The 121,896-nt window shown below is 40.4% G+C and overlaps 2 protein-coding genes across 11 annotated transcripts; both read left to right on the top strand.

The window, feature by feature from the left end:
* Positions 1 to 10,837: 10,837 nt before the first annotated feature.
* TBC1D2B (TBC1 domain family member 2B) lies at positions 10,838 to 50,935 on the top strand. Of its 5 annotated transcripts, none has more exons than XM_052807522.1 (13): positions 10,838 to 10,900; positions 19,607 to 19,760; positions 24,949 to 25,114; positions 30,151 to 30,308; positions 31,322 to 31,548; positions 34,562 to 34,954; positions 36,375 to 36,485; positions 37,630 to 37,823; positions 38,358 to 38,852; positions 41,483 to 41,600; positions 42,341 to 42,526; positions 43,876 to 43,997; positions 46,946 to 50,935. In XM_052807522.1, the coding sequence occupies exons 1-13, from the start codon at positions 10,853 to 10,855 to the stop codon at positions 47,139 to 47,141; spliced, it is 2,568 nt and encodes an 855-aa protein (XP_052663482.1). In that variant the 5' UTR covers positions 10,838 to 10,852; the 3' UTR covers positions 47,142 to 50,935. The 5 variants fall into 5 exon arrangements, with proteins under 5 accessions (XP_052663482.1, XP_052663483.1, XP_052663484.1 ...); XM_052807520.1 differs by lacking the exon at positions 10,838 to 10,900 and adding an exon at positions 12,095 to 12,554; XM_052807521.1 differs by lacking the exons at positions 10,838 to 10,900; positions 36,375 to 36,485 and adding an exon at positions 12,084 to 12,554.
* A 3,761-nt stretch (positions 50,936 to 54,696) lies between these two features.
* DAPK2 (death associated protein kinase 2) lies at positions 54,697 to 115,796 on the top strand. 6 transcript variants are annotated; one of them, XM_052807537.1, is made up of 13 exons: positions 54,697 to 54,732; positions 54,810 to 54,967; positions 64,629 to 64,726; positions 83,968 to 84,189; positions 91,682 to 91,820; positions 94,991 to 95,120; positions 96,155 to 96,203; positions 96,885 to 96,911; positions 103,051 to 103,203; positions 104,588 to 104,633; positions 111,617 to 111,706; positions 111,883 to 111,963; positions 112,523 to 115,796. In XM_052807537.1, exons 3-13 carry the CDS (start codon positions 64,650 to 64,652, stop codon positions 112,595 to 112,597), a joined length of 1,089 nt encoding a protein of 362 aa, XP_052663497.1. In that variant the 5' UTR covers positions 54,697 to 54,732; positions 54,810 to 54,967; positions 64,629 to 64,649; the 3' UTR covers positions 112,598 to 115,796. The 6 variants fall into 6 exon arrangements, with proteins under 6 accessions (XP_052663497.1, XP_052663493.1, XP_052663496.1 ...); XM_052807533.1 differs by lacking the exons at positions 111,883 to 111,963; positions 112,523 to 115,796 and adding exons at positions 105,541 to 106,960; positions 107,011 to 109,047 and having other exon boundaries at positions 111,617 to 111,693; XM_052807536.1 differs by having other exon boundaries at positions 111,883 to 115,796.
* The last annotated feature ends 6,100 nt before the right edge of the window (positions 115,797 to 121,896 follow it).

Below are 121,896 nucleotides of genomic sequence, written 5' to 3'. Positions count from 1 at the left end.
TCTAAACTCTTTCTTAGCTTAGAAATCCATTATAGGGACAGGAGGAAAAGACAGTTGTGGCAATTTTTAATCAAGATTCATAGGTGATTTCTTTTTTGTGAATGGGATTTGCTTTCTATGTAATATTCTTGGTTTTAATATTTCTGCTAATTGTAACACTGTGGTAGTGTTGCTGGCTGCATGTTTCTTCTTCTTGCATTCATGAAATAATTTAGATCCCATTTTTGTTTTAGTTTAATGATTTTTGTTGGTTCGGAATAGAAGTTTGGGGTTTTGTTGTCAGCTTTGATATATAATCATCTGTGATTTATGGCAGGGATTTATGATTTGACTGTTTTGCATCTTTCATCTATAAACATAATGAGCTGATAAAAAGAATTTGTTTAAAAACAAAAAAAATTGTAGTCAAATGTTAATAACCACTGAGAATGGAATTTTGACCTGATGCTTCTTTGAATGCACATGAAAGCAGTCAGTGAAAGCAAACTGAACAGAACGGAAATAGCTAGAAGCAATTCTGGAATACTCCCACTACTTTGGGATCTGGAGAATAAAAATGCCTCTTCATTGTATTTCTGTCTTCAATCCAGTTGAATTGCAAAAGTGCAGAGCACTACTAGATTAGATTAAAGCTTTTCCAAAGTTCACAAGAAGATATATTTTGGTCAAAATTTTGGATACATTCTTAGGTAAGATGACCTCAAACTGCTGTGTCACTAACTTCTTCTTAATGTGCATGAGGTTGCAGGGGTCTTTATTATGAAAGGTTGTATTTTGTCCATTATTGAACAACGAACAAGATGTATAGTTTGTATTCGGAGTCTTCCAAAAAGCACAGGAGAGTGTCTAGACACTATGGGAAAGAGTCTTTTCTTGATTAGAAAAGTAATTCCACTTTAAGTACTGGCTTTTTGTCTGCTGTAAGATTATTGTAATTAAGAGGAGAATGAGCCAGAGGATTTCAGTTTGTCCCCCAAATTAGTCTTTTTTTGGTTTTATTTCTTTTGTTCTTTTACGTGAACTTGTTTATTCACCTGTAACTGCAAATGTCTTTAACAATACCTTGAGGATGTCTGAACAGAGAAATAACAATGAACAAAACATCTTGGAGTAAAATACTACCAAAAAGCCTCAGCAAATTTCTCAGTTCTGCTTTCTCTTCTAAGAGTTTCCATCCTTTTTTATACCAAGGAAAATCAGGGAACCCTAGAGAGTATGTGTTAGGGGTTTTACATTCCCATTGTGTACTAGGGACCTCGCATTTAAGTGACCTCTGTGCAATGCCTGGTTCTCATGTAGACAAAGGAAAAATCAGCTGAGCCAAGTTCTGTCACGGCACTCAGGAGAAGCCGGTTGTTTCATCTCTCCGTTGATCTCTGCATTCCAGGTACACCTTTCTCATTTGTGACTCTTTTTCTGAAAGGCTGGAGGCTGAGGAGCATCAGCAGTACTGCTCCTCCTTACCAGTCACTTACTCCAAGATAAGTAATATCCAGTGGATGCTTCCAACAGAATTGTTTATCCTGTGCACTTCCCTGTGAACATTTCCTGCCAGCAGGTGTTTGCCTCCCACTTTTTTCTGTGTATTCCCATGCTCTATTTGCTCTCCTACTGTGAACTAGGAAACAGCATCCAAGTAAAGACTAAATTTTGGAATAGTGTTCTCAGAAGACCAATGAAATCTGCTGAACCTGGTGGATGGTAAATAAGTTTGGTAAACAGACTTAATGAAGCTGTTTACATTTCTTATAGATTAAATTTATAAGTTAAATTCTCAGCCTGTTTTCGTGTGCAAAATTTCACATTTGCCATCAAAGATGCATGAATGTATGTTGTGGGTACAGCTAGAGGGCCAGTTGAAGTGTCGAATGAGACACACGACTTGCTGTTTTGAATCAAAATTCTACCAACAACACTTAAAGCACAGGAAATACCAGAGCAGAAAATGTTGAGGATAAATCCTTATTCTTCTGGATTTATTTTGCAAGTTGAGAATAGCTTGTATATTGTGCATTAGGACTTCCATATAATGTAATTGGAAGAGAGGCAGGAATGTGTGACATGATAGTTTTAGTTGTCTTTATAATATATTATAGCTTTGTGAAGTTAGGTTAGCTGGTCTTCTGGCAAAAATTAGCAACCTCAGAATTACTCTAACCTGTACTTCCAATATCTATACATTATCACTGAAGACCAGTGAGACTTACTGACGCCTACCTACACCTTTTTTCTACAGGTCATGCCTGGTAGTGGCTACAGGGAGTTGCTGAGTACCAGTGTTTGCTCTGGCATTTTGCCATTTGGAGATATTACTAACTGGGAAAAATCTTCCTGCGACCACCTGTTCTGCTTTCTGTAACGCTCAGATTGAGCAGGTACAAGTTATTCTTTGTTTTCCACAAATAGTTCTGCAAGTGATCTTGATAAAACTTTTCTTGACGTGGTCCCTGACCATAAGCTCAGAGCACGAATGAATGTTATGTTAAACAGGAAAGTTTAAAATCTCAATGAAGAATCACAGGATTTATGCTGCAGTATATGCAGCTGTAAAAACCCTTTGGAAGGCTGAGTATATTAAAAAACACTGATGGCAAAAATTCCTGCTGCTTTGATTCAAAGCCAATTACACCTTCTCAGTAAACATTGATTGTTATACTTTTCCCAGTAATACCGGTTGGGAGGGCTTGGAAGTTAGGAATTGTAACAGATATAATACATAAATAAAAGCCAAACAACATTTTTAGAAACTCATTATGATTGGCATATATGTGAAATAAAAGACAAGGAACACGATCAATTTTAATGCTTAAGAACAAATTCCATAGGAATGGCCATATCATATCCTGGATATTACTATTTGTATCTTTTGCAGAAAACAATCTGTGGATGTATACAAGAAAGAGAATACATAAAAAATAGAATTTATTTCTCATATAAATGATACATTTGTTACTAAGCTGATAAAAACTATGAATGATTGGTCTCCAGACATTCAAATGAAGATTTCAAATAAATACCCAAATAAAACTTAAGTTCAAAGAACTTGATTCTTCTTTGATTCTCACAAGATTATTTCAGAGTTAAAAGCAGTTAGCTCAGTTTGTCCATGCATGTTTTAAGAAAGATAAGAATCAAACTCAGTGTTTTGCTTATAGCGAAAAATATGGTATTTGATATCTTGATGATAATCAGCTAGCAGTGTTGCACACTGCATATAAATACTACTTTACCTGTGTATAAATATTACTTTAATTAATGTAAATACCTAAGTATACAAGTTATTACATAAATGCTGATGGTATTCTAAGCCACCCATCAGGATTTCATTTTGTTAGGTCATGTACGAAGACAGAACAAAATCCCAATTCCTGCCTCAGAGGAGCTTACGTCCTAAGAATGTGAAGAACAACACAAGGTCAGTCAGGCTTTTGGAGGAATACAAATTCACGTATTCCCTTAGCTGAAATTTTTCTTTAGCATAAGATCTGTTGTATCATCCATAAGTCTTGTAGTATGGAAGTGTTAACAACTTAATAAATCTTGCAACGGTTACTACATCCTCTCAGTTTAAATGCACACTAAGTCTCTGGGGGTCGTGGTTTGATTGATAAGGGGGCACCTGAGATCATAAAAACAATTCAGGATAGGTAGTTCATACCTATCAGAGAATATGGATGGGAAAGTTGTTGGCTCTATGCATTTCTTTTTCAGTAAGTGCTTTTTTCTGTGCTAATTTCACCCATGTAACTTAAACATTCTTCCTATAAAGGAGATACCAATATGTTTGGCAAACAAGACATGAATTTCTTACTATAAGTGTTGGAACTTGAGATTCATGTTAGCATTAGTTGGATCCAATTCCCATTGTCACAGAATCGTCTCCATGGGGCAATGCAACCCCAGGTGAGCTTCAACACTCAGGCAACAGAGTGTAGTTTTGGGTGCTGAGGGTATCTTTAGTCCGAGAAGTAGTGTAGTTATATCAGCGTAACACTGTATTTAGGTACACAATTACCCTGCCAAAACACCATATCAACATGGCCAGTGCTGGATCTGGTTCTGTGTTATGCTGTATTATTATTCAGTGTATCCCTTAATTTTATTCTTAACCGGTGTTTCTTGTCTCATGATCTGAATACACTTGGTGCTAGAGCTCACCACAATTACTGCCCCATATCCTGCCCCTTTACTCTTTCCTCAGGTAAATTTATCACTTCTTCAGGAATTGTGTCTCATTTGGGACTGAAGAATCTGAATCAACACTTAGTGCACTGGCAGTAAATAAGCCATCTTAGTTGTCCTCATTACTCCTCACTCTTTCTCAGTTCTGTCATCAACCGTCTCCCACCGAGCTTCTGTTAGCCCTCTCATCTTTCTGCTATGTTTGCAGAATATATTACATGAGATATTCCTTTTCAGTTAGAGGTTCTGAAGACAAATTTCAGGAAAGAGTCTCAAGTTCTTTGCTTTAATAAATCTGATGTTGTCATATACTTCCCCAAATTCTGTCACTTTTCAGGAGAAATTAATTCTAAATGACAACTCAGGAAAGAACATTTGGCGGAGCTGCTTCTGTGTGTAGATCTCAAATTCAGGAAACAACTGAGTTATGTCAGTACACAGCAGTCTTGTGACTGGATAGCTATCTGGTAAATGCTTAAGATTAACTCAGTGAAGCCTTCAGAAGATTCCAAATAAAAATGATTGCTATAGCCATTAATTGCTTTGAGTAAGGTATACATTCCATAACCTTTGTGAAGAGTTCATAAGTACATCAAAGGGCAGTAAGAATCATCATTAGTAGCATAAACTGGCAGTCCTCGGACCAACCACATACGCAATTTACAGTATTTTCCGTGAAGCACGAGTACTTACTGTTTTACATTTGCTAGTGTTGGTATTAATAAAAGGTGATGCTGCAAGAGGCAGTTAGGATTTGAGGTGGGTAGAATGGAAAACATTTGCCTTCAATAAACTGAAGTCTTTTTGGAGCAATTCTGAACACATGCCATGAAAACATAGCTTGGTGTTTATGGAGTAACATTTCCCCCTTCTCAATCACCTATACTTTGAACCTTTTCCTAGGACACAGATCTCTTTTTCTAAACTTACACAAAATTTCCATTAATACTAATGTAACAGGGTCAGAACAAGTGTTTATTACTGCCAGGTAAGCCAGTGATTTCATGTAATTGCAGATTTGGCATATATTGCTAGTAAAATTGGGTACAGGAGGGCAGCTGTATGGATATGATGGGATAATTTTCCCCTCACGTTTTCTTATATAACACTATTCTTTGACATCTGTCTTAGTTAGAAATGACTTTGGGTTAGTTTGGCTCCAGATTTGAATGTTGTGGCTTATTCCTGAGTCTGTATTTCCTCAGTTTTCCATGTGCTTCCTGTCTTTATCCAAAGCCAAAGCCCGAAGTTCCAAAACAGAAAAGGACAGGAAAAGCTGCTCTGGTAATGTTTGTCTTGAGCAGAAACAAATAGCAAGAGAGATTTCCTGCAAAATAATTTTCTTGTGATGAATGTAGGCTGGATTCTAGACCAAATAGTCTGGCTAAATCTGCCTATTTTTAGATAAGATTATATCAGTTATAGATTCTTATTTAAAACACATGTAAGTGTCTTTCAGTTTACCGTCTTTAATTTTTTTTGATCCCATTCAGCTTTGACAAATACATTTACCTTTGTTAGAATATTTTTTTTTTTTTCTTGAAAAGGGGTGAATGGACCTGTGATAAAGTTAAGAATTAAAAGGATTTGAAGAAAGCTTATTTGCAAAGAGCTGGTGTGACTCTTTGTTGTAACTTTTAACTAATACTTACAAGTATGCTAAGCATTTCATAGTCCGCATCAAAAGAAAAGTTCCTGTCCAAAGCATTTAGGCTGGAATTCATCTCACTGAAGTTTAAACACTGAAATGATTTGCAGTCCATCAGTATCTGCAGTTTTGCTGTTGATGCTAGATGGAAGCTGGAGCAAATAGACTTTTCACTTGCAACATACGTTCCATGTGTGGATTATACTGAACTTGCAACTGCAGCTTTAAGCCTCAGTTAAATTATCTAAAGACTAGGGAGATGAATCTGAGCTTTCTATGAGATGGATATTCAAAGTGAAGATAAAATAATGAGAAATAAGAAGAGCACATCTGGGTAAGAATTACAACAGTGGGTATTGTTGGCACTCGGGTTTGTGTGTAAGTTGTAGCTATAAACTAATACTGAATCATCCACTGAGGCACACAGATGAAGGGCTTGTCAGGACTTGTAACTAGCTGCAATTCCTGGGGAAGTCCGGTGGAACGAGACAGCGAAGGTTTCTCAATATACCCGTGACTGCCATTATCTTACATCAGCATTAAGCCTTGGCTATGAAATGTTCTGTCTTTGGAGAGGTTTCTGTTAGGATTTAAATGGAGGGAGGGAAGTAATCTACAGCTTCTATACATGGGATGAAGGAAGTTCAGGAGCTACTGGAGAAATGCAGTTTTGTGGTTGCAGTTAATACAATGAAAAGGTGTCAGCCAGGATATGGTGTACTAAGAAATGAGTTAGAAAGTCAGGAAAAAGGCCACAGTGTGATTGACAGGTGAGAAAACGGGCTGGGCCTCTGAAATGTGCAGAAAGCTGGAACAACTTTTGGGCACAGCTTGGATTAGAGAATAGTTAAAAGCTTTGAGGTCACAGATCCTGACAGTGTTACCATGAGTTAGCACAGTTCTGTGCCATCTCTGCTAGTGCAGGCAGGTCATGCAAATTTTTGTATCAGCCACTGCACCTGGGAAAATGGGCTTGTAAACTCTTAACAAGAAAAAATTAAAATCTATAACTTAGTGAGATGTGATGTCATAAAACACTGATGGACTGTAGAACCGTTATGTAAATAATACCATATATTTTTAGATTTTCAGAAGAGCCTTATTCAGCAAGGTGAGATTGACAGACAAATATGTAACCCAGTAGACCTGTAATAATGTTTCTACACCTTAAAATTGGCCTTCTGAACTAATAAAAGCAAGTAATGGTAAAACCACTAAAACTGTCTCCACTAAATGCTGTAGATACATGGATGTTTGTGCTGGCATTTGTTTGTACAGCAGTGATATACTTTTTCCTGTCCCCTCTTTTCCTCTTTTTAGTTTTATGTGAGGTAGCTTGTCTTGTGTACTACAAACTTGCTAATCTGATGACCCAAGTATGTAGTCTGAGGACTTTGCAAGTCTGTTATGAAGTAGTACCATGGGCAGAATATTACAATTTTCATAAAGCAAGGCAAGGAATCCCTGCAGCTGAAGGATAGCTTGTTTTCCTGTTTACTGGGCCAGGTCTCTGACTGGGCCATCTAATCCCAAAGAAATCCCCTTCTTCCTGTGGACTTCTGACCACAGGAACATTTATGAATTATGGACTCCAAAATTAATTGCACTAACCTCTTTTGCTTTCTCTCTTGGCTCTTACTTTGCAAGATGACTCTTCAACATCTTTTTTTCCTATTCTAAGAAAATCTGACTGATTATCAAAAGTGATTTTGAGCATCCTTCCAGTGAATGTTCTGGGTTCATCTTTAAACTCTTTAGCCCAGCATCGCTTAAGCTGCTATAATAAAGATAATCTTAAGCGGCCCTTCACTAAGTTATTTCTCACTCTCTGAGATAGTGGATATAAACTTTTGTGATCTATTCTATCCCAATGGATCTTTCCTGATTCTTGTTATATGTAATGCTTCCATGTAATATAAAACAATTACACAAAAAAAGGATTATGTGAAGATTTTTGTTCAAGTCTATTCTATGATCTCCTCTGATCTTTCTTTTAACTGGACACTTCTGTAAGTCCCCATTATATGTACCTATTCTTAGGTTCTCCACTGGGAATCAAGTATACACATGGAAATAAGTTCCACTGTAAGCAGCTGAAATAATTGTGTTTTATTGATTGTATCACCATCTGTGTTTATATCTCTTGCCCATTAATCTTTTCATCTCTACAACAGTACTCTAAATTCTTCTGCTTATCCTCTTCAGCATTCCTGTCAAGCTCTATAGCAGTTCTTTGGGCAGTCTGGATCTACATGAATGCTGACAAGCCAACGATTATGTGCATACGGATTGCCCAGTTTGTTGCTACAGTTAAGTAGTTCCTGCTTTTCTATTCATAAGGGGTCTAATTTGACTCTCTCTCCTCTACATGGCTACCAACTTGCCTGGATATCTTTACAAGTCAGATCACAGATGTGTAACTAGAAATCAATGCTGCCATTCACTGAATTGTATAATTGTTGCTTTTTCATAGTGAAGAGTTCTTGATAAGATGCAGTGCAACAAAAATAAACCCAATATGTTGAATGTTGTCGTATATTCAACTGGTTTTATATGACATAGTTAACTGGAGTTAAATTAGGTCTTTCCTACTGAATCAGAAACTACAAATAAGCTTCCCTGCTTATTCACGGTTTGTATCTTTTTTTTCCATTTTGAGAGGGAAACACAAATGGTCAACGTGAAACAGGAAAGGAGCACCATCTAGTGTTTAAAAAATAATACTGGAGAATGAAAAGTATATGAAACACTGCCCATCAGTTAAAACATAGACCATGTAACTCTTTGGCTGACTTGTTTGCATATAAGGAAGGAATTTATTTTGGAAATGTAACAATATGATGTTCTTCATGGATATTGTGGCGACTGAGAGGCAGGGGAATGTAGAATGACATATCGGACTGCATCAGGAACAGTAATTTGGAGAAATTTTTTGCCTGTTTGTTTCTGTTGGTAAAAAAAAAAAAAAGCTTAGGAAAGTTTTTGGTTCCTGACCTCCAAAGAATTTAAATGATAGTAGGCCAAAACCATTCACTCTTCGAAACAATGTAGTGCAATGCCGTACACAAGTACTATACATAATCAGGCTATAGCAGAGTGACAATATTTATCTTGGCAGTGACAGTCATGGATAACATTCTGCAAGAACCTGCAAAATATTTGTTAAAATGGAATAAAAGTAATCGTTTAGCCTATATCTCAGTGTGCAGGTTTGGACTGGCACTGTGTGGGAGAGGGTTTGAGGGGGACAGTTGTCTGTAGTTCCGTTATTCTGGAAAACAAAAACCAGTAGATGTTTAGTGTGAGCTCTGAAAAATTCTGGGTTTCAACTCTGACTGAATCCCTGTATCTCAGAAGATACCAGACAAGGGACAAAGTCATTTTTGCTTTCTGTTTTGTGAAAGGAAGCAGTGTACACTCTCAGCCATTCTAATTTTGGAGCTGTGATCTCACTTTAACCAAAAGCATGGTACAGATGTGCTGCTTGTAATTTATTGGTGTTTCCCACACTTCTGTAAACATGACAGCATGAGCCTGGCATATACACCAACTGTACTCTCTCTGCCTCCATATCTAATGACAGACTCTCTCTTTCTTGCATATTTACTTTTTTTTTTTAGAATAAAATGTGAACTTATTCAGGAACTGTGAATGCTTATATTCATTACAAGAGAAAACGGTTACAACTGTAATGGATTAGACCAGTCTCTCATTTCTGAGAGTAAATACAATTTTATTTTTTATGTGTAGTAGATGGCCTTGTTCAGCTGAAAGTGCTATTGCTAAAATATTTGTTAATTTTTAGGAGAGAAAAACATACTAGAAAAAAAGGGTATTTTAAATATTTTCATGTTTGACAAGCTTTGTGGCCCTTTTGGGAGTATAACCACGGTTTTGCTATATGTAAAATTTACGTGACTGTTGCACTATGGTTAAGAGTTACACGCACACCAAAAGCTGCATTGGCCCTTGCCTCTGGCCAGGAGGGAAATCTCATCTTGTGAGATGCTATTTATATTTGTTTTCTAAACATTTGTTAGCAACAGAATGTCACCTGTATCATCTGTGCATTCTGGACATGAAAACATGAAAGGAAGAAGCAGGTAAAGGGAAGAGCTTTGTTTTCATTTATATTCACAACAGCAACTTAGAAATAAGTTGCTGTTATTTATCAGTCCACATCTGGATCTTTTTGTGAAAAAAAAGGCATAGATGAAATAAGGAACTTATTTCCCAAGAAGGGGAACTTTCTGTTTACGTGAATCAACTGTGAAATTAGGGGATTCTCCCTCTTTGAGTGTTGTAAGGAAGCTGAACAGAAAATTAAAAAAGAGAAGTGCTGACAGCAAAAGTTCAGAGGATTTAGGAATTGATTCTGCGATTTGCTGCAAGATGTAATTATTGACAGCCAGGAAGAGTCGTGGGTGCTCAGCATGCAAAGAACAAGGCCGTGCTTCACTAAATCGATGAGATAATGTAAGAGACCAGGGATAAGTGCTGGGGCACTTAAACTTGTCTAAACGACTGAGATAAGGAACCTGCAGCTTCTAAAGGGAATCAGTGTTTTCCCTGTGTAGGTCATGTTCTGGCAAATGACACTTGCCAAGAAAGAGTATGATGCTACCAGAGGACCAAGAATACTTTGTTCTTGGGGAAGAAGATACAGAGCAGTCTATATGGAAGAAATGTTATTCACCTGTTGTTTAAGCAGGATCAGCTCTTCTTACTTTCCACATTTACTAACAAAGCCTCAACTTTTGGGAGAGCAGGATCAGTCATTCCAGTCGGGGGTGGGGGGGGAAGAAAAATAAGTCTAGCCTTAGTTTGCGACATTTAATCTTTCAGTGGATCACACTTCATGTCGTGTGAGTTGACTGGGGAGATAACTTCCACTCCTCAGTTTCTATAACAAATTACTCAAGTTTCTCTGCTAACATGACACTGGCTATTTCCTCACTCCACACATTTCTTATCAGGAGGTGACATCCGGAGGGGCGGACTTGATGAATTCTGCAATCCCGGATGTCAACATCAAAGTGGAACCCATGGACAACCACACTGAATATTCAGGTGCTTTATATCCTTTACATCGCTTAGCATAGAATGAAAATACTGCCTGGCAGACAAGACAGTTACTTTTTATTGAGAAATTAATCAACACATTTAAAAATGAGGACAGAGTAAGAAGGTCTGGGGAATTTAGGATTTCTGGGTAACTTGAACTTCCAAACTGTCAGAATTCAGTCAGATGAACCAAGTTCATAAATAGCATAATCCTAATAAAAACACCATTGCAAACATTAGCTCCAGCCATTGCAACAACGATTTTGACAGCAAACCTTTTGTGCTGTATTTAAGGTTGGGAATGAAAAGCTGAATGCCATTAAACATGGAATTTTCTCCTCCCATTTTTGGATTATTATGCCACATCAAACTGTTTTCTCTGTTTGTACCCAGAGCGTTAGGCATGTTTGATGGAAATAGGCATATACTGCGTTCCAAACACAAGGAGAAATTATGTGAAATTGTGTACCTCCTTGTGACAGCTTGATCTCTTAGTGAAGTTTTCTGTTACTGAAGTTCTCTATTACTAACACTAGAAGTCCCCTTGAGTCCAAAACGTGCTAGACGTTTCAGTGAAATGTGAAAACACAGTTTGGCCTGTAGCCATTCACAAATCTAAACCCTGTAAGCTGCAGCTTTTTACCCACTGCTTCCTGCACGTTCCCTGGTTTTTCCCATAAATAATATGATTCGGGAGTGATTTTTAAATGCCCATCAACAGGCAGAGCAGCGAGGGTTTGGGAAGTAAACGCTGCAGAGAGATTGTGAAGACATCGCGTGGCCCACGCGCTCCTTCGGTTACTGCCGCAGCGTCAGGCAAGGCACTGGGGCAGAGATAGGGCACGGAGTGGGAGACTACAAATGAGCAATACAGTTCCCAACAAGAGAAGGGTTTTAATCTGATCATGGGCTAGACCACGGCTTGGAAAATAGTTTTTAATGTGGTCACAAAAGTATTGGAGCCCGGTGGCAGTAACGCCAGGGACGGCGCATGAGGAGAGCGGGCAGTAGCCCGACGCGTATCGAGCCGGGTGGCTTTCCACGTCAGCAGCGGCCGATGTCGCCCCGATTTCCTGGAAGCGGGCCGTACGAAGGCCGACGCTCCCCTCGGGGTTCCGTCTCCGCTCTCCCGGCGGGCAGCGGGGCCGCGCTCGGCAGCCGGGGCGGGCCGGCCCCGGGCCTTCGGCTTTGCCCGCGGGTGAGGGCCGGCGGCGCGGCGGGCGGCGCGGGCCGGGCCGCGGCGGCCGCACTACAAGTCCCGTGAGGCGGCGCGGCGCGGGCCGGGCCGGCTCCCTGCGCGGCGGGTGAGGCTGCGTCCGCGGCGAGGCCAGGCGAGGCGATGCCGGCGGCGGGCTCGGAGGGGGAGGAGGGCCCGGCGGGGGCCGGCGGCGGCACCCCCAAGCTGTGCGGGTACCTGCAGAAGCTGTCGGGCAAGGGGCCCCTGCGCGGTTTCCGCAGCCGCTGGTTCGTCTTCGACCCCCGCCGCTGCTACCTCTACTACTTCAAGGGGCCGCAGGAGGCGCTGCCCCTCGGGCGCATCGACATCGCCTCCGCCTGCTTCAGCTACCATCAGCCCGAGGCCGCCGCCGCCGCCGCCGCGGGGGACGAGGGCGCCGCCTTCGAGGTGCACAGCCCCAACGGCGCCGTCGCCGTGCTCAAGGTAGGCCCGGCGGCGGGCGTCTGCCTTCCCCCCGTCCTCCTTCCCCGCGGGGCGGGACCCGTCCCCCGTCCCCTCAGCGCCGAGGCGGCCCCGCCGGCTGGGCTGGGGCAGGCGGTGGGCACCGGGGGCAGCTCGCTCGGTGCCTGGCCCTGAGGTGCCCGGCCGTTCCCCCGCCGGCTCCGGCGCCCGCACAGTGCTGGCTGCGCCTCCAAAGCGGGGCTGTGGCGTTTTCTTTAAAGAAGAGAAGTAATATGTTGTAAAGGCAGAGTAGATCAGCAGTACCGGGCCATCCCTAGCGTTAGTTACGTTTGTTTTTTTTTTTTTTCTCTTCATGATTTTGTTTTCAAAGTGCTCTTCTGAAGGGAAAGAAAATGCGACTGGTGAGCACGATCCGGTTGGAGCAGGATGGGCTAGCCGGCTTGGTTGAGTGGGTTCTGTGGAAACGTCTGGGTAGAAAAAAGATTTCCATGGAAATCTGGTGGATTGTGGTTTTGGAAGTTGACAGGGTGTGGTTGGTTTTCACTTTTGGGGTGTTTATTTTGAAAAAAAATGATGTATGGCAGAAGTCTTCATCTAGTCTGCTTTGGGAGGAAGGAAGAGGAGGAGGGAGAATTGTTTCCTGATAGTAGCAGAGGCTGCTTATCACGTTGCCTTTGCAAGGACTCAGACTCTCACAGGACGAGAGGTAAACGTCAGGATTGTTTTACATATCTTTCCTTTATTGTCATACCTAGGAAAAAAACCCAAGGAAACCATTTCCACTCAATAAAGAAGAAATAAATTCTCCTGAGTATCCATTATTTTTGATTGCTATTAAGGCATATATTTCCCTCAAGGAATGCTCTTGTGCATTGAGTGTGAGTTTTCACGTGAGCCGTGTTCTTTTTTAGCAAGATCCTTAATATTAGAGTATAAGCCTTAAAGTTATTAATGTAAAACAGCAGAACTTCCTATTGAATATTGGAAAAGATCTTTCCTATACATTTATTTAATAGTGGAGATTTGAGCAGTGATAATAAATGCTGAGATTGTAGAACGTGATTGTGTAAAGGTCTTCAGTATTCCCTTTTGATAAATATAAATGTTTGTCAAAATAAGGAATCATTAACACACTTTACTAAAGAATAAGCAAGTTATTTAACTGGAAAACTAACATGACAATTTTAACTATATTTGGTTGAGGAAAAGCAGTGTAATTGGCAGTTTTGCATGCAATCACGTGTAAAAACTACTTTTTCTTTGTATCACCGTAACCAAAGTTTATATTGCTTTCCATGAATCTGCCTTTATAGCCCGAGTGTTCACGTTACAGAAGTTAAAACTGCAGACTTGGTGTAAGCTTTGATTTTTGATAGTTTGAGGGGGTTTTGTTTGTTTGTTTTTAATTAGTATCTAGTGATTTTTCTGTGGAAATCTCCAGGAAAAGACATAATGCATGTTTTGTTTTGAGGATTCTTTTTGAATAGGAGGGCCTTTGTTGAGAAATATGTAATTTATGATTAGGATTATAGTGGGAAATACTATATGCTACCTCTGTAATAAGTAAGTAGTCTGTCAAACAGTACTCTAGCAGCAGCCTCGGGTGTTTTCTGCAGTCATGAAGATACAAATCATACTCAACACCCATGCACAAGTGTAAGGAACAGGGAGTTTCCTTTTTCATATTTTTCTTGGTCTCTTTTAGTTTGTGATGTTACTGCTCTACCCGTGCTTTTTGTATTCTTTTTTTTCCTGTAGTCTCTAGGAAAGAACCTGCATGGACTGGAGCTCTCTTCATGTGTCCCTTATAGGGATTGAGAAAAGGTGCCAGTTAAGGAAGTCAAGGTCATTTCTGTAATTAGCAAAAAAAAAAAAAAAAAATTTGTGTCGTCTCCCTCTCATATTGTTATGATGCTTGCCCTAAAGTGGCCAAGTGATTGTCCATAAAAATGCTATTACGTTATAGGTGTTTATATAATAAAAAAGGAATTAATGAAAAACTTGAGGGATGTTGCAGGACCAACTGGTCTTTTGTGGCTGTGTGATTCACCAAGGGGTAAGGCTTTTGCAGCTGGAATTAATTTTCTTCTACCCAACACAGTGGTTCTTTAAGGCCTTTAAAAACATTTTTCAGCTAAATTAGGTAGAGACAGAATTAAGAATGAATTCAAGATGTTAAATTAAGAAAAAACAAAACAACCCCCCACTCCCCCCCCGCAACTGATCCAGCCCCTGTTGAAAACAAATGTGATTTAATCTATCAAGCAAATGTTACACACAGAGCAGGAGGAATAAAGTCAAGTCAAATGTATTCTTCACCCTCTAACTCACATGCCTTGTTTTCCTCAATTTGTTGCTCGTTCAAAATTTCCAGATCTTGTGATCTGGTCTTTCCCATTCAGTATTATAAGCTGAGAAGAGCAATAAGAAATAAGCAACTGGAATTCCAGATTGAAATGATGGCGCTGTTGAGGAATGCATTATTTCTTTGTAGTGCCTCAGTTTGTTGTTAATGTAGCGATTTAATCGTCTGGATTGCTCAGTCTTTGTCATTTAATGGGAGCTGAGGACTGTATGATACACTTGGGGCTTGTTTTTCAGTTTGATAACAATTTCAGGAAAAATATCCTGTAGCCTTTACAGCAAATAAGGCAAATTGTTCATAATTTGGAAGCGTAGGTAACCAACCTGGCACTTGCATGATTGTAGCTTTTCTATATATTTCCAGCAGTTAAAGTATATTAGAAGTTAAGTGTGTGTAAAAAGCTTTTCCATTTAAAATATACAACAGGTACCATCACTTTAGGTAAAGAAGCAGAGAAAATTGTGTACTTCACGAAGTATGGATAGATTATGTTTGAGAATATTTTCATGGAAAGGGCCTGATCATGCAAATACTTGCTGTAACAGAATGCTGGTAATACAGTCAAGTGAATATTTGCCTGTGTTTGCACAGTGAGGTCAGTCATTAAGGGAGAAAAGAATTAGCATTATGAATATATATAAATGAACAAAGGGGTCATTTCTCATTTATTTTTAACGCTGTGTCTTATAGTGACACAGTTCACTTTCTTTTGAAACAAACACTGGTCAGTGATGATAGACTGTGTTTCTAGTCACTTCTGCGTGGATAACTTCTTTGTGAACAGTGGTGAATTGGGAGGGGAACAGAAATTGCACAGACTTCTTTAAGAAAAAACTTTTCTGGGTTATTGGCCAAGTAGTAAGCATTCCAGACACTGCAGATTTTGGAGCCCAGATCCTTGAAAGTTTTGGGATACCAAACTTGCTAAAATCAGAATTATTTAGGAGCTTTTAGTCTGATTTGTCAATAAACTTTAAGGATGTGGCAGAGATTAATAATGGGGTGCTCAAGCTTAAGTAGTATTGTCTTAGGACCTAACACCATTAGGGCCTAACTCAGCTTAGAAGGTACCTCAGCAGTGAAGGTGATTTGTTTCCTGAACTGATCCTCCCCCCCCCCTCAACTTTGCTGGTTAGTGGTTGCAATGCTTTAATTAAAAATTGGGCTGCCCTCCAAAAAAAGCCATTTGACTCCAAATTTGCTGTTTGATCATAGCAAGATTAGTAAATCTTAAGAAATGCAAACTTCCCGGCGATGTTCCCTTTTACAAAAAAGCTTGAGGGAGAGTTTGTCTGTGTTCAGAAGAGGATTGTGGCAAAAATTTTCGTGAGTTTCCTCAAAATGGCACGTTTGCTTGTTGCATTTCTTTGGACTCTTCCAGAAAGTGTTTGATTGGCATACATGTTCCACCAGTGAGTCCAGTTAGATGATGCCACTGGGTAGTTAGTTTCCCCAAATAATTCTCCTGTTTGTGTCTTGTGTGCATCAGAAGGCGGCAGCTCCTGCAGCATCCTTAGTGGGAGAATATAGGGGAATGGTTTTAAGTCAATAATAATAATTTGCCATCATTTATATTGAAAAATACATGGGACTCTTAATGTCTCTTCACTTACAGAGTCTTGGGTTGCTACTGTTGCCTGTAAGTTTGCAATAGTAATTCCTTATCGCGCACCAGTTCGGATGACATTTTGGTGTTTTTTCTTCTCATAGAAATGCCTCCATTAAAATGTGGCTCGCTAAAGTTCGTTCTCACTGCAGTGCCATGCAATAGTTTGTACAAGTAAGGATTTTTTCTGAGATCTGATCAACGCTGCACCTAGTTATATGTTCTGTCTCTCATGGTGGGCAATAGCCAAATACTCAGAGAAGCCATGAGAAATGGGACAAGCATGGAAGTGTTCCTTTCTCTGACAGGTAAAGTGAGTTAAAAAAAGGTTTGCAAATTTGTCTTTTGCTTAAGAGTAGGGGAAGAGGGAGACAAAATATTCTATGTGTGGTTTTAAAAGAAAAAAAAGTCCATTTCAAACAACAAGCTTCAAAGATTAAATTTGTTTAAACAAAACTCATCTTAACAAAGATTCCCAGGATACTCCTTCACTTGTAAAGTAAATAATTAAGATGCATGTATAAACTCAGCAAAAACTGTTCAAAGGGAGTGGAAAACTCCGTAAGAGAAGGAACACCATGTATGCGAAGGAAGGAAGGCAAAGTAACAGGCAGGGTGCAGCTGCAGGGTACCGAGTAATTCTTGGGAAAATTACTTAAGACAGGGGAGTGAGAAACTTGTACTGCTTTGCTATCCTGTTTTATATTGAAGGACCATAACTGCTAACTGATCCATTGTGTAACAATGACATCACTTGTAAACTGAGGATGCATATGTGCTGCTCAGCAGAGAACAAATGCAGTTGGGAATTTAAAAGCAACAACTAGGAGCAACTCCAATAAAATCAATTCATGGTTTTCTGAAGACTATTGGGCAGAGGGTAATGGGACAAATTGTGAAAAAGGCTTGTTAAGATGAAGTAGTCATGGGCAGAAGTTAATTGTAGGTATAATTTAGATTGACTCCAGGTGAATTGTCTCATTAGCTATGTTGTGGTAGCAAAGAGAACCACTTAAGTACTACATCCTGTGTTAGTGGAAGCTCTTAGAATTCTTGGTGGTTTTCTGCTGGAGCATAGTAAAACATTGCTTTTATAAGGCCTGTGTGTGAGTCTATCTAAAGGGTATGTAACCTCTCAAATTTACCATAAAGGAAGACTCGCCACTGGATAAAACTCCAAAAGAAATACTTCTGTGCTAGAAATAGAAGGGTAGATGTTTACTCTTTGCAAAAAGTGCCTGGATTCTGTAGACTTAAAGCCTGCTGCTGTGGTCATTCCAAAACTGCCAGTGATGGTTGTGTGGATTGATGTTTCCCACTGTCCAGTTCTTTGACACTTTCTGAGAAACCTCATAGACACTTCTAAACTATTCTTTTCCCATGTCTTTTTTTGAGGGAAATGTTTTCCTTCAGTTTCCTGTGAGCAATCAAGAATAAATAAAAAACTAATTTCCATTTCAGATTAGAAGTATCTTGCTTACATATCTTACCAACTGAGAAAAGTGAACCTGCTATGTCCTCTTGTATCACTATTTGGGTTTTTTTCGCTACTCGATTGGATTTATGAATGTTTATTTTTATGTATCTTATGTTGTCTTCTGTGTATGATGTATTGAGAGGAACTGGAGCAGGAGCTCCAGGAGTAACTGTGTCTGTTTTCTGATTAACTTCCTTGCACAGTGCTTCAGAGCCATTTGCTGTAGGATGTTGTGGATGTTAAAGCTCATATGGGTACAAAAAGCCAAATCGTAAAATAAAAAGCTGTCTCTGTGATTGCTAAACACTGAGATGGCAGATTACTGAGCCAGAGAGAGCACCCTGGGGAAGCATCAGTTCTTGTTTGTCATATTGCTTATGTTCTGTCTTGTAATTAGCTGCTCTCAGGGTCAAAATATGATGGTAAATGGATCTTCAGTTTGACTAGACCAAAAGTGTTCTCATAGAAAAAAATGAGGACAAATCTGTGCCATTTATGTGCTTCACGTAGCAGTTACCGTACTTCCTTTGTAAGTAATTGGTGGTGTTTGTTGCTCTTCGTTCTTTTGCAGCTGTGCCCTGCACAGGTACCCTCTTCAGTTGTGATAAACAGAACAGGAAGCTATTTGGAATTAAGTTGTCTTTAAAGAGTAAACACAGTCATATGCCCAAGTAATGAGGGTTTTTTATTGGTAATGCCACCAACCACTTTTGGAGAAGGTAGGAGAAAGACTGGCTAAAAGGTAAGCACTCTGTGTGCTTACAAGCCGAAGGACTTAGGTGCGTGTCTCTACACAAGAGTTAACTTTTTGTTCTTGAACCTACCATGTTACTAGTGTCGGGTATTTGTTCTAGACCAGCAGCTGAGGATCTATGTTGGAATAAAAATGCTTTTCCAAGTGAGCACCTGCAATGTCAGTTACCATCACTTAGTCTCTTGTTGATATTTGTAGATTGTCATTTGACACACCTTGAAATTACTCTTTTAGCTGTGATTCTTACTGAAGCTTAAAGATGTGTTTGAATTCTTGCTCACTTATTCACGTTAATGACTGTATGCTTGTAGAGTAAATATTCATGTTGGGTTTTTTTTTTTTAAATGTGATCTTTCCATAGTTAGCTAGCTCATGGGATGATGAGGTAACACAGTATGTAGATTTAGTCATTAAAGTAGGAGGTGTTACAATGCATTATTAATCCGTTGGTTTCTGCTAATAATAAAGCAAGTTAAAAAAAGAAAATTAGAATCTTCCAGAGTGTGTATGGGAGCTTTTTTTTTTCATAATACAGATTTGTAGTTATATATTTAAACGCTTTGTGTGTAAAATATAAAATGCTGCTGCTGCGTTCTCTAATGTTTCAGTGTAAAACTGGAGAAAAAAATGCATGTGACTATTTCTAATGGAAAATGGATTTGGCATGGAAGTCAGGGATGTGTATGTGTGCACAAGGTACGTCTAGTACATTAGTGGTCATTTCTTTTAAATAATATTGGTTTTGGGTGATGACACCTTGCTGGTCTGCAAATTATCTGGGTTGGTTTTTCTTATTGCACTTGGAATTACTGTATTCATATACTAAAGAGACACACTGATCTCATCAGTGCTCTGGTTCTTTGTGTTGTAGGCTGCAACTCGTCAGGATATGACATACTGGCTTCAGGAACTTCAACAGAAGAGGTGGGAATATTGTAACAACCTTGACGCAGCAAAAAGGGACAGCCGAACTTCCCCAACACCAAGTGACTTTTCCAAAGGTCTTGTTGCCAAAGACAACCCTGGTAGGTTGAAAATTTAAGTAAAAACAGAATGCATGTTTCTATTTGGTGTCAGTTAATCACTGCAAGGCATAGCACTGGGATAGAGAAGTCTTAGGATGTTTTTTTTTCACGACTTGTTATCAAGTAACTCTATGTAAACTTTGCATATGTTGATGATGCTAAAATTATTTAACGTAAATGTAATTTTATGTGTGATTTCATATCTCTTACGAAATCTGTTGATTTTAAAAACAGATTTTTAGAAATGAAGTAAAATGGAGTAGTCCTATGGCTAGGTGTCATTAAGTGGCAAAGTACAGTTTAGGTTAGATAAGTTGTCTTTTAGTGGTTGCAGTATCTTAAAAGCTTAGTGTGTTAAGTATCCTGAGATGTAAACTCCATTTTTTAATGGGAACAGGTATATTTTGAATTCTGAATGACCATACTTTGTTTCCAAAAAAGTATGGTGTGGTGGATCTGTCTGACTGTGATAAAAATTTCCTGCCTTTTAAAACTGGAAGGCAGTTTGCACTGATACTACGTAAGTGAAATTCAGTCTCCGCAATACCTTTAGCCAAGCAAAATGTAATTTTAGACTAGTGTCAGAGTTACAAAAACATATCAGTGTATTATACAAAGTTATTCTGCATTTTTTACTACATTGGTCAGGCAGTTCTGAATTGTTTTATTCGTGAATCATTACAGAAATGGATTCCTTGCTGATTTCTGTTACCCATAAATAAGACTGAGTAAAATCCTGTTCTGTGTCAAGTTAGATGTGTTCGTAAAGCTCTCTTGGGTTTAAACAGAGTCTTGAGGTCAGACATATTTCATCAACAGATTTTATATTTTGTTGATTTCAGTTTGCTCATACTGCAAAACCAGAAATGTTAAGCTGTGGTCTTCCCCGCCCTTCTCTCCCCTCCCCTGGTTCAGATCCCATGCTGCAGTATTGTCCTCTAACCCAGTTTACTGCTTTCATTTGAGAGCAGTCTGCTTGCTCAACCACAGCTGCCTTGAGAGTTTGTGTTTTTGTAGGGGCTCAGCTTGATGTTTCAGCTACACCAATCTAACGGCTAGTCACTACTTAAAGAAAAGCCCAGCTCTCTCCCTTGATCTAGCACCGGTGCTAGTCTCACCCTTCCTTATGCTAGCGCAGGGACCGCAACTAGCAGGAAACATCTTTTTCTCCAGGTTAGTTTTTGGCCAATGTAGCTTCCTGTAGGGACAGATGAATGCCAGGATTAGCTCAAGAGAGTTGTTGGGAATGCAAAGTGGGATGGTTTTAGACCACCTTTCTGGCAGCAGAGAGTCTCGTTAGCAGCTTGTCAAACCATATCCAGCTTCTCAAACCATATGCTGCAAGAACACAGCTATTGATGTGCAAAGATCTAACACCTTGCAGGTGTTGGAAGGGGTAACAGGCTTTTGCTCTTTCAAACCTTTGCCTTCCTACCTTCAGCCCCTCATTTTCTGCTATGTAGTCTCCCTTTTTGTATTTTGTAGTGTTTGTCTGATCCTGTGCTGAGTTGGTTGAGTTCAGAAGTTAGCCAGAAAGGAAGGTTGTTGGTTTTTTTTACTGCTAGCTTAATGAGTGGAATATATTTACTGGGCAATCAGGGGACTTCCAGAGCTGATGCAAGGAAGGGAGCAAGGCATAGTGGCTAAATACAGGAAGACAGAGTGAAGGAGCAGGCAGGACTGCCCTCTTTCGGCAGCAGACTGTTGGATCAGATCAGCTATAATAAGTAACTTGGCCCCAAAACTCTGTTCTTTCTTGTTTGTGCTACTTCCCTCAGAGCTTAAGTACAGTGTGAAATTAACCTGCTGGCACTGTAGTCTGTGTAGGTACTGTTCCCTCACTCCTGTTTTGCATCAGATCTAGCAATCGTAATCCAGTCACTTTAGATCACTGATCTGATATTTTCCTTTCTTGTGAATTGTTGGGGGTTTTCTGGATCAGCAAGCTGACCCATTTGTGGTTTGTTTTTTTGTTGTTGTTGTTGTGGTTTGTTTGTTTGTGTGGTTTTTTTAATTGTTAGTATTATTAAATCCAGTGCAGGGAATGTCAAGATAAAATGCATGGGCTGAGTAGACCCATCCATTTCAGGGCCAGCCTGCAGTTAAACTACATTATGTAGAATTTGGAACTACATCTAGAGTATCTCATTTTTGAGGACAAGTCACAATGATGACTTTGTTGTCAACTGAAGTGTTTAAGTAGGGATTTCTTCTGGGGAAAGTGCAGAGAGCCTGAATGATTGACGATTGTTTCTTTTTTTTTTTTAAACAAGTACTTTAAAAGTTTCCTGTAGAGTTGGGGGGACTCTTTAAGGCTGTGATTCCATATTGATGACCAAGATATGTGTCTTGCATTTTTAAAAAAAAAAAAAAAAAGTGTGCATTTGATGTGCTTTATACTGGAGCTTAGAAATTGGTTTGTTTTGCTAGCGCTTGAATACAGATGCTATCACTACTGTTTTAAATGGGGAAGTAGCCCCTCTTCATTTCAGAAACAAAATTGCTCACTGTAGTCCTGCCTGTTTTGTCCTGTTGTCCTTCCCTGCCCTCCCCCTGCCCCCCCCCCCCCCCCCCCCCAGTTTAGGAATCTGCACTAACTGGAACATAGGTAAAGCTAAGGTACTGCTTTATGGATCAGGCTTGGTAAGTTCTTAAGAATTTTCAAGGTAGTGAAAGTATTCTTCAAAAGTATACAGTGAAAGTATTTTTCAAAGTGGGCTGTGGGAAAGCTAATGTTAAGAAAATTATTCTGTAGGATTAGTCGTGGAGCTGCCTTACTACTATGGAAGTCAACTAAATGATTTATTCTTTACAGGATATGGGATTTTTTTTTTTTTCCTTGGAATTGATTGAATGTTAATGTAGTTTTTATAATTTCACTTCTTAATTATGCTGTTCCTCAAGTCTTAATTTGAATTAATAAAAAATGGTATGTCATGTATTTATAAGATTGTTGTGTTTTGAAATAAGTTTAAAAACAAGATTATTTTTTTCATGGTGATTGCATTAACAACCACATTACATTGTTGTGCTGTACCTGCTGTGTAGTCCATACCTCTAACCAATCAGCTGGCTGCTGTAAGCAGGGGATCATGTACAATGACCAACCTTAGGAACTCAGAGAAGATTAAGCCAGGCTGATGAGCCTGTCTGTTAGAGGAAATGGTGTTTATTAGAAATTCAGCTCTTGAGCAATTCATTTACCTGGGCCATACTATAAAGAGATTTTGTAGTCTTGTCAAATCATACAGGTAGAAGATGAAACAAGCTCTAAGTATGAAAACAGCATGTTAGTATTCCAGCCTGGTTTTGGGTGCCATTAAGTTTTTGGTGTGTGGTTGTTGGGTTTTTTGAGGGGGCGGGGGCATGGGGTTGCGTGGGTTTTTTTGGGTTTTTTGGTTGGTTTTTTTTTTTTAGTTGAAACCTATTGTGTTATCTTCCCCTTTATTAGACAGTGAATATGATCAGAAGTTAGTTTTATCTAACTTATCCTAGCTGAATTTTGTTCAGCTCAAACAGCCAGGGTCCAAAAGAATTTGAAATTTAGTTTGGCCGATAAGGCACTGAAGAAGTTTCTATCAGCACTGTTCATAAAATAAGTCAAGGCAGTGTAATTTGTACCTATATTTGAAAGATGACATGATATACTTCTGTTTCAGATGCCATTTTTCAAGGGTTTGAGAGATTTGTAGTGTCAGTGATGTTTGATATATCGTATTTTTTCTCACAAAATGGTATGTCTTCCTACTTCTAATCTTCGATATGGGCTAAATAAAAGTAACCATCTGCTGAGTAATTGGAGGGTACAGCTTACTTAAAGATGGCCTTGCTGCTAGTGCCAAGTTATCATCAGAACAAAGACTGAAAGGCTAACCAGTGATAAAACAGGGTATTGTGATTTCCCAGGGTTTTTCCCTTCCTGCAGAGAATCATTTCAGTCAGAAGCCTGTCTGATGTGTTACTTTCTAATATAACTGCTCAATCAAGTCTGAGAGTGTTCTCAAGACTTTAATCCACATCAGTTCTTCATGAATGATACGGGGAAGGGTCTGAAAATGACATTTGAGCTTATTTTTAACTTGCCTGTTCAGAGAGTTTGTAGAAGGCCATAAACCACTTTATGCTTCTCTATAATGCCTTTGCTATTCATAGTGTATTCCATACTCTGCATTTCCTATTCCCTCTGCCTGCTGGAGGAGGGGTGAGGGAGAAAGCAAGCTATCTGGGATAATGGAAACACTGAGGTAACATATATACTACAGATTATACAGCACGTGTTGGATGGTGTGGTATGTTGGAGACCTGGCTAGCTGTTTTGGATGAGCTTGGATCCTCTGGACTTTATTAGCTCTGGCTCAGGGCTAGTGCCAGTTCTTGGCTGGTTCCTGTGGAGGCATTCAGAGCCTGTGTGAGTTTGCTGGCATGTGTGCAGTGCTGGGCCTGAGCTGCACGTCTGCATGGCTCTGTGCCTGAGCTGTAGATTTGCTGAAGTGCACAAGAGAGTTTGGCTGAATGAATTTAGGTATGGCTGCATTCAGCTTAACCAGAGCTAGTAAATCTTCACTGATCCAATAGGTCTCTGATGTGTCTGCAGTGCCCATGCTAATGTTCTTGGCTCTGGGAGTGCCCAGGCTGAATTTGCACAGAGCTGGCTCAAGTCCGTAAAGCTCATTGACTTGCAGCAGCAGTGTCACTTTTGGGATGAATAACTTCTAGGATGAAGCACACCCTGGAAGCTGTGTTACAGTATTTTTGTGACACTGTTCCTGACTTAGGAATTCTGATAGACCTGAGCTTGTTTTACAAGGGGATTTTGTGGATTAATAGAATTAATCACCTTAATTTTTATGGCTTTGTAGCAGCTTAAGCTAGATGAATCAATATTGGCTAATTGAGATTGTATATCACTCATGAAATAATGCTTCATGAGCATCACACGAGTCCTGTTATCAGATGTATGTGGCTGCAGTGAGAGCTCACTGAGGAAAACACTTTGCTATTTTTAAAGTTCATTTGAACAGAGCGTTTTATAAAGTTATGTTGCAATTTAAACCCCTAACTACATTACTAGCAGGCTTAGTAGTATATGACTTTATATGGCCACTATTCTTTTACTTACTGAAAGTTTTGCCTATTTTTCTTTTTCTCTCTTTCTCTCTCTCTCTCTCTCTCTTTTTTTTAAACGTAGATTTGAGTATCCTAAGTCAAAATGCTTCAGCAGAGAGAGCTAGAAATATTCTAGCTGTGGAGACTTCTCCTACAGACCTGGTGGGGGAACAAGCAGCTTCCCAACCTGCACCAGTCCAACCAAGTGCCATCAATTTCTCGCTTAAACAATGGAGTACCGAAATCAAGTAAGTTGGGAACGTGGGAGAAAGAGTTATCATGAGATTGATAGTTGCTGGCAGAGACTATTTCCTACTGAAAGATGTGTGTATGTGGTAGGCAGAGCGTTTTAGAAGAACTGAGGGTGATGGGGTGGATCAGTACATTGGACTGTATCTTTTCAAGTAAACTGTTTCTTTATTCTGCTTATTTGTTTGAAGGGCATAGCTGATCATCATTGTGTAGCATTACTGATACCTGAAAGGGAGACTCAAGTCCTGTAAAGCACTTCTAGTGATGGCTTTGCTTTCTGAACCCAAACAGGGAGCTGGGAGTTGTATTCTCAACTAGTACTGCTTTTTATCCTTCATTGTGTAATGGAGCTAATTGCTAGCATTGCAGTAGCCATAGTATTCAGTGCTTAGGAAGTATTTTTAGTGATGAAAATCGAAACAACATAAATCATTCTTCTTAATTTTCTTCTTAAAAAAGCAAAAGCGCCTGGCACAGACTTGAAATCGATGTAGTTTGAATTCCTGAGCAAAAATGTGGCAGACCCCTACTGAACAACAGCAAAACCATGTCTTATCCCCTCACTCTTAATGAGTTTGCTCTTTAGTATTAATTGCTTTAAGGAAAGCAGTCCTACTGGTTTTCAGCTCTCCTGTTACAGTTTCTTTCTAAACGTTTTTACACTTTGCCCACATAGATAGATCTTCCGCTTTACTCAGAGGGTGCTATTACAGAGCAGTTCACAGAGCAGAGCTGTAGCTTTGGCTAACTAGACCACATCCCTCTTGAGCTGTGAGTAAAATGTTGTTGTTTTCACCAGCAGTGCTGAGTTAAACGTATTCCTTTTAAAGCTTCCTGTTAAGCACAGAGATCTGAGAGGTTACAAAGTGTTGTTGGGTTTTTTGGGTTTTGTTTTTTTGGTTGTTGGTTTTTTTTTTTTTTCAGACTGCTGTGTAGACCATCATTTAAGTTCTAGAAAAGATGGCTTATGGCTGGATTAAGAAATACATAAATCCTGTTACTACATGTCCTGTTTAAACTGGTAGTCTTGTATGATTTCTTGGGTTTGTGTAGCCACTTTGCTTTGGTAGAACTTAAATATGGTCATAATAGAAGGAAGATAACATGAAACAATTTCTTTTAGGTGAACTCTTGTATACTTGAAACAAGTGTTTCCAGCTTTTAAAAACTTTTTTCTGCTTTTTTTTTTTTTTCTGAATTGGAGATGGATACACTTTGGGGAAGTCTAGCTAGAGAGCAGCGTCAAGGTAAACTGCTCAGTATTGCCTGGCTGGTGTGTGTTAATGTTTCTTTGTAACTGAGCAGAGAGGCAACAGTGGAGTTGTGGATTGGGAAGCACTTTTGGTTGGAGGGAAATGTTTCTGGTGGCAGTGGCCCAGCAGATACTGCAGGACAGGACGGTATTCAAGAGTTCGCCTTTCTCTGTATAGCTGTGGTCCTAATGGCTTGGAGTCCTTGCAGATCTCTGGGAATAAACATCTAAGAAGATTTCACAGTGAAGGTCTTTCAGGCTGAATGCCACCCTCCCCCATTCCACTCTTCCTGGAGATACTCAGCTGCAGTGGTTCATCTATCTGAAAACATTCCTGGGAAAATAACACTGATTGTATCTACTAACAGATTTTCTTTTTTTTTTTTAATTCTGTGGGGGTTTTTTATATGGAGTGCTCTAGTGCCCCCATGTGCTCTAAATTTTAAAGCAGGCATTCCCCCCCTACAAGCTGATACCCGTGTGAAATGGTGTCTTTGTAAGGATTGCTTGTTATGCTCAAACATCCTCTTCTGAGCTTTTGAAAAGTCATTTTGCAGAGCATTTACTGAGCCAGCAGCTAAAAACTGAAGTGTGTGTGATGTGTGCAGTTGTACACTATCTCTGGCCATGTATTCTACCACTGGCATAAGAGTCTGATAACCTTGTCAGAAGCTCTTTAGCTGCATGGTAATATGCTAGAATCTCTGCCATTTATTCACATTAGCATACACCTTGCAGTGACATGTCTTAAAAGCTATGGACTAGCATTATGCCTGCCTGTTTTGAGCTAGCAGGTCATAAGCCCTTAAGTAATATAAATTTGCTCCAAGACTTGAGTCTAGCAGTTTTTGCAAGAAAGGTCAATTTTCTTCAGCATAGGTTTGGTTAGGGACAAGTGGATTTTCCTTCTAATGGCTATCCTCAATTGCTCCAGAGAGGGGTAGGGCATGTAAAATCTTAATTTGGATTTATTTGGCATAAGTATGAAAGATGATCATAAGTACATGCTTCCACTCCCCATATCTTTTGTTCATTCAATCCTGCAATGAATGATGCCCAATTAAGAAACAAAACTATTCAGTAATGGTGCAAGGGTCCTGCAGATGACAGCCTTTCTCATTACGCAGCTTCGGTTTATGCTCAAACCATTTTGAATGGAACTCCTATGAAAAAGCATTAAGTGGTCCTGTAAGTCTTGTATTTTAACATGTGCAATCTCATTTGTCACTTCTTGATTGACAAGCAATCTTCTTTTACTAGGCTGAACAGCATTCATTCAGTGTGTATCACAAGAAGGTCTAGTGAGTTCTGTGGAACTAGGACAAGGTGGTTAATATTTTCATTAAAGTGAAAGCTAATTATTAATCTTGGAAAAATAAAATGACATAATAAATATAGTGTGACTATAAAAACTGGTGGCAAAAAAAGCCCCACTAAAATGTTAAAAACTCTATTGCAGTAAACATATGCAAACAGCAGTACTGTTGTGGTTGATTGTTTTCCTCCATTCACCAGCAATTCTATGCAATTTGGGGTTGGGGTGGGATCCAATCGCCTTTGGAATACATGTGCACTATCCAGTATCTTATTGGATTGTGACTAGTTTTAACCTCAGTCTTAGAGAATGGATCAGGGTGTTTCTAAAACTTCAAAGAGTTTTCTCTATATTGCTGGGAGCATGTATTTATCTATTAGATGTCTGAAAGACTTATCCTTCCTCCTGAACACACTATGATGTGTTTGACAGAGAAGCTATTGCTATAACTGCATTTGCATCCTAGGTAGCAGTGGTGAAATAATAATTGGAGAAAAGTGAGGAATATGTCTTGGAGTTAAGCTGTGTGTATGTTTACAGTAACTAAAGTTGAAACATGCTTTTCTACTATTTAAAATCTATTTTCAAGTACTAATTGGCATATATAGACATTTAGGCCTGATTTTTTTTTTTTTTTTTTTTTTTATCTTTATGCTGTCAGCTACTTGTGTCTCTTATTTATGCAGAATATAGACTTGGAAACATACTGAATTACAGTAACCTCAAGTTATATAATCATAAAATAAGACTTAAATCCAAAACATTTAAAAATACAGAATCATTAGATCATATGATCAGGTCTTGTGCGGTTTGACTGATTGTACTTGTCATACTGTGCTTAGGAAAATAAGTATTGTTTTTTTAAATTCAACTACCTACTTTTAATCTAATAGAAAGCAATGAAGCAGTGCTACTTCAGTGCCCTTAACAATCCTATGCAAAAGCTTTACAAAATTCAGCATCAGCTAGGATTATTCATGGACCTAACAGCAGTTTTTGAAGAAGCTTTTCTAGAACTCATTTGACTTCTTGTTCCTTGTGATTTTTTTCAAGCTTTAAAAGGTGGTGTTCAGACAGGCTTTAAATACTGAAGTTGACCAAGAGCAGAGCAGGCGGTTGTGGAGTTGCACAGTAAGAGATCAGCCACTATTCAGAGATTAGCTGTAGAGATGTCAGCTGACACTTATTAATTTTGAGTGTCCTAGGAAATAACGTCAATCATCACCCAATTTGATCTATTTAATTTGAATGGAAGGTCTGAACAACGAAATGAGGCTTCCTGCCCCCAACAGAAATTGTGATTCTTTCTGGAAGAAATGTGTAGTATAATTCAGTGTTTGTCAAGTTTGCAAACTGATGGTTGAAATAGTTATTAGTAAAACTTTTAGGATTATTTTTAAATTGTACTTGATTATTTTTCTGTTCACCAGACTATAGGAATTTTGCACTGCATCATGATTAGCCTAGAGTTCACGTTGATCAGATGTTAAATCTCTTGTGAAGCTGAAAGACTGGGTTGGATCATCAAATGATCTTGAAGGTGTAACATGGGTTACTTTTGGCTTAAGGTTTGAAGAGTAAGAAGAGAGAATGTGGCTGATTGAGTGAAGGCATCTTTGTGGGCCTTCATCTTACACAGACTGTGTAGAAAATGCTGAGATACTAAATTTATTTACAACATTTATACCTAAAACATTAAACTGATTCATATGGATTGATGTAGAATCTCCTTCTCTAGTTGAACAAAGACTTTACAATACTGAGCTACATTAATACTCATGGTCCTAAGTGTTGACTTAAACATTTCTGATTGCATGATGGTTGTGGGGGAAGCTGGGTAGGGTCATCTCATCCTGCTCATGAAATGTATTGTTCTTCTATAGAATTATCTGACTGGAATTTAGAGGTTGCCTCTGAAATGTTCTTGCAGATAATTGGCAACATTCCACCTTAGGAAAGAAAAACTGCTAAGGAGTCTGTCATCAGTGATTCAGCTACTGCAGGTCTCTTGGATGATCCCAAGTTTGACATTAATCCAGAATGTGGAACTGTAACATATATGTTTTGACTGCATGCTGTTCTGTTTAATGCTTGGCAGTTATCCTAAAATTCTAAGCTACAATAACTGATCAATAAAGAGATGCTGCTTCTAAATTTTAATTTTATTTTTTCCCCACTCCCAAAACAAGGATAAAACAGAGGATGACACAAAAGACCGTAGTGGTCTCCTAGATATTAATATCCTATTAAAGCAGAATAATTCCTCTGTTCTTGAAACATAGCACTGTTGATAGCAGGTGCTATTTAGTCGGATATGCTTTATTTTCTTTGAGCTTTTATTTGGTATTGGTTTTGTCTGTGTTTTAGCTACTGTTTCAATTGCAGTGGTTGTCTTGAAAACCCCTTTATAAAAAGAATGCAAAATGGAGAAGTCATTGTCACTTTTCCTGCTGTCTTTTTCACAGAAATTCAATGTCCTCTTTAAGAAAAGGAAATAACGAAAACCGTAAGAGCATATTTTATACCACCGAAGAGTGGGAATTGCTGGATCCAACCCCAAAAGACTTGGAGGACTCGATGGCACTGGAAGAAAAGAGGAAACACTTGGCAGAAGGAAGTAAAGGTAGAAGTGGGAGGAAGGAAGGGGAGCGTATGCCTTACCTTCTCTAGAATAGTGTACTGTGTTATGTCCGTCTCCAGGAAATAAGGGGAAGTTTATCTTTTCTTCACAAACCACATCAGAGCTCTGTAAATTCTTTTAAAAAAAATAATTCCTTATGATGTGTGTGGAGTCCCCTGCCATTCAGGTACGATAGAATAAGTACGAAGCCCTGTTATCCACTGTTTCAGGTTCCCTAAGCATGTTATCATCTCTAGTTTTGTCACTTGAGTTGCAAAGTTACAGGATGAAGGGAAGTGTTGAGGCTTTTGATTACTCAGCTGAGTGTCGCCCATTGAAGCAGAACTGCCTTTAGACTCTGAAGTATGTATATGCATGTTATATTGGCTTGCTTCTGAAATGAGGGGGAAAAGTAGGGATGCATATGCAGTGATAGCTCATCTATGTGTTGTAACTGGTTCTCACATTTGACCAGTGTCTGGAATAACCTTGTGAAGATGTTTTTACAGCTCCTTAAGAGCACTTTAGCTGACATCCAAGTGATTTAATCTGTTAGAAAACATCCTTCTCTCTAAGAATACTCCTGTGGTTATGTAAATGGTGGTGAAACCATACACTGAATGCCTCTTAAAAGAACAGTATGCTGTGATATCAGTGATGTTTTTGCCCTGATCACTTCTGAGCTGTTAATTATTTGAAGCAAAGTTTACCTTGGCATAGTTGGGGTATCTTTTATTTTCTGTAATGAATGGTAAAGTTCTCTTCATGTCTTATTTCACAAGTATTAATTTACGAGCTAAATCTTTTATCTGGGAGGGGAAAAGACTTTGAGCTATATACTTTTCCCACCAAAGGAAGTGACTTGGAAAATGAGGCATGTTTAACACTATTGTATTGGGCTGTTTAAATGCTGCTTAAAGTCTAATTTTAATGAGCATATTTTTAAAAGGAAATCTGAATGCTTTGAAATGCCTTTTTACTAAGTGAACTGAACTAGAAGAAATTGTTTTATGCAGGACTGACTAGTTCAGCTTTTCCATTCGATTTTGGCCGCATTCCACACAAAACAAGGCGTCCATTAAAAGACATGATTGGATCAAGCAAAAACCGGAACAGCAGTGACTCTTCTCCAACTGAGTGGTATGCTGGTAATGGCAACAAACTAGTCTCTGAACTGCAGCTGAAGTATCAAAGCCAGCAAGAAGAGTTGGAAAAGCTGAAGAAAGATCTTTTGAGCCAAAAGGTAATTAAGCCTTCAGACAAAATGCACAAAAGCAAACAGATCTGGCAGGTGATTGTGAGTTTACCCTTTATGGCCATCTAACTGCATTAAGAGCTGGTTGGTTGTTATAAAATAATGGTGCTAAATGAACCTTTGTTTACAAAAAGTCTTGCAACAAGAAGGACCAAGTTTTACATCTGTTGAAGATTAGATCCCTGAACAAAACTTTCATTTGCACAGTGTTCGGTAACTTGGTTTATATATCTTTCTTATTCTCTGAAGCCAGCTTTCTCAGTGTCTGCCAGGATCCTGGCAGATAATCATAGCTTCTTTCGCCATTAGTACATGTAATTCGTGAGGAACTTCTCCTTTCGGGTCTTTTTTTTTTTTTTTTTGGTGGTGGGTTTTTTTGTTTGTTTTTTGATTCTTTTAATTCTGGAGGAGAAGGTCATGGAATGGGGCTGAGTTCTATCTCCTTTTTTTCTTTTTTTTTTTTCCCTTTTTCCTTCTTTTTCCTTTTTCCTTTTTTTTTTTTAAACTGCATCATCACAAATGGTTTTGTAAACAATAGGCCTAACCATAAATCTATGTGTGTAGTACTGCCCTCATACAGTGTTCATGCATGTGTGCCCTCATAACTCAGATATATTAAATACCTTGGTTTTACCTAAAAGAATTTCTACTCATTTTAAGAAGAAATGGTTTTTAGGTCTTATATGGAGCTGCTACTTTTGCTAGTTGTGTTTTCCATTGTGTGAAATGATCAAAGGGAAACCAAAGAAGGAATGTATGAGCCCCATATTTACACCCATTTTAGGTGTTATCTCTCCTAGGAGTACATTTGTGCTCCTGAGCCAGCTTCTGTGAGAAATCTTACTGATCTAGTGCAACATTGTGTCCACAGCTGCTTCCGTTTAAATAAGAAAAAGAAAAATGATGTCTTGGGTAGCTAGAGATATTCTCGCTCTTGATACTGGGCTAGATTTAGAACTGTGATCAATGGCAGCGGCATACAAGTAAGATGTCTTTCTGACAACCTGGGTGACTGGACAGTTTTTTATACTGTAGTTAACTCTTTTTAGAGAGTTGATAGGAATTGATAACCTGCTCTGCAGCTGCTGCCTACAGGCAAGATCTGTCCCTGTTGTCTCGGATTCTCTCATAACTTAATGGCTATTGGCATGTATGTTATCAGTCTGGGTTTTGTTATTTTTGATAAGTAGAGTGGTCAGTTGTCACTGAACTACGGCCATGAAATCATCCAGCTGTTTAGTAACTGTTAAAAGTTCAGTCCAGTAGCATTAAGATAATACTTGTTCAAGTACAGTGAACAAAGGAAGAAGAAAATCTAGATTCTCAAAACCTTTTCTTCAAGGTCCAAGGGTTTCTTCCCACACCTCTCTAAAGACTGTAGCTTGATATTTGATACTGTAGACCCAGCTCTCTCCTGTTCACTTTTTTTGTTGTGGGGAAACAAAACCAAGTCTGTTGGAACTTTGTAACATTCAGTGGTTCATTCTACCCATATCTTTATGACTTTCCAAGTCTTTGTAAACTTCCAGATACATTATTGAACTCCCAAGTTCTCAGGAATTCCGTAAAAACAATTCCTATTTCTGTCCTTGTATTCTTAATTAGTGTCAGAGAGCTATTAAAAAAAAAAAAAATTTCCAGTTTCATTGATAAGTATTGTAAATGCTTCTAGGGTTAAACTTGCCTTCCCACGGTTCCACAGCGTTAAACCATTAGCCAAACATGGGAAACAGCAAAGGTAATAATTCAGATTAGTGAGACTTGAAAATGAACAGTCTGCTGTTCTTTCTTCCTTGGTGTTTATTGTTGATCTGGAATATTGTCCTTTGTTTTGGTTTTGTGTTTTGGGGTTTTTTGTTGTTTTTTGTTTGGGGTTTTTTTATGTGTGTGGTGGTTTGGTTTTTGTTTGGGGTTTTTTTGTTTGTTTCTTTGGGTTTTTTTGTGGGGTTTTTTTGTTGTTGTTTTTTTTTTTTTTTTTTACAGTTTAGCTTTCGGAGAGCTTCAGGTAGTAGCCAAGGCAAACTCTTCCTTTTACAGTATTTCTTTTCTTTTAAATTTCACTTTGACTTACTTGCATGTAACAGCCTTCACTTCTTGAAAGTCATAGTAGGATCTCATTCCAGCAAGGAAGTAGGGTTTTATTTTCAGTGTAACTGCCTTAAAAATCAGCTTCTCTTACGTGTGTGTACCCATGATTCCCCAAGCAAAACACATAGGTCTTTCGTGGAAGTGAATAAATGTTGTAGTTGTCCAGGATCTATGCAATCCTGTGAGCAAAGATACTTGTCCTTTTTTAGTGTGAGGGAATAGAAGATGAAAATGATAGAATTATTATAGAAGTGTGTTCTAAAAAAAGTGCTAGTTCAGAGCCTTCGATGCTGTCTTTTTGCAAAGACCACAGAAATTCCTTTTCTCCCTTGTGATAGGTCAGTTAATTATTTGGCTGATTCTGTGGCAGGATTTTCTAAACAGCCCTCCAAAGACTTCCTTTTCATCAAAGCAGCATGTTTGGTTTTTTTTCCTTTTATTTTCTCTGCATCTGTTAGGGAAGAGAGCAATTAGTTATTTTTCTCTTTTCCATTCTGTAATGTTCACCTGTTAATTTTTTGGGCTTAAGCCCTCTTCCTATTTATCTTCGTACAACAGGGCTTCTTACAAGTAAGCCTTTTTTAGCTTCCAAATAAGCGCTGGGCCACAGCTGTCAACTACTCTTCCCAAACCTGTTGTAGCCTTTCTAGCTAGGATCCTTAGCTCAGTGAAAGATATTTAAGCCACCTGTATAGGCCAGTCATTGTAAGGTGTTAGCCTGCTAGAAATCATGTCATGTAGGTGTTTCCTTTTTTCCTTAAAACACCACCATGAAATCTTTTGTAAGCTGATGATTCAGATGCAAAACCCATTCCAAAGCTTTCTTTTGCTTGATGTTAGATTTCTAAGTTATAAAACTTAAACTTAAAACTTCATTACTATCTTTTTTTTTTTTCTTTTTTTAAATTCTCAGGAACTTGTGCGACTTCTGCAGCAAACAGTCCGATCTTCCCAATATGATAAATATTTTGCAAGCCGTCTTTGTGAGGGGGTTCCCAAAGAAAAGTTAGAGCTGTTGCACCAAAAAGATGACCAGATTTTGGGTCTCAACAACCAGCTTGAAAAGTTAAATCTGGAAAAAGATAGTCTCCAACAGGAAGTAAAGAATCTGAAATGTAAAGTTGGAGAACTCAATGAGCAGCTGGGTATGTTGATGGAAACTATTCAAGCTAAAGATGAAGTGATCATGAAACTTTCTCGTCAACTCAGCGAATGTGAGGACAATACATCCTCTCAAAGTGGAGCAGTAAATTCTTCCATGGCCACCTGTACTAATAAGGAACTACAGGAACTGGACAGACTAAAAGTAAGAGTAATGTCTCTCTTGATGGATAGGGAAATCTCTACTCCCTATAAAAACTACTTTCTAGTCTGCTGTACTGTTTGAGGAGATCACTACAGCAGTTCTCCAAGATATTCATCAACTGAGGCTTTCTCTCCTTGGAATCTACACTTTGAACTGTTATGTGGCAATCTAAACAGGACTTTTATACTTTGAGCTGGTCTGTACAGCTATAGTAGAGTGTCCCATACTTACAGTAATTTAATCATTGGTGGTGTGGAGGAGGAGTGATGTGAGAAATAATCAAAGGAACAGGAAAAAGTAAGGGTAAGAGGAAAATAAAAGCATGGAGGAAAACAGCCAGAAAGCTTGCCTTTTTTTTTTTTTTTTTTTTTTAAAATATTTTTAAGTATCAAAAGTGAGGAAACAAAGAGCATGTGGAATGGCTAAGGGAAGCTCCAAGGAGGAAAAAGGAGGAGGCGTATAAGAACTTGTTTTACTAATGCTGCTCCAGATGTTATCAATGCATTTATTTATTTATTTTTTTAATCTAACCTACCTCAGTGAAGGTGTCAGAAGTTCTTAATGGAGTTACTGAAGTTACCCACTTTGCTCTAAACATGCTTTCTTGTCTTTGGATAAATGTTGTATTCCAAATTAACATTCCAAGGGATTTGGAATACAAGTCAGTCATTTAAAATATGTGTAAAAGTTCATAATTTTCTTTCCTATATGTGAGACTGGAAAGTTTTAGAAAATAAAATTGAAACTAGAAATCGATGGCCTTGGCAGAAAGCAGACTAAAGTTTGTAGATGCTGTGGAGTGTGGGAGTATTGTAATTGTTGGGAGGGTTCCAGCATGCCCTCATCCCACAACCTCAGGTTTCAGAGGTAGTGTTTGTAGCCTGGAGCTGAGTCGATGAGGCAAGGAAGCTTATTGCTAAGGATTTCTATTTTTGTAGAGAGGCAGACATCAAATTTGTACTTTAAATGAAGACTGGTGAGGGTAACCAAAACCCAAGGGGCGTTTGCCCCCACTTCTTTTATTGTATGTTATGTGCTTCTGGCTGATGCGCAGCACCATGATCTCTCTGGTGCGTTCAGCATGCAAGTTTCTGTTCTCCTCCCCGCTGGTGCAGCCTTGCAGGGCTGGGCCTGCCCCGTGACAGCAAGCAGCAACCAGCTGCCTTCTGCTGGGAGTGTAGCACTGAAAGGGATGCAAGTGAGGCACAGCACCATCCTGTACACCTCTGTGCTCATATTTGGCCTGTGTGTTTGACCTATGTGAAGACTAAAAATAATACTTGATCCTGATATTTTTAATGATAAGTCCTATTAGTAGCTGCTTGTTCTGTATTCTAAGGTATACTTTCACTGGTAGGCGTTTGCTGTTTGTAAGATTTTTTTTTTTATTAAAAATCCAGTTTGCTTTTTTTATCAACAGGACAATCTTCAGGGTTATAAGACCCAGAATAAATTTTTAAATAAGGAGATTTTGGAACTTTCTGCTCTACGAAGAAATGCAGAAGCAAGAGAGAGAGAATGGCAGGCAAAGGTCAGACTAACACAGCATGTTTTCATTTTGGCAATGTCTAAAGCAGTTTTCAAAAATTCATTTGTAAGTCTACACAGTGAACGTAACTGTGGAACGGAAGTGGGACGACTTAAAAGTATTAAATGTGATAGCTTAAAAAAAAAAAAAAAAAAAATCCCCCCCCAAACCCAGTTCTTACAGACTAATCTTTCTGAATGGATTCTTGAAAGAAGTAATTGACTTTAAAATAGTGTTGACCAGTGGAACTTTTTCATAACTTATGAACACAGGCACATATATTTCTGAAAACATTGTTTCCTCAGAATTAAGGGTATAATAATTTTCTTGAAGTATGCAAAAGACAGGATGTGTAAGGATTTGATATGTCACGGAGTAGAGCTTTCTCCTCCTGAGCACGAAGGATGACTACGGTATGGTGAATGTAACTTTGGAAGTGTGTTTCTGTATGGATGAATTAGAGTATAGAGAAGTTGCAGGTAAATAATGACGATTTCCATTGCCTGGGGCTAGGAAGAATGCACGCATCTGTAGCGAAGGCAAGATACCTATAGTAATGGCTTGGGTAGGGTTTGCTTTTGGTTTTTTTGGAAACGATGCACAGAGCAGCCAGGTCTAAATGCTGTATTTTTGGCACGGAAGTGTGTATTTACAATTCCTACATGCTATTACCTAACTTGTATCTTTAAAATGCCATTTAATTTCTTTTTGTTCAAACATGCGTAGGCTAAAGCTGTTGCTTTAGAAGCAGAAAAATGGTTGAGTTGTACTTCATAGAATGTAATGATAAAGCTTGCTCAGATTTTCCGCATGTAAAAATACATGCAGTAGAAAAATCTCTGGTCTACTATTGTGCCTTAAAAGACTGTCTGTAAAAAGCCACAAGTATCTGAGGTTTCTTTCCCAAGTACTTTATATACAGAATTTTACAGTAGTGTAATAAAATGCATATATGTTTTTGTTTTCCACATGTAAGGGTTGCTTTATGTTTTCTGGTGCTACAAAAATGTGAAAGTAAAGCTGACTGTTCTTGACTTACAGGTTTCTAAACAACATAAACTAATGGAATAATATTGAACCAGATTTTAGAAGTGTAGTACAAAGTAAGTTTCTGAAGACTTCTAATATTATTTATTGTTTTCTGCAGTATACTAGCTTGGAAGCCAAACTCTGTCAGATAGAAAGTAAATACTTGATCTTGCTTCAAGAAATGAAAACTCCTGTTTGTTCGGAGGAGCAGAGTCCTGCTCGTGAGGTTATCACACAGTTACTGGAAGATGCCTTGAAAGCAGAAACAAGTGAACAACCAGAACAAGCGTTTTTCAAACCACACCTGGTCAGGTAATTTGGTCCTATTAAAATAAATGTATGTGTATCTTGGTCAGCAGGCCTGGTTCTAACGTTGGATAATGGACAGTGGGGATATATTTGCAGGATTTGGGGTTTTAAATTTATTTCCCTTCATGAATAACAGTATCATCATTAAATCCTTTTGGCTGTATAAATACATTTATTGTTTTATTTGAGATACAGTATTAAACTTAGACTCAAATGTTGCCATATAGCTGCCGAAGGTGAGCTACTGAAGAGACGAGTTCAAATGAACTTGACCAGGTTCTTAAATAAATTGCTTAGTCTGTGTACTGATATATATTGGAATATGGGAACAAAGTCTTTTGTATATGGGATTATAAAAATAATTATTAAATAAAGAATATACTTTAGAAAAAATGTTTAATAATTATTAAAACTTGAAAACTATGGGGAGTGGCTTGAGGGATAGTTGAAGTGACTTTAGGATGGGAACTTGAGAGTTTTAGGGCTGCTGAACACATTTTTTAAAGCCTTTTTTCTTTTTTCCTTCCTCCATTTCAGTGAATATGATATATATGGTTTTCAGACGGTCCCAGAGGATGATGATGAGGAAAAACTAGTAGCAAAATCACGAGCTTTGGACCTGAGATCGCTTTCTCTCAGTGAAAATCGAGAGATCTCCACAGGAGTAAAATGGGAAAACTATCTTGCAAGCACAATGAATAGAGAGATGATGCGCTGTATAGAACTAAAGAATCTTATTCGATCGGGAATTCCACATGAACATCGTTCCAAGATGTGGAAATGGTGTGTCAATCTGCATGTTAAAAAATTCAAGGACAGCACTGTTCCTGGGTACTTCCAAACCTTGCTTCAAAATGCTCTGGAAAAACAAAATCCTGCATCTAAACAAATTGAGTTGGATCTCTTGAGAACTTTGCCAAACAACAAACATTATTCCTCCCCAACATCTGAAGGGATCCAGAAGCTGCGAAATGTGCTGCTGGCATTTTCATGGAGAAATCCTGATATAGGATATTGCCAAGGGCTCAACAGGTAAGATTTTGCAAATCTTGAGTTATAACTATGCAGTGAAACACTTAATGAGCCTTTCAAATGACATGTATAGCAACATGCTTTGGACAGCAATTTGCCTTATGGGTTGTATGTTCATAATTTATAATGTTTTAATAAACAAGTAACTATCACTTTTTTTTTTTTTTTTTTAAAACAATAACAAACCAGAAGACCTGGTTCATGAAACTTATAAAATCAGCTTGGGAAAAGCATTGGAATGGGAATTAACTCACATAAGAAATGGGCTACTTAAATGTGGTTTTACATTATCTTCATGTCAGTTGTAGGGGATCTTTTTGCTTTTGTGTGCACTAATTTTTTTGTTTTTCTTTTTTTAAACAAGCAGAAATAAATGCTTCAAAGCTGTTTGTACTCTTAAGGCCACGAATTTCAGCATTTCCCTCAGAATGTCTTGAATCAGAATTGCAGTAATCAATTTAAGGATGATTCTCATGCTACAATGCTAAGAAAAATTTGAAGCCATTGCAATTGGCATTTGCCGAAATAGTTTTGGTACTTTGAGATCTGTAGTAAAGGAAGGTATTATTTGAAGCAGGTGTGTTAGTATAACACCCCCCCTCATACACATGATACAATACTATAGATTTCAATTTGTGCACTTATTTATGTACTAGAACAGGGTAAAAGACTTGAACTAGAGCAGCTTTGCGATTTGAAACTGCACTGAAGAAGTAGTAGAATAGAGGTAGTGAGGTGCTGGTGGTAGCAGTAGTAGAGGTAGTGAATAATGAAGTAGTAAGTATTCTTTATCTGAGTGTTCTTCACTAGTGGTAACATTCTGTAGGTAAATCATATATTTTTAGTATTAATATTGTCGCTGGCATGTCACAAGACATGTCTGAAGAACATAGTTGTTGCAATCCCGAAGCAACATGTCTCTGGTGACTAGAAGGTGTTAGAAATGCTTTTGCTGAATTTGAACTTTCTGTGCAGCATTATTTTCTCCTGGGACGTTTTTGGTTTTACTGTAAATAATTCTGCATTTGGGTATACTTGCAGAAGTTAAAAGCAAATTAGGTATTTATTCCATGCTTTAGTCCTCTTAAGCTTTTCAAGTGTGATCGTCTTATTAAGCTGTGTAACGTCAGAAGCAGTTCATGTTGTTACAGCTCCTCTTGCATATGGAACTAAAACAAGTTTACTTGGAGAAATATATTGGAGGTAATCTTTCATATTCAGACAACTATCAGTAACATGAAGTTAGCCTCTGTTTTATTTTCTTTTTCTTTCATAATATTCATTGGAAACAGGAAAACCAGGAATGCTGCTGCGGTTTAATTTTTTTTTTTCTTTTCCTACTGTCCTGGGTTCAGCTGGGATAGAGTTAATTTTTACAGGAACCTGGGAGGTGGGGGGGCATAGCCGGCGCAGCCGACCTGAACTAGCCAAGGAGCTATTCCATACCATGTGACATCATGCTCAGTATATAAATGGGGAGCGGGCCGGGGGGGGGAGCGCTCTCGACTTTTCGGTGGGGGAAGTGGCGGAGCGTCGGGTTCCGGGTGGTGAGCAGTTGCACTGCGCATCACTCTTTTTGTATATTCTTTCATTAGTACCGTTGTTGTTGTTGTAACCTTTTTTTTGTGTTGTCCCAGTAAACTGCCCTTGTCTCAACCCTCGAGGTTCCAGTTTTTTTTTTCTTTTCTCTCCTCCGTCTCCTCCCTATCCCACCGGAGGGGGGCGGGAGGAGTGAGCGAGCGGCTGCGTGGTCCTTTGTTACCGGCTGGGCTGAAACCACGACAGTCCTTTTCAACACACAAAAAAAAAAAGGTTACAACAACAACAACGGTACTAATGAAAGAATATACAAAAAGAGTGATGCGCAGTGCAACTGCTCACCACCCGGAACCCGACGCTCCGCCACTTCCCCCACCGAAAAGTCGAGCGCGCTCCCCCCCCCCCGGCCCGCTCCCCATTTATATACTGAGCATGATGTCACATGGTATGGAATAGCTCCTTGGCTAGTTCAGGTCGGCTGCGCCGGCTATGCCCCCCCACCTCCCAGGTTCCTGTAAAAATTAACTCTATCCCAGCTGAACCCAGGACACCCACTTTCAAGAAATTCTTAGAACAAGTTTAGTCTTTTAAAAATTTTAGGGCTTTTTGTTTTCCCTAAAAAAACAATGATAAAGACAAAAGTGTTACTTATGTTTATCTCAATGGATATAAAGTAAACTTGCTAGAAAGGATTTTTCTAAACTCACAACAGTTTTGTGTGAAATGCAAGAACCATCTGTTCTTTCTCCTCTTCAGTAATGAAAGACAAAAGTCTGGGAATAGGAGTAGTATATTTAGGTCTTGGAAGCTTCTAATTATTTTGCCTTAGTTTCTGCAAAAATGGCTTCTAGAAAATCACTTTGCTTTTGCCTTTATCTGTTTTCTTATTTAACTGAATAAAAATACTTGGCGTGGCTGAGAAGGCATCTCATTGCCCCATCTCTAAACTTTATTAACAGTTTTGCTGTTTAGTGCTTTCCTGTTAATACATTTATCTCTGCTGAACAGAAACAAAGGCTTTATTGTAATTGTTCTTAATATGTTTTGTGATACTATAATAATCTTTTTATCCAAATAAACCCTATTTTCAGATTGGTAGCGATTGCACTTCTGTACTTGGAACAGGAAGATGCTTTTTGGTGTCTAGTAACAATAGTGGAAGTTTTCATGCCTCGTGATTATTATACTAAGACACTGCTAGGATCTCAGGTATGTGCTCTGCCAAAATAAAGCCTGGTCCTGTAAATTGCAGCCAGTCAAAAACTTTTCTCTTGAACTGTCTGATAGGCATTTCTGGGGGATGTGTTGAGTTGACAGAGGTGAGTTCCAGGCACCAGGGCCCTTGTTAGGACAAGGACTCCGAGTACAGCACTGGAATAACTGTTCAATGACCTGCTTGGAGCTCCAGTCCTTAATCCCTCTTCTGATTATTAGCTTCACAACATTGGCTAAACTGATTTATCATTTCTTTCCTCAAAATTGGGGGTGGGGGGTGGTTATGGGTTCTCTGGGAGGGTGGGGGTGAGAATGCATTTTGCAGTACTGTGAGCAGTATATGCTGTAGCACTCCTGTGCTTCCAGATGATGCTCTGGTATGTGCTGCCTCCTCCCTCCAAGTCTTTCTTTCCCCAGCTTGTTCTCTGCTCTGGTGCTCCTGCACCAGTGCAGCACTAGTGACCTGTAGTAGGAACAAAACATCTGTGTGCGAGGAGCCCTGTGAGACTGGGGGTGGATTGAGAAGCAAAAGGTCGTGTCAGCAAGGGTGGTGTGCAGTGGAGCTGCCACGTATGTTTTGAGTGGATCTAGCTTAGAATTGTTAACTAGACAGTCCTAGGTTTCCTTGTTAGCTCTTGAAAAACTTGCACTTACAGATTGGTAACAGCCCTACTTTGGATGACATATGCGTTGGAAAATTAGGAGCAATAATGTCCTATCTGTTATCTCTTTAGGTTGATCAGCGAGTATTCAAGGATTTAATGAGTGAGAAGCTTCCACGACTGCATGCTCATTTTGAACAATACAAAGTTGATTATACTCTTATAACTTTCAACTGGTTTCTTGTGGTATTTGTGGACAGTGTGGTTAGCGACATCCTTTTTAAAATCTGGGACTCCTTCCTATATGAGGGACCAAAGGTGAACTGAATGAGCCAAGATTTTTCGATTACTAACTAATAACAAAATACTGTGGTGGCACTGAGTGTTGGGTGGAGGAAGGTTGTTTCACAAGAATCCTGTCTTGTGAAAAAAAGGGAGGAAATGTGCATAAATAACAAGTCAAAACATTTTACATTTTATCTGTGTTCTGCAAGTTAAAAGCCTGAGTTACATGCAAGAATTCTAAATGCTAAGTATTTTCCTTTCACCACCCACCATTTTTTTTTACCTTTGAAAAATAAAGCTATAGGCAGTGCTGTTTACTCCTACATGCAGCTGTCAATCAGTTCTAAGTAATTATATCAAAATGAGAGCTACTCTTAGAAAGAAGAAAGCTTAAGTGAAGGAGGCAGAAGTTAGAAGTACTGAAAAGATGTAAAAATTAGTTGTAACCAAGTGCTAATGTTTAGCTTGTCTCTGCAGCAACTGTTTTATTTCTGCGGATGTTTAAAGTATAACTGACAAATGACTATCTGGGCTCCTATCTCATAGATTAAAGGGGTGGGCATGAAGGAATTTTCACGTGTTTTCTACTTGTCAAATTGCAGTGAAATAAGATAGGTGCAGGAGAAAAATCATTGGATTTAAATACAATAATAACACTAAAGCAGATGTTGTAGGCAATTGGAGAGAAGAGGAGAGTTACAAGTAGACAAAACCTCTGTGTTAGCTAGATTTCTTGTTGGCCTCATCTGAGCATTCTAACATGCAGTGGTATTTTGGTTGTGCGTTCATTCAAATCAGTTTTAATATCATGGTATTTTGTAAAGGCAGCCAGGTACAGACTGACGAAGTTCAGAACTTACTGAAGCCTTTTCAGAATGAAGGGAAATAATGCTGCTTCCAGCTTATGCCAAAGTTGATTGACAAACTGGTATCAGAAATTCCTTCAACATCAGTCCCCCAATGTGTTGAGAAAATGCAAGGCATTGGAAAACAGCCTGTTTAAAAAGCAAAACTTAATTTTAGCTCTGAAGTAACTTAATAAATACATTCAACAGGCCCAGCAGTCTTTGTTCTACAACTGAATTAGAAACTCAAAGCTTCGAAGAATTTGTATGCTATAAATCCAATATTGTATTCTGGATAGAACTGCAAAACACCTTGTCTTGGTTACAGGCCACAACAGAAGTTTTTGGCAGCTTTTGGAGATTGGGGACAGGGCAGGGAGTGGCAGGGAAGGGAGATGGAGGGAGGTCTGATTAGATAGCTCAAATGCAGCCTGTAGGAAGAGTTAACACTTTTACTTTGAGTTTACAATAGATAATAATGAGAATCAGCGCATTCTGTTCTTATAAAGAACCAAACATTGTATGTATTTTTATCAGGTAATATTCCGATTTGCCCTGGCACTTTTTAAATACAAAGAAGAGGAGATCTTAAAACTGCAAGATTCAATGTCCATTTTCAAGTACCTTCGATATTTCACACGCACTATACTTGATGCTAGGTGGGTAACTCAAACGTGTGTAATTGAGAGACTTGGAGTGCAGCACTGAAGTTGTCTGTTGTGGGGATTTTTGTTTGTTTTATTTTTATTTAAATCTTAATTTAGATATAAAGCAAGTAGAGATGAAACTAATATTTCTCATGAGTAGTTTTATCTAGCGGAGACAAAAGCACAAGTAATGAATGCTAATTGTAAATTTTTAGATATGATAGAGATTACTTTGCCAGGTTGGTCTTGTTTAGCAGTTGTATCACAGTAGCAGCACTTTAGAATTTCAACCATAGGTGAAGTCTGCCCCTGCATTGCAGATAAAACTTATGTTGTAAAATGTTTTATGATAAAGAAAACCACCACAGTATTAAAAATGTGAGCTATGACTGACCAGGTTTAGATCTCTTATGCATCATTAATGCATAGGCTAATGCCACATAACTCCAGCTGCTTTTAAGATATATTTTGAAGCAGAGAATAAATACAAATTAGATTCTCCTCTGTTCTTTAGTCCTTGCATAAGAATTACAGTTTGTAAATTAGGGTCTAATGTTTTTAGGTTCCTAGTTTCAAGACTGTAGAGCAGCAGATGAATCTTAAAAAGAAAAGTTATACTGGGATTGGTTTAATGTCTGAAAATGTTTTGCACAGATACTGAAACTCACTGAATTTGAATTTAGTACAAAATCATATACTGGAATCTGAGGTGTTTGTTTTTACCATAATAAATTCCATATGAGTTTAGGCTTATACTTTGGCTCCTACTGCAAGAGCTATTTAGTATTTTTACTTCCTGTGTTTGTTTTGACTGGAGAGAAGTTAAAACTGAATAATCTTACTCTGTTTAAAAAGGATTGCTGGGACTGATGCAGGCAGAATGTTCTGCAACTGATTTAAATGGTAAAAGTCTTGATAACAGATGTTGCTTCCTCTGCTGAAACCTCTCCAAAAACTTTCGAGGGGGAGTTGTGTGGTGCTTTCTATTTTAGCATTCCCCCCTTTGATTTGAAAAATGCTGGGCAGTTGTTGTACTCAGCTGTTTGTGACCAAAATAAATGCTAACTCGATTCCAAATCTGTAAGTGACGGAGAAGTATGTACTTGATTTTGGGAAGAGGGTGCACATATTTTTAACAGAAAACAATAAATGAAACAAACTTGTGGATATTTTATAGTCAATAAATAGGCTATTTTATAGCTTATAATCAAACGTGTAATATGTAGTACCACAGCAGTATTGCCAGAAACTAAAGATTGCAAAAGAAAGGGGGGGGGGGAGGTATAAAAATTTTTTTGAACAAAATTTTGATATCTAATCAGAGCTGCAGATTTGCCTTTTACTTCCTTTTCCAATTATGTAACGGGAATGATGTCTTGGCTTTCCTGTCTAAACTTTCTGGTCCTGAAATAACCTATTTTAAAGATTTCTAATATTGCTGGAAGAGATCTCATTTTGGTGTTAACAAAATGAGCTAATCGGGTATCTTTGGCAGATGGTAAGTTCAGGTGAGGACAGAATTCAGTGTATTGAAGACATTTACAATAGAGATATACTCTGTGCTGGTCTGTAGATACCCGTTTTCTTAGGATTTTCAAAGTCGGAGTTGAAAGTAGTGGTGCAGTGCCACCTAGGGGATATCAATTTGCCTGCTAGAACTGATAAGGCATGATTCAAATTACTTGGTTTCTTATTCTACCATTTTGTACAAGTTCTACAGCATCAAAATTTAAACAGTACAAAAGCGTGTAGAATGATGTCTTTCCTGATATGGACAAAAAGTAATCTTGTTGTAGAGGGAAAATTCAGAGAATTTTTATAGAAATTCATGGACATCCTGAATGGGTTAGAAAAATATTTTGCACAGAATTTCTAAGTTTAAGCTCTCTGGTGGGGAAAAGTCTCTACAGATGTGTGCATAATTATATTCTAGGTTATAGGATGTCATAGTTAGGTTTTTCTGCAGATGAAAGTTGTGTTCCATACCATGTTGTGCACAGGTAGAGAAGCTCTTGGAATACGTTCTGTTTATAAATAGCAGGAAATTCTTCTTGTTCACTCAAGAATACAAACCTAGGGAGAGCTTAGCCTTAAATAAGCTGTCTAAATAAATTTTCTTAATATTTGGGTTCATCTGATAATTAAACTAGAATAAGTTAAATTCCAGTTCCCCTTTTTCCCTTAGTAAATAATGAGATATTTTTTAGGTATAGATCAACAGTAATGATGTAGTTAACTCTGTCTTTGGACTGATAAGGCAGATCAGTTACTAGTTTTGCTGTGACCGAATGACAGTATGATGGAGCATGACTCTGGAGGGGTGATGGACACTCTTGTCGTGCTTTGCTATGTGATCTGATGAGCTTGAGTTGACACTAGCTCAGAGATCTCTGTGCTCCAGCCAGCAGAATCCCAGAGCTTTCTCACTGTATCATGAAGTTTGGCTTATAGATGTTTTGTATTATCCTTGTCTGTGTTTGTATTATCCCAGGTTTTATCTGGTCTCTTACACCAGTTTGTTATCTTGGGTAACTTGAGAGCTGACTGTCCTGGGATTGAGCAAGCTTCAGTGAGATATATGGAGGAAGTTATCCGATCTGTGATCGGGTAACTGGATGTACCAAGTGTTCAGTCTAGCCAATGAAGCTCTGATTAGCCAGGCTTACATCTTCGGTTCAGTGTTGTCAAGGCTGTAATCGCTATAGCGTTACGCAGAGTTTGCAAGTGGCTTTGCGAACTGTTGAGCATTTGATAACACTTTATCACTTGAACTAACTTTACAACTGAGTGCTTTATAGAACTTCCTTGCAATACTGGTAACATCTGAGACCTGTCAGCTATGTGAAGGAGACCAGAGATATCAGCTATATACTAAATATTCGATATGGATGAAGTTCAAAACTGATTTTAAAAAACACTAAATATGAATGATTGTTTTCTAACGTTGTATAATCTTACAGGAAACTGACTGGTATTGCTTTTGGAGACCTGAATCCTTTTCCATTACGTCAGATCAGGAACCGGAGGACCTATCACCTGGAGAAAGTGCGTCTTGAACTAACTGAACTAGAAGCCATTCGTGAGGATTTCCTGCGTGAACGAGAGACGTGTGTAGAAAAAAGAGACCTTATTAGTGATGATGAGGAGGATAGTTGAAACTACTCAACATAAACTTTTCTTTGGGATCGTGACCAAAGTGAGTTAACCTCCAAAACACTTTATTAATCCTGTCAAACAGAATGTAAACTAGTTGCTTTTGGAAATATGCAGGACAGATTTCCAAACCCCAGCACTTTCAGAAATATTGCTTTGTATGGAGGCCAAACACTTCTGTTTACATTTATGTTCATGGAATTGTATGTAGAGCACTTAGTATCTGTCTCAGTTTAGTCAATCAGCTGAATTGCCAGTTGTTTTCTTGCAGCGCACTGTTAGTGCCTGTATGTGAAACAGTAGTAAGAGAAGTCCACGCTTTGTTTACTACATTTACTGCCATTCTACCTTTTTTGGATGTAATCATGTTTTTTGTAGCGCACGTTCGATGTAGGAGGACATTGTATTTTTTGGTTTCAGGTTAGTTCAATAAATGGCTTTCATCATGTTGTCCTTGAATAAACTAGGCATTCTTCAGGTCACAAACTAGAAAAGTATGGAATGAAGCACAGGAAGAACTTTTACATTCTTTTGTCTTTTCCTGAAGTGACATGAAATGGATCATCAAACAGAACACTTGAATATATGCACTTAAAGTAAAGGTAAAATAAGTACCTATTTGTCACTGAATGTTCAGTGTATACTGAAACAGTGATATCAAACATCATTTATGCTTTTCTGGGCAGCTGTGTTGATAAAGATTCTTGTTAATGCAAAGTGCTTTATAGATTAAATTCTGTTTAGTCAATTTTATTTCTATTCACTTTTTTGATTGCAATGTCTCAAAAAGGCCACAACCAAAACCCAGCTATTACGGAAAAAGAATGGAGCTTGTCACAGGAGTACCATGTTTTAGTAGCTAATTAGTTGTGTATCTGGTGGTTTTTTTGTTTTTTTTATTTTTTATTTTAATGCTTCTTCCTATTTAGGGCTTAAAATAAGATGACGTCTTGATCTTTAAGAAGAAACATAGCATTCTTTTTGCATGAATGTATAACTATTGTACAATAGTGGTAGCGATAGGATTCCTAAAACAAATACTTATCAATCAATCAAAGGAGCCAAAAGTCACAGCATGCACACAGAAATTCAAGATCCTTTTCCAGCAGAATAATGCAATATTCTCTTAATGTGCTCAACTTTGCTGTGAGTGTTGAATGCACGTCCTACAAGACAGCTGTAAGGAAACATTTGGGGTGTTTAGCTGTAGTGTTTCTGACTGTGGAAGTGTGATTGGAGGCCATTCTTTCTCATTTGATGACTAGCAATACTCTTAAATGGTTCTGAGGGCGAGGAAGGTTTCTTTCTTGCTGGCTCTTCTCTGGACTTTTGCAATGTCCTTTCTTGGCCTGTTGGATCTTCAGAATGTTGGATTAGCTTAAATGTTGTGTCTGGATGCATCATGATAAAACTAGCATTCAAATACTAGGCAGCAAATTGCTCAGCTCTGGGAAGGTGATTAATTGGCAAAAACCAAAACTGGTCATCGGGAACAGTCAAGTGCATCAAGCATCTGCTTTGTGTGTTTTCTCTTGGTTTTCTGAGAACAAATAGGATTTCTTTATCAGGTATACTCGTGTAATTGTTTTAGAAAACTTAAGTGTGTGCAGGGAGAAATCCTGCTTCTGTTTCACAGCACTTTTTTTTTTTTTTTTTTTTTTGAGAATTTATTTGTAGCCTTCTCTAAATAAGCATATTATCACTCAATTTATCTGGAAGGGAAATATTTAATCAGTGGTGAACATTGTAACTTACAGGACTACTTTTGGTATAAAATGTATGCTTCTTCTTATATGATGTAATTTTTAATTAGCCAACAAATCCTTGCCAATGAGGGACACGTGGTATGATCATCTTGATTTGTGTGTTATTTGTGTTCTAAAATGTCCCCTACCTTGTCTGTTGTCAGCAGTAGTTTGGGGTTTTTTATTCCCTAGTTACTCTTGGTTGTGTACTTGAGTTCATTAGGCAGGTTTTTCATATTATTGCATGTACTGTATTCTTTTTTTACTTACAATCAGTGTTTGAATATAAAAATGGGACCAGGTTTTCTAATTTTCTAGTTATGCTGTCTTGGTTTTGAAAGAGCTGGTCTCTAAATCAATCTGTAATGTCTGCTTTTTTTTTTTTATCTTGTTTTCAAGTTTTAAATGAAATCTTTCTAAGCCGAAGATCTTCCTTCCAGTAGCAACAGTTGATGTGTTAAGGTGAAGAATTTAGAAGTATGTACCTACCCTATTCCTACAAGTCTATTATTCCTGGGGTTTGAGTCTTCACTAGGAACTAGTCCTATGACTTTAGGAGATGTTTTCAGAGTGATTTCATTGAAGTCTTTATGTTGTGAAGATAAAACTAACTTTAGGGCAACTGTTCAGGAAGTTCTCTAGCTGACAAAACATGACCTGCAATGTTACAGGGCCATTTCTTTCTTACAGTTGTGCTGAGGGTTAAATTTGTGTGTGTGTGTGTTGCTCTGTTTCATTATGTAAATTGTTACCCCATTGTACAGTAAAACTAAGTAGCTCTGTTTATTATGACACTATGTGAATGTAATACATGAATGTTAGGAAGCTTATGGAAATCATGTTGTCTTTGGGTATTTTGTTAGCTTGCAAATATGAAATGAGTTGATGCTGTTACACTCAAGTTCCCAGCGAGCTGTTGGCTTCGTTTTGTTAAGCATTGTTACTGATGCCTTAGTTAAAACGTCAAAAAATTGCAGAGGCATCTAACCTCTGACCACTAGGAAGTCTACATAGAACAAAAATGAGATGCATGTAGCAGGAAGCAATGTCAGGGGAAGCTTGCCTTGCTGTTGCAAATGTCTTTGGCTGACTATTAAGTTTTCTAGTGACGGTTAATCTGGTAACTTTGAAGAGTATTAACTAGTTAGGGACATGCAAGATACACAGGCAGTATTTAAACCTGATGAAACCAAGCAAAAATACAGTGTGAATCAGTGGCCTGCAAAAGCTGAACTGCGTAGATACGAAGTGTTTGTATTTAGGGGTAAACTTCTGAAACAGCGCATGAGGATTTAACATTCATGCCGGCTACTTAGTAGGAAATTGACCTGTTAAAAAATAGCCTTAGCAGTCTTTATTGGCATTATCTTCAAGATGATGCACGTATGTGCAAGGAGTTCCTTATGCATGGTTCCCAGTATATGTGATGTAAACCAAACCACTAAGTTGCATCTTGCAGAATATTCCTCTCTCTTCATACACCTATGCATGGCTTTCCAGTGAAACTTGTGGTTACTTGTTTAAAACGTTCTATTATCTTCTGTTAAATAGGCAAAAAATTGGTGCACTATACCTCTAGCTATTAAAACTGCACAGTATTTCAGCTTTACCTGTACATGTATACAGGTAGTCTTATCCAGTGTTATCAGATTGTTTGGTGTGTTGTGTTTTTTACCAGCTATGTAATCAGTAAAAAAGATTTTTTGTTGCTCTTTGGGTGTCTTCTGTGAGAGAATCTCCCCTTCCCCTCAGTCTTTGTAAACATGGTAAGATATTTCAGCAGAAAGGGAAAGATTTTTTTTTCTTCCTTAAGACATCAGGAATGAATGAATGGTCTTAAATTTTACAGAGTTGTATGTTCAGTCATGCTTAACTGAGAAATGGAAAATTAATCAATTTCATGAAATTATGTAGCTGTTTAAGTGAATGTTCCCTCAAGTGCCATGTTAGAAATCAGCAATATGCGGTACAAGAAATTTGAATCACAAAACGTAAGTGATGTTATTTTCATAAAGATTGATGTAAAGAAAAAATAAATTGTTTACTACTATACAGCTTGCTCTGGTTCTTTTTTTCTTTTTTTTTTTTTTTTGTTTCTATAACAGGTGGAAATAACTGCAGGTGCCATCAGAACAAAACAGTAGTAAAGCGGGTGGTTTTTTCTGATAACGTGATTTGAGAGAGTCTCTATAGAGGAATGTATATGCAAATTTGGCTTTGAAGCATGAAAATGTGAACTATAGACATGTTGCATGCAGGTGATGCTGACTGGGTAAACTCATGATTGGTGTCCTTAGTTTCTTGGGAGAGGAGGGAAGGAGAGGGGAGATTAAATTTGCATGAGTGTTCACAGGGAACACGCTTCCTAAGAAACATACGTATTTGTAGGATACCTCCTGACACCAAAAGCCTCTTTTTAATAGGCTTGGGCACTGATGTTCTGCTAAAGCCTTTGGTAGCCAAGTGCATACTTTCAGCTGCTTTGAAAATTTAACAAGGTACTGAATTAATTTGGAAATCTAGCCTCAATGTCTGTCTGTCGGATATGATTTTTGCATTTTGGAGTTACCTTGATTCCCTTAAAGAGGCTATCAAGTATCTCAGCTGCTTCAGAGATAAAACTTAACCGCTAAATGTTTGTGAGGGAGGAAAAATAAGAGTTGGGAGACCACTTTAATTGCATGTCCAAGCAGATCTTTCACAGTAGACGTGAATAGTGCACAGTTTTTGTCCTCTGGCTCTGCTACAGGATGGCAAGCTGTTAAGAGTAGATATTGGCACAGTTGGAAGTCTGTTCAAAGGGGTTGCAAAACAGGATAGAGAGCAGCAACTGAGGCAGAACATGACTATGGCCTAAGGACCTCTTCTCTATACTGAAAATTGAAGTCAAAGGAATAAACAGAAAATTCTGTGAAGAGAGTGCATACGGAGCAATGTCCTCACTTGGACACTTGGCATATTTAGCCTGACTAGGTTCTGTTGCCCTAGCAGCTGCTGGGGCCTGTTAAAGAACAGCTGAGGCTCCTGTTTCCTCCTTGGGAGGACTGAGCTTGAGACATCTGTTCTCAGTGGAATTGCAACAAGGATGTGAGTATGGCTGATGCGTTGTTAAATACCTCATTCCTAAGAAATGCGTTAACTTAGAAGGGATAGATTGCAGCTCACCTACTCTGAACTGAGACCAAATACCTGCAGAGTCTCTCTCTCTGTTCGGGGTGCCTCAGAGATGCAGAGAACACACTGAAGCCTACTGGTATTACAATATATCAGGTGTTCATTCTGTGGGATTTTCAGAAGTGCTAAACATAGCTTCCTTATCTGCAGCTCCTTGACCTCACTGGAAACAGAATCCATGTAGTGCTGAAGCTTTAAGAATTCCCACACATGAAATACACTCACTCAGATAATGCAAAGGAAGGGTGTGCTCTGCCTTGGAAGTTTGCCCCCTGGAAAAGAAGGTAAAAGGTTCAATCACAATGAAGTTAGTAGAGCTGTATTTTCATCATGATACTATGCTGTAGAAGCCATACTTCTCTACAGTTATACCCATCTACAATGCTAGCTTTTCAGATGATTAGACTAGAAAGCAAAACTTGGGACTACATACTGAATGTGCTATTAAAAAACCAAATAGTTATTTAGTAAGAAAACTATTATCTATGCTAAATTAGTCTGGGGTGTTGTAAAGAGAAGTAAAGCAATTAAAACATTCAACAGTAGAATATACTGGTAAATTAAGATGACTTCGGCCTTAATTAAGATACTCCTAGCCTGAGTGACTGCATCCTGCCCATGTGTTTCAGATGAGGTGTACCTTTTGTGTGTACAAAAGGTATATTTTTGCAGTGAGTTGCCTCAAAGACTTGAGGTTTGAGCTGATGAACTGACTTGGTGATGTATTCAGGCACTGTGATTGGTGATTAAACTGTGAAATAAGCTATTTACCTGTTTTTATCAAGGCAGGTGGTATTTTTCTGGTATTTAAGCCTGGGACTCCCCCTTTAAAACATAAGGTACAGGCTTCCTTCTTTATCATTTCCTGAAGGAGACTGGTAAACGCATGGCTAGCAGACACCGCAGTGTTTTCTTGTGCTGCCTGCTTCAAATGCTACTCAGCTTTGGGTTTTCCTTCCTGTTCTTGTCCTGTATGCACATAAAGGCTTTTGCCCTGATTGCCAAAGATGTTACACAGAAGTCTGAGTTAGTGTTTTAAGGGTGAGCAACTAAAGAAAGATGTAAGAGCAGTATCTTACTAATGAAGAACCCGTATTTTGGCTTGTAAACCGTATGGACATGGCATCAGGGATGAGAGTCAATCTACGCTTGCTCTTCTTGGATGCCTTGCAGGGCTGGCCAGCAGATGCTAAATTCAAATTGGGGTTATTCAGGGACTAGGGAGAGCTTGTCCTGATTTGAAAAGCGGTTAAGGCCTTTCAGGGCAAACCATGCTGTTTTGTCCCCTTCCTTGCAGCTAGGATCCAACAAAAGAGGTGGCCTTCCTTGTGTGCCCTTCCCTCTGAGAATTTGGTTGGAGGACTGCTGTGACTTTCATGTGATCATGTAACATTGCAGAACTAAAGGTGAGGAATAAAATACCTTTATTTCCCTTTCAAAGGGTTCTGAATTCTTCCACTGCCCTTTGAAACCTTTACTATTGCTCCTATTTCCTGTCCTCCACCCTGTGTAATATCAGATGCAGCCTTTCCTTTTGGAATTGGGAGGAACTCCTGGGCTGTGAACACCACTCCCAGGGCAGGCAAGCAGGGGCACAGTTCAGTCCTCTTGACTTGGAACAAGTCTGAAGCCAAGTTTCTTTTTAACTGTGATAATAAAAAGTATTGCCTTTAGGCACTTGCTTAGTGTAAATTATTTTTAAATTCATCTATCTTTGCAACTTATTGCAATGGAAACAGCCTGCCTATTTATGTGTGATAACTTGCCATAACTTTACTTTATCTTAACCGCATAGAAAATTGGAAGTGAAGGCAGCCTGGCATTTATATTTGATTTTGAAGGTGTGAACAATACCACATCATTCTTCATTAACAAATGTTGGATATTAACTTGCCCAGAAGAAATTTAAGGACACCAAACAGTACTTATTGCAATTACTGTCTGCCAAATAAAGAGGGAGAAAATCTAGTTTTACAGGTTTGGGGAATGTCTTTAAGACAGGAGAGTAAACAGATGAAGGATGTCATTGTTGGTAGCCAACATTTGGTCTAGGGCAACTTGGAAAACGGTATTGCGAAAGTTTGTTACAGTAGTGCATATTAATGCATTTTGAGATCCACAGTGAGGACTGGAAATCTGTGCCATTCTATCACAGTGGTTTCTTGAAGCCACGGGGAATTGCACTGGGTAATGTTGAGTTTCAGACCACTCAATAAACAATACAGGCTTGTTTTTAGCTTGTACAGAATATAGAACAAGGCTTATGCAAATGAAGTGCCTCCTTAATGAATTCACCTCCTCAGCCTGATTTCCTTGGTATTGTTTTCATATATCCTGAATCTACTAAAGCAGAAGAAATCAGGTCCTACCTCTGAGATATTCCCTAAGCAGCTTGGGAGGGCTGTGATGGTCTGGAAGGCTTTGTAATGACCAAGCATCTATGTGCATCTCAAACGTGGGAATGCAGGGCTGTCACTTCTGTGGTGATGCCAAGTGCTAGAGTTACTTGCCCTGTAGGCTGCCCACAGGCAACACATTCGTATCAAAATAGTATCGTTGAAGTCACGTCAGGCAGGTATTACGTTTGTCCATGTGTCCTTGATGAAACTTTCTGTTCTCATTGCAGAGTAACTCAGCTTGACTGCTGATGAAATGGAGCCCGACTGAATAAACAAGTGAGGACAGTGTTTGTTTTTGAGTTGCGGGGCCTTTTGATTTCTGGAATAAACAAGGAGTTTTTATTTTTGTATAGGATTGCTGCTGAAAACTGGGACAGTACCAGCTCTTTACCAAACTTTGGACCAATTGCTACCCAGAAGGAGAAGCAGGGCTGATGCCTGTTCGGCGGCGATGCGCAGGTGCATTCCTCCTCTGCTCTGGCTGGATAAGAAACCCTGCTGAGCGGGCAAGGTGGCGCGGGGTTTTCTGTGCAGCCCCTTCCGTGCAGCGGGTGAGGATCAGCCTCCCCCGCCCGCCGGGAGCTGCTGCTGACAGGGCGGCCGGCTCAGCCACCTTCACAGGGTCTGAAACCCGACTTCGGGCCGTGGGGACCCACCCGCGCCGTGAAATGGGTTTATTTCATGGGTTTTTTCCGGAGCAGGGGGCGCTGGGCCCGCCCTGCCCCCGCTACCCCGCGGGCTCCGGCCGGAGCCGCCCCCGCCCCCCCCCCCCTCCGCGAGCGCCGAAAGCCACCGTCCGGCGGCAGGACCCCCCACTCCTCACAGGACTCCCCGCTCCTCACGGGGGCGCGGCGGCTCCCCGCGGAGCTCGGCGGCCCCTCCTTCCCTCCCTCCGTCCCTCCCTCACGCCCAGGGGCGGGCGAGCGGCACAAACCCGGCGGGTTCTCCGGTGAGCAGCGCCGGCGGCCGGCGCCTACCCCTTTAGCCTCCCTCCCGGCGTACGCGGTGGGGGCCCTGCGCGGCGAGGCAGCGCCTTAGGGAGCCCGGCGGACGCGGGCGGTAGGTGGGCACTGTCCCCTCCAGCCGGCGGCGCCCGAAGCCCTCCGCGGGGCCGGGCGCTCCCTTCCCCTCCACGGCTTCGGCTCCCTCTCCCTGCTTCTCTCTCCGTCCGTCTCTCCCCTTGTGCCGCCCGCCGGCTTTTGAGCCGCTTTCACGGTGGTCCCGCCTGCGTCGGAGCTCAGAGGCTGAAGTCGCGCAGCTGTGAAGCCCGTCTGGCTGGGGCGGGCTCTGGGGAGCCGGCCGGGCCGCCCTTCGCTGCCCGCTCTTCCTCGGCGTCGTGGACGAATCCTGGGGTCTGCAGCTGGGCGGTGGGGTCCCTCCCCGCAGGTCAGTCTTGGTGGTCGTGGCGCAGGTCTGTCGGAGGTGCTGGGGTGGTGGCTTACACTTGGTCATCCCGTCCGCACAGCGTGTTTAATGGTGTGGACGCCTCGGGCTGTACGTGCCCGCTGTCCCGCAGCTGTCGGCCAGGGGAAAAGGCAGCTCCCCGGATCATCTCCTCTGTGAGCAGCTGTCACTGATCCTTGAGCAGGTCCCGCAAGGGCTGGGGAGTGCAATAGTTTCAGAAGTACACCATTTGGTGTTACACACCGCTCTGTCTGGCGTTGTTTCTGCCTAAAGCCGTCAGGGACAGTTGGTTCTGGGTTCACACCTCAGCTTACTGATGTCATTCAGAAAATGCTGTGTGACTTCATCGTGTTTATCTGTAAGTTCTTTCCTGTCTTTTCCCTCAAACAGCTTCACTTGGATCTGGTAGGTTTCTTAACACCTGCTCCTCTGGGCAGTGAGCTGGGGGTCCCGGGGCGATGCAGCACAGCAGGGGCTGGTTTGGCCTGGCCTGCATCCTTTTAGAAGACAGTCAAGAACGAAGGTGTGAATGAGAGGGTGGAAATGTGTCACATTTGCTGCTGCTTTGGCTGATCGGTCACCAGCTGCAAAAGGACCAAAATAGGCATGCTTACCCGCTTAATGCAGGGGGGAAAAAAGCTCAACTCTGACCCTCTCTAGAGGTATCTGTTCTGAAACATTTGTAGGTGTCAGACTCTCCTGTGTCCTTTATTTGCTTGTGAAAGAAACATAGGTTGCACAGGCTAGATCTCACTTGACTTTGGGGCAGTGATTTGTCTTATCTGTGGTAATAATCCTTGAAGGCGCCTCAGGGACGGGGAGCGGGTCTCTGCGATGCCCTGCCAGCGTGCCTGGCATTGCGGGCTTCCCCCTGCGCCCTGTCTGTCGAGGCGTTCACACCAAGCTCATCGCACAAGCATGTGAGGGCTTTGAGATCAGTTACAGCGGCAGCACTGGCAGCTAGCTGTCTGTTGGGGAGTCGTAATTAGCTGCAGAGCTAACGCATTTGGTACGTATGCTTGAAGCGGAGGCTTGGAAATGCAGTCTTTGGTCATCCACTACACATGTAATTACTTGAGAGTAAACTCAGGAGGTCAGAAGGGGATCCCTTGAGAGTTAGTGGCAGGAGCGGTGATTCTATAATGGGACCGAAGTGCTCGGATGTTGGGTGTGTTTTGTGTCCTTTATAGGCACACAGGTAGTAATAGCTGCCTCAGTTTTCTGATGGAAAAAGTTTTAGGCTACTGTTGTTTTCTGACAGGAAAATATTTAGGTGAAAATAAGAGTTTGCTGAAATTAATATAACTTTTAACTGTGCTTTGGTTACATTTATTTGAAAGCAGAGGGTAAAAATTACTTGGTTTTTGCTGTTGGAATTGCTTATTCTTTTCTAGGACAGAAAAAAAGAGAAAGATGGGATAAGAAGGGTGAGAGGGGAAAGCACTTTAATGTTTATAAAAATCTGTTTAGTTTTAGCATAAGGCACCAAAACTAGAAGACAATATCACTTGAATTTGTTTGGTGGGTCTTTTTTTGGTTTTGGTTTTTTCTTCCCCCCCCCCCAAATGACTATGTTTAAACAGTCCAATTTTTATTCTAAATTGTTTGGGTCATTTTTCAGTATTAAAACACAACTTATAAGCGAAGTTGTTACTTTGGTCTGTTCTAATGTGTTTTGGATTTTGCTTTAGTATAACTATTGCTTTGTAATATAAAAAAATGCCACGGGCTGCTTCTGACTTTGGCAAAGGATTTAGTGATTCAGCTCATGTCAGGTGTACTTGAGAAAGTATAATTATTCAGCTTTTACCTCAGTCACTTGAAACTGGTTTCCTTAGGGTAGAAGATACCCTAAGGAAAAAAAATGCAAGGCTGGTGACAAGCTAAATGATCCAACAGTTTTGTTCTCAACTCTATTTTCTATAATCCTGCTTTTGTTTTCAGTGGTGGGTGGACATTTGTCATGGATTTGGCATGTGTGGACCAGTCATTGACCATCAAATAATTTGGTAATGACAGACTAATAACTTACCTATGCAGGGAAACCTTTTTTAAAAGAGAGAAATAGAACTTTCTTCTGCTCCTCTTAAGGCGGGTTCTGTCACCCTCTTCAGAAGAGTGGATTCCTTTAGGTTCATTTCCTTTACACACAGCACAAGCTGCACTAAAAAGGGACTTCTGTGCTGCAGTAAGAATATCTACATCCAGGGTTTGTATTGATATAAAATATATGTGTTTAAATTTATGCCTTAGATCATAATGAGAAACAGTGTGATTTCTTAGGGTAAATAAGATCCAATTTTAGGTATGACTGAATTTAGGAACTTGAAGAGATCAAACAGGACATATTTCTAGTGCCTGAAACTGGAATCTCAGAGTTCTATATTCTATTTATGGTTTTGCTACAGCGTTGTTACATGTCTGTAGGAAAATCATTTGCACAGGTAAACAATACTTTGCCACCTTGTGATATTTGGGATGCGTAAAGGGGAGTTGGATACAGGAGTAAAAGGTGAAGTATAGTACGCTGTACGTATACTATACTATGGAGTATCAGTATGAAAACATAGTAATATGAATGCTGAGTAGAAGCTGGCCTTCATATTAAAATGCTCACTGCTAGGAATCCTAGAGCAAAGAGAGTGATAGAGAAGAGATGACCCCAACATGGGATGGTTGAGGAGTAGACACGGCATGTTCTGTGAAAGAACACGGAAGGTTATCTCTGCTGCAGAGCTTGCCTTGGAGCTCCTAAAGCTCTGGTCTGATCTACAAATGACTGCAGCAGATTCCTGCATCCTCCTGGTTTTAATGAATCCCTGAGTGATTGGAAATGGTTCTGACTCATTGTTTTGCAATATTGTTTGGACGCATGCCCCAGAAGTGTTAGCATAAAGAGTGTATCAGCAAACGAAGTTGATTGTTGCTATTTCCTCAGATCGTGAATGTACAACTTCTTTGTCTGAATGAGTCAAAGATGAATGATGATCTCTAATTCAGTCTGCTTTCACTGACCAGCGTAAGGAAATCACCATCTGACCAGAGAAAAAAATTGTCTCTCATGCCTCCTTTGGTATACTGGTGCTCTGTACTTGCAAATGGAGTCCAACAAAAACAGTGTAGTTGAAATCTTTTGAATGTGAAATCACCTTAGTTTCCTAAGATCAGCATATAATATCTGGGGAAGGTTGTGTTTATGCTTCTGAATGGCATTTTTATTTCAGATGAATTTTAAGTGCATGAAGGTTATCTTTTTTATCTTATCCCCTTTATGCTGTGTATTTGCTAATGATAATTGTCTTGGATCATCAAGTGTATGATCTATTTTGGGCATCTGCTAATTGTGACTGTTGGGTGAAAGCCAGTGAGATATCTGCAGAAGTAATGAGAGTGGAAGGCAGTATAAGATAACGTGAAGTGATAGACATGGGAAACACTGGCACATCAGAGGTATGACTGGAGGGTCTGAACGCTTTGGAACAGTTTTGAGTTCAGTCTTCAAAAACAAGGCTCTAGGCTGACCTGGATGCTTGAACGGTTCCTTGGTATTGAGAGTAAGCTTGCTGGTTTGACCTTTGCAGAACAAGGGTATAAGTTAAAAGATCAGCAAAAGGGATGGGAATTTTCTGGTTATTTTTGACATAATATTACATGGATTCTATGCATCTGCAGAAGTAGATGTGTTCTTTGGAGGATGCTAGGAAATGAGTAAACTTGTCAATCAAACATAAAGTGGCTGTGTTCCCAGAGGCATCTTGGGTGGGTTTCCCATTCTCAAAGCACTGTTTTTAACTTGCTCTTCTGAATGACAAAGTCTCTCTTAGAACAATGGTTTTCTTTCAGGTGTGTTTGCATCAACGTTATTTATAGCCACGTACCTTGGATTCTGATGAAGGGAGTAGTCAGCCTGAGGGATTTACAGTCTTTGGGCAAGTCTCAGCAGTATCTCTTAATAAGTGGGCATTTTCCCATACTTGACTTTTGCATGCGCTCAGAACTTAATCTTGCAATTCAGGATGAGCAAAAGGTTTGGGGTTTTCAGCAAGGCTTGGCTTTGTCCTTTGTTTGCTTTTTCTGAAGTCTGTGGATGTTGAACTAGGTTTTGCACCAACACTTCAGAAAATCCTGCTCTGAACAATTGCAAGCAACATTATATAAACTTAGTATAGAGCCAATAGCTCAGAGATGTCCTCATTCTTGTAAATGCTACTAAAGCATTTATTGACTGTAGTTTCAAGCCCTGAGCAATATTGGTCAATGAGCTTTCTCCGAGATTATGAAAGGTTGCTTGAGGAATACAATAATTTGCTTACAAAGCAGAATTTGAGTTGTTTGTTTTCATTGAGACAAAAAAGAGATGTTTTTGTCCCAGGCATGAATGTGGCTTTGGGAAGGGAATTAATGAGCAGAGTAGCAGAACAGTTCACCTGGCTTCATCTTGAAAAACTCTGAAAATACAGGCCAAGTAAGGATCAGCCAGAAAATGTCTGAGAAAACACAGGTATGGAAAGTGGAAGTGGAAAAAAAACCCCCACGTTGTCATGCATCTAGTCAAAGTTCACCAATGCAAGTGTTGATTTCTACAGTATGCTTTAATAGTGCTATGGTTATTCTTGTCTTCAGTGTCACAGCCTGTGTGGTTTCTATTATTTGCCTGAGGTAGCTGGATGAGAGAGATCACCGCTAGAGCACAGATATAACAGGAAGACGTGGGAGGCAAATTTGTCTCGATTGCAGAGTTTTGAAACTGGAGTTTGAACTCATTTGTTAATGAAAATGCAGTAGGCCTCACAGAGCCTTTAAGAGAGCCACGACATCTCCAATGGAGACCTCCAGCGAGGCTGCTATTGAGGGTGTGAAAGCTATTGCTAGGGGCACCTTGCACCTCCCTCTCCTCCATGAGGTGTTTGCAAGTGTCTGTCATGCAGTGGAAATGGTAACTTCTGAAACGTGACAGAAATGGATGTGTTTTGGTCATGTGACAGATGCATGTCAGTCATGTCATGTCACAACATGCATACTATCCCATGAGGTGTGCAGATACACACCCTTCGAAAAGGAGAGGATGCAGTTTTGATGTATAGCTGAAACATTTCCCATCATCTGATACGAGTGAAGCTGTGGGTCCCTTGGGGACAGGGAGTGGGGCTTGCCAGAATAATGCGTGTGCCCCGTATCTTCTCCTCCATCTTGGAGGAAAGAGTGTAGAGGAGAGCAGGCTGTAGGCTGGGTGTGGGCCATTAGAAGCTCCCCACCTAGTAAGTACATTGTGAAGGGGAAAGGAGTGAAGGGAAATAAATAGTCGCAAAGTCCCCCTAGATCTCCTTGTACTTTGGAAATGGCGATCCAAAAGGATGCACTGCACAGAGATGTTAAGTATATGATGAGAGCTGTCACAGAATTACACAAAACTGTGTCGCTAGAGGATGGAAGCAGGTACCCCTTCTCAGCTTGTGTGTTGTGTAACTGGTCCTGAGTGCCTAATAGAGGGACATCTGATTTTGTTGATATCCCTTTACTTACTGTTACTATTTTTGAAAGAGTGAATGTTATTCCCAGCTAGTATCAGTGTAAGTGTTGATGCAGTAGCCCTTCTGCTTGAAATAAAGTAGTCAAATAATTTTTCTCCTAATGCGTAGGTTTTGCTAACATCAGCCAAAAATATATGTAGAAGTACTAAGAGACTATTTCTGTTCATTCGAAGCAATAGAAGGAGCATATTTGGAAAGGAATTTAATTGATACTCAACATGCCTCCCATGTGTTAGAAGCGAATGGTTTATAAAAAGGGAGGGAAAAACCAAAGCAGCCAGTCTTTTTTCTGAGGTGAGTGCACAATGAAAACTGGGTGCGTTTTGACAAGTTGTTGGATTTTTACAATGTATTTGCTGCTTATGGTATATGCTTTTGTTAGAGAAAAACCTTAAATATGTGCATTTCAACTTGGCAGGAACCCTGCAATTATTCTTTGGTACTTTGTCCTGTTTTATAAGAAGTCTGCTGATTTATCACAATAGCTGGATCTTCTTGCAACGTTGAATTGAGCTTATTTCTAAAGGATCAAAATAGAGCTTTGCTTGTGAAATATGCTTCACAGTGTACCACAGTCAGATGCCAAAGACTGCTATTTAAAAACATGCAGGAGCTGTATAGAAATATAGAACCTGGAAGTCCCCAGTGAGTCTGAAGCAAGCAGAATCTGGGGTTCATAAGGAAATGTACGTTACATTGAGAAGTACAGATATGCTGCTGAAGGCTAGAGATGTGTGAGAATAACTATATGGCTCAATGTAGTTAGATTAAACTTGCACCCTCAGCAAGTTTGCTGACGACACCAAGCTGTGTGGTGCGGTCGACACGCAGGAGGGAGGGGATGCCATCCAGAGGGACCTTGACAGGCTTAAGAGGTGAGCCCGTGCAAACCTCCTGAAGTTCAACAAGGCCAACTGCAAGGTCCTGCACATGGGTCGGGGCAACCCAAGCACAAATACAGGCTGGGCGATGAGTGGATTGAGAGCAGCCCAGAGGAGGACTTGGGGGTGTTTGCTGAGGAGAAGCTCAACATGACCCAGCAATGTGTGCTTGCAGCCCAGAAAACCAACCGTATCCTGGGCTGCATCAAGAGAAGCGTGACCAGCAGGTCGAGGGAGGTGATTCTGCCCCTCTACTGCGTTCTCGTGAGACCCCACCTGAAGTACTGTGTTCAGCTCTGGAGTCCTCAGCCCAGGAAAGACATGGACCTGTTGGAGCGGGTCTACAAAGATGATCAGAGGGCTGGAGCAGCAATCCTATGAAGAGAGGCTGAAAGAGTTGGGGTTGTTCAGCCTGGAGAAGAGAAGGCTCCAGAGAGACCTTACAGCAGCCTTCCAGTACCTAAAGGGGCCTACAGGAAAGCTGGAGAGGGATTTTTTTACAAGGGCACGTAGTGGTAGGATGAGGGGTAATGGCTATAAAGTAAAAGAGGATAGATTTAGGTTAGATGTAAGGAAGAAGTTCTTCACTGTGATGGTGGTGAGGCACTGGAACAGGTTGTCCAGAGAGGTTGTGGCTGCCCCATCCCTGGCAGTGTTCAAGGCCAGGTTGGATGGGGCTTTGAGCAGCCTGGTCTAGTGGAAGGTGTCCGTGCCCATGGCAGGGGGTTGGAACTAGATGACCTTTAAAGGTCCCTTCCAACCCAAACCATTCTATGATTCTATGATTTTATTGTGGTGCTAGAGGCCTTACAGCTATTTTACACGTTCTGATCTAAATACTAGATGTTGTTTGGGCCACTGGGGATAATGCTAGTGTTCATCTACACAGGAAACACCAAACATGTTGTAAACTGGTTGGCTGGTTATTGTATTAAAATCCATTATGTTAACATAACTTATGTTGCTGTGTGGGTATATCCCGAGGGGTCATTGGTTTAACCCCAGCCAGCAACTAAGCACCACGCAGCCGCTCACTCACTTCCCCCCCACCCAGTGGGATGGGTGAGAAAATCGGGAAAAGAAGTAAAACTCGTGGGTTGAGATAAGAACGGTTTAATAGAACAGAAAAGAAGAAACTAATAATGATAATGATAACACTAATAAAATGACAACAGCAATAATAAGAGGATTGGAATGTACAAATGATGTGCAGTGCAATTGCTCACCACCCACCGATCGACACCCAGCTAGTCCCCAAGCGGCGATTCCCCCGCCCCCACTCCCCCCAGTTTATATACTAGATGTGATGTCACACGGTATGGAATACCCCCTTGGCCAGTTTGGGTCAGGTGCCTTGGCTGTGTCCTGTGCCAACTTCTTGTGCCCCTCCAGCTTTCTCGCTGGCTGGGCATGAGAAGCTGAAAAATCCTTGACTTTAGACTAAACATTACTTAGCAACAACTGAAAACACCAGTGTTATCAACATTCTTCTCATACTGAACTCAAAACATAGCACTGTACCAGCTACTAGGAAGACAATCAACTCTATCCCAGCTGAAACCAGGACACGAGGAATAAAGTGATCTCTGATCATCTTCTCTTCCAGAAGCAGCACAGCATAGTGCACTCCCAGGTGCTTGTATGCACCAATGTGAGGCTTGTTTTTCCAGACCTCACAGAGCTTATCATTTTAAAAGATTGTGTTCAGGAAACAAATTTCACAGTTACACAGAGTAATGCATGCAACAAATGCTGCCTGTGTTTTTCTCATTTGAAACATCTAGTGTGTGATGGAAGATGTTGCACCGAAAACTCTGTAAATTGAATCACAGTGCCTTTTTGCAGCAGTAGTTCAGGTTTCTGTTTGCTGTCCTGCCTGTGTGCTTCAGAAACACTGCCTGACATGAGAAAAAGGAAGCTCTGCCTTGTCATCTCCTTGGTTCATGGTCTGCCTGCTGACATTTAATGAAGAAGCCTGTAATGCTGAGTCTCATGCTAGCTCTCTGTTGTAGCATGGATGCTTTATTGCCCATAAGTTTGTCAAATTATTCATTAGTTGCTTTACTTCAGTCACATTTATGTTTCAAGGTGTGTTCTGTGCTTCTGGTTAAATATGTGCTCAGTTACTTCAGTGAGGGGCAAGAACCTTCTTCACTTATAGGCACTCACCTCTTTGCAGATTCGGACCCTCACTATTTGGCTGAGACTGCTAAATTAATTCTTTTGATTGATCAATGGTATCTTTGGCCATGAGTGAGCTGCAATGGATCTAAAGTGACTATACCAGAAATGTGTTTTACTGATTCTTTGCCTGTTGGAAGATCGTGATGAATGTCATTCTTTCTTAATATTGTAGTTGCATCATCTTTGTGCATCAATGAGAAGTCCAGTTATGGCTTTGTTCAAGCAACAGAAGGTGGAGGATGTTTACGAAATTGGGGAAGAGCTAGGAAGGTAAGTTCATGCTGGTGACACCATACTATTCTAAAAGCTGACACGTGGGGATATTTGCCACATCTTAAAACAATGACTGCATGATAGCCTAAATCAATTGCAATATACAACAAGAGAAACACATCCTTTTATAAAAAGTGTACTTTGGATATTATTTTCTTTTTAGGTTAAGTGTGCTAACTGTTTTTCCTGTTTCTTTTCTTGCAACTAGGACAACAAAAGGTATGTTTACACTGTCTTTTGTAGGTAGGTGTCATCTGTGTCTGTGCGTTAGACTGAGTTCACCTGTCCATTCTCTAAACCAGCTAGGAAACAGGAACCCATTGTGCTGTCGTCATAGACGCAGCACTTTAATTTGGCTTGTTGTTTTGAACAGTGCTGCACAGCACTGTTTCAACTGGCTCCGAGCACTGACAGACATGTTCATATCTGCCTGCAAAACACTGTGTATGTATTCCTGAAAAGATTTACCTGTCAAAATTTCAGCTGGACTGGTTAATACCTGTATATAGCTTTTAATCTATACAGGTTTATCTGCAGGTATTAATTATAGGTGGAGTTAATGGGCTATTACCATGCTTAACCATAAGCACCTGTTTAAACACTGCTGGGTTTGTGAGCTGGATGACACAGGGCTCCCCCAGTCACTTAGCAACATAGAGTGCTCTGGGTGAGGATAGCTGGTTTCCATTCAGTGTCCAACCCTCCAATTATTTTCTTTTTAGTATGCAAATAGCTAAATTAGGACTATACACATGTTGGCTTCTTTCCCAACGTCTGGCAGTTGGTTTTGATAAATGACTGTGTATGTGCAATTACCCTTTTTCAAGGGCCAATAATTTAGTTACATTAAAACACTTCAGTTGAAGCTGTTTTCCTGCCAAATCTTATTTTTTGCAGTGCCAGCTATTTTATTTTTAGAATTGTTGAGAAGATTTCTTTTAAGGGGAGATTTTTTCTGGGTTTGGATTTTTGTTGTTTTTTCATTTCCTTCCCTCTCACAAAGGTCTCAACTAGGATATTTTCTGTAACTACTTACTTTTGAGTATTGACTGGTTCTGAGAACATCAGCCTGAAAGTGAAAATCTGACAACAGTGAGCAGTAAAGAAATTCAGTGTGTGTATGCAGGGTGTAAAAGGTGTGCATTTTTTAACCTAGGAAGCCCTAGTATGTGCTGTAACAGTCAAACTGCTAAAATGAGAAACTGGAAACCAAGTAGCATATTTTTACTTTGGTTCCTGAATTGTTTTTGGAAATCCAGTGTCTTTTGAGATGATGAACCTCACTCTCCTCTTCAAGCTGATGGTTATTAGGCCTTTCGAATGGAGAAGTGTAGTTGAAACAACCTGGTAAAGGCTGGCCCTTGCTATTTGAATCTGCCTGAAAGGCCTCAGCCTGGTAAAGGCTTGCATGGTCACAGCAGAACCTCCTCCTTTCCTGGCTGCGTGTCATAGAAACATGGCTGATCCCAGGGTTATGTCATGGAGCTGGTACTCACTACATGTTGGGTGATGGGCTGGTTTAGAGGAGACTACACTCAGACATGGAATCTGAAATTGTTGCCTTTTTTAATGGGCGTATTCTCTGCAAGAAAGACCTTTTCTAGATAAGCCAGAAGAAGGAGTAGGTGTGTACGTGAGCAAGAGCCATCCTTACATGACAAAGGGGGTATTAAACTCCACTACAAAACCATGTTCTAGTTCTCAGCATTTTGTGTGTAATACTTCTTGTAGATGAGATATCCAAGTCTACTTAGTACTGAGGTCTGTAGGCAAAAATGTTTCCTGAAAGACCTGAAGGAAATAGGCAAATTGCAACAAGCAGACCTCTGCTGCTTGTTACAATTTTTCAAGGAAAACCCTGTAATTGTAAATTGTGAGAAGAGGGCAGCAAGATTGGAATTAGCTCCCTTGCTCTGAATGTGTTCAAGTTGTAAACGTTACACATGCCCATGAATATAACATCACATTGTCTTTGTCAGTGTATTTTCACTTTCAGATTTTGTGAGGAGCTCTGCAGACCTCTTGTTTCAGCTGTGTGTTTTATGTGGAGTGTCACTGGGTTATCATGCCTCTGTATCTCTGAGCAGTAACTACTGATTAAGGCCAGCAACAAATGATATCTTGCTTTGTTAGAAGAAAAATAACACAGTAGACAGGTTGTGGTGACTGAAATGCAAGAGTCTTTTCCAATGCTGACTGGTGCCCTTAGAACCTGTAGATGCCTTTTGTTAGTTCAATACGTTCGCAACAAGCTTTTAATTGCTGACTGTTACAGGCAGGTGAAAGGATTAATTTATTATCATTCTGGCAACAGAAGTCACTTACAAAACAAAGGTTTTCAAACTCTGTGAAGAGTCTGTCCTGTTCATGTCCTCCTGAGTCTATGATTTCTTGAGAACAAAAGTAGTCATTAATACAGGCCTAGTGCTTGTTCTAGCTTGGATTCAGTCAGAAGTTAAAATACAGGATCTCACTGACAGCCAGCACCTGTTTTTCTGAAAGTCTTTGCACAGTACTTAGGAAAGGAGGCTCCTATTAAATACTGCAAATACTCCTTAGCAAGGCTCAGATATATCTGGTCTGGTGATAAAATTAGACCCTTCCTGTCGCTGTGCAGCACTGAAGGTAGCTGCAGCAAAGGCTCTTCAGATCCAGCTGTATAAAACCCTGCCAATGGCGCGTTTGTGGACTCCTCAACCAAATCATTCTCGGAATCACTGCTGAGCTAGAAGAAACTCAAACAATGCTGGAAATGCAGTTGTCTCCTGTGCCGAGGCAATGGTGTGAGAGAAAACTCTTTGCAGAAAGGGGGAGCAGGTTTTCCATAGCTGCAGCTTGTGTGCTGTAACTAGCTGCCTAGCTCCAACATTCCCTCAATCTTTTAAATATTAACCTTAGGTTTACACCTCTGTTGCTCAACTTCTCCAAAGGGTGCATACAGGGAACAACAAGTCAAGCATGTGGCATTAAAAAAGTTGCTGATGGGCTTGTTCATTCTAGCAGCTATACTTGGGAAGCTTATCATGGCCTATGCTGAATGAGTGCAATACTGTATTATCATATATGTATATTTAAAGTTACTTCCTGCAAGATAATATCGGTTGGTTTGTAAGTGTGAAGTCTGTGGGGACTGAGGTTCTCCAGCAATAGCTGAAAGGGAGCCTAAAAAGAGGAGGACCCTCTAAAGTGAATTTAGCAAATTTCAACATTTTAAAATAAATAAAAAACCCTTTTGAAATCTATAATACAGTTTATTGCTAGAATATTGAAATATTAATTTTTTTCTTTTTCAAAATTTATGACGAGAAGGAGAGAGTTTAGAAAACTTAACTGAACATGAATATGTTATAGGGATATTTATTTTAAAAGTCCTCAGTTATACTAGTTAGTCTGGAAGTCTAGAAGAGCTAGAAAGCAATGTGGTATAAAGTAATCAGTGCCTGCAAAGGTATTAGAAGATTCTCTTCTCTTTCCCCTTCTCCCAAGGGCAGTAGATTGTGTGATTTGGGAGTACTTTATACAGTCCTCCCAGGCATTTAATGCTGTCACTCTTTGAAGGCATCAGACTTTCTGACGGGGTCGGTTTCTTTCTGTGTCTGAGCTGTTGATCAAAAATAGATACTTGAAAAATTATTTTCCATAGAATGCTTGCAAAATGTATCCCTCCTCAAATATGACTTTATGTTGCTAAATGTAACTCTTATTCAAGTAATGGCAAACCGCATTCTTTACCATTGATTTTATTAAACTTTTTAGGAAACCTATTAACGGTTTTGCCTGTTTTGAGGAAGATCCTGGTATAAGCCATTTGCAGGAATGTTTGTAGCAGATCACTCTAACGGCATGCCAAAGCAATGGAAACGCTTCCTGGAAAATGTGAGGAAGTGGAGGCTAACTTGACTTCTTGGGAATATGCAGCAGGTCAAATAACTGCTGGTTCTCGTGGCAAGGGAGGTCACAGCAAGAGACAACCAAGAATGGAAACTTCAATCAAGGCCAGTGCAGTCCGAGAGAAGGAAGAACTGGCCTACTGAGCTAGTGGCATAGTTCCCAGGAAAGTGGCAGCCGTAAAGCTCACTGGAGAGCTTTGTGATTTGGATGGGTAGTTCTGTCTAGCTGGACAAAAGGAGGTCTTGTACAAACCTGCAGTAGCCTCTTCCAGCTGTACTAGCAAACACTGATGGTGGCGGTAGGTGCACAGAGAGTGCTAGAATTTCAGTGACGTGCAGTGTAATTTATAAAAGGTTGTACCGCAGAGTCATTAATCTATTACCTAAATGTGTTGCCAGCCAGGCTGTAGAGAGCTGTTGACATTTGTGCCTTCTGGGCAGTGTCACTGTTACATGTCAAGCCTGGGCAGAGGGTAGGAAGTGTCACGGAACTTGTCCGGAAGTGTTTCGTGACAGTGCTTGTTGAGAAAGTGTGTTCCTGCACGGTGGTGCGGGAATCGCATTGCAGTGTCCTGAGACAGTGTCCTGCACACCGCAGGTCAGCTCTCTGGAGTGTACAAGGACTTAGATCATGCTCAACAAAGACAAACCTTGGAGTGATGTTTCTGGGTAAGGAAGTCTCCCCCTTTCCTTCATTATTGTCCTTTCACTGTAGGGAAGGGGCTCTGCCTTCCTCTGCAATGTGTGCCAGCCTTACCACCTGCCATTCCAGTTTCTTGCCTGTTTCAGTGTCTGGGAACTATGCTCATCTCTAGCCTCAACTTTCTCCAGCTTTTGTCTGGTTTTGCTATGTTTTCTGCAGAGGTAGGCAATCTTGTATGGATACAAGATGCATGGTCTGGTGAACTGGTCTTCATAGGAAATCAAAACAGTCTTCCAGTATGCATGAGAAACAGGAAAAGCATTTTGTTCACTTGCTAGTTTGAAATCCTCTCTGTTGGGAGAGACAGACAGCTTATTGCTGATACAGCATGGTGGCCTCTGAGGAAAGCAGCTGGGCATGTCTTTAAAATTGTAAGAGCTTTTCTTCTGAGAAGAAAAACAGGCAGGGCTTGCTGAAATTGTGTAGAATACTGAGATAGCTGTTTTCTGTGGGGTCCTGTGCCTAATCCTAGAAACCCAAGCTAATGCCTTGTTAATGCAAAAGGTGAGCTAAATTTGAGTGGATCGGGCTTAGACTGTGGAAATCAATTTTATAGCAAGGCTGTGACATTTTTCTGCATGTTAGGATGGTCTGTATTTCACTTTGAGGAATTTTCTGCTGTATGTGCTTAAATATCACTACCTAGTTGTTTCCTCATGTTTCTTGGGGTTTTTTTAGCAGCAGTGTCATGATTAAAGCCAAGCTAGATCTTTCATCTATGGCCTATCGTGCCTCCTGTTGTCCGCCCTCTCCAGCTACAAGTTCCTGTCTCCTCCCTGCCTTGTGTGTGGGGGATCAGCTCCGCTCACTGAGACAGGTGGAACCTCTTTCTCTGGGTGAAGCTTAAAAGGACAGCAAATGCAACATTTTACCAGTGGTAATGGGACCTTGGGGCTTGGCACATAATCCCTGTTCTGACAGTGTAACTAATAAATATTTATTTACGTAATGACAACAAAAGGCAGAGATAACTGAGGGATTCTTTGTAGGGGAGGAACTTTGAAATCTATGATAAAAAGGCATGTCATCCAGCTAAGTGGACTCCTTGGTAAACAGAGGGTGTGACTGCAGCTAGGAAATTTACCCTTAACACACATCGCACAGTATCTTCGTACCAGGAATGCTTTTTCTATCTATAGAAATTGTTCAGTATTGGGCTTTCTCAGACATGAACCTTAACTCTGTTCTTAGATTAATGTATAATTTGAATTAGTTCTTTACATTTGGAAGAATAACACACACAAAGCAAGTCTTTGCTTTTGATGCAAAATGTAAGTTTAGTTACTGAGCGCTAACCAGCACCTCTACTACTGTTTCTTGTTACAAAAATCTTTTATGTCATGTGTTTGATGTATATTGAATTTTTTGTTGAAACAGTTTTGGCATCCAGTACTTGGTCACCATCACTATGATTGTAATCGGCTGTCTGATGCAGTCATTACTTTTGGATTTTTTTATTCCTTCTAGCAAAATGAGTGATATTAGCTTTTTGCTTTTTAAACAAATTTCCCTGCTAGTTTTCAGTGTTCTTTCAACTGTGTCCAAAATCTTTGATTTGTTAACAGGAAGTGCAGAGAAAATACGGGGGAGTTTTTGTTGTTTGCTTTTGGTTTTTTGTGGTTTTTTTTTTTTCCCCCTAATAATACAAAGCTGCTCTACCTACAGTAACTGAGAACTCGTCTTGGTTATTTAGAACTGGCCTTAGCCTTACTTAGTAACAAAGTTGTGCATTTTTTTTGAGTGAATTCCTTATTACCAGCATCCATCTCAATGATGGAAGTGATCTCAGTGTATCTCCTCACTCCATATCTGGCTTTGAAAGTATAATTAGAGCTGAGTGACCCCAGTAGGCAGTGCTCAGAAAGCTCACATTCAGTAATGTCTTTAACCCCTGAATATTAAGCCTAATCCCAGTCTTTGCTTTGCCATTTCTGTAAAAATAAAACTATTTTTTCCACTTTGCATTGCAGTAGAAAGCAGATGGAAATTTGAACAGCTGAGAAAATAGACTCTGTATGGTATTCATTCTATGCTTTTGAAATGAAAAATGTTACTTATGAGTAAAAATACACATAAAATAAACATAGTGCAGCTCACCACCGGACTAACAACAATAAAGCATTGGACAAATTACTAGCATCTTATGCAGAATAGGGCTTGCAGATACTTGTCTGATGGTCAAGCTTAATTTAGCTCAGGTGACATCTATTAATAATTGTTAAAACTCTACCTTGGTGGTTTTGAACCGGAATGAAAACCTGTTGTAATATCTGAGTGTGACGCGCAGTGATGCTTTGGTGAGGAGAGACATATAAAATCACTCAAATAGCTAGACTTGTTCTATCTAGTGCCAGCATGTTTGGGTTGGAGTAACTGGCCTGTTTTGGGCAGCCCATATTGCAGATTCATTTACACCACAAGTGGGTGACTGTATCCTAAAGCCAGGACTTCTAATCTTTACTTACTACAGAATATACAGCTTCTGTGAGAGGGTAGTTAACCTCAATATCTGAGTTTTGTGGCCCTATAATCCTCACAGAGAGAGAATTTCTATTGTTCTGTCTGTTGCATATGTAGGAAGAGCAGCGGGAACAAATAATGTAGCTTCTGTGTTGTCCTGCTTGTGGAGGAGATTGTTTACTTCAATATAGTAAAGATTAAATAAGATGAGGAGATAACTTCCACCTCTTATTTGGCAGACCAGAAGACTCCACAAAGAACAGTGGAAGGGGAGTATCAGCAACCCTTTGTGGTTTTGGCCTTACAGATAATTTGCTAAAATCTTGATTAAAATGCCAGCATGATTTCCATCTTTCATACATGAGGAGAGAGAAAAATCATTTAACCATAATACTGCTATCCTCTTAAAATTTATCTGCTCCCAGGTATATTATATACAGTCCATATCTAGCTGGATTTGGACCTTTTAACACAAAGGTACAGTGTGCTAACTTTCTGCATGCATATTATATATGTGCTGGTGTTGCTCCACATAGCAGAAGGAACAGCTTATCAAATCAGCTATTCCTGCTGAGCATGAGTCAGCTTTGACCTTCCCTAGGTCTCTGGACTCTGTTCATTACCACTCCGAGAGCTGATATTCAATCTAAAAGCTAAGTGTGATAAGTGGGGAAAATTTTTTATCATGTGCATTTTATTCCTGAGCTTCAGATTACGTAAAATGCTTGCCAGGCTATCAGGAATTTGTCAGTGCTGTATCACTGCAGACTCTGCTACTCCGACCTCGGGAGCTGATAAGGGCCACATTGCTTGTCACTGTGTGATTGGCAAGTTTCCAAAAACATTTAACAGCTTCAGGAGATGCTGGTGATGTTTCAGTAGGTGGCACGGTTTCTTGTGACTCAGGGCTAATGACCCAAAATGGTGTTTAGGGCATTAATTGGCTGTAATGCAGATACCGTGTTACTTTATTGATAGCCTGTAATAATTCATAGCATTGTTCAGAAACATTAGTTAATAATCTTGCTTTGAATTTCAAATGGTTTATTTGCTCTCTACTTATTCCAGTAAACTAGATCCTTCTGTTTGAATCCATATTCCTCTATTGTTCTGACTCTCCTCTGGCAGTGGACACCGAGATCGTCGTCTTTGGGCCAGGATATGTTGGCTATCTTTGCATGAGCTGTAAAGAGATGTGGTTGAAAGGTGCCAGACGGTGACATTATCAGAGACAGCATATGTCCAAAGGTGCTCAGCACCTCCATGTTGTGAATATTGAAACTTGCCCTGTAAAGTCACTGTATTCTAGAGTGCTATACAGTTAGTAAAAACATGAGTTGTGGTTGTGAGTGAAAATGCCAGTGTGTTTAAAAGTGGTAGCTGATTTCTTTTTCTCTATCTATATAAAATAGTGCATCTCGTTAGGTTTAAAAATTAGCATATTATTAGAGTAGTTGTATTGTGATACTTTTCTCTATACCATTAACTGGTTTGGTTAGAAGTCACCCTGACACTGCACGGGCACTTAGTGAGCCTGAAATTAAGCCATGTTAGTTGTTTCTCACATGATAAAAATTTTCTTCCAGTCTATATCACGGGGCTGTGGTAAGTTAGTGATATTTCTGTGATAATCTTGTGTGAAAGATTCAAAAGAGAGCCGTAGTATATTGTGAATTGGATTTACTTCTGTACCTTTCACACGCATGAAAAATTTATCTACTTTTTAGTAGCCAAGTAAAATTCCTGTTAAATGCTCTATTAAGAAAAGTTTTAGATCATTGTCATAATCTGGCATCTGCCGCAGTTTAGGTTCTGTGTAGTTAGTTGCTTTAGGAGAGGTAGCCATTTCATTTGCATTTTGTTTGGAAAAAAACCCCCACCAAACAAACCAAAACTCACTTTTTTTTTCCAGCTTAAACAGGAAGTACAGTGACATTTGTGATTAATTTTATTTTTAAAGCACTTTATGAAGTTATAAGAGGTGTCAGCAGAGTATTTAACAGATTAAGGTTTTGGGGTTTTTTAGTTTCATTCCATAAAGTCTTATGGAAGCAGCAAGGTACTTTCCCTTCGGTGACTTTGCCATGCTAGGATTTCTGTTTTGTTGTTTCAGCTATCATACTCTGGTTTCTTTGTAAATACTTTGCTGTTGGACATACTATTTATTCACTGCTTAGATTAAATTTCTGCTGTACCAAATCCTGGTTTAGTCTCAAAAAAAAAAAAAAAGTCTATAAAAAATAAAGTATACTACAAATTATTGCTGTAGTCCGTTTACAGAAGAGTTCTAGTTCTTTATGGCTGTGACCACAGACTTCCTACAAAAAACTTCCAGGAAAGTGCTTTTATGCATATATTTTGTGAACCTTGCATGGCCTTCGGTTTGAGCTGTGTTTCATAAATGAGCTGAGAGCATACAAATAGATTGTAGAAGAAGTTACCAACAGAATCCTGTCTTGGCTGCTGGGAAGAGCATGCCAATGCAATTACAACTAGCAGAAATCATCTCTGAAGTGTAAGGAAAGAGGGAGGAGAGTATTTAGCTTGATAAAATTACGTGCAGTAGAGCAATTGCTCTAATCACTTAAATTTGAGAGGAAAACAGCTTTTTCAGGCTTGAGATTTTTTAAGAAAGGCATTCAGCAAGAATTCCCAAGGGCTTTGCTTTGAAAGTTAACAAAAATGCAACCATGAAAGGATAAAATTATTAGTGTAGTTTTTCCAAGGAAAAGAAATAGGAGTGAAAAAGATGGAAAAGTAATAAGATGCAGACTTTCTAAGCTTGAGATCGCAAGTTAAAACTGATCTGAATTTAAGAGTGGCAAAAAGGCACGATGAACAAAACTGTTGACAAAAACAATTGTTGTAACTGAGAATAAAAGACCCTTCTTTGCTGAAACTAAATAAACCAGCTTCTTGAATCTAGAGAAGTCCTGCATTCAGGTTAGCTAGACACTATTATCTGTGATTATGTTTATGTATATTAACTTAAGAATGTACACATGATGATTTCATAATATATTTTTAGGATTTTTACTTGCTCTAACTGTAGATTGTGCAAAATCAAAGCAAAGGCTGCTGTAAGCTCACTCACTGCAGAAAGGACAATGTGATGCTAACAGACGGTGAAGCTGACTTGGCTTATGACAGACTGTAAAGTAACCGATTGCTGTCAGTTACATTTATTACGTAAATAGAATTGCTTTAAGGGTTAAAGATATCATATTGATTCAGAGGTCAGAGACTATATGACACTTGATAGGGTGTAATTTCTTTTTTTCTTGCTGTCAAGTGACCAAACATAATTTATCATCCAATTAGAGAAAGAGAGCCAACGACTGGCAAACTTTGCAAAATCTAGTAAACTTAAAATTAGATCTCTAAGGTATGTTTTGGCTTCCTAAGCACAGGCAACCACATATGTGAATTACGTTGTTTGTCTTTGTTTGGGGTAGGGTTTTTAATAGCAAATAAACCCTTTTAGGCTTGCATTCCCACAACTGAATGTCTTAAATGTGAAGGAAAAAAGGACAAATATAAAATTCATGTTTTTATTCAAACTGTGTGCACCTTTTTATATTGTGAAAGCTCATTTTTTCACTTTTCCTATCAAGTCCTTCCTATAGTAAGCTGTTGGTTTTTTATGATAACGGTGCCTTGTGTATGATGTTGTGTCCCGAATCTTGCTTTTAGATACATAGAGCATGTTTAGGGTAGTGGGGAAGGATGCTGTGAGACTGAAACATTTACCCTACTCTTCTATAGAAAATGTTCTTAAATCAGAATTGTGTGTTCATAATTTGATGTAAACATGAGTCAGAACCATCTAGTTCTATCCCGTGGATACGACTGCTGTTTTCAAGGTACTGCTGTAAGGTAGACAGATGAAGTGACAGTGACATGCTTGAGGCAGCCCCACTTTCTGACCCAGCTGAGCTCAGCACCTGAGGTGTTTCTGTTTTTCTCAGTACATGGAGTGGAAGCGGTTTAAACAGGATCACTCAAAAATGTTAAAGTGTGTCTTTTACCTTCCCAGTGTCTAGTATAATTCTGAATTGCAACCAGGCTTGAGTTTTGTTGTCTTCCTACATTGTATAGCTTTGAGACTTCTGGTGTGAGAAGTTTCCTTCGAGGCCCTTGCATTGTCCAGAATGTAATTATACTGTTAAAACCAGCTGGCTGGCATACCAACCATAGTTTCTTTAACTCGGCTTCAATCTTGAGAGAAGTGCACATCTGAGCAAGAACTGAAGTAGGCTAGGAAGAGTTCAGTGTAACCTTTTTAAAACATAATAAACAACAAGAAAACACGCGAGGGAGGAGAAGATCAAGGGGAATGGAAGGTTATCAAAAAGCATTTGCTTGTGTCCACTCTAGTTTAATGAACTTTTCCATCTGGTGCAGCGATACCAAATGTGTCGACGTCGGTATTACCAAGTTCATACTGCTGTAGCTTGGTGTACTTTAGATTGCTATTTTCTGTTCTTCTCAAATGGAAGGAGGAGACTTTCACCTTTTTTGGAATTTCACCTCCCTACACCTGCTGTAGGTCAAAACCAACATCAAAAAAGAATAATAGATATTCATGGCACCATTCAAGTAAAAAAACTGTGTGGAAAAAGTATTGCCGTGTTTTGCTCTGTGCAATAGGCCATGATTGTACTCTTCCAACAGCCTGGCCATATACTGCTGACGTTGCTGAGCCAAGTGGCTTCTCATTGCAAACTCCAGCCTCGAGCAGACACCTCCCAAATTGGAAACAAAAGGAATCCCAACTAGATGCTCAGATCCCCAAGTGAGGTTGCAGGTGCTCTGTGAAAAGAAGGGTTAAACTATCTTGCATTCACAGTAGTCTGTGTGTGCATCTAGGCAGTTAAAAGACTGGTTGAGATGCTGTTAGGTTTTATTTTAGTTTCCTTTCTGGTCATGTATTCTTGTGCAGGAACACCTAATGAATAAAAATATGAATGATTATAATTGCAAGTCTAATGATTTCTACAGACATGGAATTAATTTGTAGGTCCAGCTGTATGCTTACCCCTTATAATTTTATTTCATTTTTCCAGTAGCATTACCTGCGTTTTACAAACTTTGGGAAATTAAGTACAGAAAGACTAAGGTGTTATTTTCCATCAAGTATGTAGGAACCTTATTACCATTAAAGTCGGTGGGAGGTTGCAGTCTGTCTAAAATCCCTTGTAAATCCGTTCCAAAGTAAATTGTCCCGCCTCATCTAGGGAATTGAGTGTTGCCTTTTGACTGGCAGAATGCCAGAATACTGTCCTTTTCCAGGTTCACTTACTTTTCAAACAACTCATTGAAAACATATTTCAGTGTAAAGTGTGTCTGTCAACGTGTTCTAACGTATCTATTTTATGGGAATTTCAAGTTTTAACAACTACCAAAAAATAATAAGATTAAAAATCCTCCTTTTTAGAATTCTTTAATGAATGAAATTAAGATGAATATGGACAGAACATAAAGCAATAGATTGAATATGCAGAAAGGGAACATATGTTTGGTATTTGGGAAAGAAATGGTTTGCTCTTCTCAAATGACAGACAGAATCAGCTTCCTGACTTCTCCCTCTTCTGGCCTCAGAGAGCCTGACTGGAGTCAGGTAACCTGTACTGTCATCTCAGTGTTTTGTTTTACATATTTTCAGCGTTTCATGACAGCTACTCAGTGATGCAGTGTTTCTGGAGTATCAGAGGAAGATTCGTGTAAACCCATACCTATACAAACAGTTGCTTAAAGGCTCTCTTTATTCTAATGCTCCATAGCAATACCACTGTTATGCACTGAGGCATTCCAAACTGGCAGGCTGCACTTCTGTAATTTTCTCAAGTCAAATTCTGCCCCAGAGCATTACCCTCCAGAACCAGTATTAAAAATAAACTTTGAAAAAAGAGCAAGAAGTTATCCTGTTATTCTGGATTGTCCAGTTTCTCTCTTCCCCACATCTTTTCCACATCCTCTCCTGAACTGCTGAACTTGTGTTCCCCTAAAGCATGCTTCTGAAAAATAGACTCCAAAACCAGCCAGTAATATTGTTTCTGTGTTCTTATTCAGCGACAAATCTCCTAGATGATAGTAGCAATGTGAATAATAGGTTGTCTTTGTAGCTAGGATAAATGCCCTTATTAATGATGGATGGATTTGATGTTGTACCTAATTATATTATAACTGACAGGTTGCAGCTGCTATTGTTTATACTCTTGAGCTGCTACCACAATTGAGGACAGACTATGTTGAATCTGACAAGGCTTTTGTACAGCTGTCCAAAATATTTCTGAAAGGGAACAAACTTCATTTCTTTAAAAAACTAAAAAAATCAGGAAGTGTCAGCCTCTGAGCTTATCTTGTGTGTGTTGTAAATACTGCTGTTTATGATTCAAGTCACCTGCACTTCAGTGATATACTAAAACCCATGAATTTTGGCTAAGTCATTTGGCTGAAATTTGGATATCTGAGCTGTGAAATTTAGTTTCAAGTCTAAAATCAGCCACAGACTCCGCATGTGAAATTAAGTAAATGGCTTAATTTCTCAGTGCCGTCAGCTCAGGTGTCAGAGACACACACTTTCCTTTCTTCTACTTTTTTCCTAGCCTAGATTGAAAGTTTTGGGAAGCTGATGCTGTTTGATTCTGATGTGCTGAATGCAAATGCATTAGGAGGTGCAGAAATGCTGTTGTCTTGGTCCTTGACTTTAGAAGCTCTGTAGTTAACAAGAAATCCAAAGTGTGACCGTGATTGTAAAATATCAGTGAGACATTCTCTTTTTTTCGTAGCTGTATGGACCTCCACATGAACTATTCATTGTGTCTGGTAGAAAAGTAGAGCAATATGCTACCTCCTAAACACTTGTTCGAAGACTTTTCTCCCTGCCTGTCCCTTCTCCAGCCTTTAGCTCTTCTCTTAGTGTGCTTCAGTGTATCAGTACTTGGCAAAGCATTGGGCTACTTGTGTGGAGAGATACACCAGCTGCTGCTTTATGGCAGTCTTTAAGGTGGTTGGAAAATACTTTAGCATTACCCTGTGATGCTTTAATAAAGACCCTGGGAATTCAGGAACAAGCATGGGCAAAGCAAATGTGCTCTGCACCCAGTAGGGAAATTGGTAAGTGTGGGTTATGGACAGTATCGTGGGTAATTCCATTGTAACTGTCTTAAATGTCCTAGGCTAAGAAATTGTCCATTTGTATTTTTCCCTGTGGCCTGCAACCTCTTCTACGCACAAACTCTCAGTAAAGACTGTCTGCAAAAGCCTGTTTTTAAGGGATTAAGGAAATAGCATACAGACTGGGACAAGAGCAGGTAGAGTGTGTGTTCGTGGGTACACATGCAGCGGGGAAATAGTAGATTACAAGGGAATGGGTATTGTCATGAACAGTTGTCCCAGACTATAAGTATGTAAAAGGAGAAGACAGCAATTCCTATGCTGGTGTCATTATTATTTTTGTAAGCTTTTAAGTAAACAGAAATGTACAAAATCCACAGTATCACTGGACTTTTTAAACGCAAAAGTGATTCTGTTCATTCCCATAATCTGCACTCATAAAATAATATATTCTCTCTGAACTTTGCTGGCAAAATTTATGTCCCCAGAGAGAATTCAAGGAAGGAAACACAGCAACGTTAGTACCATGTCTCTCTAGAAAGTCTGAACCAAACAAGGTGCATGTCTTGTAAAAAATGAACAAACAAAAAAACCCTGAAACCCACAATGTTTTACAGTAACAGCTCTCAGCACTGCAAAATGAACTGTTTTAGCAGAGTGTTTAAGGCAAGTTTGGGGACTTGGTAGCAGCAATTTCATTCTCTTAGCTTCTTTAGGGTTTGCATGTAATGATAAAATCAGGAGGCAGAAAGAAATATGAATGAATGAATGGATTTGACAAATGCCTGCAGTCTCAGTTCCATTTATGATTGATTATTCATAAAGGGAAAACTACACTTGTCCCATCCATTCTACCTCTCTCCTGAGAAGTGTTTAGGATATGTATGAAAATGAAAAACAATAAGTTGTTCTTCAGGCTGTCTGGTGTTGTTTGAACCCTTCGAAATGAGAGGCTGCCTCTGACATGGAGTGTTAGCGTTTGACAGCAAGCGAGCACCAAGTGACAGCTTTAATTTTTTATTTCTTTGCCTTTGTAGGTTTAAGACAGACTCCAACCAGCTGTCTGTGTTAATGAAGCACTGAGTGCATTATATAATTATAAGGTTCCGAATATAATTGCTGTGTATGCTGCATAATTTAAGTTCCAACTGTACTTGCATCTCTCATTTACCAAGCCAGTGAAGGGTATAATAATATTGAAAACAATAACAGCTCAGTGCTTTTACAGTGTAGTCATTGGGGGTTTGCACTTAATGAGTTTGTGATTCTTAAAGAGATCCTGGCTGATAAAATCACAGTAGCTAAAGGTTAAGGTTATCTGTAAGATGAGTCTTTTCCTTGGAAGTCTGGATATAATGCCCTGACTAAGGAAATATCTGATACTAAACATGTATTCTGGAACTGGGAGACCCGCCAATTTTTGCAGAGTGAGATTTCAGACATACAGTGCATTGTGGCAGGGGAGAACAGGGCTGCTCCTGGGTATAAAAAGGAGTTCACTGTCTTGTTTTGTCTGTTTGTAAAGTAGTTGGACATCAGCAGAGACTTGTGAATGTGATGAGACAAATGGACTTGGGTAAGATAGTTCTTTTGGTGGTAGGATCTTTCATACCTGTTAGGCTGTACACATGCCAGGCAAGGGTAACTGTTTGACTGCACTGTTCTCAGAGGCTTCCCTGCCTTATTTATTAGTTGACTGTGGTTTCCTGGCCGTATAGCTTCCTAGAACTTTAAAATTATTTCTGCTCCTTGGTGGAAATGCTGTGAAATATTTTTGATGGTTTTTGCAAAAGTATGATTCTATCAAATATTCATTGATAAAACCTGAGCCTTTTCTGACTAAGGAATGCTTGGTAGTATATGGAGTACACATGGTAGACTTAAAGTTTCCCTGGTTTTCATTCCAATTACTATGAAAAGGGCAGAGCATGGATTTGAGCTGGTGTTCCTTGCCTCTAAATCACTGAGATTCTGCAGATATTGGCCAACTGCCTCTTCTTGCTTACCCCCGCTTTTGATACCAAGCTTGCCAGTTTTTCATATCGCTGTTATCACAAGATGCATTGTACACTTAAACAAAGCAGACTGAAGTGCATGACCTTATCTATAGGCTCAATTCTCCAGCTATCTGGTGCGCTTCACCACCATGGTAGTGTTTGTAACAGTACATACATGACCTATTTGCAAGGTGGATTCCATGGTCTTTTTTTTTTTTTCTTTCCCTCTACCAAAACAAAGTGTTGATAAATCCCTCCTGTAATCTAGCAATGGAAAAATAAATAACAAGAACTAACCCTCAGCTTACAGTTTCTGGCAGAGGAGGTTTAGGGTGGTAATAGACTGTTCTTGCTACTTAAAATTGCAGATGTACTCAGGTAGGCTATGAGGTCCTCTAACTAGTGTCCAAACAACAGTAGTCAACTTTTCCTTCCATTCATACTCTTGTAGATTTTATTGCAGAGATACTGCTCCAAGACTTGCCAGCAGCAGCCTGCCATCAGACTTACTGAACACAATCTCCAAATGCTGCTACTAAAGTGATTTTCCTTGACAGTTGTTCTTGCCACTACAGTACTTCCCCACTAGCTCCATGTTTTCCACCAGCTCAAATTCAGTGTCCCATTTTGTTATGTACTTTACACATCATTATGTCCAGGTCTGCACTAATAGTTGTGGAAAGGTTAAAGTAATAAATTCTGAAGTACCATTAGGTACAAGAAGGTTCATCAGAACATACAAATTTGTTTAAAAATGAGTGTAGTTTATTTTAATATATTGTATGAAAGTTATTGAATTCACTGAAGCAGTAAAAATACCGGGCTTCCTATTGGGCAATGAGAGCGAGCAGTGAGTGAATGAAACTCATCATCCTGAATGGAATGGACTGACCTCATTTATGTTTGGACTGACTTAAGTTTATGTCAGGACCAAATGTTCTTATTCCTCATTCTTACTTGAGCTGGAGGTGCTTGAGCTAGGAGAGCAGTGAGTCTGCATCAATTTTGTTTGAAAGAATTAACATCAGTGCTTTTTGTGCTTTAACCTAGGTTTTCTTTTTTTTAAAACCTGTCAGTTTTTGAGTTTCAGTTCTTTAAGATTTAAGGAAAACTTGAGAATTGGTGAGTGTTTGTGTCCAAACAAGGCAACTTTGCATGAATTCTGTGAAAAATCTTTATCCTAACTTGATTTTAGTGCAGACTAGTTGAAGTTTAGAATTTGTGATGAAACCTCAAGCCATAGTTAGTTTCACTAACTTCAGACGAACAAGTATTTAGATATCTTCATTGATCAACCTAAAGAGTTAATATATATTTAAATATATATTATATGCCCACTACTCTTGCTTAATTTGAGTATTACATATTTAAATCAAACCTAAAAAGCTACCGGTGTTTAAATCTGCTGGATGATCCTTCATGAAAAGAAATGTGTTTCTGTTTAAGTGTGATTTTTTTTTTTTTTTTTTTTGTCTCCCTTTTGGAATCACTTTGGACAAGAGCCTATTACATTGCATGGCACAGCACTGTTTGTTCTTAGTATTTCAGTTACAGTAGCAGGAAACTGAGACACATTTATGCTAACTATTGTACAAATATCCTTACGCATACTGTGTGGAAGAAAGTAAGTCTCTTTGCTGTTTTGCTGATGGGGCAAAAGTGAATTGCTAAAGGGTATACAATACATTTATGGCAGAATTCAGATCGCTCAAATCCCTCTAGTACTTTAGCTACAGACTGTCCTTTTCTCTTAATTTTTTTAAGGTAGAAGTAGCTCACTTAACATGTCCTGTGTAGACTAAGTGCAAACACACAGTAATAGCTTATGATTTAATTTACTTGTTTGTATGTCTGTGATGATTTTAGTGTGATTAAGCATTTCTAAGATACAACATGGTTATCATTGTCCCTTCTAAATGGGATGAGCAAAAGGATCCTCTGAATAATGACTGCTTCATTCCACATTCTTTCCTTATGTAGAATTTGTATTACTCAAATCCTGCTTTAGCTGCAGATCACCTTTCTTTCTTAATTTTGATAAGACATCTCGCAGCTTGATTACAGTTATTTTTTGAGAAGACAATTGAGAAGGAGGGAACATCAACTCTGTGGAAATGTTGCCTTCTCTAAGTCTAAAGTGCTTCTCAAGAGCATGATGAAGAAAGAAAAGCTCACACAAAGAACAAAGCAGGGTCCCCTACTTTCCTATTGAACAGTCAGTAACAAGTCTCTCATCTTGAAAGGTTCCCACCACTGACATGAGGCTGCAGCCTGCAGGGTTACTATTATTTGAGTTAATCACCTGACCTCCAAGTGTTCCCCTCTGACGAGATAAGGGGGAAATATTACAGTTGGACTGGAATATCTTACTTTAGGAGCCACAGTGAGGAAAATTTTATTGGCAAGTGGCAGCTACATGCCTTTTAAACTTTAATGCAGCCACTTTACTGTTTGGTACAGCGGGAAATTCTTTATTCCTGAATTGCAGTGAGAAAGCTCTTACTTACTCTAGCTAAATTTACAACTAAATTATCAAGTGAAGTGCAGAAATACGAATAAACCATTCTCTTATTTGAAAATTGGTTACTGGAGGCCAGTTCTACATTTCCAAAGGATTATCAATCCTTTGAGTTCTTTCCAAGAGATTATTCTTAATGGAAATACTATAATGCATGCATGTCCTTTCAGAACATCCAGTGGTGTGTTGGAGACTTGAATGCCTTAAGCATTATCCAGTGAAGGAGTGGTAATTTGAACCTTTTGAGACAGATCTTATTCATTTAAACATGAACTGTTTTTTAGAGATTGTAACATTTGTCCTCCTGTCTTGTCACACACTGCTTGGTTTTGCTAAATTTCAGACACAGCAGGAGGCTACCTTGTTATGCTCTAGTGACTTTAACTGCAGAATTCTGACGGTCCTCACTATTGTGCGAAGAGCAAGCTTGTATGGTTAGCAGTGTTGCTCAGGGGTTGCAGGATCAAGCTTTGTATATGAATGGCTTATTTGGGAGGCTGTGATTATATGAAAGCTTTAAGAGAATTTTTGTTATTTTCTTGTCCTTGCAGTGGCCAGTTTGCTATAGTGAAGAAATGTCGAGACAAAAGCACCGGTATGGAGTATGCTGCTAAGTTCATTAAAAAACGTCAGAGTCGGGCCAGCCGTCGTGGAGTGAGACGTGAGGAAATTGAACGGGAGGTTACAATTCTGCAGCAGATTCTGCATGCCAACATCATCAAGCTGCATGACATCTATGAGAACAAGACAGATGTGGTCCTCATCCTTGAGCTGTGAGTAAGGGGACTTCCTATCCTCCAGGGCAGGATGAGGTAAATAGGAACGGGAAAGGGCTGCAGAGGCTGCCAGAACATAGAGGCACTGTTAAAATGGGGCTGTTGTGTTCTCATGCCTCACAGATCTTGGCAAGAGAATTGAAGGAGGTTGCTGGTAAACAGGCCCCCCAGTTCATCCATGTGCCCTGAGGATACAGGTGCACCTTAACATCAGCTGAGGCCATTGTTACTGAGCCAGGGAGTGTTGTCAACTTGAGAACAGTTTACTAACAGAGGGATTACCTCATGTCTGCCTGGGGGTGCCCTGATGTGACCCTTGGAGGAAGCACAAATGGCCACTGAATGCTCATTTCATTTTTTTCTGCTTTCATCTCTCCCAATGCATGTGAAGCCACCAATTCCTTTGCAAAATTTGCAGCCATTCTCACTACTCCCATATTCTCCTCATTTAGAGGAGGCTAGGGAAAAGAGGGGAGGAGGGTGAGGGAAGAGGTTTTTTTTTTTAATCCCTAGGCTTTCACTATCAAGGATGAATAGCAACAGGCTGGGAGTGAAAAAGAGCTGCTCACTCTTCTCTTGTTCCACCATGTGGTGGAGGAAAACCCTTGCCATTTAGCTCCTGCTGACAAGTGAACCTCCCAACCAGGGGATCTGTGGACTGCTGTAGGTTCACCCCTGCACTGTGACCCATTGGACAGCCAGGCTGGTGGTTTAGGATGACTATCCCAAACCATATGTTGGCTATGTAATGCAAACTGGTTTGTACTGTTTAAGAAGAGATTTAAAACCAGCTAGCAGCAGCTTCTCTGTCTGGGCTGAGGGGATGGCGGCTGGTTCTGCAGAACTTCTGCGTGTCCCTGCCTGGAAGAATAAATGCACAGCCCAGGGAAGCTGGAAGTGTGGTCAGGAATCATCTTCATAAAGCCTTGGCTAAGGAGCCTTTGCTTAGTTGGAACACGAGTTTGCATTTCAGGGAGTCATCTTCGACGCTTTTGTCTGTATTTAATCTTACTGAAAGGAAGTGAGAAAACCTGGCTAATAGGTGTTTACTATGTAGAGAGATGCTGGTTTATTAGAATAGGAAGCAGTATCCAAATTGCCCATCTCTACAATAGCTATTAAATTACCTGTGTGAATTCTGTTTGGCTGCTTGTTTCACCAGCCTAGAAATACTGCATCCCAAAGACATCAGCTATTTCTTACACCCTGTTCCCTTTCCTGTATGTTTGATGGAACTGAGGTGAAACATTTGAGACAGATGCAGACCACAGACTAATAATATAATCTCTTACAACACAACTTGTTTTCAGTGTGTTCTGCTTCTTTCTACTGCCTGGCTTGAGATTCTTAAAGTCCGCCATTTGGACAGATGTGCCCGACCATGTTTTGGAAAGCCGTCATATCATTTTAACAGTGTTTCAAAGTCATATGTTTTGGGGATTGCATGCAGGGGTTGGTTATGTGACATTAATCTGAAATGTGTGTGGAGGGTAAAATTTACAGTCACTTCAATGCTGACACTAATGTATGTGTGATGGAATTTCTTCAGTTTTGTGAAATGTAATGTGATATGATGTAGAAGGACCCTAACAAATAAAGAGGAATAGGAGGCTGATTTTTTTTAAAAGAAGAAATACCTCTTTCCAGCCTGGCCAGGAGAACTTTGCTCTGTGTAAATAGCATTTTTGCCTCCTGGCCTTGCAACCTAATATGAATCAGAATGACGTTGGAAGAGTTATTCCTGTTGATGTGAGTTCAGCTTATATTGGAGAGGCTAAAGTAGAGGTTTTGTGAGAAGGCACTAGTGATATCCCAAAAGAACAAAGAGTTGCTGTTGCAGAGCTAGAGCAGGGCACATAGACCAGCTGCAGCAGTTTTCACGATTACTGGTATGCAATACCAAGGGAAGATTGTTAAAGTAACTGATCTATCAGACTGTATATACTGAAGTGTTCGATGCTACAGGAGATTGTCATCACTTTAGGTCATGTAATTAATTTCAGCTTCCCCTGCTCACCCCAGGGAGGCAAATTCTCCACTGTGAAGCCAGGAAGGGAACTAAGTTGCCTGCTGCTGTTTGGCTTTCTGTTCTCAGTGCTATTTGCCAACCATTCTGATGCATATTAGATTTGACCTGTAGTGGCTGGGAGGTCACAGGAAGATCACTTGCACCTCTGCATTGCATCTGCAGCTGAATGCTGTAGAACATTTGGATGTCCCCAAAGTTGACAGTGTTACTGTTGATGTGTTAGTTTGAAAGTCATTTCAAGAAAACTTTGCAGTTGCCTAATGTCAATTATTGAGCAAAAAAAAAATGATAAAAATTATTTCACTTTTTCAAGAAATGAAAAAGTGGAGGCACCGAGTGGCTGGGTCTCTTTATACCCAAACTTATACTGGGATAATGCATTTGGATGAAACTTGGCACTTGACTTGTTGCCATCCTGGGTGTTTTATGGCTGAGGATCAAGACTGTAATAGAAGTGAGTGACTCTGTGTGCACGGATGATCATATAGACCTACAACCAAAGCATCTCCTTCTGTACAGTTCATAGTATGTGCAGTTGGTCTATCTTAAGGAATTGAAAGGGATATAAATTATCTTGGTGCATGTGCAGATTTATATCTATGTGTGTTTGTGTAGTTCAGCCTTCCTAATCTCCACTGAGAACCAGGGGAAACCCGAACACTGTCACACAAAGCGGTGAGTAGAATTGTATGCTTGTGCTCATCAGAGCCAGGAATGGAAGTAGCTCTTCTAATAAATGGAGCTTTGCTGGTCAGGATGTATGGTCTTGGCCTAAGGGGATGAAATTTGTCATGTAGTGAAGGAGGACAGACATCAATTTAAGCTTTTTTGGGCTGTGTCCTGCTCTCTTGTAGAATCAATACCACTTAGTTTACAAAGCTCTGAGTCTTAGAGGAGCTGTGCAGAAGATGACATACCCTTTATCTGTCAATTCGTGATACTAAAGTAGGGCTGTAAGCAAGGAGACACCCTGAGTTCTTCTGCTTATTACAATTTTTAGGTAATGAGTAAATGGTGCAATTTTTCTGTATGTATAAATCAGGAAATACAGAGACACTGTGGCTGAAGTTACGTAGATCATATGTTCCCTAGCGCACTTGCCTTGACCTTGTGTATGTAATCCAGGCACTGAGGCTTTGATCCCTGGGAGAGATGAAATAACCACTAGCTTTTCAGGGGAGCCAGCATTTAGGCCAGGGAGCATTCCTGAAGATGAACGTGACTGCTGGCAGATGGCATATGAGTAATGATAAGCATCTGTTAATTTTTAGGTATATGTCTATGGCCAAATGTTGGTCTCTATAGCCATGTGCTGGAAGACAGGAAAGGAGCTTGCTTTTTCTGACTGGCAGCTACTTTGTGCTAAAACAACCTCCCATTTCATTACCTTCTGCTTTTTCGTGTCCTCACGTAGCCTGATACATTCTGTGTGTCCTGTTGTCAGGCTGTAGCTTATTTCACTTTTAAAAGGCTGGATGCAGCAGTTTTGACCGGATTAAGGCCACTGCATTCAGTTGCTGTGTACAAATTGAGGATGATGATAATTGCTAATAAAGTTAATTAAATTCTCTCTGTAAACAGATGATCTCTCTTCCTGACATTCTGATATCAGTCACATACTCCCTGCAGTTTATCAAAATAAGTGTTACAGCACCTGGCCAGTTAATCTTATGTTAAGCTACGGTGGACTTCAGCTTCAAAAAGAATGTCCCCAGTATTCTTGACCAATTGAAGAAGCTACCCTGATGTTTAAAAGAGGCTTTGGCTAAAATGTTGACCCTCTCCCAAACTCACTGTGCTGGCACAGGCAAGGCTATCTCCTCTTTACACAGGGGTTGATTCTACAGGTGTTGTTTCTTCTGTTCAAGAGCAGGAAGAACATTGCCAAGTCCACTGCTGTTAAGTGCAGTTTGGCAGGTACACAGTTTGCCCTTCCTTGTGCACATTATTCAGGGATATGCTCTCCACAGCTTTTTGTTACCCCACTGTTCTCTGTCTTTTGGGCCCTGCCTTGAAGCTGCTTTGCCGAGACAAAAGCAGCCTGAAGGCAAGTTTGATTGATACGCCAGTCTCCTCTACTGGTAAGTGTCAAGGTTGTGTACACAAAATAAACAGCTGTTGCCAAGAAGGCAGCATTGTCGTTTGTCTTCTATTGGACTTTGAAGGAAGAACAAAGGTATCATTTGCTTGCTTCTTTGTTTGCCGTGGGAATAAGGTGACATGGTAATAGGGAAAGAGGTGGAACCAGAGTAAGGATTTTTTTCTGTAACCTAAGGTCCTTTGAGAAAGGAACATTTGCTCTTTTACAGGTGGTGCTGATTTAAAACACACACCTCCCTGGGTGTTCAAATGTAACTTGTAGTGCAGTTATGAGTGTTTTACTGCAAGGGTGTTAGTGCTGATCTGCTTTTTTTCTGGGATTCCGTAATGGCTGGCTTTTGGGATTGCTAGTGTCTTCTGCCTGAGGATTTCTCTGAGTTCAGATGCATAACTTGGATAAGAACAATCCTGCACTAAATTGCTTACCGCTCTCTTTGTACAATTTACTCAAACCTGTTTTTAAAGCCTGAGTCTTTGTTAATGAGAAATCATCACATCTCTTCTATTGAATTTTCCTTTAGATTACTCTTTTAAGATCTCTGCAGCTTAAGCTAATGTCTTATGCCATACCACAAGAGACTGGAGATTAATGGACAGTTTGTAATGTACGCTGATCTCTGACCTTCAGAAAATGAAATGCTCATGTAGTTGTTGTAAGAGGGAGTCTTTTGCTGATAAAGTAACAGAGGGACTTCAGACTCCCTGAATCTTTTCTTGGTTTCCTTTTCTATTTTTATGTTGTATTCTGTACCTTGGAAGTGCCCCCTGCCTAGCATGATTCAAGGTTAGTGTGAACTAGAGGGAAGAGGGAGAATACAGCAAAGAGCTAGCAAGTAAATCTCCTGTGATCCTTGTTCTTGCAGGCTGTACAGTTTCTTCAGAGATGCCTTGGGTATAGCTGGTTGCTCAGAATGTTCTGAGGTTGCCATTGGGGCAAAATCCCTGGTGTGCCCTGAGCAGCTAACCCAACTGTTTCAAGTGACTATGCTTGGGGGCAGCAAGAGAGAAAGGGAATTAAGTACTTCCAGTCTGGGCAGCTGAACAACTTTCTGACATTCCTTTGTGTAGCAAAGGAGATTCCTGAAAAGAAAGTTGCCAGTCTCCTCCAGGCAGGAAGGTATCCTCTAACGTCCTTAGCACAGTCCTCTGTGCCAGGGGAAGGTGGGGGAAATGGCTTTCACAAAATGGCTCAGCTTGTGTGCTTGCCTTAAGTGGTATCTTCTTTTGCTGGGGTTGGAGAACTGGAGGCTGGGCTACGTGGGCTGTTGGCCTGGCCCAAGAGAGAACTTTTTTATTCTTAGTCCTGATTAAAGAGTCTACCTTAAGGAACAGTGACCAAGGAGATTTTACAGGGTAAAAGAGAGAGTAGTGTGCCTGTGTGGTTAAATTCCAGAAAAGTACAAGAAAGTATCCAGGTACTGCTGGCTTCCTAATGACAGGGCCATAGTGCCTGCCAGAGGTGATTGCTTAAGTGCAGTATGAATAGAAATCATTAAGGAAACAGAACTTGACTGCTCTCTGTATGCAGATTTCACCAAGAGACTACCAGGTTTTACTTACAGATTTCTTTACTGGCTTGTCACAGTCAGCTGTAATAATTTTTAAACTAATGAACCAAGGCTCCTAAACCTACTGCAATACGGAAAGGAGACAGTGTTCCCTGGCTCCTGAAATCCACAGGGTAAAACAAAACCTGTCCAACAAGGCTGATGGTAGTGCTGACACCCTTGGTATGTGTCACCTAAAAAGAAAATCAGAGACCAAATAAGAGTCTCACAGGCTAAGTAACTGAGATTAATAGGAAGGAGGAAGGCAGCAGCCAGAGACAGCAGTTGCAACATATTCCTGGGTCATATAAGCTTATTTTTGTTCACCAGCCATTTAGTTGTAACAATCAAAACATCAAGTGACTTCTGCCCAGGTGAAGCATCCTGTCTCAGGTTGCTTAAAAAGTTTCTGACTATGCGGAAGCTGTGAAAAAATATCCAGTAATCAATGCTGAAGTCAATAGGCCCTGTGTAAATCTCTGCCTTTAGAACAGCAGGGTATGCTGTCACCCACAGCAACAGTAGAAGCTAAGAAATAAGCCCAGTGTCTTTGTGGCTTTTGACACGTTGTTCTTGTTTGCAGTTGACTTCTCTGCAGTTTTTGTAGCTGTTCACAATAGTTTACTCTGAAAGAGGCAGAGTTAGGGAATCACCATCTTGTCACCACCATTGTTGTGTAGGAGCCTGGGGTCAGAGGAATGATTGCACGAAAGACCTCTGCAGCGTACAGTGTGATCTAACTTGCTTGTGAGTCACAGCACTTAAGTTAACTTAAAGCATTTGAACCTGCCAGTTCTTTTACAGGTATTTCATCAGACAACAGGGCCAAATACTTGTTTTCCAAAATGACTGTTAGATCTCTCAAGTCTTGTGCTTGCGCTCTGAATGGTGAGCACAGATGGGTGACACACCTGAGCCCAAGAGCAACCACCACTTTGTCAGTGCCCCCAACAGTAAATTTGATTGAGAATAAATCAATAATATCAATGACAGTGTGAACTGGAAACAATAAGTGTAAGCATAATTAAATATCTAGATCATCCCGTTTCATAATATATACCAAAATAGCACTGGAGCTCTCAATACAAGGCACAAAAATGAAAACAGAAGTCTTATGTACTAAATATGCATGGAATGTATTTTAATTTTGATGTGAAAACTCATAGTAACTAATAGCACTTCCTTGATTTGGGAAAACAATTTTAGGTACCTTCCAAGCTGCTACAATCTGCTTTCTTTTAAAAAATTCAGCACAAAACAAATGCTTTCCTGTCAGTTATGTTGGGCAAGAATCTGTACTGGAACAGTGTAATGGCTGTTCTGGAAAGGAAAGAAATTTTGTTGGCAGATCTTATTGCCTCATGTTTCTGATGGCAAACAATAAGAGAAGTAATTCTTCAACAGTCATTGACTATTACAACTTGTTCTATTTCCTCTGTCTCATACAAAATGACAATGTTGAAAAATAGCAGTTGAAGTGGTTAACATCAAAGTCTACCTATTGAAATATGTACATGTCTATAGATTCATCAAACAATGTACCTTTTTTTGGTCCTTTATAATCCTTGACAAATCAAACCTTGCAGCATCAATGAATTAGGGAAAGCTAGTCCTTAACTTACAGGGGAGAGAGCTGAAGCCAAAAGGAAGTTTTGATACATCTGGAACCAGAACACAAAACTCTAGATTGTCTGCAAGAGTGGCCTCTTTCTAACTGTATGGAGGTTTTTTGCTACTTCAGTTTCAGTGCTTATGTTTATTTTATGTCTTACAATGCAGTAGATAGCAGGATGTTTTCTGGTGTGTTTTGCAGGGTTTCTGGAGGAGAACTTTTTGACTTCCTGGCACAGAAAGAGTCTTTGAGTGAAGAGGAAGCAACCAGATTCATCAAGCAGATTTTGGATGGTGTCAATTACCTTCACTCTAAGAAAATTGCTCACTTTGATTTAAAGGTAAAGATGCTGATTTAGACTTACTGTTTTAATGACAGACTGCACCTTCTATGATTTGTTAGATATCTGTATTTGATAACATGCCTAAAATAATAGGTAAGACCATTTTAAATGCACTTCACAGCTGAGTGCTCCAAGGAAGACAATCTCCTTTATCAGGCCTGTGGTAACTTTTGGATGGGCCTATATATTTACTGACTGAGAAAAAGAAATTGTAAGTCTTCATCCTTCAGCTGTTTGTATTTGTGGTATCATCCAAAGCATGCTGTGAAAAAAAAAATAAATTAGAATGAAGGACATAAGAAATGCATTTTTGGGAAGAGGAGGGCCAGATCCAGCTACAAACAACTGTTGCTGCTTCCAATCCCCACTGTGTTTAGAATTACATGAGGCATATGTGTCATCCAGTGCAGTTTGGTTAACAGAAAGACTTCTTGCTTTCTTAGCTGCTTTAGCGTCTTGAAAGCACATCACACAGAGCTCTCTTCCTACCATATCAGGTGACATCTGTAGCTTTGGTCCTTGACTTTGATATCAGTACAACTGGCCTAGACAATACAGAAGAGACTGTCTCTCTCTTCTTTTGATTGTGGCCTCCCTAAGTGAACATGCTTCTCTGAAGCTGGGAGTCTGTTGTCCTTGGGAGTGAAACTCTTGAGACTAGAAGGAAGCGCTTTCTCCATAGCAGACTCACAGCTACAGAACTGGTTGCCTCAAACATTGCTGCTTCCAGAAATACATTCAAAATGCGCTTATCCTCTAGGAGAAAGTAGAATAAAACAGAGGAGGGAACTGTTTTAAAATGAAGGAAAAAGGAAGAAAGTCTACTGCTAGATTACATGTTTCTTGTCCTAACTTTAAATCTAGGTTAGTTTATTACCGATTACTAATTATGTGTGTGCTATAGATAGACTTCTCCCAGACTCTCAGGATATATATGCTGATTCCTTATGCTAAATGTGTGTGTAATGCTGTCTCAGTCTTAAATTGCTTGGTCTTGCATCAGTGATAATGGCATACATGTAGTGGTTGCAAGTGTTGCAAATCACATCTAACCTAAGAAACTGGTTAGCAAACTACTGTCCAAATCTTCACAGGGTACATGTGAAAAAGCATAGGAGATGTGGGAACATACAAAGGATGCGTACTTGATTTTGAAATTACTTCATGAATCCAGAAGCCAAAGACTGAAAGTTTTCACTGTGTATTAGAAAACAGTGTAATATCCAGTAGCATGAAATTGTGGTGAGAATATAGGTGCAACTTTTTCTATACTGATCTCTAACTACGAATCTTGATACTTAATAACAGTAATGTCAGGTGGTCAAGGAAGATGTTACAAGAAATGTGAGATAGACATCAGAAAGGATAAGTAAAGAATCATTTCACTAATGGTGCATTTCAAATGACTTAAAACATATTCACAGAATAACTGTCCTGGGTTTTGTAGGACCGGGTTTGGAGTTTTGCTAACGGTAAATTAGACATGTATTTTTAAGCAGTGATCTGATTAGTTAGAGGATTATTCATAATTATCTCATCACTTGCCAGGGCTCCATTGACTGCAGTGGAGCTACAGTGACTTACACCACCTAAAGAATAAAACAGTCCAAAAGGTAGTGACTGTGACTTTTTGCCATTTCAGTCTGTTCTGTCTGCTATAAACAAGCTTACATCATGTATCTGGGGTGAACATACATGCCCTAGATCCATGGAAGAAAACCAGACTTGTTAGCCTGAGGCTAAAATATTCTTGGTCCAATGACTGTGACAATAAATTATTCATACGGTCTCTTTCCAGTGCAGCTCTGACTGTGAGTATGTGTTAGCAGGAGCCGCTTCCACATTAGGATCTGCTGTGAAAAGGCCAGGCAGCTGCCAGCAGGGAATCAAACTGTCTCACTGTTGCTCTTGAGCTTATGATTAAGTTATGACAAATCAATGCATTAAAGCTCTTCATGGGAAATAAATGGAACTGGTAGTTTACTCTGAAACCTGTGAAATAGGGCCATGGTAGGGGAGTAACTAAGGCTGAGAAATTTAGTTGAAGAAATAAGTTTATGAAATATCTGCTATATCTGGTAAAGAAAGTCAAAGTCTGCGGCTGAAAAATTAGTTTTAATTCCACAGTTCTAGCTTTGGCTTTTCCCTACAATGCTGTGAGAAATGCTACGTGTTCTTTTAATAGCTTACTATTGTATATGAGCTAGGACCTCTGATCCCAACTTTTTCCATTTTCTGGACTGTTCAGATAGCAAATCCTAGATCTTTTCTGGCCTTGTAGTTGCAGCTGTGAATTTAGTCTCAGAGAAGAGCATTTTCCTTCCCTAAGTAGATTAAGATGTGACTAGAATCCCTCAAGAAGCATTTGATAAGACATCTTCCAGTGGGTTACAATACAGTATAGGAACAACTGGGCAGAAATAGTGATGTTTCCCAGTGTAAATTCCAAGAACAGATTAGTAAAATTGCTGTCAATCAAGATATTCAGTGATGCAGCTCTCCCTCAGGATCAAGCAATGGCACTCTGTCTCTGCACCAGCTATCTGCACTGCTTCAACTACCTGCTAGCTGCTGTTATGTGTGCACCAGTTGTTGTAACTGAGGCAAATCCGTGGGGTCAGGGTGTGACATCTTCCCAGGAGGCCTTGCAGGCCAGGGATATATTTTCTGTTTTAAAAGGGGAAAAGATAAACTGAGCTTCCACTTTGTGTTACATCACAGTGCTGCTGGGCCGATACTCTAGTGGCGTTATCTTGTCAGATTAGGGAACTACGTACAGTTGTGTTAAAAACTTCTGTCTCATTTTGGAAAAAAAAGGGTATCTTGTTTTCATCTTGGCAATAGCCATCATTAAGAAAATAAGCTTAGGAGTGCTAACAGGAAGATAGAGAAAGGTAGTTTTTGCATGAGATAAAATTAAAGGAATGAAAGTATTACTCTTAGTAGATTTGCTTTGCTTTTATGAAGTTCTGGTCCATTCAATGATGTAAAATTTTACAGTTGTCATCCCTTTCTCAATAGAATGAATTGTAAATGATTAGGCACAGGTATGTATTTCTTGTTCTACAGTGTTGTGTATGTGAAGAACAAAAAGCGCTTGAGAGCTCTGTTACTTTCCCAAGATATTAATATTATAATAACAGCGATCTATTTATTATTATTTTTAGCCTGAAAACATTATGCTTCTAGACAAGAATATCCCTATTCCACACATCAAACTCATTGACTTCGGCCTGGCTCACAAAATAGAAGATGGAGTTGAATTTAAAAACATTTTTGGAACTCCAGAATTTGTAGGTGAGTGACCGACCCATTCCTTTGTCTCATATTGCAAAGCCAAAAGGTGCTTTCTATAAACCAGATGTGCTACTTCTGTGAGAGTAGGTTGCTGCTGAATAAATATTTAGAGATGTAAATTCAGGATTGAGATTATGAAACCCTGCAAATAGAAATTATAATTTTTTACTTGTTGCCTGGGGCAATTAAGCTCTCTGCGTTGTGGTACACAGGTACACAATTACATGGGTATCTCTATCATTGCTTTCTAGATAAACCTGCCTCACACTGTACACCTGTTGTGTACACACTGTACAAAACCCTCACCTCCCCTTGCATTTTTCCACCTGATTCTCTTTTTGTTACTCACTGATCATAATTCTATTGTCTCACTTGGATTTTAGGTTAATCCTACTCCTTTCTACTAATTTCAATTAGAGGTTTTGGGGGTTGGGATGTGGGGAGAGAATTGTAATTCATATTCCAGTTAAACACGACTGTTACAGATACCTTTTTTCATCTCATTACCTGACCTTGGTCTTTTCTCTTTCACGCAGTCTTATATGGGGATGTTTTCCAATGAGGAAATGTTTCTTATAAAGATAATAGGGTTTGACATGGATAGCAATGTAGTCTGGCATGTAATTTCAGCCTCTTGCCCAAGGGCTGTTTCTGACTGGCCATTAGAAACTAGCTTTAATGGCATCAGTTAAAAACAAAACACAAGCTCAGATTCTTAGGGGTAATAGTATCCTTGAGAAGTGTAATAATTTGTTATTTGTTATAATTTGCACTGTAATTAGTATATAATACCTGCTTCACCCTTAGTCTTGAGTTGCATTATGCTCCAAGTTACGCTACGTAATCTCTTCTGGATGCTTGTGAACTTGAATTCCTATCATGGCTACAAAACTATAAACAGGGCATCCTATAACTACCTTTCCTTTTCCCACCCTCCCTTTCTCCCTCTTGGTAATTCTTGACCTGCTACTCAATTCAGCCTGGTAAAAATTTTTTACCTCAGTTGCTGATATTTGATTAATTTTTTCTTACAGCTCCAGAAATAGTAAACTATGAACCACTTGGACTAGCTGCAGATATGTGGTAAGTTTTTAATGTTGTTTGGTTTTTTTTTTTCCCCAGGTTGCTCTACTGTTACTTTTTCCCAATTTGCTCTGAATAGAATCCATTCTACTGCAACAAATTAAAAACAAAATAGGACAAAAAACTTAAGTGTAGTTAATAACTCTTTGTTCTGTCTTTCCATTTTTATGCATTTTTTTTAAATTAGAAGATAAGCATTTAATTTCTGCAAAGTAACAATGAGAAACTTTAATGATGGCAGCTATAGAGTTAACAGTTTGCCACTGTCCACTGCGGAGGAGCACTCTTAAAACAAAACATGTTCCTGTAGCGTTTGTGACAGCTTTGTTTATAAGACCACTGCATGCAGAGGAGACCTGAGTACTAATCTGATCTGCTGCGAAAGCAGGCAAAAGAAGTCACCCTTCACTTCTATTTCTTTGTATTTCTGATGTGTACTGTAGTAAATACATGCTAAAGTAGAAATACATAAAGAGACTTCAACTATCCACATTACTTGAAGTTATATGTAAAATTCACATTTTCCCGAAACACCATTCTTTGAGAGATACTAGCAGTTATCTAAAACCATGATGGCTGTCCTGCCTGTATAGCAGCTACTATTGACTTTTTCATATTGTGTACACTAAGAACAATACAGGTCACGCAGAACCCCTGCAATTAATCTCCTTTGTTTTTTAGGAGCATAGGAGTCATCACCTACATACTGTGAGTACATTAGATTCACTCCTGTAGAAGTGTTCCTAAAGCTCTATTGCACTAGTACAAAATGGCTCTTCCCTTTAGTCATTTAAGAAAGGAGCTGCATACACGGGGTGGGCAGCGGTTTGTCTAATGGGCAAATGTCATCCTGCAGCCTTTTCAAGTTTAAAATAAGGGGTAAAAGAGGGGCATTCTGTGCAGATGAAGAACAAATGTCTCTAGCATCACTGGGCATTTCTGCTTCTTATGGGACCTCATCAGCTCCAAATGGTAGAGGATGGAAAAACCCAAGCGTGTTGGTTGCTCATAGAAGCGCTATGAGCTACCAGTGTGTGGAGGAATAGAAATAGCAAATGTAATAGTACCATTTACAAGGTGAGTTATTTCAGGTGAAAACAGGGAAGTTTAATTTGCTTGTAAAGGCAGCAGTCTAGACTACTATGTATAAATATGGTCACTCATACTCAAAAAGGTGAATTTAAGCTGAGATAGGAGCAGAGGAGTTGACCCTGGGAACTGAGAATTCATCTTACAGGGGAAAAAATGGCTTGTTAAAGCTAGTAAAGCAAAAGCTAGTTGGGAGTATCATTGCAGTCAGTAAGCACAAGGGGAAAAGAAGATACTATTAGAATAAAAGCATGTCAACTGGTGATTAATAAATAAAAGCAGGAAATCATGACAAGCTCAAACTCTCACAGAAATGAAGTTCTGTGTGCATCCTGAGGACAAGCAGTTGAGAGAGTTTTAAGATGGAGCTTGACAATTTGTGAAACTGCTTGTGTGACAATGGTTGCATACAATGGAGGGACAGCACTCATTGCTTCAAGAATTTTCCTCTGGTTTGATATGAGAATTACAGAAGTGGTCAGGGATCCTTGGACCTAACTGCTTCCATTGAAATCAAGCTCCTGTGACTGCTGGGGAGCAGTGCATGGTGGATACTGCATGCTTGGAAATGCCTCTCCCTAAGCCTCCTGGGGCTTCTGCTGTTCCTTATGACACTCAGAGGACTAACTTGCTGCCAGACTTAAAGAAGGTGCACTCTAGTATTAGAGGGATTTGTACTACACAGCTCAGGGGTGAGTATGAGTATGGAGGCTTGAAGGGGAGGGATTGTCTTTTCAGGGTGGAAAATAAATGTGGTGGAATTCAAGATCCTTAGGGCAGCAAGGAGGGCGCACAGCAAGCTCTCTACCCTGGACTTCAGGAGAGCAGACTTTGGGCCCTTCAGGGATCTGCTTGGTAGAGTACCATGGGATAAAGCCCTGGAGGGAAGAGGGGCCCGAGAAAGCTGGTTAATATTCAAGGATCACCTCCTCCAAGCTCAGGAGGGATGCATCCCAACAAAGAGGAAGTCAGGCAAAAATGCCAGGAGGCCTGCATGGAGGAACAAGGAGCTCCTGGACAAACTCAAACACAAAAAGGAAGCCTGCAGAGGGTGGAAGCAAGGACAGGTAGTCCGGGAGGAATACAGAGAAATTGTCTGATCAGCCAGGGACCAGGTTAGGAAAGCTAAAGCCCTGATAGAACTAAATCTGGCCAGGGGCGTCAAGGGCAACAAGAAAAGCTTCTATAGGTATGTCAGTGATAAAAGGAAGACTAGGGAAAATGGGGGTCCTCTCCGGAAGGAAACAGAGGACCTGGTTACCTGGGACATGGAGAAGGGCGAGGTACTCAATGACTGTTTTGCCTCAGTCTTCCCTGGCAAGTGCTCCAACCACACTGCCCAGGATGCAGAAGGCAACGACAGGGACTGGGGGAATGAAGAACTGCCCGTCATAGTGGAAGATCAGGTTCGAGACTGTCTAGGGAACCTGAAGGTACGCAAGTCCATGGGACCTCATGAGATGCATCCGCGGGTCCTGAGGGAACTGGCAGATGAAGTGGCTAAGCCACTATCCATCATATTTGAGAAGTCATGGCAGTCCGGGGAAGTTCCCACTGACTGGAAAAGGGGAAACAACACTCATTTTTAAAAAGGGGAGAAAAGGAAGACCCGGGGAACTACAGGCCAGTCAGTCTCACCTCTGTGCCTGGCAAGATCAAGGAGCGGATCCTCCTGGAAACTCTGCTAAGACACATGGAAAATAAGGAGATGATTGGCAACAGCCTACATGGCTTCACTAAGGGCAAATCGTGCCTGACAAATCTGGTGGCATTCTATGACAGGGTTACAGCGTTGGTGGATTATGGAAGAGCAATTGATGTCATCTACCTGGACCTGTGCAAAGCATTTGACGCTGTCCCGCACAACATCCTTGTCTCTAAATTGGAGAGATATGGATTGGACGGATGGACCACTTGGTGGATAAGGAATTGTCTGGATGGTCGCACTCAAAGAGTTACGGTCAACAGCTGGATGTCCAAGTGGAGACCAGTGATGAGTGGCGTTCCTCAGGGGTCAGTATTGGAACTGGCGCTGTTTAACATCTTTGTCGGCAACACAGAGAGTGGGATTGAGCGCACCCTCAGCAAGTTTGCTGATGACACCAAACTGTGTGGTGCAGTTGACAGGAGGGAAGGGATGCCATCCAGAGGGACCTTGACAGGCTTGAGAGGTGGGCCCATGCAAACCTCCTGAAGTTCAACAAGGCCAACTGCAAGGTCCTGCACATGGGTCGGGGCAACCCAAGCACAAATACAGGCTGGGCGATGAGTGGATTGAGAGCAGCCTGGAAGAGAAGGACTTGGGGGTATTAGTGGATGAAAACCTGAATATGAGCCAGCACTGTGCGCTTGCAGCCCAGAAAACCAGTCGCATTCTGGGCTGCATCAAAAGTGTGGCTAGCAGGTTGAGGGAGTTGATTCTGCCCCTCTGCTCTCCTGAAACCCCACCTGGAGTACTGAATATTCAGCTCTGGGGCCCCCAACATAAGAAGGACATGGACCTGTTGGAGCGAGTCCAGAGGAGGACTGGAGCACCTCTCCTGTGAAGACAGGCTGAAAGAGTTGGGGTTGTTCAGCCTGGGGAAGAGAAGGCTCCGAGGAGACCTTACAGCAGCCTTCCAGTACCTAAAGGGGCCTACAAGAAAGCTGGAGAGGGACTTTTTACAAGGGCATATAGTGATAGGACAAGGGGTGATGGCTATAAAGTGAAAGAGGATAGATTTAGGTTAGATGTAAGGAAGAAGTTCTTCACTGTGATGGTGGTGAGGCACTGGAACAGGTTGTCCAGAGAGGTTGTGGCTGCCCCATCCCTGGAAGTGTTCAAGGCCAGGTTGGATGGGGCTTGAGCAACCTGGTCTAGTGGAAGGTGTCCCTGCCCATGGCAAGGGGGTTGGAACTAGATGATCTTTAAGGTCCCTTCCAACTCAAACCACTCTATGATTCTGTGAATAAAATCCACTTTTGGGCTATGCTCAAGGCTTAGACCCCCAAACCTGTAAAAGAGCTATGGTGAGATTCAGTGCAACAAATTCCCTTCTGTCCTGTGGTGAAGAAAAAGATAGGGATACTGGCTGCGCCCAAGCTCAGGTCAAGGGGTTTAAAATAGTGTCCAGACCCTTGGTTTTTATCAGCACTCTGGTCTTCAGGGACGTGTGTACTTAACAGGTCATTAAACTTTGTAAATTGCTGCTTTTGTGTGTTCATAAGTGATGAGAGGAAAACTTAGGAGTTGAAGATAAGCAGGTGGGAATACTTACCATGTGGTTACAGCGGTGCACAGATGGCCAGGTGCTCTTGAGGTTTTTCTGTTGCATTGAGAATTCAGTCCTGGGGGCAGAATAATGAAGCGGGTTTCTGTACTGTATCCAGTGTAGGAGGTCTATTTTACCTGGTTGGCTAGTAATGGTTGCTGTAGTAATTAAGGTTGAAAATTTGTCTCCCTACAAATGATCAGAAAAAAAGAGCATGCTTTATATGATGGGAGGGGTTAGCTTGCATGATATGCTATGTACTAGAAATTTTGTATGCTTTTAACTAGTATTGCCTGTTAATTTTAAAGCCTTTTGTTCTGAAGAATTCTGAATAAATGGGGTGTATTTAATGATACCACCTACTTTAACAAACATGGCAGCCATCATGAGGTGCAGAGAGCAAAATGCCTACGAGTCCTTAATTCAATAACTAGTGGAATGATTCACGGGGTTGCAAGGGCAAAGCCTTAATTATTGGGGTCTGCTGTTAGATGTTTACAGGCACTGAGTCAGGATATAACAAAAGTCATTTGCATTAGGTGTAAAGATTTGAGAATCCTCCCATTTCACAGACTTCAAAACTGAGTCCCAAAGAGGAAAAAAAAAATTCAGAGGAGAATAGAGCACTGTTGGCTTTGGCTTCCAGTGAAGGGCCAGAAGGTGGAATTACAGCTGCTTCATGGCATGGTTTTGGGAAAGGGAAAAGAAACCAAGGCTCTAGGGCAGGTTTCCAAGCTTTAGTTTTGGAACAACGCCCATGGTCTGTAGTGAGGTGCATGCTTGTAGCCGCCTTTGTGGATGACAGAAATGGAACAAAAGCTTAAGAGGGAGTATGTTAACCTGTTAAGAAGTGAGATTGACTGTGGCTTATGGGGTGAAATTTACTGCATCAAAGACAACCAGAGGACCTCACTCATGCTGCCTTGCTGTGTCAGCTGCTTTGGTGTCACTGTGTGATTGTAGAGGGAGAGGAGACACTTTATGCACTAAAATGTTTATTCTGTGGATAAAACAACACGTGGTAGCTGGGGACTGGGCTGAATGGCCCAGGTGGTCCCATCTAACTTTCTGCTTACCCCCAAATTCCCAGTCAACGTGGTAGTGGCAATACAGACAGGCTAAAAGGTCTGTTGAGCAGGATCATGCAAGCAAGCAGTTTAGTATTCAAAACTTCAATTTAGATCCCAGGAGTTTGCTGCAGTCCCGTTTTGAGCCTGCTGCATCCTGAAACTATGCTATCAAACCTAGGCATAATAGATAAGCATAATAATAGTCCAGCAGATTTTAAAAAAGGGATGAGATCAATTTCCTTGGTATAAATAACATTTCCTGTAAACCAGACTTTTGCAAGTCAGCATCCCTGTGGACTGGGGGAGGGAAGAAGGGAAGGGGAGGGAAGGCAGGGCAGGAGGAGTCTGAAATGAATCTGTTCTGACCCTTGAGTTTTATGGAGCAGGGGTAAATAGTCATCAAAGATGAAGGTCATCAGTCACAGTTGAGAGATAGCCAAAGCAGGATGAAAGCTTTTTCTGTCAAAGTAAAGATTGCTGAATGGCATTTTATTATGATGCTGTCTCCATTATATCCTTGCAGTTGGAGCAGAGTGCCAACAGAGTGAAATGGCCTCAAGTTGCGGCAAGGGAGATTTAGGTTAGATATTAGGAAAAATTTTTTTACTGAGAGGGTTGTCAGACATTGGAATAGGCTGCCCAGGGAAGTGGTTGAGTCACCATCCCTGGAGGTATTCAAAAAGCGAGTAGATGGGGTACTTCAGGACATGGTTTAGTGGGCATGGATGATGGTTGGACTCGATGATCTTGAAGGTCTTTTCCAACCTAAATGATTCTATGATTCTATGAAATTTTGCATTGTTCAGAAACAGTTGGATTTTATTGCAGCCAAAGTCCTTTTGTTTGTGGATTCCTTTTAATGACCAGCATGGCCCTACCTCTCTGGCAGAGTTGGCCCCTAGGCAAGGCCACGCTCCTGACTTCCAATCACATGTTTGTTGTATTTTGGTTCCAGCTGAGAAAGGTCTCCTGGCTGAACTCACTGTGCAGGGAACTCGTCAGTAGCTTTGCAGACAGAAAAGCAGTAGGGGCAGGGCTTTTCCTACCTGAAGAAAACCTATAGAAACACTGCTTTATCTGCTTGAAGCTGATAGAAGCTTCTGCCTGGTAGTGTTTATGGGTTCACAGGGATTGAGACTCTCCTCAGCTGAAGCCTTTTCTAGTTAGATTAGTAATGACTTCAATGAGACACTTAGGAGAATTTGTGCATTTCTGTGTGCACACATTAGTGCTGTACTAGAGACTTTCAAGATGAGTCTGACTCATAACCACAGATGTAGTGAGCCAGAGCTGGACCTGTTATTTCCCACATGGCGTGGCTGCTATAACATGAGATCCACAAATGTCCTGAGCGTATATTACACAGTCACTGTAATTTCATTAGGGGACCTCTGCTGTTTATTTTTTCCCATTGATTCTTCTTTCTGGCTTATCTAGACTTAGTGGTGCATCGCCTTTCCTTGGAGAAACCAAACAAGAAACGCTTGCCAACATCACAGCTGTGAATTATGAATTTGATGAAGAATTTTTCAGCAATACCAGTGACCTGGCAAAAGATTTTATTCAGAAACTCCTGGTGAAAGACACACGGTAAGTAAAAATTCAGAAAGATCCATTTGTTTCTAAGATAAGCCTAGTGAAACGTAGCGTGACGAGTAATCTGCAAAGCCTTCCCTGCAGTGTGTATTGCTATTCAAGAGCAAGACAGGAGGATGCTGCTGTGCCCCTAGTTAATCACTGCACCCAGAAACCCTAAGAAAAGGAACTAAATCTCCTCAGTTAAATTTCACTTTTGGGACTGAATTCTAACCTGAGTCAAGCTGGTACAATAGGGTGTGTAGGTGAAGGGCTGAAAGTAGTGTGCAAAATCTCTAGTTCAGGATAACTACCACTCCAATATTTCAGTCTATTATGAGCTACTTGCAAGGAGGTGACATGATCCCACAATATGCTCCTGCAAGGGCAGAAAAATCTTCACATGTGCTCGTAGTGGAATTGTTTCTTACGTGTCTCTGCATCTGTTGCAATCACCTAGAATTTGCATGACACCTATGCAGATCTTTATTCCCAGTTTATAGGAACCACAGACCTTTTTTTAGTTTTTCTTCCTTTTAATAAAGTGCACGCAGAAGTAGCATCTCCTTCCCCATAACCCTATTTATCCTGGAGGGAAGTCAGGTCATGGCAGTTCTTTCTAATGGCTTCATTAGGGGAGAAGATAGGTGTTAGAGAGAGAGGCAAGCTGTTTGGTCAAGATTTCTGCAAATCCTCAGGCCTTAGAATAGGCTAGAGTAGGTGGGGTTTGATGAGAGGTATGCACAGATCTAGCAACCTCGTTTTAAGAAAGGACAAGTCAGCGATATTGATATTTGTCCCATGTACAGAGGCAGTCCCTGTGCAATGCTGTGTTTCTGCCTTTGATTCTCAGTGCTTTTAATGTGCTGTTCACCAAACTGCTACAACGCAGAAGGAAGTTAGGACTGATCAGGTTTGAAGTATTCCTCAGAAATGTTGCTTTTGGGAAATGGCAGCTCCTGCAGTGATGTAATACCATGTTCCAAAGGACAGTTTTGATATAATTAATGTTGTATACCTTTATTCAGACACAGTCGTAATAAAGGTGTATAGAAATAATTTATTATTATTCTTATTCTAAGCGTATAGGATGAACAAAACAAAGTAATATTTTTATCACTTTTTATGGAAGGGTACACAAAAATACAGGTAGATTTTGATCAAGTAAGAATTAAAATTGTGTGGAGTGAGGACAGCACCTTACTGAAACTTAGAACAGTTACTAAACTACACACAAGCAGTGTGTCTCATGGAGAAACATAACCCTGAAATTTGAGAATTAATCCTGGCATTTTCTTGATAAATGCTTCATACGAAGCCTGGGAGAAGCGCAGGTCAATGGACTTGTGTACCAGGTATTTCTTATTCAAGATTGGGGGTTTTTTGTGTTGTTTTTTAGGAAACGGCTTACAATTCAGGAAGCTCTGTCTCATCCGTGGATAACGGTAAGACTGAAAAAAGAGACAGATCTTGTTTTTTACCATGAGCAAAGCAGAGATGATATTCTCACTCTTATTGGTGTGTTAAATGGAAAACTGCCCTCTAAGTACTTAGTGACCCTAGGTGTCTCAAAGAGATCTACCAGGAAGAAATTGGTTGGGTCTGACTAAAGCCTTGGATTTCTGCAAATGGGTTCTTTTATTATCTTAACTTTCAAAAAGAGGGTGACAAAGCTTTGATGTTTGTTGCATGTTACAGTATCCTGCATTAGACTGGGCTTTGCATTTTTCCATCCTTCTCTGTTTGCATGGACATATACTACGGGTTGGGTTTAATGCTTTCTTGAGTTGAGAGTTGACTACAGTCCATGTGGAAAATAGAATTTTTCTCAAGATACAACTGCTGTACCAAGTGTGCTGATTTGCTTACATTTGTGTGTCTGTATGTATTTTTTCATCATAAACATCACTTGCTTTTGTGGATAAGTCTCTTACTGAAAATACATTAGCTAATCTCAGCATGACTAATGAGGATGTTTGAAATTCAGTTTTTGCTTTGCATTGCACAAAAACATTAACTGGAGTGGTTTCAAGATTGTTGTTTTTCCCCCTACAAATATTGATAGCTTTGAGACTGTTAACTGCTAAAAATTAACATGAAAATAAATTGCGGCCCTGTTATTTACACTTATCACATTGGAATGAATGCACATCACTTGTCACGTTTGTTTTTGGGTTTGTGTGTTTTGTTTTTTTTTTCTTTTAATCAAATGCATGAAGGAAAATCTGTGGGAGCAAAGAATCTCCCAGCATTGTGGAAGTTCAGGCTGCATCCTTTGCGTAGAGTTTTTTAATCACTGCATGTCTTGTAAACATTCAGTAATATTGGTTCCTCTGTCTGACGACTCACCAGCTGAAAGAAGAAACAAAAGTCCAAGAAAACAAGAAGGTTGAGAACACACAGCTGAAGACAAAACGCCTGAGAGAGTACACCATAAAGTGCCATTCGAGCATGCCTCCCAATAATACCTACATCAACTTTGAGCGCTTTGCCCGAGTAGTAGAGGACATTTCACTTATGGAACGGGGTTTCAGCACTTTGGCTGCATCCCACGATTCCGTGCAGGAGGACATTGATGCTCTGGTTTCCATTTATAATGAGAAAGAAGCTTGGTATAAAGAAGAGAATGAAAGCGTGAGGCACAAGCTGTCTCAGCTGAAGTATGAATACCGTAAAATTGAATCCCTGAAAAGACATCTACAAGATGATATCAAGACTGTAGGCGCTAGTCTTACAGGCATAACCGGGAAATATGCTGATCTGCAGAGTCAGTATGAATCTCTCAGTCAAGAACTTTCTGAGGAACTCAAGTGGATACAGGATTTAATGAGTAGTTTTCAACTGGAAAATGAAGCCTGTGTGAATGGAAACTTTGACTCCGTTTTCAAGAAAGATACTAATGAATCACTAATGGAGCTGTTAAATAGATCTCGCTGTGAAGAATTCCTTGCAGGGTTGAATCTTGATGTAGCAGAATCAAATCAGTAATGGCATAGATCAGGTTAGGTGCAGGGTTTGCTGCCTCTTTCAATGTACAGCAGTTTAAAAAGTTTTCAGTGCATAGATTCTACACGAAAACATCACCTAGAACTAAAATAGAAATTCTGATGTATTGCAGGAGATGCTGACCAAAACCATAAACTCCCAGTTGTTTGTAGTGTTGAAGTTTTTTTTCCCCATATTTGACGTCTGAACTTACAGGAACTAGATTATCACAGTTGTATGGACACATCTAACCCTACAGTCTTTTGCACTGCCTATATCATACTACTTTGTGTATTACAGTTCCTGAAGATTACTAAGTAATTAGCTTGGAATAAAGAGTAGGTCAGTCTGTACTTACTAGAAGCTGGGTGCCTGGAAACTAATAAAAATCTCATGATAGCATCTGTGGCTGGATGAAGGAAACAGTCATGTAGACCTGCTGGAGGCAGTTCTATAGACCATATGAGAGAAATATTTGCAAAGGTGAAATCTGTCCTGTAAAACAAAGTTAATTGCTGTAGTAATTTAACATTTAGCAAGTCCTGTGGAAATTCTGTGTGAGATGGCTGCTGATGAAGAAGAGTTAAGATTATTTTTTTAGGCCAGTTATGCAGGATGAAATCTTTTACAATCAAAGGTGTTAGCTGTTGATTAATCCTTTGGTTTAAAATTCAGCTAAGTTTCCTGTGCTATACCAAAGAAATCCTATTCAAAAGACACAACTGGGAACTTGTAATGAACTGATCAGATAACTGTGTATGTAATTTTACAGTGCAAATATTAATTTGTGAGTGATAAGTGATAATATAGACTTCTGGTTTGCTTGCTACAGTAAAGATGACGACAAAGCTACAACTAATTTAATCTATGGTGTGGGATTTGAGACTAGTGTTCTTGCTGTGAAGATTTTTTTTTCTTAAGTTTAGAAAGTAAAAGTTGGCCCAAATTTGAATCGTGCCCTGCTGTCTTGTATTTCAAAGAAGTCATTTGATTATATGTATGATTATGCACAGATGTACCCATCTTGGTTCTGGACAGAATAAATTGTTATTTATGCAGGATGCAATTGTTCCCTGATGGTGTAGTTAGTGACTGAAGAAGAGATGTCAAGCTTCTGTGTACTGAAAAGAGTTGCCAGCCTAGGTTCTGCAGCTAGTTTAGAGCCCCTTTGCTTAGCTGTATGAATTTTCTGCAAGGTGACTGTTAGGCAGCTACAAAAATCAGTGAGATAGTATGCAAGCATCCCTGCATCACTGCTGAAGTCCATCTAGAGTGGATCTTTATATATATATTAGAGTGTCTTTCACTGCCCAGACTCCCTCCTCCTTTTCCAGAGAAGTGAATGACCTAACTGAATTGAACTGTTGTTGTTCATGACATTATTAAGAATAATGTTTCCTACTTCGAGATAGAGAGATAAAAGCATACTCTCATCCAGTTTGTGTAGAGTACAGTGGACCCATCACTACCATGTCCTCATAAAGATGTGCAGAGGGTGGTGAAAATTCAGAGTTCTGAAAACAGTTATTCAGTAGGGGTATTGTTATTCCTGTCATTGTACTTGGTGGAGGATGGAAACTGGATGTGCTCGCTGTGGCATCTTTCTTTGCACAAGATGTAAAATTTTCAAAAGCTCTGAAGTAGTGAGGATAGCCAGGAGATGTCCCTAGCAAGCTGGTGTTGATGGTTGGGGAGAATTGGCTCCATTGTGACAAATAGTATTGAGAATTTTACATATGTCCATTTTTTATTCTCTCAGAACACTTCAGTCATCACTTCTGCAGGTTCCTTTGAGCTGGAAGACCCACAAGATACTGTCTAGGGGAACCGGAACACAGGATTTTTTTATGAGGGGGAGAGTTTTAATCCTTAAAAAGTAACTTAAAGCCTATCGAGAGTTAATGTTGCAGAAAAGACTCTCAGGAAAGAGAGTCTGCCTTCCCTCAGCCATGATCTCATATTCTCTGTTCACGTAGTTTTTCTTTATGAACAAATGCACTGGCACGACAAGAAGGAATGTTAAATGAGGCCACTCTGTTCCTGTGTATGTTTGGGTGAGGTTAATATTATTGTGACTCAGTCCTTGAGGCTAGTGCTCTCTGAGCTGAAGGAGGTCACTGACATACTGCTTTTGAGAAGATATTCTGATGATTGAGAAAATGACAAGGTCACTGGTTTGCAGGCTATTTAGAAATTGAGGCAGTTATTAACAGTCTGGAATACTGTCAAGTGAGCTATTTTGATTCAGTGATGGTTCTACTGCTGAAAGGGCACTCAGAAATTTTTCATGATGATTGTACAGCTGACATTTAGCCAGTGACATTTTTTCCACTTCAAATTGATTTCTAATTGGTGTTTTGTACCACCATGCTAGTCATTTGCAGCATGAGGAAGTAATATTTGATGCTTAAATGTCCCACTTCTGTTGTATGCAAATGATGTCTACATCTAAATGAGAAAGAGGCCTAGCTGATAGCTCGGCTCCTTGAATTACTGCTGAGATACCTGCACAAATGCTATACCTATAGCATGTTGTCGTGGTTTCAGCCCAGCCACTAACAAAGGACCACGCAGCTGCTTGCTCACTCCTCCCGCCTCCCTCTGGTGGGATGGGGAGGAGAATCAGAAAGGAGAAAAGAAAAAAAACCGGAACCTCGAGGGTTGAGATAAGGACAGTTCACTTGGACAACACAGAAAGAGAAGTTACAACGACAACAACGGTACGAATAAAAGAATATACAAAACGAGTGATGCACAATGCAGCTGCTCACCACCCGGAACCCGACGCTCCGCCACTTCCCCCACCGAAAGCCGAGCGAGAGAGGACCCCCCCCAGCCCGCTCCCCAGTTATATACTGAGCACGATGTCACATGGTATGGCATGGTATGGTATGGAATAGCTCCTCGGCTAGTTCAGGTCAGCTGTCCTGGCTGTGCCCCCTCCCAGTGAGGGAGGGGTTCCTGTGAAAATTAACTCTATCCCAGCTGAACCCAGGACACGTGATGAGAAAAGTGAATTTGTTGTCTCATAAACATTATCAATTATTTTGCTGAAAAAAAAGTTTAAATCCTCACTGATGGCTCTTCCATTCGCCTTTGGTACTCTTGCTGCTTCAGTTGTCTGGCTTGGTGGTTGGATTCCAGTCAGTATAAATATTTCTGGGTTATCCACCTCCTACATATGCAGATCAGAACTGCTGGAATGGTTGTCACTCCATAAACTCCATACTCTTTTAAGAGTTGATTCCTGGCCTTTCTCTTTTCACTTTTACCAGATCTGGTTTTGAACCTTTTTTTTTCCTCTCAATCTGTCGGATACAGTTTTCTGGTCTATGCAAATTTTGAAGTGGTTTTGGAGTTCAAAGGCACTTCATTTGCAGAAGGACTGTGTCAGGGTTTGTGGAACATCTGTTCCTTAACGCCAGATTGGACACCAGATTGGCATCCAAAAATTTTAGGCACGTGTCTGAATCCTGATACATATTTTTTTTTCTTCCTATTTTTCCATAGGTATTGTAATCCTTTCCTCATATATTTATTGCCACTGTATCAATGTCTTGTGTTCTCATACTCTGGGTGTGGTTAAAGGACAAATCCTGAGGTTTTTTCAGATATGCTGTAGCCTGTATCCTCATCACCAATACTAAATGGCAGCTAACTTTTTCCCATTTAATTTCTGTGATGTCAGCAAAACATACTGGAGTAAGTTTGATGGAATGCTGTGAAAATGATTAAGGAATTGGAGTGTCTGTCAAAGGAGGAAAGGCCGAGAGAGCTGGGATTGTTTAGTGTCAGAAAGAGAAGGCTTGAGGGGGGATCTTCTCAATCTGTATAAATATGTGGTAGAATGGAGTGAAAAAAACCAGAGCCAGGCTCTCCTCAGTGATATCCAGTGACAGGACAAGAGGCAATGGGCACAAATTGAAATAAATAAATTCCATTTAAACATTAAAAAAAGCAAATAAGCTTGTTTACTAAAGGAGCATTCAAACACTGGAACATGTTGCCCAGAGGGGCTGTGGAGTCTCCATCCTTTGAAACCCAAGTGGGATGTGGTCCTGGGTAGCTGCAGTAGCTGACCCTGTCCTGAGCAGGGGATTGGACTAGATGATCTCCAGAGGCTCCTTCCAACCTCAGCTATTCTGTCATTCTTGGCTTGTCCAGTGTTGACCAAAGCTGATCATGGATTTACTTTTCTTGAGCCACCTTCTAATTTTGCTGGGGATCTGTCAATCTCAGACTAATTGCAGAAGATTACTCACAGTGGCAGGTTACCTGAGCCTTCCTGAGATTTTGATATGCAGACAGGGTTTTATTCACCAGCTTTGTGAGACACAGGAAAAGGGCTACTCTCTGGTACCAGTTTAATATTTGGGTTGTAGAGTACAGCTAGTGCTCTCTGAAGTTATTCCGTATTTCACATTCACATGAATTCACATGTTCTCCGTCTTCAGATCTGAAATGACTGCCTCAAACTTACCTATGATGTTTAAATCAGCCTGGTAAAAGAAAAACATGTAAAAGCACAATTCAGAGAAGATGTGCCAAAGTAAGATGAAGAGCCACGTGCTGGAAGTTAAGAAGGGGCCCTAATGTATCTTTGGTTTTAAAATATCCTTGTAAAGGGCAAAATGTGGAAACGTCTATCTGAAAATTTAGAAGGTATCACGGGACCTGACAGTGTGATGATGCTGGGTTTAGTCCTATCCTGTCACGATTTCTAGCAAGCACACGCAAAACCCCTGAGCAGCAGCGTGCTGCAGTGCCATTGATGCGCTGACAACAGCTCCATCTCCTTTCTGTCAGGCCTCCATGGAACCTTTTTGTTGCTCTCCCAATGGCTTTCAGAAAAAGGGACTTGAATAAAAGCTGGCTGGTATGAGCTCAGTCCAGAGAAAATGGAGATGGTGCAGGTGTGCACTGAGAAGCACCTTAGCAACTTTACAAAATGAAAGCATTGCCTTAGCACCCTCTAGCATCCCCTTAGTTACCTCCCTCTTTTGTTTGGCTGTCCTTCATCCTGTCCTTTGGCTAGAAAAGCTGTTCCCAGACTTTTTGTTTGGTTTTCTTGTGTGTGGATCATTATGAAGCAGAAGGCAGAAGTGGAGGCTGGAGCAAAGTCCGTGCCATGCGATACACCTTTTGTGTCAGGTCGAGTGGCTAGAAAGGGGCAGCAGCGGAACTTCTGAGAACGATTTTGTGCACTGGATCAAGTGTGACCACTGACTGTACGCTAGTTTTAGGATTTTGTCTGAGATCAAAGGGGTCCTGTCCAGGCACAGGGTGGAATAGATTTCATTATTTTTCTTCTGCTTTTACCTGTATGAATCCACAGCTTCCCCAGCCAGCATTCTTTCCAGCCAGCTCCAGAGCACATGAAGAATCTTATGTATTTCATGCATCAAAGGGAGCCAAGCAATAAAACTGCTCTCTTATATTCCAGCCAGTGGACAAGCGACAGGCTTTGGTTCGGCAAGCATCTGTTGTTAACATGGAAAACTTCAAAAGACAATATGCTAGAAGGCGATGGAAGGTATGACAGCAAGCCTTTAATCCGTCTCATATAAGGCTTCCCAAGCCTGATGGGATCAGAGGGCAAGACAGAGCTTGAATGTAAAATTGTAATACACAGTAGATAAATGAAATGTGTTTGGATATGTCTGCACTGCACATGTGTGGTCAAATTGTCATTCTTCCTTCTCTCCATAGCTTTCTTACCGTATTGTCTCATTGTGCAACCACTTATCTCGTTCGCTGGTGAAAAAGGTCTTAATACAAGACGAAAGTTTGGTAGGTACATTTCTCAAACGGGCAGAAGAGAAGGACCAGTTTTACTGTGCAGTGATTTTTTGCTGTCCTTATATGGATGCACAGCCCAACAGGATGGCAATGGTTTTGAGTGGGAAACCAGATTGGACCGTGGCATCCATTCTGTGTCTTTAATGCTGCTGTAAGTTGTGTTACTGTGACAGAAATCTTGGGCAAGGAGAGATGGTGACTCTGTAAATCCTTTAGGTGCTAGCCATGTTTATTTTGTAAAGGAGCAGCATGGAGGCTGCAGGTTATGTTTGGATAGCATAGCAGTGACCGTGCTGTCTGACTGAGAAGTGAGCAGTTGTGGAGAGAGTCTGCACTGCTGCTCTTGTGCCCAGCTGTGTGACGGAGGGTGGGGGACCCCTGCAGTGCATGTGACCTTCTGGAATGAAACTCTGTGAGATTTTTATTAGCTCTAATTTTCTCCATAGATGATACACTAATAACGTTAGAACATCATGTTTAGGAGCGTGGTATCTCATTTGTGTGGTTATCTCATTTACGTGACTGAAACATTTTGGCCTTTCTATTTCAGAGAAACTGTGAAAGTGACAGTGAGGATCTTTCACAAAGAAAAGCCACTCATCAGAGGAGAAGCAGCATATCATAATGTAATGAGAATTCCATGGGCAGGAGACAGAGGAAACTTTCATCCTTGCTGAAAAAAACAGCCCTGACAGCAGACCTTGACTTCTTGTCTGAATCCCGGGTATGATGCTTCTCACTTCTCAAACTACACCAGCAGCTGGATGATGTTATTAAATGCCTACTAAGCATTTTAGAAAGTTGGGGATCCAGATTCCCAGGGAATGCCGCAGCACAAGCACCGACTGGAGTGCTTTTATATGGCGACTGTTTCAGCAATACTTCAATCTATTTGTGGTATCAACTGCACTCAGGATGCAGGGTTTCTACTGATACTCTTTTACTGCAGAATAATTCACATTCCGCACAATGATTAAGACTGTGCATTATTATTTCAGTCAGGGAAATTGTTACTGAGTCTTAAGGAAAATTCTTAATACAATTTTTATATTTGTTAATAGCATAAATATTTGATGGCAGATATCTGACAGGTTTTGTTAGCTGTGTGCAGTACTCTGTTATTGCTGTCATTGAAGAGAAAATCATAGTGCCATTACATATCATAACCTTGATTTCGTGAACCTAGCAGTAAATGGTTCTGTACTGCAGTAAGAATTGTGCTCTGGCCATCGTCTCTGACTGAAGACTAACACAACTGCCACTGTCAATCTCAGTACAACTGATTCTGGCCACTGAGAGGATGAGATAGGCCAGAGCAATTTTTGGGTGAAAAAGAGAAAAAAATTCTGTAGTGACTTACATGCACTCAAATACAGCGTTTTTACAGAATGATGGCAGGATGCCTCACCAAAACAGGGCACTTAAAAAGCCACGGTATATGAAGAAATAGTCTTTATTAGACTTTGTTATTGTTTTAATTTATTGTTGGCAAATTGGAGATTCATTAACACCTATTTGTATACGTGTTGTTTACATGTAACCCAAACTGCAAACATCTATGTTCTATTCCGGGGCTTGTATCCAAAATTGAGGAAGTAACCACTTCGGCATTGATGTAACGTCTTTGTGCTAGGAAGTTGCATCATCTTAACTATATTAGTTTCTAAGCCAGTATTGTTCAGTTGGTACCAAAAAATGTGCATAGACTAGGTTATTTTTTCATTGAATATATTAGTTGTTAGAAGTTCATATTTATTTTCCCATTTAATAAATTAAAAATCAGAAAGCAAGCCTATAGAAACAACTATAGATGGACAAGGAAACTGGTTTTGTTTGGCTTTATGGTTGTCACTTCTAGGCTGAGGTTTTAGACCTGAAGGTGTGAACTGGTGTTGAAAACTTGTATCAGGTTAATTTTGCCTGGTTTCCAGTTTCTATGAAAGAAATAAAAATACGCTACTTTTATTTGTAGCTTTGTATCCTTGCTTAGGCAGAGACTAAAATGCAGTTGATGAGAAAGTATTTCTATGAAAGGAAGGAAATGTGCAAGAAGCATTGGAGAAGAAAGGCAGAAAGTAGGATTTGAGGGAAGAAACAAAATGAAGGAAGGGGGGGGGGGGAAGCAGTGGAGAGGAACAAGTATGAGGGGGACATGTAGGGAGTGGAGGTGAACCTGGACTGGGAAGGTTGAAGGAAGGGAAAGAGAATGTAGCTGTAGGAATTGTGGAAGCAGAAGAATGAATGTTTCGGCAAATATGGCACTGCATTTTGATACTATTTATTTAATTTCCTTTTATTTCATGTCTTGTGCTGCCATAGCCTGTGACATATGCCTGGTCAAGGGATGAGGAGCAGCGCATGGGCTTCTCTTTGCATTCAATTAAAAGGTGCATTTCTGAGCTTTCTGTGTAATTTTTGAGGCAGAATCCTCAAAAAGTGCTGTAGTTAGGTATATATTAAGAGGGACCAGTAATGGGAAAAACTATTGTTTCAGTGTCTGGAGGGAGTCTTTCATAAATAGAGCACTAAAAATATATATTTGGATAAAAAGCTGCCCAGCTTACCTACCAAATTTTGCTTCCTGCTTTCCCTGTCCCATGCGTTACCATTAGTTCGTTCCCTGGGCTAAGGAAAACCAAATAAACTCTGAGCCAGTGCTATTTTTCTGAATTCCTGGAGTTTCAAAACACCTTCAGTTGTCCAAATTGGAGATTGTGGGATATGTACATAAATTGCACTTGTGAAAATTAAGCCCTGGTTAAAATAGCTGTTAGGTTGTTGCATCAGAATTGTGCTCTCGTGGAGATGAGGCAATTCTTTTTATGTTAAATCCTAGCAACTATTGAGCAAGATGGGATGCAGTAAAAAGGCAGACAGAGGAGTGCAAGGCAGCGTGAAGCCATAAGCTCCAGCTTATTAATTCTACATTAATAAAAGATGTAAGGTGGTGTTTTAACAAAGACATTACAGACAGCTCATGGCATTTGGTGTTCAGTCATCTTTTTGCCTAGGTCAGCTAAGGACAGGAGTGCTGGCTTAGTCACAGGAGAGCAGCAGGGTTGGCCTTTTTCTATGGCGCTCAGTTGTTCGTAGCCTCACGTGGCTCCCAAGTGCTGTGGCATTAATTGCACGGAAACCACAACAAACAGCACTCTGTCAAGCCAAACTATTCTCTTGACTGTTCCAGATAGGAGTGCGCTGTGAGTGTATAATCTCTTGTTCTCAGAACTAATGTTTGTGATTTATTATGAAGTTTTACTGTGTTTTTCCAAATGTGGTGGTCTCTCTATTTATCACCCTATCTACTCCACTGAGGTAGAAATTCAGGCCCATTTCAGGGAGGCATAGTCCAGTTAAACTCCGTTTACAGCACTGGAGGACACCTGCCTCAGTGCAGGGCTTACTTTCATTCCTTATCATTGGTGGTTTTTGAGCAACAACCTAGAGGTTTCTTTTTTTTAAGGAAAAAAAAAAATAGCATGGAAGGGAAGGGGGGTCGTGGGAGGGGAGATGTAGTACACTTCAATAAAATAATTTATGTTACAGAATTTACTTTGGAGGGGGAGAAAAATTGATTTTTCTGTGTATTATTTTGGAGCAGTAAGGAACCTGGAGATAAGGGGTAAGCCTGAAAAAAGCAAGAATTTTTTATTAAGATAAGACTATTTTTATTGCTTTTTTAGTGGTGATGTTTTTAAATCTGTGTGCCTATATTTTTATTAAGAGAAATACCGATTTTTATGTGCCTGGAAATAGCACAGACTGTCAAAAATAACAAATCTATTTGTTACGCTGATCTGCTAATAAAATTTTGCAAAGCGGGACGAGTGCCTTTCTTTCTTTCTTTCCACACAAGCTGGTGCATGGGTCTGAGGAAGGTAAGGGGGGTCTGCCGTGGTGCCTTGGTTTGCATCTCCGCAAAGGTCGGTCCCTCCGCCGCCACTCGGAAACTGGGCACGTGTGGGCGCCTCCCCCGCCGGCTCTCGTTCCCCTCCCGGCTGCCCCGGCCCCGGGCAGAAGCGGGGAGCTGCTCCGGGGAAGCAGGTACGCGGGTTAACCCCCACCGGCTGGGTTGGGCGGCTGAGGAGAGAGAGCCGGGGGAGGAGGAGGAGGAGGAGGAGGGCTCCCTGCCGGGGACGCAGCGCGGGGGTCGGGGAGGGGGGCTTGGAGCCGCAGAGTTTCAGCCGCTGAGGAGAAAATGGAGGCGCTGCCGTGAGGGGCCGCCCTCGTGCCGGGCGCGGGCCCCGCGGGAGAGAGGGGCTGTTGGTCGGGCCCGCGGCACCGAGGCCCCTCCGGAGCAGCCGTTACCGTTATTGCCCTCACCTGTGGTGACAGCCCGCGGGGAGCTGGAGCTGGCGGCGAGCACAGGCGGCTTGGGTTAGGGGTAAGGGCGGGCTCCCGGAGAACGCTGATCAAAATGGCTGTTTCAGGAGGACCGTTGTGTTGCTGCGGGGGACTGCAGAGAAGCCGTCACCTTAGCACCAGGTAGCCTTTTAGCTGGAGGGGACGAGTAGGTTTGCTGTTAGCCACATGCTGAAGGAAGAGGGAGGGCTTGCTGGACCGCCATGGACCGCGCTTCCTCTTCAGGATCGAGGTCCCTGCACGGCACCCCTGTGTCCCACAGCCTCAGGGAGTGAGGTAAGCCTGGCTCCTGACCCCAGAAGCTCTGTGCACTGTTTCTGGTGTTAGGTCTGGTCTGTGCCATCTGACTCCTTTTACTGTGCATCCGGTGGCTTTTTTACTAAGTTTTGTTCCTGTCTACATCTGTATGTAGATCAGGGAAGATGTATGGGGCAGGGATAAAAAAAAAAAAGGTATGTATTTAACAGTGTTCAGGTGAAAATTGAAGAGGACTCAGAGGTATTTCTTTTACCTCTCTCTTTTCCATATGGTCACTCTGAATTGGCTAATATTCTTTGTATTTTTCACTTAAATGCTTACTTTGTCTAAACGTAAACCTCAAACTTGCTATCAACTTCAGTGCTTGAGTGGTGGGTAGTATGTTATTTTCAGCATGTGTGTTTCAGTGAGAGGAGTTAAAAGCAGTGGTGGGCCAGATGCACCTTACTGTTGGGCAAGTACAGGGCACCATCACCTGGAGACAATCACGAGCCTGACAGTGATATTACAGCAGGCCTTATCTAGCTGGGGCAGGAAGAACCAGAGTGCTTGTGGGGGAGTGACCAGAGCTGTGCCCCAGCTGCGGTGACCAGGTGTGTTGCCAAGGCTCAGGGGCAGAAGTTTGGTCTGGAGGCAGACCTCGTGATGACCTGAGAACATACAGGTTTCAGATGGGCAAGAAATCATGGCCCTCATCAGAGTGAGTGACTTTGCTGAGAGAAGGGTGGTTTGAGGAAAAGTCATGGGGAGCCCTGAGGGGGTGGAGTATGGGCTTTGGTTGTGTGACAAGATGGGAAGGAATGGCTGACCTGGTTGTAGGCCTGGGTGCGGTGTTTGCACGGGAAGCCTGTGACTGTGCCCTATGCACAGTGTACCCCATGTCTGGAACATGAGGCTATTGGGTTATTCAGAGGCCTAATAGCGTGGACCTTTGGCTCTACCTGCAGCTCTGCATGCCAGAGACTTGGCTTCTCAGGTTTCTCCTCACAATGTCATTGCTGGTGTAGTTTGCTGTTATTTTTGAGGGGTTAGGTGAAGAGACTGTCACTGAGCATTAGCTTTTTATAGCAGTTTGCTACAATGCGTGACGATCCATCTCAGAGGTGTAACATCTTCCTGTCCTACTTGGGACTGTGCTCAGTCACAGTTCTTTTTAGGGTGGGAGGTATCTGCTCAACAAAATCAGGTAAGAAAAATTGTAGCACATCTATAGTTCCTAAAATACTTTTTTTTCCCCGAGGATGAGCCTCATGATCTGCATAAGACGCTTTGTTAAAAATGATTGTTGGCGGTATCCTGTAGTAGTGTGTGTAAATTGTCTTAATATAACAATTACTTGGAAAAAAAGCTTCTAAGTAATTCAGCTGCCTTTTAAATTTCTTAATTCTGTCTACCTAAAATATGTTGCAATGTATTGGTATGAAATTTGAATTTCATTAGACTTACTGTTTTGAAACATGGAAAAGCCTTTTTAATATTTAGCTTAGAGCCTCTCATCCAGTTGACAAAGGACAGGAAATGCTAAATTAAGTTTAGTCCTAGTCATGCAATTCAAGTAACAGAAAACAATGTAAGGATGGAGTTTCGGTCTCAGTGTTGAGCCTTAGTCTTGTCTCAGCTCCTGCTGGGCCTTTGAAAGCTGCAGCACATAAAGTTAAGTCCTCAAAAGTCTGCTACAAGCAAAGTCTGATTTTGAACTGTGAATGGCGCAAAGTCTGTGATCATGAAAAGTCGGGAATATGTAATGCTACTCTGTCATCTAGAGTATTCCATTTCCCCACATCTGCACCTGGGTCAAAGCAAGAAGAAAGGCTTTTCTCAGTCTGGCACAGGAGTACTCTGTAAGCTAGTGGTAGCAGAAGTCAATATTTAAATGTGCAGTGTCCCCTGCACAGCATGTATCTGTGCCTGTGTTTGTACTGTTATGAGGCAAATCAATGAATTAAGAGAGTCCAGATCCTTTCTTGGTGTTTGGTTATTCTGCTGGGAAGAAATCGTACAGGAATCTGTAGAACATGTGGAAAGATATAAAGCAGGCAGATGTGTAACTGGAGTAGATCCAAAGCCAGTTGCTGGCGACAGATCACTTACCAGCAATGGTCTGTCATGCCAGGGTCCAGAAGTAGACCCTGCTATTTAACAGACTGTGACTGGGGCCCAGGGATGTGCTGTTATGCAAATACTGGCCTAAATTTATTTGTGATTCATTTTTTATTTTAAAGGCTGAATTCATAGAGCTATTCCATTTGACATGCATGATGTGGGAAGAGAGATATTATACAGGAGAACATACAATTTTCTGAAGTTATTCGAGCAAAATCACTATAATTACATTGTAAATGGGACCATGGTAAATGAAATGATCAATTAGCAGGGCAAGCTGTATAAAATGATTTAGATCTCTAGTTTTGGGCTTTCTAGAGCATGTAAGGCAATTTATGATTTTCTTGTTGAGTGTATCCTGGTGTTACTTACAGAGAGATAAGAATAGTCATGCACGTGGAGCTACAAGTACCTTGGCTTTTGCCAGAGCTGATAGATACAGCTTTTTTTCAGACCACAGTCAGAGGTACCTGGGTAATGCTGCTTACAGGAGGGGAGTCTGTGTTTCTGTATGTAGAGATGTCTCATGGTTGCATGCAGTGAGGTTGAACCAGATGTATTCTTCAGCTTCCGTTCTCTGGAGCAGTAACTGCTTGTTTCCTTCATGTAGTTTCTCTGCCTAGTTAGCTAACATCTACATTGCAGAACTGATTTCCTGGGTCTCAATGCTCAGAATCAGTTGATGTAACCTTCTTTTGCTTTGAAAGCTGAGGCCATTTAGCCTGCAATGGTATGTGCTTTCAATGCATTTTAAGCTAAAATACATAAATAGTTCTTGTGTGGCTTGTGGCTACCAGAGTTCTCACCTTTTCACAGCTGAGAGCCCTAATCGCTGGGGTAGAGAACAATGCTCACTCTCTTTGGTCTGAGCAACCTCTTAGTCCTGTATGCGGTATAGAAGCAGCAGCACCTCTTGTAACTGTGTTGTACAAAAGGTTTGCCCTTCCCCACAGGAGAAGTTTGGTACCTGATTATAGGGGACAGTTCAGGGCTGCCTCCAAACAGAGGTAGACACTTTCCCACAGTCCAGTACAGCACTGAAGGAGAGGAGCCTCGAAGAAGAGTGAGGTTTCAGATAGTTTTTTGGGGTTTTTTTCTTTATCTCTCCTTGTCTTTCTGGGGTAATTCCACGTTCATCTCACTGCTGCTGGGAATGCCTAACTTTCTTCAGGTAATACAGAGAGAGTGTAGGTGCTTTCTGCCAGCTCCACATGGAAGGTGGGAGTCTAAGTGCCTACTAGGTAATGACTAAAGGGCTTACCCAGCCCTGATCATCCTTCTTCTGTTTTTTGTGGCAAAGCAGAGACTTGTGGCCAGTCTAAATGCCATGCTACAGCCTGTTCTTTTAACCACTGAACTGTATTGCTGGGAGGGTTTGTCTTTGCCCTTTAGCAGAGGAGAGAATGATTGGGAGAGGAAGGAGTTTGCTTTCCTTCATGCTTGCTGATTCTTGATACAAACTGTTAATGTAAAAGTGATCCCAGAGCTTCAGTTGACAGCTACTGCCATGGTAGCCTCATTTCAGACTGGAGCCCTCTTAGGAAAGTGGTGTCAGGTAGAATCCTCTTTTAATCTTTGCTTTTTCTCTTTGGCTAATAAGTGTGACCTTCTTCACAAGTCCTAGCATTTGAATGGTGGGGGGATGCAGTAGTAATTTATTGTTATCCTGTGAGTCATTTAGGACCCATTAAGAATTAGGAAAATTTTTTTCTATCATGTTTAGAATGATTTGAAACCTATGACAAGGTGCTGAAAAGCAGTTGAAACACTCCTTTCCCTCCGTTCCCCCCTTTCCTTCTTGTTTTTTTTCATGGTGCTGAAAAGCATTCAGTGTCTTTCAGGAATGACACCTCCAGCTGTTTAGCTCAACCTGGTGCATTAGGTCACTGCACTTAGTACCTAAGATATTTTAGTTCAAAAACTACACCTTCACCTTGAACCACACTACAGGGATTGCAAGATTATTCTTAAATGTCTGTTTCATGGGTTTTTAATGCACTTCAGAGGGTGGGCAGTTTGTTGGGTATGCTGATTAAGTAGTTGTAGAATTGCACCAAGTGTTCTGAACATTAGCACATCTCAAAGTTGCTGTTTTGTTTTAGTGGAAGAGTTCTTACAGCCACCCAAACGTGGGTGGGATGCACCTGAGGTGACACAGGCTGCATACCATAGCACAGACTAAGTGCTGGAGATAGCTTTATCAACAAGATTGATATGTTCAGAAGGAAAATCTGCCAGCTTATGCTTTTCATAAAATAGTGTGGAAAAAAGTGATGCAGTTTTCATGGAAATGAAAAGTTTGGTTTTGCAGCGTAAGTGCCAAGGAGACAGAAAACTTAAGTTCAATGGATATATTCTACTTAGGAATATGTTACTACAGGATGGTTTGGGGCAGATGGGACAGGGGAGGCAGGGCCTGAATCGCTTGAGAAACAGCAGTGACCTTCTGTAAGAATATCTGGAAGGAAAAGACCTCTGAACAAAATCTCTAGGGAACAGAATGAAGATAAACATGCTAGTACACTTCTCTAAATTATCAAACTGGAAGTTTGTTTTCAAGACCATGTGGGTTCCTTTCTTACTGTCTTGCTTTTGAAGTTCTTGCTCTCTTCCTCCCACTGAAGCTTTCTTGCCTCCTTCTCCCCACCTGAAACTGTACTTCCACTCAGATTCTTCATTTCAAGGAGCACTGGCTGTTTATTTCTTTAAAAAGTCACACTGGGAGAATTCCAGATGTTCATTCTCTTTGTTTTGAAAATTGTTTCAAGAGGCTACAGACTGTTACAAATGTGACTGAGAATTTTTTTCCATTAATGATGATGAATGTAACGTTTATTCTGTTTAACGGCTTTGGCTCTGCTGAGTGAAGCAGATCCTAATGGACTGTTCAGAAGGGTTCCACTTTTGACAAGTTCAGGTAACAAAGTTACGTGGGCCAAAGAAATAGTGGGGTAATACAGGCTGTTTCACCACTGAATGTCATGCCTAGCCTGCCTGTCTCGGTTTAGAACTGTCTGTGCAAATAATTTATGTCCTGTGTTAAAGGTAGACCAAGCAGGGTGTACTCATACCACTGAATCTATTTGCTGCTAGAAAACTATCCTAATAAAAAAGAGGGCAATAAAACTCTCTTCTGACAACTTCAACCTGAAATAAAAACAAAACGATACCTGAATGTAACAAAAATGGCAATGCCGCCTG

Source organism: Harpia harpyja, chromosome 14, assembly GCF_026419915.1.
Source record: "Harpia harpyja isolate bHarHar1 chromosome 14, bHarHar1 primary haplotype, whole genome shotgun sequence".
Taxonomy (NCBI): Eukaryota; Metazoa; Chordata; class Aves; order Accipitriformes; family Accipitridae; genus Harpia; species Harpia harpyja.
The sequence above is the reverse complement of the archived record's forward strand: the minus strand, read 5'-3'. Positions and strand labels throughout refer to the sequence as shown.

Coding starts and splice junctions, on each gene's coding strand:
- TBC1D2B (XM_052807520.1), top strand. CDS start 12,234: ATGCCGGCGGCGGGCTCGGAGGGGGAGGAGGGCCCGGCGGGGGCCGGC. Junction 31,549..34,561: donor AAGATCTTTTGAGCCAAAAG/GTAATTAAGCCT, acceptor TTAAATTCTCAG/GAACTTGTGCGACTTCTGCA. Junction 38,853..41,482: donor TATTGCCAAGGGCTCAACAG/GTAAGATTTTGC, acceptor CCCTATTTTCAG/ATTGGTAGCGATTGCACTTC.
- DAPK2 (XM_052807533.1), top strand. CDS start 64,650: ATGAGAAGTCCAGTTATGGCTTTGTTCAAGCAACAGAAGGTGGAGGAT. Junction 64,727..83,967: donor ATTGGGGAAGAGCTAGGAAG/GTAAGTTCATGC, acceptor TTGTCCTTGCAG/TGGCCAGTTTGCTATAGTGA. Junction 103,204..104,587: donor CTCCTGGTGAAAGACACACG/GTAAGTAAAAAT, acceptor GTTGTTTTTTAG/GAAACGGCTTACAATTCAGG.